At 35.9% G+C, this 144,179-nt stretch overlaps 4 protein-coding genes across 5 annotated transcripts; all 4 read right to left on the reverse strand.

Moving 5' to 3' along the window:
* Positions 1-39,149: 39,149 nt before the first annotated feature.
* Positions 39,150-44,418, reverse strand: LOC142344817 (uncharacterized). The gene is made up of 2 exons (XM_075396796.1): positions 42,859-44,418; positions 39,150-40,806 (listed from the first exon to the last, which is right to left on the reverse strand). The coding sequence occupies exons 1-2, from the start codon at positions 43,814-43,816 to the stop codon at positions 39,539-39,541; spliced, it is 2,226 nt and encodes a 741-aa protein (XP_075252911.1). The 5' UTR covers positions 43,817-44,418; the 3' UTR covers positions 39,150-39,538.
* A 1,161-nt stretch (positions 44,419-45,579) lies between these two features.
* LOC142344818 (uncharacterized) lies at positions 45,580-67,087 on the reverse strand. The gene is made up of 10 exons (XM_075396797.1): positions 66,259-67,087; positions 65,674-65,868; positions 65,165-65,452; positions 57,771-58,893; positions 56,424-56,872; positions 52,371-52,597; positions 51,812-51,948; positions 48,336-48,553; positions 47,763-48,059; positions 45,580-46,281 (listed from the first exon to the last, which is right to left on the reverse strand). Exons 1-10 carry the CDS (start codon positions 66,870-66,872, stop codon positions 46,275-46,277), a joined length of 3,555 nt encoding a protein of 1,184 aa, XP_075252912.1. The 5' UTR covers positions 66,873-67,087; the 3' UTR covers positions 45,580-46,274.
* Positions 67,088-67,198: 111 nt separating this feature from the next.
* LOC142344820 (thymidylate synthase-like) lies at positions 67,199-74,816 on the reverse strand. The gene is made up of 2 exons (XM_075396799.1): positions 74,137-74,816; positions 67,199-68,145 (listed from the first exon to the last, which is right to left on the reverse strand). Exons 1-2 carry the CDS (start codon positions 74,807-74,809, stop codon positions 67,868-67,870), a joined length of 951 nt encoding a protein of 316 aa, XP_075252914.1. The 5' UTR covers positions 74,810-74,816; the 3' UTR covers positions 67,199-67,867.
* A 528-nt stretch (positions 74,817-75,344) lies between these two features.
* On the reverse strand, positions 75,345-107,830 carry LOC142344822 (histidine--tRNA ligase, cytoplasmic-like). 2 transcript variants are annotated; one of them, XM_075396800.1, is made up of 10 exons: positions 107,706-107,830; positions 98,584-98,676; positions 98,150-98,269; positions 97,849-98,070; positions 96,044-96,344; positions 89,697-89,824; positions 89,186-89,473; positions 86,842-87,039; positions 80,087-80,233; positions 75,345-75,475 (listed from the first exon to the last, which is right to left on the reverse strand). In XM_075396800.1, exons 1-10 carry the CDS (start codon positions 107,799-107,801, stop codon positions 75,401-75,403), a joined length of 1,668 nt encoding a protein of 555 aa, XP_075252915.1. In that variant the 5' UTR covers positions 107,802-107,830; the 3' UTR covers positions 75,345-75,400. The 2 variants fall into 2 exon arrangements, with proteins under 2 accessions (XP_075252915.1, XP_075252916.1); XM_075396801.1 differs by lacking the exon at positions 107,706-107,830 and adding an exon at positions 107,607-107,685.
* Positions 107,831-144,179: the final 36,349 nt, after the last annotated feature.

Raw genomic sequence — 144,179 nt, forward strand, 5'->3', positions numbered from 1 at the left:
AGTCTGAGGAGAGGAGAAAATGTAAATCAACTGTCGAAATTCAGTTGAAAATCAGGCTCTTGAATAGGAGCCACATCCACTTTAGTAGTAACAGGATAAGCAAGGCTCCCAATGGGGAGTGTAGACCCCATGACTTAAGATAGGGTATAGGGGTATTTTTGAGAGCGGGTGTAATCTAATGTATTAGAATAGGGAAAAAAAGTAGGGGCGCGTACATGTAATCCAGAGGGTTAGTAGCAAGCAAGGAGCAGATCAGGGTAATTTCTCGGAGCAACTTGTCACGTGATTTTAGAGGTCAATTGCTCGGGGAATTGTACAGGCAGCGCGCACGGGAAATGTACAGGCAGCGCTCACAAAAATTGCACAGGTTTTTGGAACCCGCAGGAAATTTTGTGTGCGTTGGCATGATTATGAATCACATTGAGAAACATTGTACAGAAAATGCGTTCGACTAGAGTTTTCAGAAGCCTTTGCGCCAAAATAGTCGTAAGGCTGAGCGTACCTGTTAGACACTACCTTCTAACAAAAGATTCAATTAAAACAGTTCTGATAAGATAAATCTTATTGACTAATTCCTTCAAAATTTCAAACGTGATCAAGAACTTTAAGTTTCAATCTAGCATTGAAACGGCAAATTTGAGCGCAAAGTTCAGGGAGAAACCGAACCTGGGATCAACAATACTTTTCTGGCTTTTTAGTTTATGTCCGCATTGAGAATTCTTTTGGCGATAAGTTTGATACAATCTCTCAAAAACCGACTTTTCTAGGCTCGTGAGTTACCAAAACTTATCACAAAAAGGTAAAAAAAATCAAAGAGGAGTAGAGTAATAGAGTAGTTCAGTCAAATCTTATACCAGAATAAAGTCTGAGGAGATGAGAAAATGTAAATCAACTGTCGAAATTCAGTTGAAAATCAGGCTCTTGAATAGGAGCCACATCCACTTTAGTAGTAGCAGGGTAAGCAAGGCTCCCAATGGGGAGTGTAGACCCCATGACTTAAGATAGGGTAATGGGGTATTTTTGAGAGCGGGTCTAATCTAATGTATTAAAATAGGGAATAAAAGTAGGGGCGCGTACATGTAATCCAGAGGGTTAGTAGCAAGCAAGGAGCAGATCAGGGTGATTCCTCGGAGCCACTTGTCACGTGATTTTAGAGGTCAATTGCTCGGGGGAATTGTACAGGCAGCGCGCAAGGGAAATGTACAGGCAGCGCTCACAGAAATTGCACAGGTTAGGGAATCGTACAGGCAGCTCGCATGGGAAATATCGGATAAATATCCACGCAGTAAATTTCAACCTTTTTTCGGGAATTTATGCAGGCGGTGCAGAACACAAACACAGAGCAAACCGAGCAGGCAAAAATTAATTGAAAAGAAGTATTTTGGAACCCGCAGGAAATTTTGTGTGCGTTGGCATGATTTTGAATCACATTGAGAAACATTGTACAGAAAATGCGTTCGACTAGAGTTTTCAGAAGCCTTTGCGCCAAAATAGTCGAAAGGCTGAGCGTACCTGTTAGACACTACCTTCTAACAAAAGATTCAATTAAAACAGTTCTGATACGATAAATCTTATTGGCTAATTCCTTTAAAATTTCAAACGTGATCAAGAACTTTAAGTTTCAATCCAGCATTGAAACGGCAAATTTGAGCGCAAAGTTCAGGGAGAAACCGACCCTGGGATCAACAATACATTTCTGGCTTTTTAGTTTATGTCCGCATTGAGAACTCTTTTGGCGATAAGTTTGATACAATCTCTCAAAAACCGACTCTTCTAGGCTCGTGAGTTACCAAAATTTATCACAAAGAGGTAAAAAAAAATCAAAGAGGAGTAGTGTAAATGAGTAGTTCAGTCAAATTTTATAACAGAATAAAGTCTGAGGAGATGAGAAAATGTAAATCAACTGTCGAAATTCAGTTGAAAATCAGGCTCTTGAATAGGAGCCACATCCACTTTAGTAGTAACAGGGTAAGCAAGGCTCCCAATGGGGAGTGTAGACCCCATGACTTAAGATAGGGTATAGGGGTATTTTTGAGAGCGGGTCTAATCTAATGTATTAAAATAGGGAATAAAAGTAGGGGCGCGTACATGTAATTCAGAGGGTTAGTAGCAAGCAAGGAGAAGATCAGGGTGATTTCTCGGAGCCACTTGTCACGTGATTTTAGAGGTCAATTGCTCGGGGGAATTGTACAAGCAGCGCGCACGGGAAATGTACAGGCAGCGCTCACAGAAATTGCACAGGCTAGGGAATCGTACAGGCAGCTCGCATGGGAAATAACGGATAAATATCAACGCAATAAACTTCAACCATTTTTCGGGAATTTATGCAGGCGGTGCAGAACACAAATACAGAACAAACAGAGCAGGCAAAAATTAATTGAAAAGAAGTATTTTGGAACCCGCAGGAAATTTTGTGTGCGTTGGCATGACTTTGAATCACATTGAGAAACATTGTACAGAAAATGCGTTCGACTAGAGTTTTTAGAAGCCTTTGCGCCAAAATAGTCGTAAGGCTGAGCGTACCTGTTAGACACTACCTTCTAACAAAAGATTCAATTAAAACAGTTCTGATAAGATAAATCTTATTGACAAATTCCTTTAAAATTTCAAACGTGATCAAGAACTTTAAGTTTCAATCCAGCATTGAAACGGCAAATTTGAGCGCAAAGTTCAGGGAGAAACCGACCCTGCGATCAACAATACATTTCTGGTTTTTTAGTTTATGTCCGCATTGAGAACTCTTTTGGCGATAAGTTTGATACAATCTCTCAAAAACCGACTTTTCTAGGCTCGTGAGTTACCAAAACTTATCACAAAGAGGTAAAAAAAATCAAAGAGGAGTAGAGTAATAGAGTAGTTCAGTCAAATTTTATCCAGAATAAAGTCTGAGGAGATGAGAAAATGTAAATCAACTGTCGAAATTCAGTTGAAAATCAGGCTCTTGAATAGGAGCCACATCCACTTTAGTAGTAACAGGGTAAGCAAGGCTCCCAATGGGGAGTGTAGACCCCATGACTTAAGATAGGGCATAGGGGTATTTAGGTAATTAAAATAGGGAATAAAAGTAGGGGCGCGTACATGTAATCCAGAGGGTTAGTAGTAAGCAAGGAGCAGATCAGGTTGATTTATCGGAGCCACTTGTCACGTGATTTTAGAGGTCAATTGCGCAGAGGAATTGTACAGGCAGCGCGCACGGGAATTAAACAGGCAGCGCTCACGTAAATTGTACAGGTTAGGGAATTGTTCAGGCAGCTCGCTTGGAAAATAACGGATAAATACCTTCGCAGTAAATTCCAACATATTCGGTATAACCAACGCAATGTAATAAGATTAGGTATAGCTGCCGCAATGCATTAAGATTAGGTATAGCCGCCGCAATGTATTAAGATTAGGTATAGCCGCCGCAATGTTTTAAGTTAGGTATAGCGGCTAAAGTTGAAAAAATAAATTTCTTTAAAGATTGATTTATGAAGGTACAAAGTGACAGACACAGTACAAATCAAGTATTTTTAAGTAATTAACAACAACAAAGAAATAGCGCTCAGAATATAAAAAGCAATTAATTAAATTACAAATCAGGGGTACAGTAAGAAATCCATCAAATAATACTTTTCGTTGAGGATAAAAATATGAAAGTCCTTTCTCTGTTTGTTCATAGGTGGCAACGCAGTGATTGATCGTCCGAAATCCCTTATTTGTAGATGTTAAATTAATAATTTTCTCCATCACTCGCCGATACTTTTCCAATGGTCCATCCCCGTCTCTCTCTATATTCGTTTGTTTAGTCCTTTGCAACTAAATCTGTACTTAATCGATATGACATTGTAGCAACAATAAGTTTAGCTACAGAGCGAAATCATCTTAGTACATCTAAATTCTTTCTTGAACAAACTTGGTTCGCGCTTATCGTGCTTTTTATGTTTATCACAACAAGTTATGGTGAAGAAATTTTGCACAGCATTAGTTTTGAAAGACTCATCACAATCGTGTTCCCTCAGAGCCTCCCAATCTGCTTTTTTAGATGGACGATGGCAACAGTACAAATAACGTGTGCTAGAGCTGTGTATAAGGAGTCAGTGTAACTCTTCGAATGAGTTCACAACGTAAAATTTACCGAAAGAAGTTGTAACTAAGCTCCAGCATAGGTAATTTTGCGTCCTGAAGTATAAAAAAGTATATAGTGGGTTCAAGGTTCTTTTTTTGATTTTACAAGATCAGCCTCGTGTAGTTCTTGCGATACATTGTTAAGTCTCCTACATTGTTAACTTCCCGTTGATAGCTCTCTGAGTCTTTTCATTATTCAGGTAATTTGTCTCTATATGTCTTCTTCTGTACCTGATTTGATAACCATAGGAACTGTTCCCTAACAATTTTATTTTCTCTGCTACAACGCTTGATTCAGGGTTTTCATCTCCAGCTCTTCATCTCCAGTACATTTCAGCCCAAGACTAAGGTAGAAGTTGAGTAAAGGTGTTATGATTGTTCCATTCTTCAGTTGCTGTTGCTTGAGCAAATCGTTATCAATTGCATAGCCCCTCATATAATCACCAATATCTGCTCGACTAACATTGAATTTTTTAAAGATTCGTAAAAAATTCGAGAAAATGTATTTCAACCCATCTGGAACTTTGAGATCACACTTAACATAACCAAACAATCTCTTTACTTTCATCCTAGCAAGTAGAGATTCTTGCGTCAGAGGTAGCTTGAATGGGAAATTGTTTCTGACGTAATTGTTTACAGATTCATCATCTTTGAGTGCTTCCCAACCTTTACATTCCCATATCTCAACATTTTTGTGCCTGACAGACTTCCTCTTGCTTCCTGATATGCAAAAAAGTAGGAATAGCAACCCATTGCTTGGAATACAGTTTTGCAGTGAGCACAAAATCCGTTTACTTTAAAACAATCAGTCAATCTTTTTCTGAGTTCCAATTGTGTAGTAACTTTCAATAGTGCAGTTAGGATGCTGAGATTGAAGGTACAACATAGCCATGTTCTCAAATATCCTCGATTTATTTTGTCTTGCTCTAAACTTCTGAGAGTATGAATCAATTTCCCATCTAGCGGAAAGCCTACTGGGCATTTCTTGACACAATGAGAAGGGATAAAATTGAGTGACCCTTATACCCACAACTGATTTGCAAAGGTTTTCTGAGTTTCGGATATATGTTTGATCAACAAGCGCTTTTCTAATGAAGACAATAGAGGGACCACTGGTCATATCATCGCGTATTTTGTCATGTAAATCTTTGTCTAATTCAACGAAAGGATTGAGTTTGTTATTAGTCGATTTGTGTAGACAAATATTTGCCAATTTAGGCAGTGAGCAACCAAATTTTAACAAATCAATCTCTTCGTTATGATAGAGTTCCATCATTTTCTGCATCGCTTCTAGTGTCGTAACAAAACCCTGGTTTTTGTACTACCTCACAAAGTCTTTTAAAACTGTCATTTGTTCCTGCTCTCACACATTTTTCAAATAATTGTAGTTTTCAACTCCCGAGGGGCACTTCCTTCAACCTAAATTTTTCAGAACATCCTTTTTGCAAAGTCCACTATTCAAAAATTTTGTGCAAAACGTAAATTTTTTCTGCAAGGGATTGTGATCTCTCAATTTACTAAAAAACATTCGTAAGGGAGAAGGAAAGTGATATCCAATTTGTTTGGTGAGTCGAACCGTTCATAGGGGAAAAATTCTTTGGCCTAATTTTGCCTTGCATGATTAGAATATAGAGAAACTGTACATCACCAAAGTTAAAAGATACAAAATGACTTGCTTCTTTATTCACGCTTGGCTGAGTATCGCGCTTGCGAATGAGGTAGAAGAATTTATTCAATTTTTAATTGCGTTTTCTATGGAGGGCAATTTTTGCAATATTTCTGTTTTACTTTTGCTAACTAGTTCTTCAAGTGTCAAAAGATACAATCAGTGTCTTGGGGTCTTTGTTGCACAGAATAATTAAGCTCTTTTAAGAAATTAGAGGAAACTCACACGGAGATTGGTTCATGTTTTCCTATCCAAGCAGTTGCATTGGTATTTTTAGCCCGTTAGATGGAACGCAAATTGATTCGAAATCAAATATAGCCAAATTTTTGAACAGTTTTCGATCTCCCTCAAGTTTAAAACTAAATCCGTCGAGTTAATTGAACAAGTTTCACTTAAAGTGTTGAGAAAGTCCACTATTCAACAATTTTTTGAAATCCGTAAATTCTTTCTCTAAAAGATTGAAGAAATTAACATAATAAAAATTAAAGAAGAAATTAACATATTAACTCAATTCCTCCAAATTCAGGAAAATCAACTTCTCGAACTACAACACTTTGAGCGTTATGTTAACACTTTACCTGCATTTGGATCCAACAGCGGTAAAAATGATATGAATCTTATCAAGTCTTATTTACTACCACACCTCATTTTCGAGCGCGATAATCAGCCAACCGTTATTAAAAAGGTTTGAGGAACGAATCTAGTGATGTTGCTCCACCTAGAAAGTTTAGAAAATCGAAAATCTGTACATCACCAAATTTAAAGCATACAATATGATTCGCTTTTTTAATAACGGTTGACTGAGTATCGCGCTCAAAAATGAGGTATGGTAGTAAATAAGACTTGATAAGATTCAATTTATATTTATCGCTGTTGGATCCAAATACATGTAAAGTGTAACACATAACGCTCAAAATGTTGTAGTTCGAGAAGTTGATTTTTCTGAATTTGGAGGAATTGAGTTGACATGTTAATTTCTTCTTCAATATTGTGAAATTCAAACATTTGGAGTACTCTCATTTTTCCGTTCATTTAGCTTCTCGAGAATAGAATTTACTCTGCTTTTAAATGCTTTTTCAATGGAAGAAAATTTTTGCAACACTTTTGCTTTAATTTTGCCAGCTAGTTCTTCTAGTTCTTCAACAAAAAATACAATCAGTATCTTGGAGTTTTTGTTGCATAGAAAAACCGGTTCTTGTAATAAATTAGAGAAAATTGACACAGAGATTGGTTCCTGTTTTCCTATGCAAGTAGTTGTAATGGTATCTCTTAGTTCATTAGATTGAACGCCGATTGATTCGAAATCAAGTACAGCCAAGTTGGTGAACAGTTTTTGATTTTCCTCATATTTAATTCCAAATCCGTCAAGTTTATCGAACAAAGTTTCTCTTAAAGTGTAAACACTCTTCGGATAAACGTACTGTATCCTATCTATAAAAGATTTCATATGACGGTGGAAATTACCAGCACGCTTAATAAAAGTATCACAGTTAGGACAGCGGAATCGTTTGAAAAACGTGTTGATATCATTGACATAGCAAATGTGGTGGTTGTAGCGCAGTAGATTTTTGTTGTTCTTGTACATCTCAATACTTCTTTTTGCAAGTTTACATTAAAAACCTCGTCCTCATTGTCAAAAACATATTTGAAAATGTGTTTAATAGCTTTTTCAGCAAACACGAGGTGATCCATCAACACTCCTTCAAAGTTAATTGCATCATGACCACATTCGTGGAGAAAGTCGCTGAACAACTTAGCTGCATTTGTTTCCAGCTCAGCTGGTCCATACAAGTGAACATTGTAACGAAACAATTTACATCTGATATTCTCAAAAATTGTTCAGGTATAACAACATCTAAATTTCCCATTGAGACATTTCTGAGAAGAGAACAAAAAACTGTCACATTCGTAGTTGGTGCATACCGCCATTTTGTATTTGCTCTTTCTTGAGCACAGGTCTCAACTGAATCCATTTTCTGTACTCTATCCTGAAGTGAGACTAAGTCCCCTTTAGAAGAAAGTAAATGAGATTTTTCAAAAAAGGTGTTGTTCTCATGAGCATAAAAGTATCGGTATCCGTCTGTGTCCAATTTAAAACTGAATACTCTATGTTTCCCATTCTTCATCTCAGTACTGTCAAAGAAGTGTTGACAGGCACTAGTTCCTGCTATAAATGTTCATCATTCTTATCCAATTCTTTCGATTCTAGTACTTCTTTCAACCTTTCGCTGGATTTGGTTCCCACTTTGGTCGATGTTCCGTGTTTCTATCTCCTACGTTGTTGAAGAGAATAAAAACTTGGAAATTCCTCCAAGCATGTAGTGCACACCGTAAGAAGATTCTTATCTTGAAGAGCACGATGATTAGCATAGTGGTAGTTCAAGTCCTCCTTCCACTTTGTATAGAAATGGGGACACTTGGGACACAAAGGAGTCCCACAATCACAATATTTCTTGTGCCGATCCATTTGCTAACCATTTTCTCGCACTTTGCGCATTTGACACGCAGATTTTATAGAGAGAAGGCATTATGTTGTTTAGTGCCAAAATAAAGTGAATAAAATTCAAGTAAAGTGCCGAGCAACTATATCTGAAAACAAAATAAGAATGATTACAATTTTTGGTTTTTTTTCGCTAGAATAACTAGTATGACTCATTATTTCCATATAAGCAAATGACGTAATTTCTAATTTTATTTAACATTGCCAAATAATATAGTTCAAGAACTTACTTTGCAGCAATCACAGTGTTGCATTCTACATTGTATTTAAATCCAGAAAACATCTTTCAAATGTGTAATTTTATTGCTTAGAGGAAAATTGGAAATCTGAAGTAATATATAGTTGTCATATTCCTGATTTGCATTACAAATTTTACAAAAAATTACTTTTCATACTAAAAAATACTTTTTCACAAAATATGTCTGTCAGATTTATGCACTCGTTGGGAAAACCAATATTATTGTAAACGAACTAATTTTTTCGTTTTATCAATAGCACACTGAATGTGTTTTTACAATAATTTTCAAACATTAGAAAAGAAAACTCCAATTATAAATGAAGACAACTTATAAACAATTGAGGTTAACGTGATTATATTACCAATGACACACCAACAAAATTTCAGTATTAGGAAACCTGTTGTGAAATTTAATGATATTGCTTTGTTCATTTCATTTTATCTTTTTAAACTTTTCTTTTTTGATAGGAAAATACGTAAAATATTGCTCATTTGTAAATAAAGTTGATCAGAAACCACTTACAAAATTGTCGAGGAGGTTTGCAAGAGAAACGATGGTATACCTGATTCATAAAAAGTTGTCGAAATTGATGTAGGTTCACACTTTTTTTACAAATTCTGGGACATTTTCAAAAGATCCAACAGAATAATCTGATTTAGTAAAAGTCTTGTGTATGCAACGTCCTCTATTAGAAAATTTGAATATGAGGAACTTAATTCAGAACATTTTTTCAATTTATCCTCAGAATTGCATGTAAACAAATACAAATTGTTGTTCATTTTGAACTCAATCCCCGATACATTGGAGCAGTACAGAAATGTTTCTGAAACAAACTTTGTTCCTCTCTCACACTCAAAAACAATAGCTTTTTCACTAAAGAGTGCTTTGTATTTCCATTATTACAACAACTACAAGGTATTGGGAGTATGAATCAACTTTGGAAATCGTTTAACTAACGCATGTATACAGAAAGTTTTATTCCAAAAATGGAACCTATTCAGAAACTGATCTGAAATCTGACGAATGGAAGAAATTTATCAAAGCTTGTCTTTTTTGGAAAATTATGTAACATCATTTCAATTAAAATAGACTAAGTAAGGTGAAAAGCGTAGTTAGAAAATTGTACGTATCATTCACTTCCCACCCTATTAGAAAATTTTACCCAAATTTGGACATTAATTTCAAATTTTCAGAAATTTCGAGCTAAACGTCATTTTATCTCGTAAAATCTGCCATTTTTGATTAGTGTTCTCTGATTGAATAGAGCGCTCTATATAAAGAAGATGTTAATTTAGCCATTATCATTTGATCCGTCTTCTCTTAAAACATCATCGCTACTGTTTCCCACCATTGTACTAACTACTCGTCAACACTTTATCCTGTTATCGAGTTCCAACATTCACATTCTTCTTATTTTTAAAAAACATACTTTAGTTCTAACTTTTGTTTAAATCAAATTTATATATTATCTACTCTTTCTAAAAATTCAAATTTGATGAGTTCACTGTTCAAAATAATAACCTCCGGTACTCAGTTTCTTTCACCGAGGACACTGCTCCGATAAAAATTCGAGATTTATCAAACGGGTTGTATGAGTCTGTGATCACTTTACCCATTACCGTGTGGCACCTTATTGAGGACCAGTGACAACAGTTTGACACGTAATATCAGGGACAGTTTTTAATTAGAGAAAATCAGCCTGGAACTCACGCGTTTGGACACGAAGTTGCTGTTGTTAGTGGAAACCACTACCCTCACGTCAATGGATCTGATTTTTTCTTCAGTTACGTAGATGGAAGCATTCAATACACTTTTCCGTGGGAGGAAGGGCAAGTTCCAAACAGCTGGTTCAGTACACCGGAGGTATGTCAAGTATCAAGCCCTGAGATGGAAACCAGTCTTTGATCCAGCGCAGTTCTATGGAACTACTGAGATGTCAACTACACCATCGATGACAACTCCTTCGATTGGGGTACGTACAGTTCACAATCCTATCCTTTTGAGTGATGTGACTAATACCCCAGTCACTGTTCATTCAACCCAACGACCTAGTTGAATTGAGCGACAAAGAGGTTTTGGTAATGAAGTTCAGAACTTGCCAGAATATGATACTGAAGATCTTTTTGAATGACGCGTTCAATTTTGTAAACAACTTTGTATTTATTCAAAAATTAAAAAAAAAATTGTCGAATACCTTAGAGCTATTTTGTATTAGATTCTAATTCAATTACATTATAACTTTTAATTATCTTTTTCAAGTTTTTCAGCATAAGAACTAAGACGAAAGGAAAATTGATGGTTTAGGTGCTCGGTTGTTGATAACTTCTTTTTCGACAATTAAGAAAATTATGGAACCGAGTTTTGATAATTAGAAAAATTTTCCAATGTTTTTTCGATATTTAATAAAAACAGCTGAGAAAAAAACAGACTCAAAACATGTCATTTTAAAAGTTGTCAAAAATTTTGTTTTTGATTAAAATCATACCGTGCAACTAAGAAAAACGGGGAAAAAATTGCACATTTTGTACTCACAAATTGGTTACATTTTCGAGTTTTAACAAAAAATCTGAGCTTATCTTTTTGATTTTTTAACAACCAAAACGTTTGAAAATTCGACATTTAACAATTATAATGAGTTCAAACGACTTTTTAAAATATTCAAAAGATTTAAAACCCAAAATGTAAGCCGAGTTACCAAAAAAAGATTTGGTATTTTTGACATAAGGGTTTGATATAAAGGTTTGACAAATATTGTGTTAGTAAAAACACTTCATTACTTTCTAACTTCAAAGTATAACTTGGGGTTATCAATTATTATATGACCATCTAGTAAAAAATCAACCATTTTTATTAATTCAGTCTCATAATTTTGGTTTTTAAGCGTCTGAATTGGCCGAACAAAGATGATCTCATTGTTTGTGTGCTTTTATTCCTATGCTCATCTCTCAGTAGAAATATCTTGAACTTCTCTCTACTGAATTTCTTCATGGACACGCTGGGTAAATTTTAAACAAATTTTTCCGAATTTGGTTGCATCGCTCTCATCAATTGAGCAAAAACCAGTCCTATTTCTTCCATTGTGTCATCGAAAAACTGATGCTTACATATGAGGTGTATAAGCAATCCACTCTCTGATACTGAAAAGGTAAATCAATCATTTTTTGGAGTAATTGATTAATGGAAGATGAAATGAGAATTATGTGATGACAACAAATTTTCTGAGGACAAAATGTATAAATGTGTGACGCAACAGAGTATTCCTTAGTAGACAAGTAAGGTTTATAATCTTTAACCGATACGGAATAGATTCGCAAACTTTTTTTATAAAGCTCAAATAAAACCCGACACATAACTGCTGCCATTCTGTAACCGAACTAATTTTGGAGCAATTCTTTTGAAGAACCGTATAAGGAAGTAAAGTACTTCAGTTCAAACACAACGAAAATTTCATTTGAAAATTGACACAGTTCATGAGCCAGCAGCTCATAAAAATTTGCTGTTTAATTTGATCTAATTACTTCAAGCACTATACTCACTAAGGTAACACAGACGTGCTAAACATCAAGAGAAATATGCTCTAGTTCAACTTAAACTTTCTGGCTAAGTTTCTTTATAAAGAATTTTTACAAAATGACGCAATTGAGTTTTCCATTTGGGAAATGACTGAACATAAAGAGAACGGTTTAAACTTATTCTTTCTTTGATGATAATAAGCAGGAACGACAATCGTGGAAAGGGTTTGAACCGACTTGTAACAGATCCCTGGTGTTTTTTTGTCCCAATCTTTGTTATTTTGTAAATTTTAGCGTGCGGTGTAGTAAGTGTAACTTTTGCCAAAACCTGTGAAGAAACAACAGTTTGGATAGTGATCTTCTCTAGTACAGTCCGTTATATTATACCTTCTTATAGACTATGAACAAAATAATTTCTAATAAAGAACGCATTTTTATTTCATTGTTGGGACCTTGCGGGTCTGGAAAACCTCATCTTATCAATGATTGGTTGATTATTAGAACTTTTCAACCAGCTTTTGATAAATATTTATTTTTTTATCAACATTATCAACCACTCTACGGACTAATGTCCAAAATAATATGAGTTTCAATTTATTCGAGAAGTTGACACTGAGTTCTTTCAGAGTTCATCCAATAACAGAACAAAGTATTTGCTGATTTTTGATGACTCTTGTGAGGAAATCTCAAAATCCAATGAGTTTGTCAAAATTGCAACCGATGGAATGCAAAAATAACTTAATACAATATATATATATAGTTGTATTAATACACACAAATATATATATATATATATATATATATATATATATATATATGAGTTACAAAATACTCATAGAGTTTTATTCAAGTCTCCCAGAGATGTTCTCCATATTAACATTCCTAGTCAACAGCTCGGGTTAGGATCACAATTGAAATGCCGCAATCCCGTATGATCATTTGCGCTTGGACGTATTGTGTAATATATGTCGGGAAAATCAACATTCTCTTTTTAATGCAAAAATAAAGTCCGCGAAAACTATTTCTTTATCTCTTCCATCCAATGTAACCGAGTCAGTTAGAGATAGCTTGTTTCGGGGTGAATTCAAAATTTGATCTACGATTGATTCGTTCTTGAATGATCTTCCAATTTAAATTTTTGTTCGTTAAGGTGTTAAGGAATCAGAACAAACTGTTCCATTTCAAGACAATCGATTAATGATAGAGGGAGTCAACTTTGATATGAGCTCTATTCCTTTTCGTGAAATTAAAATTGCTCTACTTTTATTTATTCGGGTTCTTTTTAGCACGAGTTGATGAAATTCGTCTCTGTACCTTATAATGTCTTGTTGTTGTATTTCCTCTAGTTCTCCTTTAAGAAGATTTACTATGCTTTCAGTTAGAAACTGAATGCAATCTTTTGGACAAATTCATAGGAATGTTTTATGGAAATTCCGGGAAAACGTTTGAAACATTATCATTGTAGAGAGATATTGTGTGTTCATCGTTCAAAAAAGTAATCTCTTTTTTGGTTTGTGGGAGTTAATCCATTGTTCGTGCAAAATCAAAGACAGTCAATTTTATTCCTGAAACGAAACAGGAGATTACTTTTTGAAGGATGAGCGCACAATTTCTCTCTTCACTGATAACGTTCCGAACGTTTTCCCGGAATTTCAATAAGACTTTCCCAAGAAAATGTCCAAAAGATTTCGTTCAGTTTCTAAAGGAAAGCATAGTAAATCCTCTTAGAGGACAACCACAGGAAATACAAAAACAAGAGGTAATAAATTACAGAGACAAAAATTTGTCAAATCGTGCTAAAAAGAACCCGAAAAAATAAAAGAAGAGCATTTTTAATTTCACGAAAAAAAGAGCTCAAATCAGTGTTGACTCCCTCTATCATTAATCGATTGTCTTGAAATGGAACAGTTTGTTTTGATTCCTCAACACCTTAACGAACAAAAATTTAAATTGGAAGATCATTCAAGAACAAATCAATCGTAGATCAAATTTTGAATTCACCCCAAAACAAGCTATCTCTAACTGACTCAGTTTCATTTAATGAAAGAGATAAAGAAGTAGTTCTCGCGGACTTCATTTTTGCATTAAAAATAGAACGTTGATTTTTTCGACATATAGCACACGATACTTGATGCTACCGGACGAAATCCATAAAATTATTAAACAGCTGAAGCAAAGACAGGGAGCTGGATTTCTTTAAAAATCTGAAAAACTCAAGCTCCAAAGATTGAACAAAGATGAAAAAGTCACTTATGGGCCAACCAAAAATTTACAAAAGGCAAGTTAATTATCCATGAAGAAAGTTGCCTACTTTGTGCACAATAAAAATTTTTATACAAAGTGTTGATATGCAACACGACATTTCAAAGGATTACCAGCATTTGCTTAGCAAATCAACGAGATCTAGTGTCTAGATCTGGCTTTTCTGGATAAATTATCGGACTCTAATGATGGAGTGAAGTATTTATAAGTATATGTTGAAGTCTTTTCTCGGTTTGTTCGTTTGCAAACAATGAAGTCAAAGTATTCTACCGATGCAGTTGTAGCTTTCAAAAAATAAGGGAACATTTTTCCAAGTTCCCTTATGGTATTATACTTACCTTAATGATATGTAGTGATAATGTTGAATACAATATTGTGTTACAAAAGACTCTGGTCAGTTTTTTTACAATTATCCATTTAACCAATATAAGCCACCAAGTCGATGAAAGTGTTCCTTTATCCAAAAAAATTTTCCGTTCAGAAATGGTTACAAGTCTCAATTCACAAATGAAATCTTCAGAATTTTCAAAGTTGCTACATATAAACCACCGACCTAAAACCCTTGCTTGGAGATCAAAGAGATTAAATTCTAGGTAAGTTTTATGAACAAGAGCTTTCAAAGAGTATCATTTAAAAATGAGTTCTTTCACTATTGATTTGGTTTCCAACGCGTCCTTTGACTGCTCACAAACAATAAATTAAATTCATTCACAAATTTTTTACCTGAACAAAGTAATCTTAATGGAGATTGGGAGGTAGCGATAATAGAACTGTAGTATCCTTCACTGTACAAAACATAACAGAGGATACGTTCTTCTATCTAGATGAAGCGACATCAGATCAAAAAACCAACGGATATTTTTACACTTGAACCAGGTCTATGCCCCTCGATCTAAGATAATCTAAGCGAAATGAACAGAAATAATGAGGAACGTGAAAAATATGAAAAAACGCCAATCAAGTTACACGTTAACAAAATTACACTGCGAATTTCTTTGAGTCTTCCTAATGAGAACTCTTTACTTGTCCTTTTTAGTGCGGATCTTTTTCATGTTCTTGGATGCCAAGAACCTGTTTATGGTACAGTTGTTTTCACGAGAGGTGCTGGTCTACATTTTTCAAAGTTCCCTTATGATATTGTACGAATACAAACTTTAATTATATATAGTGATAATGTTGAACACAATATTGAGGGTGATACAAAAGCAGCTCTATTACGACGCATTCTCTTTACATCTAAATTTAAGAATGTAGTGTAGACATCATTTCAACGGGACAAAACATGAAATATCAAAGTTTTCCAAACTTACAGTTTTTAAAGTTTCTAAAAAACTCTGTTGGTGTAACAATAGCTGTACTAATGTTTCGAAAAACTTATACCGTATTTCTGTGTTTATTCAACACAGAGGGGAAGAGGATTCGAAGCGTAAGCACAAGCAATTGGGAGGCCAGAATTTTCGGACTTGAGGACATATGTTGTCCCAGCAGCGAAAGGAGTTGGTGTGGATTTGCTTGATATAGCTTCACTAGAAAGTGGAATTGTCCTAACTGGAAAGAAAAAATTGAAATCCGTGGCTGCGGATGTTGGAAAGAGAACATTACGTGAACAGTTAGGTGGTAGAAAAATTAGGAAACGTCGCATTGTTAAAAAATTCCCCCAAAAACCAGTCGACATCGTCGAACTAGATGAGTTATTTTTCTAAGCTAAAATGAATACTAGATCAAAAACGATAACAACTTTGGTTATGGTCACATTACAAACTCCTGCTTGGAGATTTTTGACAAAAAACCTGTTTTGGAACCAATTGAATGTTCTCACGTTCAAGAACTTATCCCAGTACTTCATTGGATGAAAGCTGAATTGAACTTGAGTTTGAAACAGATATAAGTATATTTCTTGGTATGAGAGATATCCACTTTCAAATCAAAGTTGCTTTAAAAAGGGAGGATTATTTGATGATTTTATGGAGAAAGACGAGCACGGAAAAGCAGATATGGGAATGTCTTTCACAGAAGATGATTTGCACTATATTGTTCACGTCAACAATTTATTACACTCACTTTGCTCCGGCGGTGAATTGTATCTGAACAATCAACAAGTTTACAACATAAATAGTCTCTACGGACAGAAGGCTTTAATTTCCAATGAGTTTAACGCTTCGATAAGAACTAATGAAAGTATTTTTGGTTTGTCAGTGTTACAACTTTGAAAAAAACAAGCAATTTTGAGAAAAACGCCTTTATAGATCGAGGGGAAGAACTTTTGCTGAAAATGGATCTACTTATTACGGTGTATTAGCTATTGATTCAGTCTAATGTGAAAAGTTACTGCTTCCAAATACAAAAATTAGACTGAAATTGATTCGTGCAAGACCCAATTTGTACATGATTTCCTACAATCCTCACGTCCCCCTTGAGGTTTTTGACTTTTCCTTGTTTACAAGACGTGTTGTTGTTAAAGAAGTGGATCGTCAGACTATCAAACATCAGTAAACTCATCAACCTGCTTGTCACAACTTTATGCAAACATTTTCACGTAATTTTTTTTTACCTTCAGGACAAAACCAGTTTATTCAGCAAAATGTTTTTAAAAATGCTACCATCAGAAGAATCGCTATTGCGATGAATAAAATTTCGGTTTTCAAGGAAAAATTTCAAGAAAATCCTTTCCTTTATCAGGAATTTGGTTTACGAGAACTAAGAATAGTTGGAAGAGATAGAACTATAGTATCAGTAGATACAACCAATAACTGTAGGGCATATGTAACAATAATGAAAGCAGTGAATTTTAAAGAAGAAGAGAAATATTAACTATCCTGAGCTCAGCGGTGAAAGTATTCCGTTGGAAATAATTTTCGACCGCCGACTACAAAGCGTGACCAATTTAATTATTCAACGAGAAAGAATGTTCACTGTTAAAAGTGATCAGTTTGCAACAGTTGCTAAAAATTTCTAAAGATTTTTGCGTTAACAAAATTTTTTCATACTTTTTTCAATTTTTTATGGGTTTTACAATATTGCTCTCTGTATTGGAACACTTGTGGGTTATATATTTTTGTCAACAAGTTGCCATTCTCTTCACAAAGTAATTTTACATTTACGTACGCGGGGGGAGAACCAAACAAATTCTTTCGTTTACGTTTCTCTACTAATACTTCTGGTACTTTTTTAAAATTATTTTTTTTCTACCCCAGCTCCCATAAGAATTTTGTTGACAAAACTAAAAAACCAAGCAAATTTTATTAGAATAAAGCAAAAAGTCCAATGATTGCTGTCTTTTGAAGAGCACGTCTTTCCAGCTCGACTGTACAGTTAGAAATTCGTGTGTTAATGGTACTTGCGAATCGAAGCCGAGAAAAATTGATTGTCATGAATAACAGTTCCCTGAGACAGATTATTGAACTAATCCCAGAACTCAAATACCGATATTTTGGTCCTTTACAGCAGATTTTGTTCAAAGTCTACCCGAATTCAAGTTCTGAGCTCGAAAAAGTCCACTAGTACTGGTGGTCCAATAGTATTGATGCTACCGGACGAAATCCACAAAATTATTAAACAGCTGAAGCAAAGACAGGGAGCTGGATTTCTTTAAAAATCTGAAAAAGTCAAGCTCCAAAGATTGAACAAAGATGAAAAAGTCACTTATGGGCCAACCAAAAATTTACAAAAGGCAAGTTAATTATCCATGAAGAAAGTTGCCTACTTTGTGCACAATAAAAATTTTTATACAAAGTGTTGATATGCAACACGACATTTCAAAGGATTACCAGCATTTGCTTAGCAAATCAACGAGATCTAGTGTCTAGATCTGGCTTTTCTGGATAAATTATCGGACTCTAATGATGGAGTGAAGTATTTATAAGTATATGTTGAAGTCTTTTCTCGGTTTGTTCGTTTGCAAACAATGAAGTCAAAGTATTCTACCGATGCAGTTGTAGCTTTCAAAAAATAAGGGAACATTTTTCCAAGTTCCCTTATGGTATTATACTTACCTTAATGATATGTAGTGATAATGTTGAATACAATATTGTGTTACAAAAGACTCTGCTCAGTTTTTTTACAATTATCCAATTAACCAATATAAGTGACCAAGTGGATGAAAGTGTTCCTATATCCAATAAAATAATCCGTACAGAAATGGTTACAAGTCTCAATTCACAAATGAAACCTTCGGAATTTTCAAAATTGCTTCATATAAACCACCGACCTAAAACCCTTGCGGAGATCAAGGAGATTAAATTCTAGGTAAGTTTTATGAACAAGAGTTTTCAAAGAGTATCATTTAAAAATGAGTTCTATCACTATTGAGTTGGTTTCCAACGCGTCCTTTGATTTTTCACCAACAATAAATTAAGTTCATTAGCAAAATTTTTACCTGAACAAAATAATCTTAATGGAGATTAGGAGGTAGCGATAATAGAACTGTAGTATCCTTCATTGTACAAACCATAACAGAGGATAAGTTCTTCTATCTAGATGAAGCGACACCAGATACAAACCATCGGATTTTTTTACACTTGATCTCTGATATTCTAAGTGAAATGAACAGAAATATTGAGGAACGTGAAAAGTATGAAAAAACGCCAATCAAGTTACATGTTAACAAAATTACACTGCGAATTTCTTTGTGTCTTCCTAATGAGAACTCTTTACTTGTCCTTTTTAGTGCGGATCTTTGTCATGTTCTTGGATGCCAAGAAACTATTTATGGTTTAGTTATTTTCATGAGAGGTGCTGGTCTACATTTTTCAAAGTTCCCTGATGGCATTGTACGAATATAAACTTTTTTGATATGTAGTGATATTGTTGAATACACAATTGAGGGTGATACAAAAGCAGCTCTATTACGATGCATTCTCTTTATATCTAAACTTAAGAATGTAGACATCATTTCAACGGGACAATACATGAATTATCAAAGTTTTTCCAAACTTACAGTTTTTAAAATCTCTAAAAAACTCATTCCAGAGCACAAAACTCAAGCTCCGGGACACTTATGGCGAAAATATTTCTTTCAGCCCTGTTGGTGTAACAATAGCTGTACTAATATTTAGAAAAACTTAGAACAATCAGTTATAGATTTAAAGTTGTAAAAAATGGTTGCTGACAGTCATTTACCGTATTTTTGTGGTTATTCAAGACAGAGGGGAAGAAGATTCGAAGCGTAAGCACAGGCAATTGGGAGGCCAGAAATTTCGGACTTGAGGACATATGTTGTCCCAGCAGCGAAAGGAGTTGGTGCGGATTTCCTTGATATAGCTGCAACAGAAAATGGAAATGTTCAAACTGGAAAGAAAAAATTCAAATCGGTGGCTGCAGATGTTAGAAAGAAAACATTACGTAAGGAGATAGGTGGTGGCAAAATTAGGAAACGTCGTATTATTCAAAAAAAATTCCCCAAAAACCAGTCGACATCGTCGAACTAGATGAGTTTCTTTCTAACCTAAAATGAGTACTAGATCAAAAACCGATAACAATTATGGTTATGTTCACTTTACAAACTCCTGCTTCGAGTTTTTGACAAAAATCCTGTTTTGTAACCAATTGAATCTTCTCACGTTCAAGAAGTTTATCGCAGTACTTCAATGGATGAAAGCTGAATTGAATTTGAGTTTGAAACAGATATAAGTATATTTCTTGGTATGAGAGATATCCACCTTCAAATCAAAATTGCTTTACAAAAAGGAAGATTATTTGATGATTTTATGAAAAAAGATGAGCATGGAAAAGCAGATATCGGAATGTCTTTCACAGAAGATGATTTGCACTATATTATTCACGTCAACAATTTATTACACTCACTTTGCTCCGGCGGTGAATTGTATCTGAACAATCAACAAGTTTACAACATAAATAGTCTTTACGGACAGAAGGCTTTAATTTCCAATGAGTTTAGCGCTTCGATAAGAACTAATGAAAGTATTTTTGGTTTGTCAGTGTTACAAATTTGAAAAAAACAAGCAATTTTGAGAAAAACGCCTTTATAGATCGAGAGGAAGAACTTTTGCTGAAAATGGATCTACTTATTACGGTGTATTAGCTATTGATTCAGTCTAATGTGAAAAGTTACTGCTTTCAAATACAAAAATTAGAATGAAATTGATTCGTGCAAGACCCAATTTGTACATGATTTCCTACAATCCTCACGTCCAACTTGAGGTTTTTGACATTTCCTTTTTTACAATACGTGTTGTTGTTAAAGAAGTGTATCGCCTGACTATCAAACATCAGTAAACTCATCAACCTGCTTGTTACAGCTTTATAGAAACAATTTCACGTAAACTTTGTTTACTTTATTTACTTTCAGGACAAAACTAGTTTAGTCAGGAAAATGTTTTTAGAAATGCTACCATCAGAAGAATCGCCATTGCCATGAATAAAAATTCGGTATTCAAGGAAAATTTTCAAGAAAATCCTTTTCTTTATCAGAAATTTGGTTTGCGAGAACTATGAATAGTTCGAGGAGGTGGAACTATAGTATCAGTTGACACAACCAATAACTGTAGGGCATATGTAACAATAATGAAAGCAAGGACTTTTAAAGAAGAGATTCCTGCGTTACCAATTAATCTATTTCAAAACCATTACGTACTTGTATTTGATCTGACTTCACTTCAAGATGCAAGAGAAAATATTAACTATCCTGAGCTCAGCGGTGAAAGTATTCCATTGGAAATAATTTTCGACCGCAGGCTACGAAGCGTGACAGATTTAATTGTTCTACGAGAAAGAATGTTCACTGTTAAAACGATCAGTTTGGACCGGTTGCAAAAAATGTCTGAAGATTTTTGCGTTAACAAAATTTTTTCATGCTTTTTTCATTTTTGTATGGGTTTTACAATATTGCTCTCTGTATTTGAACACTTGTGGGTTATATATTATTGTCAACAGGTTACCATTCTCATCACCAAATAAATTTAAACCGACGTAACCGGGGGGAGAACCAAACGAAATTTTTCGTTTACGTTCCTCTCCTAATACTTCTGGTACTTTTTTAAAATTATTTTTTTTCTACCCCAGCTCCCATAAGAATTTTGTTGACAAAACTAAAAAACCAAGCAAATTTTATTAGAATAAAGCAAAAAGTCCAATGATTGCTGTCTTTTGAAGAGCACGTCTTTCCAGCTCGACTGTACAGTTAGAAATTCGTGTGTTAATGGTACTTGCGAATCGAAGCCGAGAAAAATTGATTGTCATGAATAACAGTTCCCTGAGACAGATTATTGAACTAATCCTAGAACTCAAATCCGTTATATTGGTCCTTTTCGGCAGATTGTGTTCAAATTCTACCCGCATTCAAGTTATGAGCTCGTAAAAGTCCACTAGTACTTTGACAATGTCAGATTAGCAGGAAGCAGTTTCGATATAGACCTCTGGTTTATGAGCCCAGCACGCTAACACTGCGCCATCTTGTTATTTAGTGTCAGCTATAACTAATCTTAATACATTGCGGCGGCTATATCTAATCTCAATGCATTGCGGTGGCTACACCTAATCTTAATACATTGCGACGGCTATACTTAATATTGTAATATTGCTTTGGTAATACCAAAAAAGTTGATATTTACTGCAAGGGGACATATGCGGTAATTCCCATATGCGCTGCCTGTACAACTCCCCTGCGCAAATGACCTCTAAAATCACGTGAAAAATGGCTCCGAAAAATGACCTCGATCTGCTCTTTCCTAACTACTAACCCCCTAGATTACATTTACGCGGCCCTAAATTTGTATCCTAATACATTAGTGTAGAACCGCTCTCAAAAATACTCCTATTCCCTATTTTAATACACGGGGGCTACATCCCCCCGGAGCCTTGCTCACCCTATTACTACTCACTTGCTCATACTATTTAACTTGATTCAGCAAATTTTCTTGGGAAATTGGTGAATCAGTCTTCTAGAAAAATGGCAGAGGAAGCCACTAAAGGTAGAAAGCAACAAAAACAGAGTCCAATTTCCTTGCTCATAAGGAGGTGCCGATTGTTTTTAGGTGTTTCTTCAATAGGCAAATGTTGAAACATTGATTTAAAACTAGGACACGATTCTGAAATTGCACAAAGTGAAGAAAGATTTGTTGCACTAGCTTCCTTTGCTTGGTAGCAAGAGTAACGAAGACAATTCGCGCCAATTACGCGCCTGAAAATTTTGAAATATTTGATTAAGAGGCACAACCAATGTTTTACAGATCAAAGAAAAGTTTTTGCGGATAGAAGATAATGCCCGGTAAAATGCAGTATTTAACATTAAAAACTTATTTGCATAATTCAAGTTTGAAGCATCAAAACAGAATGATTGTATTCTCCTTAAGAAAGGTGCGGACGGCCTTGAAAGATGACAAGAAAGCATAGGATGGCCGTGTTATCTCGTTAGATGACATGGTTACTTTAGTAAACATATTTCCGTGAAAATTAAAGAAAACATTTAGCGCACAACTTAAAATTGTCGCCCCTGGTGACAAAAATTGGTTCCTAAAAATCAAATTAGAGTGCGGAAACAAATGAGACGCCACCACGCGAGTCACCGAAAATTATATTGACCGATGGCTAGGTAGATTAAAATCATTCGACATTAAGAGAATCAAAATACCCGTAGAGGGTGGTTTTAAGCTTTCAAATATAAAACCCCAAAAAATTGGTACTGATAAGAGTCAATGAAATCCTGCGATTGGGAAGGCATCATAGGAGGATGTTTAGGTAATCTTACTATAACAAGCATACCGCATACTGCGCGTACATTTAACATTTTTAGTTTTTTCGAAAAAACTGGGAAGACACATTGGAAGGCCGCTAAAATATAAGGACCGTATTATAGTAACAAAATCTATAAAAGTTTTTATAAATATTACTTTTTTTTGCACAGTTTCTCAGATGCTGCCTGGCCTAGCAATATAGATTTGATTTAAAATTAGGACAAGATTCCGAAATTACTCGAAAAGAAGAAAGATTTGTTGCATTAGCGTCCGTTGCTTGGTTGCAAGGATAACGAAGACACTCTTCTCCAATTACACGCCTGAAAAATTTGATTAAGAGGCACAACCAATGTTATACAGACCAAAGAAAAGGTTTTGCGGATAGAAGATAAGTCCCGGTAAAATGCAGTATTTAACATTAAAAACTAATTTGCATAACTCAAGTTTCGAGCATCAAAACAGAATGATTGTATTTTCCTTAAGAAAGGTGCGGAGGTGAAAGATGACGAGAAAGCTGAGGATGGCATTGTTATCCCGCTAGAGAACATGTTTACTTTAGTAAACATATTTCCGTAAAAATTGAAGAAAACTGATAGTGCACAACTTAAAAACATCGCCCCTGGTGACAAAAATTGGTTCCTAAATATCAAAACACAGAGAGGAAAAAACAAGGCTAGACCACGTAAGTCACGCAAAATTATATTGACCGATGGCTAGGAAGATTAAAATCAGTCGACATTAAGACACTCAAAAGAACCGTAGAGGGTGTTTTCAAGCTTTCAAATCTAAAATGGCCAAAAAATTGGTACTGATAAGATTCAATGAAATCCTGGGATTGTGAAGGCATCATAGGAGGATATTTAGGTTATCTTACTATAACAAGTATACCGCAAACTACGCGTACCTCTAACATTTTTAGCTTTTTCGAAAACTCTAGGAGCACACATTGGAATGCCGCTAAAATATAAGGACCGTATTCTTATAGTAACCAAATCTATAAAAATTTACAATAAATGTTAAATTTTTTGACTTTGCACAGTTTCTCAGATGCTGCCTGGCCTAGCAATAGAGATATAGATTTGATTTAAAATAAGGATATGGTTCTCAAATTGCTCGAAATGAAGAAACATCTGTTGCATTAGCTTCCGTTGCTTGGTAGCAAGGATAACAAAGACACTTCTCGCCAATTAAACGCCTGAAGATTTTGAAATATTTGATTAAGAGGCACAACCAATGTTTTACAGATCAAAGAAAAGTTTTTGCGGATAGAAGATAATGCCCGGTAAAATGCAGTATTTAACATTAAAAACTTATTTGCATAATTCAAGTTTGAAGCATCAAAACAGAATGATTGTATTCTCCTTAAGAAAGGTGCGGACGGCCTTGAAAGATGACAAGAAAGCATAGGATGGCCTTATTATCCCGTTAGATGACATGGTTTCCTTAGCAAACATGTTTCCATGGAAATTGAAGAAAACAGTTAGCGCACAACTTAAAATTGTCGCCCCTGGTGACAAAAACTGGTTCTTAAAAATCAAATTAGAGTGCGGAAATAAATGAAGCGCCACCACGCCAGTCACGGAAATTTATATTGACCGTTGGCAAGGTAGATTAAAATCATTCGACATTAAGAGAATCAGAATACCCGTAGAGGGTGCTTTTAAGCTTTCAAATATAAAACCCCAAAAAATTGGTACTGATAACAGTCAATGAAATCTTGTGATTGGGAAGGCATCGTAGGAGGATGTTTAGGTTATCTTACTATAACAAGCATACCGCATACTGCGCGTATCTTTAACATTTTTAGTTTTTTCTCGAAAAACCTGGGAAGACACATTGGAATGCCGCTAAAATATAAAGACCGCATTCTTATAGTAACCAAAACTATAAAAATTTATAATAAATGTTACTTTTTTACTTTGCACAGTTTCTCAGATGCTACCTGGCCTATCAATACAGATATAGATTTGATTTGAAATTAGGACATGATTCTGAAATTGCTCGAAATGAAGAAACATCTGTTGCATTAGCTTCAGTTGCTTGGTAGCAAAGATAACAAAGACACTTCACGCCAATTAAACGCCTGAAAATTTTGAAATATTTGATTAAGAGCCACAACCACTGTTTTACAGATCAAAGAAAATTTTTTGTGGATAGAAGATAATGCCAGGTAAAATGCAGTATTTAACATTAAAAACTAATTTGCATAATTCAAGTTTGGAGCATCAAAACAGAATGTTTGTATTCTCCTTAATAAAGATGCGGACGGCCTTGAAAGATGACAAGAAAGCATAGGATGGCCTTATTATCCCGTTAGATGACATGGTTTCCTTAGCAAACATATTTCAATGGAAATTGAAGAAAACAGTTAGCGCACAACTTAAAATTGTCGCCCCTGGTGACAAAAACTGGTTCTTAAAAATCAAATTAGAGTGCGGAAATAAATGAAGCGCCACCACGCCAGTCACGGAAATTTATATTGACCGATGGCTAGGTAGATTAAAATCATTCGACACTAAGAGAATCAAAATACCCGTAGAGGGTTGTTTTAAGCTTTCAAATATAAAACCCCAAAAAATTGGTACTGATAAGAGTCAATGAAATCCTGTGATTGGGAAGTCATCGTAGGAGGATGTTTAGGTTATCTTACTATAACAAGCATACCGAATACTGCGCGTACTTTTAACATTTTTAGTTTTTTCGCAAAACCTGGGAAGAAGCAGTGGAATGCCGCTGAAATATAAGGACCGTATTATGGTAACAAAATCTATAAAAATTTTAAAAAATGTTACTTTTTTGCACAGATTCTCAGATGCTGCCTGGCCTAGCAATATAATTTTGATTTAAAATTAGGAACTGATTCTGAAATTGCTCGAAATGAAGAAAGATTTGTTGCATTAGCTTCCGTTGCTTGGTTGCAAGGATAACGAAGTCACTCTTCTCCAATTACACGCCTGAAAAGTTTGATTAAGAGGCACAACCAATGTTATACAGACCAAAGAAAAGTTTTTGCCGATAGAAGATAAGTCCCTGTAAAATGCAGTATTTAACATTAAAAACTAATTTGCATAACTCAAGTTCGGAGCATCAAAACAGAATGACTGTATTCTCCCTAAGAAAAGTGCGGACGGCCTTGAATGATGACAAGAAATTTAGGATGGCCTTGTTATCTCGTTAGATGACATGGTTACTTTAGTAAACATATTTCCGTGAAAATTAAAGAAAACAGTTAGCGCACATCTTAAAATTGTTGCCCCTGGTGACAAAAATTGGTTCTTAAAAATCAAATTAGAGTGCGGAAATAAATGCGGCTCGACCACGCCAGTCACGGAAATTTATATTGACCAATGGCTAGGTAGATTAAAATCATTCGACCTTAAGAGAATCAAAATACCCGTAGAGGGTGGTTTTAAGCTTTCAAATATAAAACCCCAAAAAATTGGTACTGATAAGAGTCAATGAAGTCCTTTGATTGGGAAGGCATCGAAGGAGGATGTTTAGGTTATCTTACTATAACAAGCATACCGCATAATGAGCGTACCTCTAAAATTTTTAGATTTTTTGAGCACCCTGGGAAGACACTTAGGAATTCCGCTAACATATGTAGAATTGATTTAAAAGTAGAACATATCTTAAAAGTGGAACAAAAGTAGAATACACTTCTCGCCAATTACACGCCTGGAGATTTTGAAAGTTTTTATTAAGAGGCACAACCCTTTTTATACAGATCAAAGATTTTTGCGGATAGATATTGCCGGGTAAAATTAAGTATTCAACTGTAAAAACTATTTTACATAACTCAAGTTTGGAGCGTCAATACAGACTGATTGTATTCTCCTTAAGAAAGGTGCGGACGGCCTTGAAAGATGACAAGAAAGCATAGGATGGCCTTATTATCCCGTTAGATGACATGGTTTCCTTAGCAAACATGTTTTCATGGAAATTGAAGAAAACAGTTAGCGCACAACTTAAAATTGTCGCCACTGGTGACAAAAACTGGTTCTTAAAAATCAAATTAGAGTGCGGAAATAAATGAAGCGCCACCACGCCAGTCACGGAAATTTATATTGACCGTTGGCAAGGTAGATTAAAATCATTCGACATTAAGAGAATCAGAATACCCGTAGAGGGTGCTTTTAAGCTTTCAAATATAAAACCCCAAAAAATTGGTACTGATAACAGTCAATGAAATCTTGTGATTGGGAAGGCATCGTAGGAGGATGTTTAGGTTATCTTACCATAACAAGCATACCGCATACTGCGCGTATCTTTAACATTTTTAGTTTTTTTTCGAAAAACCTGGGAAGACACATTGGAATGCCGCTAAAATATAAAGACCGCATTCTTATAGTAACCAAAACTATAAAAATTGATAATAAATGTTACTTTTTTACTTTGCACAGTTTCTCAGATGCTACCTGGCCTATCAATATAGATATAGATTTGATTTGAAATTAGGACATGATTCTGAAATTGCTCGAAATGAAGAAACATCTGTTGCATTAGCTTCAGTTGCTTGGTAGCAAAGATAACAAAGACACTTCACGCCAATTAAACGCCTGAAAATTTTGAAATATTTGATTAAGAGCCACAACCACTGTTTTACAGATCAAAGAAAATTTTTTGCGGATAGAAGATAATGCCCGGTAAAATGCAGTATTTAACATTCAAAACTTATTTGCATAATTCAAGTTTGAAGCATCAAAACAGAATGATTGTATTCTCCTTAAGAAAGGTGCGGACGGCCTTGAAAGATGACAAGAAAGCATAGGATGGCCTTATTATCCCGTTAAATGACATGGTTTCCTTAGCAAACATGTTTCCATGGAAATTGAAGAAAACTGATAGTGCACAACTTAAAAACATCGCCCCTGGTGACAAAAATTGGTTCCTAAATATCAAAACACAGAGAGGAAAAAACAAGGCTAGACCACGTAAGTCACGCAAAATTATATTGACCGATGGCTAGGAAGATTAAAATCAGTCGACTATAAGACACTCAAAAGAACCGTAGAGGGTGTTTTCAAGCTTTCAAATCTAAAATGGCCAAAAAATTGGTACTGATAAGATTCAATGAAATCCTGGGATTGTGAAGGCATCATAGGAGGATATTTAGGTTATCTTACTATAACAAGTATACCGCAAACTACGCGTACCTCTAACATTTTTAGCTTTTTCGAAAACCCTAGGAGCACACATTGGAATGCCGCTAAAATATAAGGACCGTATTCTTATAGTAACCAAATCTATAACAATTTACAATAAATGTTAAATTTTTTGACTTTGCACAGTTTCTCAGATGCTGCCTGGCCTAGCAATAGAGATATAGATTTGATTTAAAATAAGGATATGGTTCTCAAATTGCTCGAAATGAAGAAACATCTGTTGCATTAGCTTCCGTTGCTTGGTAGCATGGGTAACAAAGACACTTCTCGCCAATTAAACGCCTGATTTTGAAATATTTGATTAAGAGGCACAACCAATGTTTTACAGATCAAAGAAATGTTTTTGCGGATAGAAGATAATGCCCGGTAAAATGCAGTATTTAACATTAAAAACTTTTTTGCATAATTCAAGTTTGAAGCATCAAAACAGAATGATTGTATTCTCCTTAAGAAAGGTGCGGACGGCCTTGAAAGATGACAAGAAAGCATAGGATGGCCTTATTATCCCGTTAGATGACATGGTTTCCTTAGCAAACATGTTTCCATGGAAATTGAAGAAAACAGTTAGCGCACAACTTAAAATTGTCGCCCCTGGTGACAAAAACTGGTTCTTAAAAATCAAATTAGAGTGCGGAAATAAATGAAGCGCCACCACGCCAGTCACGGAAATTTATATTGACCGTTGGCAAGGTAGATTAAAATCATTCGACATTAAGAGAATCAGAATACCCGTAGAGGGTGCTTTTAAGCTTTCAAATATAAAACCCCAAAAAATTGATACTGATAACAGTCAATGAAATCTTGTGATTGGGAAGGCATCGTAGGAGGATGTTTAGGTTATCTTACTATAACAAGCATACCGCATACTGCGCGTATCTTTAACATTTTTAGTTTTTTTTTCGAAAAACTTGGGAAGACACATTGAAATGCCGCTAAAATATAAAGACCGCATTCTTATAGTAACCAAAACTATAAAAATTTATAATAAATGTTACTTTTTTACTTTGCACAGTTTCTCAGATGCTACCTGGCCTATCAATATAGATATAGATTTGATTTGAAATTAGGACATGATTCTGAAATTGCTCGAAATGAAGAAACATCTGTTGCATTAGCTTCAGTTGCTTGGTAGCAAAGATAACAAAGACACTTCACGCCAATTAAACGCCTGAAAATTTTGAAATATTTGATTAAGAGCCACAACCACTGTTTTACAGATCAAAGAAAATTTTTTGTGGATAGAAGATAATGCCCGGTAAAATGCAGTATTTAACATTAAAAACTAATTTGCATAATTCAAGTTTGGAGCATCAAAACAGAATGTTTGTATTCTCCTTAATAAAGGTGCGGACGGCATGGAAAGATGACAAGAAAGCATAGGATGGCCTTATTATCCCGTTAGATGACATGGTTTCCTTAGCAAACATATTTCAATGGAAATTGAAGAAAACAGTTAGCGCACAACTTAAAATTGTCGCCCCTGGTGACAAAAACTGGTTCTTAAAAATCAAATTAGAGTGCGGAAATAAATGAAGTGCCACCACGCCAGTCACGGAAATTTATTTTGACCGATGGTTAGGTAGATTAAAATCATTCGACATTAAGAGAATCAAAATACCCGTAGAGGGTTGTTTTAAGTTTTCAAATATAAAACCCCAAAAAATTGGTACTGATAAGAGTCAATGAAATCCTGTGATTGGGAAGTCATCGTAGGAGGATGTTTAGGTTATCTTACTATAACAAGCATACCGAATACTGCGCGTACTTTTAACATTTTTAGTTTTTTCGAAAAACCTGGGAAGAAACAGTGGAATGCCGCTGAAATATAAGGACCCTATTATAGTAACAAAATCTATAAAAATTTTAAAAAATGTTACTTTTTTGCACAGATTCTCAGATGCTGCCTGGCCTAGCAATATAAATTTGATTTAAAATTAGAAACTGATTCTGAAATTGCTCGAAATGAAGAAAGATTTGTTGCATTAGCTTCCGTTGCTTGGTTGCAAGGATAACGAAGTCACTCTTCTCCAATTACACGCCTGAAAAGTTTGATTAAGAGGCACAACCAATGTTATACAGACCAAAGAAAAGTTTTTGCGGATAGAAGATAAGTCCCTGTAAAATGCAGTATTTAACATTAAAAACTAATTTGCATAACTCAAGTTCGGAGCATCAAAACAGAATGACTGTATTCTCCCTAAGAAAAGTGCGGACGGCCTTGAACGATGACAAGAAAACTTAGGATGGCCTTGTTATCTCGTTAGATGACATGGTTACTTTAGTAAACATATTTCCGTGAAAATTAAAGAAAACAGTTAGCGCACATCTTAAAATTGTTGCCCCTGGTGACAAAAATTGGTTCTTAAAAATCAAATTAGAGTGCGGAAATAAATGTGGCTCGACCACGCCAGTCACGGAAATTTATATTGACCAATGGCTAGGTAGATTAAAATCATTCGACCTTAAGAGAATCAAAATACCCGTAGAGGGTGGTTTTAAGCTTTCAAATATAAAACCCCAAAAAATTGGTACTGATAAGAGTCAATGAAGTCCTGTGATTGGGAGGGCATCGAAGGAGGATGTTTAGGTTATCTTACTATAACAAGCATACCGCATAATGAGCGTACCTCTAACATTTTTAGATTTTTTGAACTCCCTGGGAAGACACTTAGGAATTCCGCTAACATATGTAGAACTGATTTAAAAGTAGAACATATCTTAAAAGTGGAACAAAAGTAGAATACACTTCTCGCCAATTACACGCCTGGAGATTTTGAAAGTTTTTATTAAGAGGCACAACCCTTTTTATACAGATCAAAGATTTTTGCGGATAGATATTGCCGGGTAAAATTAAGTATTCAACTGTAAAAACTATTTTACATAACTCAAGTTTGGAGCGTCAATACAGACTGATTGTATTTTCCTTAAGAAAGGTGCGAACGGCCTTGAAAGATGACGAGAAAGCTTAGGACGGCCTTGTTATCTCGTTAGATGACATGGTTATTTTAGTAAAAATCTTTTTAATAGTGACAAAAATTGGTTCCTAAATATCAAAAAAGCGCGGAAAAAAACAAGACTAGACCACGCCAGTCACGGAAAAATAAATAGACTGATGGCTAGGAAGATTAAAATCAGTCGACTTTAAGACACTCAAAAGAAACGTAGAGTGTGGTTTCAAGCTTTTAAACCTAAACTCACCAAAAAACTTGGTACTGATAAGAGTCAACGAAATCCTGTGATTGTGAAGGCATCATAGGAGGATGTTTAGGTTACTTTACTATAACAAGTATACCGCACACTTAGCTTTTTTGAAAAACCTGGAAGGACACATTGGAATGCCGCTAAAATATAAGGACCGTATTTTTATAGTAACCAATTCTATAAAATTTTATTATAAAAACTACTTTTTCAAACTTTGCAAAGTTTCCCAGATGCTAACCGGCCTAGCAACATAGATATAGATTTGATTTTAAATTAGGATATGATTCTGAAATTGCTGGAAATAAAGAAAGATTTGTTGCATTAGCTTCCGTTGCTTGGTAGCAAGGATAACGAAAACATTTCTCTCCAATTACACGCCTGGAGATTTTGAAAAATGCGATTAAGAGGCAAAACCAATGTTATACAGATCAACGAAAAATTTTTGCGGATAGAATACCATGCCCGGTAAAATTCAGTATTTAACATCAAAACAAATTTTGCATAATTCAAGTTTGGAGCATCAAAACAGAATGATTGTATTCTCCCTAAGAAAGGTGCGGACGGCCTTGAACGATGACAAGAAAGCTTAGGATGGCCTTGTTATCTCGTTAGATGACATGGTTATTTTAGTAAAGATCTTTTCGTGAAAACTTGAAGAAAACATTAGCGCACAAATAAAAAAAGTCGCCCCTGGTGTCAAAAATTAGTCCCTAAAACTCAAAATGGAGCGCGAAGAAAAACAAGGCTAGACCACGCCAGTCACGCAAAATTATATTGACCGATGGCTACGCATGAAAATATTGACCGATGGCTACGCATGGAGATTTTGAAATATTTGATTAAGAGCCACAACCAATGTTTTACAGATCAAAGAAAATTTTTTGCGGATAGAAGATAATGCCCGGTAAAATGCAGTATTTAACATTAAAAACTAATTTGCATAACTCAAGTTTGGAGCGTCAATACAGACTGATTGTATTTTCCTTAAGAAAGGTGCGAACGGCCTTGAAAGATGACGAGAAAGCTTAGGACGGCCTTGTTATCTCGTTAGATGACATGGTTATTTTAGTAAAAATCTTTTTAATAGTGACAAAAATTGGTTCCTAAATATCAAAAAAGCGCGGAAAAAAACAAGACTAGACCACGCCAGTCACGGAAAAATAAATAGACTGATGGCTAGGAAGATTAAAATCAGTCGACTTTAAGACACTCAAAAGAAACGTAGAGTGTGGTTTCAAGCTTTTAAACCTAAACTCACCAAAAAACTTGGTACTGATAAGAGTCAACGAAATCCTGTGATTGTGAAGGCATCATAGGAGGATGTTTAGGTTACTTTACTATAACAAGTATACCGCACACTTAGCTTTTTTGAAAAACCTGGAAGGACACATTGGAATGCCGCTAAAATATAAGGACCGTATTTTTATAGTAACCAATTCTATAAAATTTTATTATAAAAACTACTTTTTCAAACTTTGCAAAGTTTCCCAGATGCTAACCGGCCTAGCAACATAGATATAGATTTGATTTTAAATTAGGATGTGATTCTGAAATTGCTGGAAATAAAGAAAGATTTGTTGCATTAGCTTCCGTTGCTTGGTAGCAAGGATAACGAAAACATTTCTCTCCAATTACACGCCTGGAGATTTTGAAAAATGCGATTAAGAGGCAAAACCAATGTTATACAGATCAACGAAAAATTTTTGCGGATAGAATACAATGCCCGGTAAAATTCAGTATTTAACATCAAAACAAATTTTGCATAATTCAAGTTTGGAGCATCAAAACAGAATGATTGTATTCTCCCTAAGAAAGGTGCGGACGGCCTTGAACGATGACAAGAAAGCTTAGGATGGCCTTGTTATCTCGTTAGATGACATGGTTATTTTAGTAAAGATCTTTTCGTGAAAACTTGAAGAAAACATTAGCGCACAAAGAAAAAAAGTCGCCCCTGGTGTCAAAAATTGGTCCCTAAAACTCAAAATGGAGCGCGAAGAAAAACAAGGCTAGACCACGCCAGTCACGCAAAATTATATTGACCGATGGCTGCGCATGAAAATATTGACCGATGGCTACGCATGGAGATTTTGAAATATTTGATTAAGAGCCACAACCAATGTTTTACAGATCAAAGAAAATTTTTTGCGGATAGAAGATAATGCCCGGTAAAATGCAGTATTTAACATTAAAAACTAATTTGCATAACTCAAGTTTGGAGCGTCAATACAGACTGATTGTATTTTCCTTAAGAAAGGTGCGGACGGCCTTGAAAGATGACGAGAAAGCTTACGATGGCCTTGTTATCTCGTTAGATGACATGGTTATTTTAGTAAAAATCTTTTTAATAGTGACAAAAATTGGTTCCTAAATATCAAAAAAGCGCGGAAAAAAACAAGACTAGACCACGCCAGTCACGGAAAAATAAATAGACTGATGGCTAGGAAGATTAAAATCAGTCGACTTTAAGACACTCAAAAGAAACGTAGAGTGTGGTTTCAAGCTTTTAAACCTAAACTCACCAAAAAACTTGGTACTGATAAGAGTCAACGAAATCCTGTGATTGTGAAGGCATCATAGGAGGATGTTTAGGTTACTTTACTATAACAAGTATACCGCACACTTAGCTTTTTTGAAAAACCTGGAAGGACACATTGGAATGCCGCTAAAATATAAGGACCGTATTTCTATAGTAACCAATTCTATAAAATTTTATTATAAAAACTACTTTTTCAAACTTTGCAAAGTTTCCCAGATGCTAACCGGCCTAGCAACATAGATATAGATTTGATTTTAAATTAGGATATGATTCTGAAATTGCTGGAAATAAAGAAAGATTTGTTGCATTAGCTTCCGTTGCTTTGTAGCAAGGATAACGAAAACATTTCTCTCCAATTACACGCCTGGAGATTTTGAAAAATGCGATTAAGAGGCAAAACCAATGTTATACAGATCAACGAAAAATTTTTGCGGATAGAATACAATGCCCGGTAAAATTCAGTATTTAACATCAAAACAAATTTTGCATAATTCAAGTTTGGAGCATCATAACAGAATGATTGTATTCTCCCTAAGAAAGGTGCGGACGGCCTTGAACGATGACAAGAAAGCTTAGGATGGCCTTGTTATCTCGTTAGATGACATGGTTATTTTGGTAAAGATCTTTTCGTGAAAACTTGAAGAAAACATTAGCGCACAAATAAAAAAAGTCGCCCCTGGTGTCAAAAATTGGTCCCTAAAACTCAAAATGGAGCGCGAAGAAAAACAAGGCTAGACCACGCCAGTCACGCAAAATTATATTGACCGATGGCTACGCATGAAAATATTGACCGATGGCTACGCATGGAGATTTTGAAATATTTGATTAAGAGCCACAACCAATGTTTTACAGATCAAAGAAAATTTTTTGCGGATAGAAGATAATGCCCGGTAAAATGCAGTATTTAACATTAAAAACTAATTTGCATAACTCAAGTTTGGAGCATAAAAACAGAATGTTTGTATTCTCATTAAGAGAGGTGCAGACGGCCCTGAAGGATGACAAGAGAGCATAGGACGGCCTTGTTATCTCGTTAGATGACATGGTTATTTTAGTAAAAATATTTTCGTAAAAACTTGAAGAAAACAGTTAGCGCACAACTTAAAATTGTTGCCCCTGGTGACAAAAATTGGTCCCTGAAACTCAAAATAGAGCGCGGAAAGAAGACAAGGCTAGACCACGCCAGTCACGGAAATCTATATTGATCGATGGCTAGGTAGATTAAAGTCATTCGACTTTAAGACACTCAAAATAACCGTAGAGGGTGGTTTTAAGCTTTCAAATAAAAAATCGCCCACAAATTGGAACTGATAAGAGTCAACGAAATCCTGTGATTGCGAAAACATCATAGCAGGTTGTTTAGGTTATCTTACTATGACAAGTATACCGCACACTTCGCGTACCTCAAACATTTTTAGCTTTTTTGAAAACCCTGGGAAGACACATTGGACTGCCGCTAAAATATAAGATCCGTATTCTTATAGTAACCAAATCTATAAAAAATTACAATAAATGTTAATTTTTTTGACTTTGCACAGTTTCTCAGATGCTGCCTGGCCTAGCAATACAGATATAGATTTGATTTAAAATAAGGACATGATTCTGAAATTGCTCGAAATGAAGAAAGATTTGTTGCATTAGCTTCCGTTGCTTGGTAGCAAGGATAACGAGACATTTTTCTCCAATTACACGCCTGGAGATTTTGAAAAACTTGAATAAGAGGCACAACCAATGTTATACAGATCAAAGAATTTTTTTTGCGGATAGAAGATAATGCCTGGTAAAATTCAGTATTTAACATTAAAAACTATTTAGCATAACTCAAGTTTGGAGCATCAAAATAGAATGATTGTCTTATCCTTAAGAGCGGACGGCCTTGAAAGATGACAAGAAAACTTAGGATGGTCTTGTTGTCTCGTTAGACGACATGGTTATTTTAGTAAAGAATATTTTCTTGAATACTTGAAGAAAACAGTTAGCGCACAACTTGAAAATGTCACCCCTGGTGACAAAAATTGGTCACTCAAACTCAAAATGGAGCGCGCAAAAAAACGAGGCTAGACCACGCCAGTCATGGAAATCTATATTGACCGATGGCTGCACTCAAAAAACCCGTAGAGGGTAGTTTTAAGCTTTCAAATACAAAATCGCCAAAAAATTGGTACTGATAACAGTCAACGAAATCCTGGGATTGTGAAGGCATCATAGGAGGATGTTTAGGTAATCTTACTATAACAAGAACACCGCACACTTCGCGTACCTCTAATATTTTTTAGCTTTTTTGAAAACCCTGGGAAGACACATTGGAATGCCGCTAAAATATAAGGACCGTATTTTTATAGTAACCAAATCTATAAAATGTTATAATAAATGTTACTTTTTTTAAAACTTTGCGCAGTTTTTCAGATGCTGCCCGGCCTAGCATTATAGATATAGATTTGATTTAAAATTAAGACACGATTCTGAAATTGCTGGAAATAAAGAAAGATTTGTTGCATTAGCTTCCGTTGCTTGGTAGCAAGGATAACGAAAACACTTCTCTCCAATTACACGCCTGCAGATTTTGAAAAAGGTGATTAAGAGGCAAAACCAATGTTAAACAGATCAAAGTAAAATTTTTGCGGATAGAAGATAATGCCCGGTAAAATTCCGTATTGAACATTAAAAACTATTTCGCATAAATCAAATTTGGAGCCTCAAAACAGAATGATTGAATTCTCCTTAAAAAATTGCGGACGGCCTTGAAAGATGACAAGAAAGCTGAAGATGGCATTGTTGTCTTGTTAGATGATATGGATATTTTAGTAAAAATATTTCCGTGAAAACTTGAAGAAAACAGTTTGCGCACAAATTAAAAATATTTCCCCTGCTGACAAAAATTGGTTGCTAAAGATCAAAATACAGCGAAAAAAAACCTGGCTAGACAACACCAGTCACGGAAATCTATATTGACAGATGGCTAGGTAGATTAAAATCAGTGGACTTTAGGACACTCAAAATAACCGTAGAGTGTGGTTGTAAGCTTCCAAATATAAAATCTCCAAAAAATTGGCGCTGATAAGAGTCAACGAAATCCTGTGATTGCGAAGGCATCATAGGAGGATGTTTAGGTTATCTTACCATAACAAGTATACAAAACACTGCGCGTACATCTAACATTTTTAGATTATTTTAAATCGTAGAAATACAATTTGGAAAGCCGCTAAAATATAAGGATGCTATTCTTAAAGGAACCAAGTCTATGAATTTTTTTTGTAAATGTTAGTTTCTTTATTTTGTACAGTTTCTCAGATGCTGCCCGGCCTAGCAACATAGATATAGATTTGATTTGAAATTAGGACATGATTCTGAAATTGCACGAAATGAAGGAAGATTTGTTGCATTAGCTTCCGTTGCTTTGTAGCAAGGATGCCGAAGACACTTCTCACCAATTACACGCCTGGAGATTTTGAAAATTTTGATTAAGCGGCAAAACCAATGTTATATAGATCAAAAAAAAAATTTTGCGGATAGAAGATATTGCCCGGCAAAATTTAATAATTAACTGTAAAAATTATGTAAGTTTTGAAAGAGGACGAGAAAGCTGAAGATGGCATTGTTGGTTTTTTAGATGATATGGTGTTTTTAGTGCATATGTTTTCGTGAAGCTTGAAGAAAACAGTTTGCGCACAACTTTAAAATATCGCCTCTGGTGACAAAAATTGGTTTCTAAGTATCAAAATAGAGCGCGGAAAAAAACAAGGCTAGACCACGCCAGTCAGGGAAAATTATATTGACCGATGGCTAGGAAGGTTAAAATACGTCGAATTTAAGACACTCAAATTACCCGTAGAGGGTGATTTTTAAATTTCAAATATAAAATCGCCAAAAAATTGATGCTGATAACAATCAACGAAATCCTGTGACTGTGAAGGCATCATAGGAGGATGTTTAGGTTATCTTACTATAACAAGTATACCGCACACTGCGCGTGCATCTACGATTTTTAGCTTTTTTGAAAATCCTGGGAAGACACTTTGGAACGCCGCTAAAATATAAGGACGGTATTCCTAAAGTAACCAAATTTTATACTAAATGTTACTTGTTTTAAACTTTGCACAGTTTCTCAGATGCTGGTCGGCCTAGCGATATAGATATGAGAAAAAGCCGTCTCTTCAAATTAGACATTCATTCAGGAGAAATAAGTTGGTCTTGCAAGTTAACAACAAGCGCCTCGACTTCTGCCGCTGAAGCGGAGCTCAATCAGTTAAGGAGGCAGTAGATTTCGAAACCAAACAAATCGACGAAAATTTTAAAGGAACAACAACAATTGTTTCGGATAAATAGGCATGCACTGCTCTAAGTCAAAACTCTATGAACCATTTCAAGACAAACCATTGCTCATTACGAGTAGTTTTAACCAGAATTCAGTTGATAACCGACTGCTAGCGCTAAGCTACTTACCTACCGATTTTATGCAAACTGATTAACAGCAGCGTTGCGAGGAAAACACCTTTAAAATGCCGAAAGTCTGCAGTGCTAGAAATTATAATGCCAGAAGTTGCTACTTAGCCAAAGTTGACTTCCGTTGACTTTCGTGATTTTAAAACGTGCGCCTTTCGTGTTTTAAGCATGGTTAAGCGACTCTGTAGAAGTCAAGTCGAAATTCTGACTTAGTATCTCAAACCGCTTCGCGGTTCTCGATAAACGCTCAGTGACTTCAAGCAGAGTCACTTAACAATTGCTTCCAGAGGTTTCCAGATCAAACTATAGATTATTGAAGTTATAATATCAATAATTTTGAAGATCAAATGCATACGAACCTGATCCACGAGCATCTTTAAGCGCTTAGTTACTAATGATAAAATGCGAGATGCTGCTCAAACATGCTTGATTATTACACGGTTATTCCACAAAATCCCAAATTGTATGTGCGAATCAATTATCTAAGATTTTTGACAGCTACCTGATAAATTTCTGATTTCGCTCATTTTAAAAATCTACGTTAATATTAATGTTCATAAAGGCGCGGTACCAAAGTAGTAATCTGGAACAAAAACTTTGCCTTTGTGCCACTTACGTACGCATTCAATTCCAATAAAAATTGATTACGTGTCTTGTCTCTGAGAGTACCGACTCATTCTTTCAGTTGAATGTCCATTGGACCAAAATCAAATAAGAATTATGAGAACTGCCCTCAGCAATATCTGGACTGAAATAACTCCATGGTAACCAAGGTACGCAAATAATACTTGCGTACATTAAAAGCTATCAATGCTTCCAGAATAAAACGCATGGGTTTTCTCAATACTTCAATTTGGCTAAAAATCTACATAGAAACTCTTCAATCTATTTAACGTGACTTATTAATACGCAGTATGAAAACCGGTAGATACTTTGTTCTTAAGACAGTTTTCGTTCCAAACAAATAACCGGACAAGAATTAAGTTTTGCATTCGTAGAACACAGTTTTACAGAGTTTGAGTTTTCTCAGTTTAAATGAAATAAGACTTCAGATCTAGGTGAGGTGATGCCAATATATTGTACGTATCAATCTTGTCTTTCAATCGGAAGCCGCGGGGTTTTCAGCAGTCCTGGGTGAAATATCAAAAATAGATAAGATACATGTTACCAAATCTTCAATGGCCTTTTGAATACCAAGTCACAAATAATCGCGCTCAACTTCAATCATCCGCATTTCGCTGGAGTACAGGAGTCTTCGGCACGCCAGGAGTTTCACCCACGAGGCTCGTATCGTACCCTAGAGTTCGTTTTCTCGTGGTTCCCTGGCGACTTGGTGACATCGGAATAGGGGTGAAAGCCGACCTCGGACCCCCCGCCGCAACAGCCGACGACATGGCATCGTATCTACCGTTAGAGCTGTTCCCATTATAACTGAGGAACCCACTATGACTTCCGATATCGCCAGTTACGTCATGTTGGCGGTTCTCAGCATTCTGGCCAAGCCCAGTTACAGAAACTCCCCCGTTTCTAGCAGAATTGTCGCTGCATCTTCCCGATCCCACAGAATCTAGGACAGTTCTGTTGCCAACAGGGCCGCCACTACCCTGAGACGCGCCAACAGATCTAAACACTTGTGGGTCTGATTTCGCATCAACACTTGGGGATGTGAATCCAATTAGAAGCATGGAGCCATGTTGTATTCGTTCGCAGGTCAACCCGTACAACTCCGAGGTCAACTTGGGAGCCAGGCTTACCCACCCTTCGTTCTGACTAATAAAAGGCTGCTCGATACTTGCAGTAGTTGTCAAAGACACGCCGTCTGATTCTAAAGTGATCTCGACTTTGGTCGTATTCGGTGTTTCGTTAATGAGGCTGACGTCATTCGCTGCCGGTTCTGAGGTTGTGCTGGATCTGATATTGCTAACTTTTGCAAATGTGAGGCAATTGCTTCCGCTAGATTGCAACAAATCTTCAGTTGTGATATTCTCGATACGTTTCAAACTCTTATTGGACAACTCGATAATGCTCCCCTTATTGAAATGTGAAATTATTGCGCTGTCAATGGACATCTTGTCCGAGTCCATACCACCGTTGGCAGACGACGAGTCCCCCGAATCGTGTTGTTGGCCAATACTGGCACAGGCTCCGTTCTGAGCCCGAATGTCTGATTTTGATATAAAACCCATGGCATCAGCTGCTCCATTTTCACTGTTAGAGTCAATCTGTTCTCGTGATTGGTTGTCAAATTTCTCACTGCTGTTCTCCCATTTGACATCGATATTGTTTGAGGAGGCAGGTCTGTTATTGTTGTTATTTATGATATCATTCCCGAAGCCCGCAGATGCCGTTGCGTGTTCTCGCACAGATTGGTTCGTGAGGCCTGCTGTCTGTGTTGTAGTCGTGTTCTGATCCTCTCGCTCGTCGTCAGATATCATTGCACTGTCGTCATTTTCTTCCTCGTGAATGTCGTAGAGAGAATTCTCGTTATCTGTAACAAAACTGATATTAATTACAACTTAAAGCATCCTCAAAAAATGCTCACTTAGACGAAATGATAACGCATACTATAATACAAAATTAAAGATGAGAAAATATTTTTGATAAGAATCAAATTCATGTCTTTGAAATGAAACGCTCATCCCGCAGATATCAGAACACCTCAGAATATAACCGACGGACGAATAGCTAGCTATCAATCAACAGGTAAGAGATTGGCTTTGGTTGTGGCTATCTTAAGCACAAGTTGGCTAGCCTCAGAGGGCAAGCATAAAGAAGGGGGTAAGATTAGGGCGAGGGTGGTAAAAATCAGCAGCTTCATTGAAAAGTACACTTGAAGCACAGTACAGCTCTAAAAAATTGCTCAGAGACTTAATACCCTCGGGCATTACTAGTTTAGAAGGTTATACTGTTTTTGAAGACATCTTAAAAAAAGCTTAAATAAGACAACTTAAATAGCTCCAGCGAGCGAAGGAATGTTCTAGCTAAAAAGCCCGTTTATAATTATTGCTTCAAACGTCGTTCAAAAACAATGAATCAAATTTGTAAAAATCAATATTTAGTTGAAATTGCAAAAACCAGCAAACGTACGAAGTAAATTTTGTGTCCTGAAAAATATATTGGTATCACAAAAATTATTTATTTTGAAATCTCAGCAAAAGAAACTCAAGCAAAAAAATCAAGCAAAATTATGTAATTTGCTCTCATTTTTTTTCCAATATAATATGCTTCATAATATACAAAAAATGGTGAAAAGACAACAGTCCCGGACAAAACAATCCCGAATAGCAAATTATTATCAGACAAATCCCAGACAAAATAGTCCCAAAAACACAAATAACAATCCCAAACGAAAAAGTCCCAACTAAATGTAGAGTTAAACAATGTACTCAGAATCTTACCTTATAGATTGTATGTTAATTGTTTGTAGGTTATATTTACAACTTGTTTCGATATTTATTCGGGACTATTTTGTCTGAGACTGTTTTGTATGGGAATATTTTGTAATTTGTGACTGTTTTGTCTGGGACTGTTCTGTCCGGACATGACGAAATATTACAAAGCACATCACGCAAAGAATATTTTAATTGGAGGATTTTTGAGTTTCGATTTTTCGAGAATTTATTGGGGTCGAGGTAAGCTTTGCCCTTGCAGCTGCTGGGTCATTAACAAACATTAACAAACTTGAGGGTTCCCTGAGCCCTAATTTCGATCCGTTTTGCATCAATCGTGAGCCACACATCTCTATTAAAGAATCTATCGAACTTTGATTTTCTGGGTAATCTATTTCAATTTATGCACAATGAACAAAGTGATAAAATAACCCATTCAAAAAAACTCTTTGATATACATAGACAAAATTGATTTAGAGGAAATCCCTTTGTCGTTAAAAACACTTAGATTTTTTGTTTTATTCTACCCCATTTCTGAACCTTTTTAATTACGCTGGAGATGTACATAACTTGAAAAATGCTCAACAAATAACTTCTTCGTTCTGTCATATAGTAATCATTCGTTCTGTCATATAGTAATCATTCTTTCTGTCATATAGTAATCATTCTTTCTGTCATATACTTAATAATAGATTTCCATTGAGTTTATTTTTCATTACACTGGAGGTAAACCGATGCTTTTTAATTTGGTTATGAGATAATTGAATAACTATTTCAAAAATGACGAGAAAAAAAACAGAACAAATATTTTGGACACCTGTCCGAGCTAATTTTCAGTATGTTTATGAATTCTGGACCGTTCAGTTAATTCTTCAGGTTGCACAATTTTTTCATCTTATAATACTATGTCTTGATATCATAAAAGTTCTTCTCAAACAATTGCCGTGGTTTGGATTTGGGTTGTATCTAGCTTCAGATACATCTAGCTGGCTGTTGTATCTTACAAAATAACTTAAATTGCCTATCAGAAAATTCAAGATTTTTCGATACCACTACCACCAAACCTGACATACAAAGCCCGAATCCTAAAAACTCAATTGTTATCGATGGAATCAATGAAGCGTACATCTGATAAGGTAACAAATTCTTACGGTTGTTGACGTTGTTAGTTGAGGATGGACTGACAAGCGGGCTGCACTGGTCAGAGCCAATGGGACTGGATACGTTGGAAGTGTTCGGACTGTTGTTGGCCGTCTGGTTACCACTACCCCCACCACCTGGATTGGTGGGGCTGGATCTGTTCAGCTTGTAGTGGATCTTGGCCGGATACCTGGTTGAGATTGAAGGCTGGGAAGAACTAACGAGGTTGTTATTGTTATTATTATTGTTGTTATTGATACTCGCAAAAGTGTTGTTCGTCGGAGTACTACCAATGTTGCTGGTATAAGAGCTCTGATTCCCAAAATTAGTTCCATAACTGTTCACACTGTTATTGTTGTTGTTACTGTTATTGACACTAGAGTTCACAACTGAGAAACTGTTGTTCAGGTTGACTGATGAAGTGCCACCACCACCAGCGATGTTACCTCCGTTAAAGCTTCCAAGCCCGGTGCTATAACTATTCAAGCTCTGACTATTCATTCCAGAACCATGGACGCCAGTTTGAGAGGCGGGCACTGTTACAAACTGACCAGGTACATTATTGCTGAGAAAGTTATTGTTACTGGGCGTGATCGGAGCAGAGCCGTAACTCGCAATTTGAGGACTGGCTGTTCCGAAGCACTGAGGCTGTTGCGGTGCTATTGTATATTGGTTCTGGTGACTGATTTGTTGCTGGTGTTGCGTAGCAGGGCTATGCTGCTTTACATCGGGCAGATTAGTATGGTTAAGGTGGGAAAAGTTGTGGTTGTTATGTTGTTGTTGTTGATGGGTTCGTGATATTTGAAGTTGGTGATACGAGTTGGCGCTGAGATTAGTTTGAGGCGCTTGTGATGGCGAGAATTGGTTGCTATTGTTTGCTGATATCATGTTTACATCTCTAGTCGTGACTGCAGTGCTAATAGGGGCACTACTAGCCGACTCAGTATACACAGACGTCTGAACATCCATTACCCGCTGATTAATTATATTTTGGTAAATAAACAAAATCTAACCCAGGTAAACGGAACGTCACAATAATAAAGTCTAGTCAGTGATTTCGAAACTAACGCCGCACGAATGATATATGTAGATTGGAACCGCTACAGGTTCATGAGTGAACAGAATGGGTAGAAAAATAAGAGATATAATGGAAGTAGTTAATCTCCCAACTTAAAAAGAGTAATGGATAATGATTATAGAGCAATTCAATTGCACACTCAACTCAAAGACACAATAAATAGTAACTAAACGGAACAGCTTTGGAAGGAACGAGTAGATATTTATTATAAGGTATGAGCTTAAGAGATAAATAGATTGATAATAAAGAATAGACAAAGATAGAAAGAGTGAAGGAAAGAACGCCAGGCGAGATAAGATAGAGACAATGGTTATAACCAGTAATATTTAGTAATAAATAGTAGTAAAACTATGGCCGGCCGGTTATGACTAGTTAGGTGATGGTGGTGGTTGAATATAATATGTCTGTTCCTCTGGCTTGTCTTAGCACATAATTGTTCTTTGTTGCAACATTCATACAAAAACCTGAAAGTACACACGGCAATTACATAATATACACTCTCGAAACCCTTCCTGCGTAACATTCCATTATCTCATTGCCTTTTATCAGTTCACGACAATCTACGGGTTCTATTCAAATAACACCGCGTCTCACCCCCCCCCCCCCTTCGAATCTAAACACTCACCCAAACGCACAACTATTGACAAATTTCGCACCTTGACAAAAAATAACAATTTAATCATCCGTGTAAATAGTTAGAACCAGTAATTTTCCAATTTGCTAATTCACAACGAATTACGCTCAGTGTAATAATGTACAAAGAACTACTACATTTGCTGCTATAAAAACTATGTCACCGATCTTGAGCTCAAATGTGATGAGAGGAAGGTGGGGGTGGGAAGGGGAGGGTACTAAAAGAGCTCATGACTAATTACATGCACTCGAGAATACATACCATTGTATCCAAAAATTCAAGCTCAAAACAAACATTGTCACTTTTTTTCTTAAAAAAAATGTTGCCTAATTTTTTCCCTGGCTTGAGATGCTTTGTTTAAAAAGAGTGTATAAAATATAAGAATTAAACTATCATTTATTAATTGTCATAGAGAAAGAGAAAGGCTCTGCAGTGAATAAATTCCAAGAACAATTTTTCTATGGTAATAAACAAATTTTACAATTACACAATGCGAAGAAGAAGAGAGACAAATCTACTATGGAGACTATTAATGATATTCTGTCTTTGTTGTGGTATGGTAGTAGCAGTAGGAGTAGTAGTAATCTAATTACACTTTTCTACCTTTATTGGCGGAACGAGAGGGGGAGAGAAGGGGGTTCAGGACTCTGGTAGGGCGAACGGAAAATTAACCGAAAAAATTTTTGATTTATTTTCTAAAACGAGTTTTAAATATCACTTGACGTACACCAGGTTGCAATTTCATAGTTATCATACAGGGATCCACTAGGTCATACAAATCATGCATTATTTCTTTAGGCGATTACTAAAAATCAATATATGACCTTGTATGATTACCAGGAAATCACGCAATATTTCAAGGATTTCTGCATGTCCGTCAACCCGGCCTTTCTGATTAACTCACTATGGGCTAATTTTCCTTTGGGATGAAACTCGCAGCACCCTAATGCATAGTGGAGGTGGATTGAAAATTACTGTAATTACAATTAATTACATTGGCTACACTACAATTGAGAAGGATTCTTGTATAAGAAAGTGAATGAAAATACTACTTTTATTGCAAAATAGTCATTATTGCCAACAAGTACTTGTAGCTTTATTCATTTGGTCAAATAATTCCAATATTATCATATAAGCACTTTCATCAAAACAAATTAGTATTCTTCTTTAGTATTCTTTCATGGACGTTTACACATGTATTCGGGTTCTTCATACGCGGGCACATACTTGCTGTACGTTCAATACTAAACACTGTTTTTAATAAACTAAGAATAGACGCCTTGATTCCCCCCAAATAGACCATTTGAGACATCTAGTAGCCCAAAATTGCTACATTTCAATTATCTGTCAATGAAAAACAACTATTTGGCATTATTACTCGATATTCAGAGAAATACTTTCCATTGTTTTAACTCATTACAATTAGAGAGCGCACTTTCTGACGAGTATATTGTGTACACCAGCATAATATCTTTTATTCGAACATCGTTTGTAACTCTCAGATTGCTGCAACGGGTCCAATCAATAGAAAGTCATCGTCAAGAAGCAACAGCATACTGATAATGTGAAGTTTCGAGATTGACTGGAAGCAGTAGACCTATGCAGACTCAATTCATGAGTAATTCGTCAGGTCGGTCAATTCTATGCACCAAAATCCTGCGCAGTTTTTTGTGATAATGGTGCCCTTTGTTCTGGTCTCATTGTCCGTAGCATAGCTATCCACTAAAACACATAACCAACTAAATTCGGGCAAATTGCTCTCAAGCGACCGGTTGGCTTCGGTAGTAGTCAGCTGGGCTTAGGGCTAACATTAGGGTGTGAATTAGCATGGGGGTGAGCGTAGTGTTGTCTCAGTGGGAGGAGGATGAGGGGGGGGGGTTAAAGAATCAAAGAATCACATAATTCAAGACTAGTAGGGTAGTAGGGTGTAAGGCTCTAAGAGCTGCACAGCCTTTTAATGCTCTCCGGGCATTACCTATTTATCCCGTTTCTGAGGACCAAAAGTTAGAAGCTTGGAAGTTTGCGAGTTGCAAATATTTGGTAATTATGATTTGGTTATTGAGATCCTCAGTTTGTAAAATTGTTTGCTGGGAACAGATAGCAACTTATCCACTCTATGGCAGAGGAGCTTCGTTTGCTATGATGGTAATTCTTGGCTAGCAAAACCTTTCTATACTGAACGTCAAAGGTAAGTTAGCACCCCCTAGTTTGACCAACTAGCCGGCAGATTGTCGGAAAATAGCCGCGATAGACGCTTGCGGCCTTCAATGAACTGAAACAACTAAAAAAACAAGATAGGCAGATTGACCAAAAGAACTTTAGTAGACCACTAGATTTTTTTATGACACATACGGTCTATAAGGAAAAAGCCCTAAAAGAGCTTTCTCAAAATTGTTATTCGAAATCAAAAACTCAAGACTAATACTCAAGAAATAGGGCATAAAAGTTTGGCACACTTAGATGCACGCTATTGATTTTTAACTAGTAAATGTTCATAAAAATTAAAGTTCCATAATAAGAGTTCATAAATCATTTTTTTGAGTAAGTCACGCAATTGACCTATAAGCAGAAATGACGTCACGGTAAGACGAAACAATGACCTAAAAGCAGAAATGACGTCACGGTAAGACGAAACAACAATCTGTTAGATGAAGTAAAAAAACATAGCACGACAAGTCCTGACGTACAATTCAAAGAATTTTCATTGACTAAACAGAAAACTAAACCTAGAACGGACTATTAATGGATTGGGAAAACCATTTAGAAAAAAATCCGATCCAAAAAATCGAAAAAACAGTAAAAATCAGAGTGAAATTGCCGCATGTGAACAAAAAACCACTTGCGAGAAAGCGAATTTTTGTTCAAACACCGTTTTCTCACACTACTTTAAAATTAGAGCAAAAAAATTTCACGCCGCAAAACCACTCGCTTTTTCGCTCCACTTCCTGTTTCGGCGTGACCAAAAACACTACTCCAATTTGACTTCAAAAATTATGAAAATGTGTGAACAGATCTTAAAAAAGACAGCGCCCCAATACAATTCAAATTCTTTGAATTGTAAAAAAAATTAGGAGCACAATAATAACCGCCTGCAATTGCTGATGCGGCTATTAAATAGGCGAAATATTTGAGAACAAACCGTTTTATGAGTGATTGTTCAAAACATCATCATTATCAAAACAAACTTCCAACATCATTCCTACCTTCCGTTATTGTTGCTGCTGGTGGTGTTGTTGTTTAGCTTCCGTCTCACATTAGCAGCGATGTTTGCGACTACTGACTGCGTTGGTGACACTTGGGACACTCGACCACCACTGCTACTTCCCCCTCCGCCTCCCCCCATTGGGGGCGACACACACCCAAAGCGCGATGAATTGGAAGAAGCAGTAGTGGCACTTGTCGGCCCTGCTGCTGCATGTTGCTGATTTGTTGAATATTTTCCAGGTGCCATTTTGTACTTTAACTTCGAAGGCATCCGTTCAACTGCATTGCGTTTAAATCTGAAGAAAGAAATTGTCGATTTCGTTGCATGTGTTCAAAATTTCAAGGGCCTTCAAGCCATATTTAAGAAACACAAAACTATCGAATGTGCGCCTTTTACTGAACACTGGCATTTACAAAAGTTTGAAGCGATCAACACTATCTAGGTAAAATGTCATACATTTGACAATTCATTTATGACAGATGTTAGATGGCAATCGTTTTATGCAAATAAAGTACAATCGGACCAAGATTAAAGTAAACTTTGACTCTGTTTTGATTGAAAAATAGCAAACCTGCTTCCCAAAGTAGTGGACGGATGTTTGGATGATGATTGCATGTTAGGGCTGCTCTGTTCCCCATAGACTGGACTTCCTTGTTCTCCATACCCTACGGGAGAGGATGTGCGACTGGCATCATTGTTGTAGTGACTATGGTGAGGAAGAGGAGGAGGAGGCTGTTTGGGTTTCAACAGGTAGTGTTGAGTGGCACTGTCACTCTCACTTCGGTTCAACTGTAACACAGGTATACGGAATCGATATTGTTATTTAATCGTACAATCTTGTTACTACAATGCTGGTAAGAGGCAAAATAGTGCTATCAAATGAGTTTCAATTAGAAAACGGAAAAAATAAAGCGCTCAAATTATCTAGCAATGCACACAAATCAAATTTAGACCAAAATTAGACCAAATTAGACCAAATCGTGAGCTGCTTCAGGCATGTGGTGTGGGGTGAGGATGGTAGCGTAGCAATATAATTAATAAGGAGCTTCAAATGATGTTATTGGTCCTTTTATTGGCCACTAGTAATTTTAAGCGAAAACAAACCAATATTGGCAGCTAAGCATGATAAGTCATTCAAAAAACTCAAAAACTCAGACAAAAATTTTGCATGTTGCTTCAACAGGGGAAAATTTCATTGACGCCTGGTGTTGCGGCAACTGCGGAGGGGGAGGGTAAAAATTACACTCGGAGGGTACAAATGATGTTATTACCGCATATCATAGACTTAAATGATTTAAAATGCAAGAAATGAATTTAAAAATGGGCGCACTTTCTATTTGCCACTTAGCAACGCGCAAGAGGTCATGGTCCAAAAAATCAAAGAGGTAAAGCAAAAATTTGGCATAAACCAACTCGCGATTGCATGCATAAGTTAGAACATAAATCTTAGATGCCCGAAGGACTGAGTAACCTGACACGAGTGCACTTTGGACTGATTTGTTCTAAATTAGTTCCCGAACCAAAGGGCAAACAAACCGACTAATTGCTTCCGAACGACAGGGGAAATTTAATTTAGGGGTATAGCTTAGAAACTTTTATGGGTGCAAACCTCGGACCTCTAGGGTTTCGCACCCGAGACATCCAGGATAGCAGTCAGGCATCTTAACCACTTTGCTACGACGGCTTTGATCATCTGCCGCTAACAATTTTGTATTAGCAACAAACTTCATTTCGGAATTGAATCAATCAAAATGAAGAAGTGAAGAGTGAAAAAGTAACTGGAGAAGTCACATAATGTTCTAGATCAACAGCGCAAAAATGGTCAAGCAAAAATTTTGCATAAAAAAGACCAACACGTTTACAATACCTGCTTCAAACTTCGTGCGAGAGCAATTAAAAATGCAACAAGTTTCTACCAAATTTTTGAAAGTAGAACGAAAAATTAATATCCCTTGATATGGTCTCTCTGTACCCCCTTAAAACTGCATTCATGCGGTTGATCTTCTACAAGTGGCATCTATTCAAATAACACTGCAGCCCCAATCTACACACGTACGTACGGGACATGCGAGTGGCGGTGAGTAGAGTTGGGAGGGCTGGACGAGAGTCAAGTGGAAGAGGGTGCGGACTGTGGGAGTGTGTATGTGTGCGCGCACAGGGGAGGGGTTAACAGGGGGAGGAAGGCTGACTGAGAGGTTTAAACCTTTAAGATTAAGAACAGCCCTTCATATCATGAAATTGTCTCCTCAGAACAGTTGCGGTGAATCGTATACTTTCAGTCTAGTAAGTCTTTAATAGAGCTTCTGAGTCACTCAATGCCCTCCGGGCTATACCTCTCATCACATTTTTGAGGATGAAAAGTTAAAGGGTCGGACAAAAATTCGGTGTCAGGACAATTTACCCAATGTCATTATACCCAATGCCAATATACCCAATGCCATTATACCCAATGTACTTTGGTACTTTCGTTCAATAATCCGACAACAAATTAGCAGTCGTTATTACCCTATGTTTAAACATGTTTAATGGCCATGGCCATGCCTCAGTGGCCCGTGGGGCTTGATATGAAACTATCACAACCGAACATGGGATTAAATTATCCGCTTGTTAAATCATACGTGTAAGAGCTATTTTCTGCTAATTAGTACTCGGATTATGGATCGAAAATATCAATATGAATTGGGTATAATGGCATTGGGTATTTTGGCATTGGGTATAATGGCATTGGGTAAATTGTCATGTAACCGAAAATTCGGTCAATCGAAAAGTCGCGTAGGATATAATTGCTACAAATTTCGTTTAAGAGCAATTATCATCCATTATCTTAAATGTGACATATCTAATATGTAATTAAACAATCTTTTCTAAAAAACCATAGTTTTTATCAATAATAATTTGCTGACTTCCATACTTGTTTCGATGTTAATTAGTTTTGCTATATGAACATTAAAAAAAATTTAGCACAGATTTTTTTTTTCTCGCAAAGAACAAAACAAATTTAACAAATTTGTTGTTTCAATTTAATTTTCAGATATCTTTATCTGACATTTTAGCAGCTATTTGGTCAGCTAATATAACATAGCCGGCAGATTGCCGGAATAGCTGCGAAAGAATAGACCTGCGTGCCATATAATAGAGATAGAAACAGATACAGATCTAAATTGAAAAAAAAAATCGACGCCGCTCAAAAAACTGGGCTAAAAAACATTCAGCGATAAATTAATGAAGCTTGTTTAAATTCATTCCACAGAAGCCTCTTATTAGGGACCTTTACTGCACATAGGAGTTCCTTTGACCTTAAACAAATTCAAATTAAACTTAAGTTTTAAAGTGCAAAAGTCATTTTATTGAGTGAGGTAAGTCACGTTGATCAAAATGTAATCACGCAAATAACCTAAAATCTTTCGCAAAAGCGAGTGAGAAATGACGTCACGCGCGCAAATGCTGTTAGTGAGAGGAAGAAGTCATTCAGAAAATTTGACTTTTTCAGCTTTGCGGTGTGAACAAATGTAAAACGAAAAAAGAGCGTCAGACGACGAAACAAAAAAAAAACCAAGAGCACCGCAATATAGCTACGCTCAGCTTACAGCTTCGCAGCTATAATAACACATTAGTTTTCAATGTTAAGTAGTTTGATCTCATATCTATTTTAACGAAATAATACACTCTCCATTTAAAATTGTTAATTACTTTCAATTTATGCCAATGCTTGGACCGACGGATCAAAGTTATCTGGCGTTGTAATTTTTAAGTTTTAATTGCTTAAAAGGAATCTCGAGATTGGTTAGTACATGACTCGTCAAGCTATCACTAGTCTAAGCTTAGTTCATAAACAGGCAAACTCACTATAAGTGTTTAGGAAGTATCTAGTAAAAATTAACAATCAAGCAACAACGCAATTTTTCTATCCAAACAATTTCACGATGAGGTTCATTTTACAGCAATGTGAAACACAAATAAAGATTCCTTTTTTGCTTCGAAGTATAGTCAGAGCTTATTCACTATTAATGAACATCGACCCATCTTGTAATATATGTGGTATTATACCTTGCACAATTGCTGGGCTGTGTTGTTGGCTGCTGCAGCTTCCAGAGTGGACAGGTGGCTGTTAAATGAGGAATATGTTCTGGCCGACTGGCAGAATGTAGCTGATCGTCTGAAGGCTCCGTTTCCCAAACCCCCACCTACAATTCCCAATCTTACTTCATACGTATAATCAGTACACACTATTCATAACCTGACTTATTTTCAGGTTACTCTTTAAGTCTCGAACTATTAGTTGCCGATATCTTCTCATTTTATTGGCACAATTTTGTTTTTATTAACAAAGATTAGTCTTTATTTTGTACTGCAGTTCTCTTAGAAGTAGATAGCTGTACTGCGGCACAGTTAAATTGATTTTCGCTTGTATAAAAAAAGCAAAACTGCTGTGACGTAGCTTAAGTAGTGCGACAATGAACATAATGGCCGACAATTCCGATAAGCAAATAAATAATAGTTATGATATAAATGAAGACAGTACTCCCAAAATATAAGCTTCAACACGTATATTCGAAGTAAAATATTGAGTATCGGAGTCAATTGGAAACACGCAGCAGTACAGTACCTCTGAATTCGGAGGATCCGAGAGATGACATTGAGTCACAATCGACGGCCCTCTCATCGTAGCCCTCATCCGATGTCACCAGGGGCTCCACCATCATCAAGTCACGGAACGAGGCACCCGATAGTGATGCAATACCAACTACCCCTCCCCCTCCACTGTTGTTGCTTCCACTGCTTGGGGGAGAGAAGTGACTGTGGCCACTACTGCTGTACATACTTGACTGAGACCTAACATACAAAACTATGGAATAAATTATAAACATAGCATTAAATACGGAACGGAGCAGACAGTTACCCCCCCCCCCCCAAAAAAAAAAAAACCCACTGAAATTAGGTCGAAATAGCTCAGCCGGATACAGATAGAAATAGATAAAGAACTGAGTTGACCGAGTCGCTGAAGCCATCTATATAACATCTTAGAAAAAAATCAGAAACCGTAATTTTGAAAAGAATTCATAGCGCTCAGAGTTCTTTACTGACCTTAATAAGGTTTAGAGTAACCCTAAGTCACTTTAATATTGGTTATTTAAAAGGCATTTGTACAATGAAATAAGAAATCACACGCTGAGATTCCTAATCTTAATTAGAAAGAAATGTAGCTCAAATACATTAGTTCGGATATAAACGACAAAAAAACGAGAAATAACGGACCAAATTTTCTCAAACGACAGGCTGGAATTCAGTTTCGATTGTTCTTTCCACAACGATCAAATGTACGGAGATGAAGTCAACAGCACGCCAATGAAATACAGTCGATTCTAGGCGAATGAAATGATGCCATTCGATATCATTATAGACCCCTACAATTACTTCCATTTGAACAATGACATTTATTGTGGCCCAGTTTTTGTGACAGTACTAAACTGATGAAAATTAGTTTAGCTGATTAAAAACTCGAATGCACATAATTTAAATGCCTCAAAATACAAGAAGTCAAAACCGACATACAAAATGAACATAAACAGACTAATGTCGGAAGAATTGCTCTCGAATGACAAGCGAACGGAACAAGATTTGACCCCATCGGGATTCAAACCATTGACCTCCCGCTTCATAACCATATTCACTGCCCACTGTGCTTTTTGACCTCTATTTTTTCTATGCTGCAACCGACTTTATATTAGCAACAAGCTTTACATCGGAGTGAGAGATCACTCAAAATTGAAGAACGAAAGCGAAAAAAGTCACTTGAGAAGTCAAAGAATGTTCTAGAAGAAAAGCGCAAAATGGTCAAGCAAAAAATTTGCATAAAAAAGACCAACACGTTTACAATAATTGCTATGAATTTCGTTCAAGAGCAATCGAAAAGATCAGATCGAAAAAACATAGCCGCTAGAATACCAGAAACGACTCGAAGAGTCGTGCACTGAAAACTATTCTATAATCCTACCTACAGTGTTTACAAAAATCAGTTTTTAGTGAGAAATGAAGGTAAGTGGGGGGGGGGGGGGGGGTCTAGTAAGGGGAGGGGGTTTACATAGGTTAGAGGGACTTATATGGGATCAAAAATTCTCGAAATGACCTTTTAACCTTGAATATTACTATCAGTTCTTAATTACTATAACACTACAAACTAATCTATTTTTAATGTCCATTGCTCGAAAACAGAAGTCAACGTTCTAAAACAAAAGTCAATGTTTGAAAACAAGTCATGACTACAGCTAAAAAACATAGCCAGTAGAATACCGGAAACAACTCGAAGCTTCGCGCATTAAAATCTCTGACCTAAGTTTACCAAAATCAAAATATCAATAAAGATGCGACAACAAAATTTGTTAATCTAATAAACTGTATAGTGTTGCAAAATATGCAGACACAATTCTTAGTTCAATGAGGGGGTTTGAAGCGGGAGGGGTGGGGGATAGGTTGGTGAGGGGTGGGGGATAGGTTGCGGAGGGGTGGGGATAAGTTGTGGGAGTGGGGTAGAAGGTGGTTAAATGGGATCAACATTTCTCAAATTGACCTCTTCACCTTCAATATTACCAGTCGTTCCCAATTGCTATACATAACAAACAGCTATTGTTATAGTCCAATGTTCGAAAACAGAAGGAAACAATCAAAAACGGAGGTCAATGCTCGAATAGAAAGAAGTCAAAATTCAAGAACAAACGGCGTCAGCTAAGAAAACTTGTAGAATCTTAATACTCCTCTTCGAGGCGTAAAAAGACTCCAGCCACTACAATAATGTCTACAAACTTCAGAGAGCCATTAGAATTCTGTTAATCCTGATCACAATAGGTCCGAACAACTGTTGCCAAATTCAACAGAACAGCTTGATGAATCCAAAACGAGTCCCTGAAAATGTGAGTGTAAGACTTATTTCAACTTGAAATCAAAAGTTTTAATATAGAAAGCTCCGGGAAAAACATGATCTTATCTTTTTATTAAGAAAAGAAATTAACAAATTTATGTCCGAAATGATGAATAAGAAAAATAAAGCTTACATGGTGTTAGAAAACAGCTGTGATAGCATCGTAGACATTGTCTAAAATTGGAGTCAAGAAGACAATTCATTATTTTATAGATAGCTGAGATGTCATATATTATTTTAATAGAATTTGTATAACTTGCATAATTCTGTATGAGCTTCTTTCTATAAGTGGACTTAAACAACCTTCATTAACAGTGAGATATCCGAAGTTGGCTATAACTCCTTCAATTAAAGTGAAGAAAAATCAATTTGAAAAAAAGTAAAAGTAACTTTTGAGAATGAGGCAAGCCATGTCTGTCCAAAAATTTATCCAGGAGTAAAAAACCTCCAACAGAAGTACAAATTGACGTCATGCACACAATCAAGTCAAAATTGCATGAATGACCGAAAACATATTTGAAGTGAACCTGACGTCAATTCAGTTCTGTTTTCATTGCTTTTCCTCTATATTTTAACAAATCCCATTAAAAAGCGACAGAGGCGTCTTATTGAAACGTAGTTTCATTTGTTTCAATGCCTTATTGAAGAACTAATGAAATTCATGACTTTGCCAATAGTGTTTCGAAAAATATTTGTCAACATTTTTTTCACTGCTGCCCATATCTATCTTTTTGTGTCCCTCTCAATGGTTCTTGATGACAGTATCAAAAACTTTCACTTAGATTTATTCTTTAATATTTTGGACTGCAATTACCTGTATAGATACTTTGACATAAATTGTTTTGAACTATAGCGAATTTCACTTCTTTCCATGTTTGTATTCAATTTTGCTACTTTATCACTTTGTTGCGCGAAGCATCAAGTACTTCCTGATGATGCTAATAATATGTTCAAACATTTTAGCATGTACTCAATGTACTTCAGGACTCTTGTACCATTTGTTTTAAAAACTATAAGTAATATTTGAGCTATTTTTTTATCCCGTGTATCCAATTATCGTTTACTTGAAATTTGAAAATCCTTGATTGTTTTCAAACAATGCACATAACACTTCGTTTTGTTCTCAAAGTTTTTCCTAACTCTTACACCATTTTTTTTTGAAAATTATCATAGAACTTGTGAGTTCTTCCCGCATTTGTTGATCTACTGTATATCTTCATCGCATTTTCAAATTGTCTCAGGAGCTTTCATGATCCATACATTAAACTGCTTAGTTGTCATGTGGTACTTCTAATCTGTCAATAGTGGCAACGACATTGACACCCCTGGTTTTGGAGAGGTATCAATGCAATCTTGAGTTTTGCTCGCACACTTTCTAGTTCGTTGTAACCTTGTGTTGAAAAACCTTATGAAAATGAAAAATGTTTGCTTTCAGAGGACACTTAATCTCAAAAGTTGTTTAATTTGTAGTCATCAGTTCTGGTGAATTTTATTCCAGTTAAATCTCCAAAAATTTTTGTGGGGATTTAACTGGAATTTTATTCCAGTTAAATCTCTATGACATGACTTTTGAAAATGAGCAAAATCGCAAAGAATTTTGGTAATGAAAAACACGTAATGTGGGTAATTAGGACTTCGCTACACTTCTTTCGCAGCAAATTAAGAAGAAACCAATATATGTTCGCATTTTCTGATAGCATGATGCCAGCACATTCAAGAGGCTGCATGATTTTTGTTACTTACTCGCTTAGAGGCTGGAGACGCGCCACAGTCGTGTTTTTGACGGAGTAATGTGCGACGTGGTAATTTCTACTAGCACCGAATTGAGGATAAGAAGGGAACGGATATGAATCTGGGAGCGGCAGAGGAGGTCGTCCTTGTGCTACATGCTGAAGGTCACTCTGTCGATACATCGGACCACTCATCATTGACATTCTGGAGTTATCTCTCGGATGAACAACTGGAAAATCACGAGACACAAATTGGGAAGTATATACAGGGTCATATACATTGAGACTGGTATTGGGCGGTGACAGGTTAGGATATAGACCACCAGCAGCAGTTGATTTTAAGGCATTGTAATCTAATTTCGAGGTCTCACTCATCGATAATTGATACCAGCTACTTGTGGAACCGAATCTCGACATCTGTTGGATTCTGAACACGCTTGCAAGACTCAAGTTTAACTCCGCCTAAAATGCATATCTTGAACAGTTAACGTCAGTAATAAGTGCGGAAAAATAGCCCTTCATGGTTAAAAAATTATTTTCTTTTAAATAAATCAGGCACGCTCTCGTCAGAAGCCACGAGTCCCATCGTGGGAGGGGGTCGGGATGAGGGGTCTAGATAAATAGCATGGGATACCCAACTTAATGCAATTGAACAATTTCGCTTTACACTTTTTGTTTTCAGCTGCTTGTCAGAACGAATCTTTATGACGTCAAGCTTTTTTCTGTGACTTTTGACAAGTCATATCAGACAGAGAAACAAACAGACATTAAATTAATTTCACAAACCGACAGCACTCACAATTGTAAAAACTTTGGTCCAGAGCAACTGAAAGTAACTACAAGCTTCATTTTCCTGGCTCCTTTTTTGTTATTTGTCTGACTCATTAAATACGGTAACAGGTAAACGCAAATTGATGGCCAGGAACCCAAACACCTCTTGTATTTTAATCAACATTTTCGATCTTATATATGCAATAAAAAATCAAATCGCAGTAAAAGCCGAGACAGCTGTCATACCAATATCACTGGAAGAACATTTTTTGGCAAAAGAAGGCATTTTGTAAACTAAATTCAGTATCACTAACAAACTTTTACACTCTTTTCATCTTTGTAAACGTGATAAGATGAACGTAGCAAGATTACTGTTTTTTTTTCTAAAATGAGTGAATTTTAGCTTTATCTTATTTTCAAGACACTCAAGAAACAAAACGCTGCAATTGACTGACACCTATTATGGCAGCTTCAGATTTTAAAGAGACTTCAAGTTATATGTAGGTGGCTACTGCTTCGCGAAGGCGAAACCATAGTAGTATTTTTATGTATGGTACTTCTCTAAAACGGAGCATGAAACATTTCTTACCAGAAAATTCTCAGGCAAACTTTGCGACACGGATGTCTGTGGTCTACAGAACATGATGACTCTGATGAAGCAAGAGTCAATCTGACCACTGTAAGGCAAATCGAAGGCCATGAACTCGTTCACTATCAGATTGCCGCCAATCTCAAAGTCGTTATTGGCTAAGAATCCGGAACACTGACATACCGAAAAATTGGGATCATCTAGAGAGTACAACTCCACTGAGAATTGCAGTCCAGAAAGCGATTGCAACATTGTCAAGTCTTTCAGTTCCTCCAATCGAACATGCAATTGGTGATCCACAGTGAACTTTATGTCAATTAGAATTTTACACTTAACAGAGGCAAAATAGTTGGACTGACTAGTTGATGAGCTCTCATTACTTAAACTCTTCTTGTGATCGGAGCTAGTCGAAGCTTCTTTCTTTCGTGGTCCTGAAGAAATATTCTCATAGAACGCAACCCCTGAGTCATCTCGATCGTGACGAAAAACCGATAAAGGCGAAATAACTTGATTGGCTGATTCTTCGTAAACTGACTCATAATGGGCTTCCGTTGGATTATGTTCCTCGGATTGCCGTTGAAAGTGCCGGACAGACTCCGGTGGCGAATATTGAATGTTTTCATACATGCTCTCTCTATTTTGATCTTTCACCGCCACAGGCGCTAACTGTGTTCGCTGTGCTAAATACGCTGATACGACTTCATTTCTAAAGCTCTGAGATCGCGTCATAGTCGCTAAATGATGCTTTTCAACACTATCTGATATGTTTTTATTCCTCAAAGAGGTTCGGGCAAACTGGTCTGATGGGCTTTGCGTGACCACGCCAAAAATTGGCTCGTCCAAATCTTTGTCCGGACTTACATCGGACAAGAACACAGGTTGATTATACATATTGTTACTTTTTCCTGAGGTTGTTCGCGGCAACGCAGGTCGCTCTCGTTTCGGAGATGAAACTTGTGCTTCGGATCTAGCAACTGAATGCTGATAACTTTCGGACATTTCATTAATTGATGGGTGGTTAGATTGCAGATTAGAATGAGAAGCGATGGACATGTTTTGAAGTTTCTCCATAATATTCGCACACTCTGACTCCATGGTGCCTTTCTGCTCCAGCAGAGACAGGCTAAAACACACATTTTCAATCTTTGGAATAAGTTACCACAAAGCTCAGAGAGGGTAACATTACAAGTCCAAAAACGTAAAAAGTTTAAGAAGCTATTCTTCTTTCAAAATTTTGTCTTTAATACAGAGATCGGTTATCCCAAACTTAAGCAACTGCATGATTTCAAAAGTGAATATGGTTATACAGTTATAATTGGTTATAATTTTAAACCAAGTTCTGATTTACAAGAATAATTGACAATTCAAAAATATGAGTTATAGAATTAAATAGCAGTGTTGCCTGAGATCTGATAAACATATCAACAATTAAGAATGTAAATGAGCATCTGCAATGTTAAGGAGTCTAAGCGTGCGCAACATCTGAGAAGATCACCTAGTCCTGTCTAGTGTCTCTTAAACTTAAAAACCTAGCTTTCTACACCTTTATTACCAACTCTCCGCATACGCCCACCTCTCATCGCATAAGCCCAAAACATTAAAAAAAATGCTTTCAATACTAATTTACCATACGGAACTAAGGACATACGGAGCATAGCATAAAAACCAACTTGCTTAAAAACTCTCATTTTAAAATTTATTGTGATCTGAATATTCATGACTATCAGCTAAGTACTTCAAATGACCTGAGAAGGGGCACTAATTAGCTTTTGAACCATAGATGCGCATACAATTATTTTGAATGAAAACAGTTCTCACCGCCTACGAACTTCTTTTACCACTCCGAAGTCTTTTATGGTGTGATTACAACAAAATTATAACATTCATACTTAGATATTAAATTTAAAAAACAACAGCTGACAGATTGCCAAGATATACTTCTTGTACGGAGCTATGACAATACCACCTCAAGAACGTGTGAAGTCACGAAAATACAATGTTATTTCAATAATTCTTAAGAATGCAAACATACAGGTTAGGATGACGCGTTCTCAAACTAATGCTTTTTCTCGAAAAAATGCTAGTTATAGGATGACTAATCAATAGTGGTGGCATCATTTGCTCTAACTACAAATTATTTGAGAGTTACTTTTATTTTCTTCGCAACATACAGAACCAGCTGGTGTAGATAGGTGTACATAATCAACTGTTCGCAGTAAATTTTTTAAATCATTAACTTCACCTCCACTAATTAGAGAAGAAAAGTCATTTTGAGAGTTGGGTGAGTCACCCGTGACAACTTTGCTCCAAGGAGTGTGAAAATGAAGACACGCATTCAATTCAAAATTGCATGAAAGAAATGCAGCTTGGAAGTGCGCCTGACGTCATATAGACCTAAGAAACCTTGACGATGAAAAAAATATAGCCGCAAGACTCAGGAGCTGACTCGAAAGAGAATCCGACTTTGAGAGCAGCCAACTAGTTATCTCAATAACCTATCTATTTCGTTAAGCCACTCAATTCGAAAGAGGAAGAAATCAACAATAACCAAATTCTGCTCTTTTTAACAAATCTTCACAAGTTAAGATCTTCCGAATCAATTATTCATCTCACCAATTTTTTCGAAAAAACAAATGCGAGCTGTTCTCAAAGACTACCAGCTCGTCCCAAGACACAATTTAACACTCAAAAATGTAAAAACGCAAAAATCCTTCAGAAAAACAATTAAGCACTTCAAATATTTCAGTAAAAAAAGTGGCATATCCAAAATTCACGAGTCTCCTCTTAGTAACACATCCCATAGAATAGGTTCAAAACAATATGTCTAAATAAATAGGACTCTATGAAAATCACAAACATACCCGGCAGATTGCCGGAAAATAGCCGCCGTAGAATAGAAGATAATGAAAAAAAAACAGATTTTTGTACAAAAACATTTTTTAAGTCCGATTTATTTTGATGGCCTTTCGTCGTTGAATATACTTCTGTTTCTTAGAGAGAGGCTACGGGGGCTACTATCATTACCAATAAGCATTAGAGATGGTAACTAAGACTTATAGGAACGAAGTTCGAATAGTGGGCATCTAAAATTGGGCTTTATGGGTTTATCCCGTTTCTATTTCTGACTTCAATTTTTTATACTGACTCTGTTCATTTTGAATTGCTTTGCTGAGCAACTGATGTTCAATATCACTTTTAGCAGAATGAGAAAAGAGAGAAACTAGCCTAGAGAAGTCGAAAAGATTTCACGCAAAATGTTGAAAAAGCGGCAAAATGAGGTAAAGCGAAACATTTTTTGTTCGACGAAGTAAAAAAAACATAGCAGGACATGTCCTGGCGTACAATTCAAAGAATTTTCATTGACTAAACAGAAAAACTAGACCTAGAATGGACTATAAGTGAATTGAGAAAACCATTTTAAAATCAGATAAAAAAAATAAGAAAAAAAAAACAGAAAATCAATGTCAAAATGCCGCATGTGAACAAAAAACCACTAGCGAGAAATGAAAATTTAATTTAAATAAAACACTAGGCCTAGAATGAGCTGTTAATGGATTGCGGAAACCATTTACAAAAAATCCGATCCAAAAAATCGAAAAAGCAGTAAAAATCAGAGTGAAATTGCCGCATGTGAACAAAAAACCGCTACCGAGAAACCGAATATTTGTTCAAACACCGTTTTCTCATTCTACTTTAAAATTAGAGCGAAAAAAATTCACGCCGCAAAACCACTCGCTTTTTCGCTCCATTTCCTGTTTCGGCGTGACCAAAATCACTACTCCCAGTTGACTTCAAAAATCATGAAAATGTGTGAACAGATCTTAAAAAAAGACAGCGCCCCAATACAATTCAAATTCTTTGAATTGTAAAAATAGGAGCGTTATAATAGCCGGCTGAGAAGATGAGGGCGGCTATTAAAATGAGAAAAGCTTAAAATTTTATTCTTAATTTTTAAAAAAACTTTAAATGGGCAAAAACGTTCACACGCGTACATTTACCTGCTCCCATTTGAAAGACAAACAATTGGTAAAAAAAATTAGAAAATCTGCTCTGAAAATTCCTCATGTGATAAAAAATAATCGCTCCCTCAGCAAAAAAATTTCCAATCTTTATTTTCGCGCCCTCTCAGTCAGAACATTTTATGAACACAGCTGGCAGATCGCCAGAAAATAGCCACTGGCCGACTGCCAATAGCTTTGTAGATCTGCAGTCTCAAACATACCCGTCAGATTGTCGGAAAATAACCGGGATAGACGCTTGCGGCCTTCCATGAACTGAAAGAACTAAAAAAAACAAGATAGGCAGATTGACCAAAAGAACTTTAGTAGACCACTAGATTTTTTTTATGACACATACGGCCTATAAAGAAAAAGCCCTAAAAGAGCTTTCTCAAAATTGTTATTCGAAATCAAAAACTCAAGACTAATACTCAAGAATTAGGGCATAAAAGTTTGACACCACTTAGATGCACACTATTGATCTTTAACTAGTAAATGTTCATAGAAATTAGTTCCATAAGTGAGTTCAGAATTCATTTTTTTGAGTGAGGTAAGTCACGCAATTGACCTAAAGCAGAAATGACGTCACGGTAAGACGAAACAATGACTTAAAAGCAAAAATGACGTCACGGTAAGACGAAACAAAAATTTTTTAGACGAAGTAAAAGAAATTAGGAGCGCAATAACAGCCACCTGGAACTGCTGACGCGGCTATTAAAAAGTTAGTAAAACAAACAGACGAGACGAGAAAATTTTTTTATTAAATGCCGAGATGTTAGATTTTGATTAGGAATCTATATTACTTATTACTGCTTCGATTAGCTGCTCTCAAATAACCTTAAATTCGAGTGAAACACACTCACTTGACCTTACTTCTTTGAACTAAAGAAAAGTCAATTTCACAGTGAAGAAGTCAATTTTGAGTATGGGGTAAGTTACGTGTGACCAAAAACGTAAACACGCGAATGGACAAGTAAGAGTGAAAAATGACGTCACACATTCAATTCAGTTGAAATAGCAAGAACAAATGAACATAAAGAAGATTTGAATTTGTATTGACGTCAAATGGTCGTAAAAATCTTGACGAAATAAAAACCAAAAGAAAGCCAATAATAACCCCAGCCATCGCTGTGCGGCTATTAAACGAAAAACACTTCGAAGCATCTCTCTGCTTTTGACTTTTGTTCAGCAGATATACCTTCACTCGCGGGAGACATTGCATACCGTGAAAAGATAAGGCACCTATTACAAAACATCACCATTAATCCTCTTCGAGTTGTAAAAAGCCAACAATAGCTGCGCTCAGCTATCGCTCAGGAGATGCGTGAAAAAGTAAAACTCCTCTGCTTTATTTTGGATATCAAGAACCAGGAGTTTAGAGTGATGCTAATAGTTCTTATTTGTGGCTCACACGATTGACCACCTTGACTTGCATTACTTAGCACATAACATTTAAATTTAGCTAGTGTATTCAAATGAGGGCTTAAAATATTTAGAGAACAGTTCCAATAGAGATCTATTGGAATTGTCTTCCAAGTATTTTCAGCCCTCATTTGAATACACTCGCGAAATTTAAATGTTACTTGCTAAGTAATGCAAGTCATTGGCTTTAATGAACGTTGCTAACTTTTTATAGTTCGGTTTATTGCATGTGCTTAATCGGCTTTTCCCATATATTTTTTGTTCCCCTCTTTCGACCATTGCCGTAATCACTACATCAATTAAATTTGTTGAAAGTCTGAATTAAATTCAGCCAAAACATAGAGAGAAAAAATTTTTTTGGAATGTAGACTTAAAAATGAGCAAAAAGCATAAAATCTTTAAATCCAATTTCAATATTTTCGACAAATAATTTAAAACTAGACCTCAAACTGCCTAAGCACGCCCTTGAAAACGCTAGAAAGAAGCAGATAGAGAATACCTAATAGTGACATCTTGAAACTCGCAGACATTGAGGAACAAAACCACAACATTGTAAACATAAACCGAACAGCGTGGGAAAAATTGCTCTAGAATGACAGGCGGGGCAATTTAACTCGGAGGCTGTAGCCTAGATAAATTTTTCTTTATGGATGCAAAAACAGGAGACGATGCTCGAGTTCGAACCTCGACCTCCTGAGTCCGATTTCGTAACATCTACAGAGGCATTAAGCACTCGGCTATCAGGTCCTTGTCATCGACTCTCTAACAATCGGTTTTGTTTGTACAACAAACATTATTTCGGAGTGAGAGCAATTGAAATCACTCCAAAGAAGAAGAGCGTAAAAAAGTCACTTGAGAAGTCAAAGATTATTCTAGAAGAAAAGCGCAAAAACGGTCAAAAATTTGCATAAAAAAGACACACGTTTACAATACTTGCTTCTTATTCGAGAGCAATTAACAATTCCATTAAAATACTTTAGCTTGTGCGGCAGAAAATACTGAAAGATGAAGTCATCGCAAGCAACAACAAGGGAGGCGAAAAATAGCGGAACTGGTCCTAATATTCGCCTGATAATAGCAGCTAAACACTGCTTACTTTTAGTTGAAACTATTTTTTTCCCTCGAAGGATAGGATTGAAGCAAAAAACCACTATTTTTCCGGAGAAATAGCCACGCACAAAAATAATGCTTACGCAAGGAGCAGTCTATTGTCCTTAAAATTGTGTTTGCAAACACGTTTAAATATAAGGAATACTTGAAAACAAAGGTCAGGTCCTTAATTTCAAGTCGGGGGATATTCATCGGCCAAAACAAAACTCCGACTTACAAACATTTTTTTTTCGAAAATTCAATATAATACTCAATATCTTATAACTCAATCCCACACCGTTTTGTCACTATTTCATAAATATCACAAAAAATAACGCCTTGAGAACACTTGATTTTTTGCTCCAGTTTGATTAACATTGCAACACTAAATTCATTCCAAAGTGCATTCTGAGCTCAAGATTCCTTTGTTATTATTGTCAGAACAATAATTTGAACGTCAGAAACTATCGGCTGTCAATAATTTGATGGCCAATAGCTTGGACACAAATTCTTTGCACATAGTTCGCGCTCAAAACTGAACTCATGAGTGATCAAAAATTACTCTTCTTGTTGCTCAAAACTGTGTTTCAACAAAGAATTAACTCCAACTTTTGTCAGGTGCTTCATTTCACTCAAACATTATGCAAAAAATCTACATCATTACACTTTGATCGGTAAAAAGACGCAACATCTATCAATCTCTTCCAATTCGTCAAATGTTCACAGGCCACAGAAATAGCAAAAATTAACTTAAGATCTTAGGAAAAGTTGGACAAGAATAGACGAACGTCTAAATAGATTAACTATTCAAGCCTCTGTACTGCAAAACGGACCAAATGACTTTACAAGCCTTCACAAAATGAATTTCAAAACAGAAAAACTTACCGTTGACTCATGACCACGTTACATATCTCCTTCTCCTTTGCGATCTCAGCGCGGAGACTGTTGATACTACTCCTTAATTGCACCAAGTCAAGATAAGTTGTATTGCGGCCGGGAGCAGCGGCAGGGGACGTCGCGGAGGCACTTTCTAGGTTGCGCTCGCACTGCAGCATTTCGGCTAAGAGGTTCTCTTTCTCCTGAATAACTGAGAGACGATCGTGGTCTGAGTGGGGCTGCAATGGCGCCAGTTTCACCAGAATGTCTTCGATGTGCTTTGAGAGCTCTAGTAACCTAAACAATGAACACATTCAAAACCCAAAGCATAGAGGGCTCTGTAAGGGCAAGGAGCCTATTTTTCAGTGTTATGGGTTTCTGTGATCAAAAATTGCAATAAATTACACTTTTATAAGATATTGGCGTGGATTATTTTGTAATTACAATTACTAAAGAGTGAAACGGCTGATTGATCTGAGCAAACTTTATGTAATTCTCGAAGTGAACCGAAAATTTACCTGTTCTCCAAGTGAACTGGGTCATCCTGTTTAGCAGGAGGGCCTAATGAGGAAGCGGATATCTCGGCAGAGTCAGATTGAGTTCGGCTGAACTCAGAGTAAGATTGTGTGTTGGTGTGTTGGATAGGAAGAGGAGAGGTATGATATGCAATGGATGAAGGCAGCAGAAGCGGCGACTTCTGATTAAGTAAATGACTGAAACAAAGACTGCATGTTTAACATTGCGGATGGGTTTATCAAGGGCTCAGTTCAAAAAAGCATTCAATGTTTCAGCTTGAATTCTTTCAGCCACATTTGATGAACGTTCCATTATAACGGATACCAATTATTCATGAAAGGAATGAATGACTTGGGTATGATTTCCAAAATGTATCGATGGTGATCAGCACAGGTCATCTCAAAAACTTGGCTTAATTGGAAAGTTACCTGTTTCGACCCTCAACTAAACTAAGCTTGTACATTTGAAAGATTCGTTCATTAAAGAAACATCTTCATTTCTTATCAAACCAGAAATTTGTGATCCTTTGTTGTTAGAAGAAACAAAAACGGTCATGAAATAAATATGCTCTAACTCAGAATACTCACCCAATACACTGGTTGAACTTGAGTTCTCCCTCTATTCTTCTGGAAGCCAACTCCTCTTTCAACATCTGTACACGCTTCTGAGAGTCCAGGTACTGTTTCGTCAGAAAGGACACGTTAAAGCCCAGCTTATTAGGACCCAATTTCATACCTTCCTTCTCTGTCACCAATTTTTCGTGAGACGTCGGCGAAGTTGTCGCAGACGTCAGAAGCTGTTTGAGAGATGTCGATTCGGATCCAGCCAGTTCCAGTCGTTTCTTTAAAGTCTCAGTTATTTCATTTTTTGACTTGAAATCTTCCTTAACCGCCAGTAGGTATTTTAAAATCATCTTAGCCTGCACAGATTTCAGCTGTTTTGCTTCTTCGGATTCAAAAGAGGTTTCGTGAATTGTAGAAGACCCCGATGATGACTGATTTAAACAAGTCGTGTTGGAACCCGATGACGATCCCGCCTCACTTTCCTGGATTCCAGATACATTGACAACGTTCGAAACAGTTTCTGGCGGATCCCATTGAGTCGTTTTCGTGTTATGATCGATATAAAAAATATTTCCATCTGAGTCTTGGCTGACTTCCCAGCCTTTAGGAAGGCTAATTTTTTCCAGAATTGTTGCCATTTTGCAACAGCTTGCACTACAATTGCTTTGATCACCTTTCAAGGCGGCATCTGTTACGCATCTTTGCAATGGGGTCCATAAACAATCGGGCAATAAATTGAAGAGGTAATTTGACAATTTCTACAAATTTTTGAAATTCTACAGGAAGACATTGAAATATATGGAAAAATTTTTAGAATTTATAGATAATTTCAAATTTTCTGAATTTATTAAGTCATTAAAAATCTGAAAAAAGAGAACACAAGTGGTTAGATAGAGCAGTGAATTGAATTTAATAGATGAAAATTAAAATTCTTAAAATTCCACAATACTTCACATTGTCTTGCTGAGAGAGGCAAAGAGAAATTTATTCAATAATTACTCGAAGATGCTAATTACTTCAAAATTACAATCATTTAAGCATTCAGAGCCAAAGCATTACAACAAACAAACGTTAGAATCACACACACACAATTCAAGCTTAGTTCATTGTACCATAATACAAATACGCTCGCTTCAATTGAATCGCATCAAATAAAGCCATCAATACGCGGCCACAAAATTTTTGTCATTTTTCATCAACAGCAATCAGAATTTATCACTTCAAAAATAGAGACCATCCAGGCATTAAAACTTAAAAGAACCGCTGCATCAAACTATCTCGGCAAGCGAGTTTATCAGGATTTTGGCCACTAGATGGATTCCTATTTTTTCCGCAGAGAATTTTGAATTAAATTTTTTTTAGTAAAAGCAGATATAATCTCTCCAAAAGATTTGTCTTTAGATGAACTCTTTTCCTCAATTCAAGAAATGTATAGCTTGCATTACTATTCCAATGTAATATTTGACATAACGCCAAATATTGCATAAAGCCAAAATTCCAAACGGAATCCCCTACTTTTTATACATTTTTGAGAATAATAAATAAGCTTTATAAACATTAACGGAGTCAAAAACCCGATTCACATCAGTCATTTTTGCTCAAAAGAAGCGCCAAAAAAAGCAAACAAAAGAAATCAAACAGCCATTTCCATTTTGATAGCCGGGTGAGGATCGTACCCTTTCAATTCAAAATGAGCGTAAGTGAAATCCTCAAGACGTTCAGCATCCTTCACAATATGAATAGTCGGCGCATCTTTGGGCTGTCTCTCTAACTGCGTTTTCAAGGGCTCCACGTGATTAAGGTAAACGTGGGTGTCACCCATCGTGTGAACAAAGTCTCCCGGTTTCAATTTAGTCACGTGGGCAATCATGATAGTGAGGAGAGCGTAGCTGGCAATGTTAAAAGGCACACCTAAATTGACACAGGTACTTTGGTGGGGGGGGGGGGGGGGGAATGAATCACACAGCAAATGTTTTGCCCAGTTATCTTGATATATATAAACTGAGTGCACAATTGATTGACATTTATGACTCATCAACGAATTGAATTCTTATCGTAAAAGGCTGTAAGCAAAGTAACTTCATCGTAAGAAGTTGAAGAATTTCCCTAGTGACAGCAAGGACAACCAAGTTCACTCAATAAAAAAGGCTTGGCTGCATGGGGCCCTTACGGCCTGAATGATGCGCAGGGGTGGGATTTGGGGGGGGGGGGCTGAAGTGAGGTGGGGCTGATGGGTTGTTGTGGGGTGTTTGGTGGGGGGGGGGGGGGGGGGGGGGGGGGGGGGTCAACTTCTAAACTTCTAAGAGCTACCCTTCACAGTATAATAATATCCCTGACGTTGCGCAGAAAGACTTCCTACTAATTACATACTTCCTACCAAAATACAAAACACTTCAAAATTGAGACAAAACCGTGAAAATCGGATTATTATGTGTACAATTTTAAAAAACAAAAATGCCTCACTTCACAAAGAAGCGTTCAATGCATGAAATATCAACGGGACGATGTCAATGAATACACTGATTTTTAGAAAAAAAATTCAGCTCAAGGACGCAATAATAAAAAAAAAGTCTAACAGACAAATTGAGCAATATATTCCGATTTTGCACTATGAATATTAATGCAGCATCGATCAAAAGTTCAAAAATCTCACCCAAATGGACGAGAAAACGGCTTAAAACGCTCATCTATATGTGCCATTCTCTCAAAAAGCGAAAGTTATTCACTGAACGCAGCAAATGATCACAAAATTTTTCTCGCTGATATACACTTAGTTCACACATCAAGTTTACTCACTTTCGCTTTAAAGTCAAAAGCTCTTTGAACAAATAAAACTTCCGGTTCAAAATCTCGAGTCGTAAAATCCAAGAGACGGCCAATAATAGCTATTGCGACGCGGCTATTAATCACAGATATTACACAGTGACCCAGAGGTAAATAGTGACCAATGATAAAGAGTGACTCAGAAATTTTTTTAAAAGACCTATCAAAAGTACGAAACGCAAGACTGTTTCAGATAAAAGTGATAATACTAGTTCACCAAAAACAACTGTGACCATGTGAGCTATCTGAGAAAAGACAAACTATATGCTTCACTGAAAATTGCATGAAAAGAATACAGCCGATCAACTTTTTCTGGACCGACGGTTTTTTTATTCTTCGATATATGCCGACAATGTCATGGATTCTATTATTAGATCTAATGAAAGCTCTTAAAACGCTCTCTATGTTCGTTAAAACGTGCTGTATAGTAAAATCACAAGAAGCACGCTACATGCACATGATAGATGATTTTATTTATAAAAACAGAGCACAAACAATATTGAAACTGAATATTCACTCTCTATCCTAGAAAGAAACAATACATATGTCAACACTCTCCACTTCGTATTGATCAAATCAAATCCGAGGTGTTAACACAATATTTTGAACTGCTTTAATGATAATAAAGCAACCGATTGGAAACGAAAAGTAATCGCCCAAAAATTGGTCAAACTCTTAAGAACCATTAATTTATGTCTCCAGTTTCGGTGAATCGATTACTTCGACACTAGTAAGGCGTCAGGCTCTGAGAGAGCAGCTCGTCCACTTAATGCCCTCCAGGCTTAACCTGTTCACCCCGTTTGTGAGGAAAAAAAGTCAAATGGTCCAGACGAAAAATCGATTTAGCGAAATCGCTCCGGACGAAAAATCGGTTCAGCGAAAAATCAGTTCAGCGAATTTTTTTGCAATAGAACTAAAATTTGCAGGGCGGTAAAGCTTACACATCCATATAGCAGCACACCATATTGGATGATTGGTTTAATATTTGATGAATAAAACTGGAGAAAGACAAATTTTCGTACATAATGCCTTAATTTTGACTATTCCGCACTACATTGCTAACTTCTTCTTCACTTCCTCAATTTGCTCTGTGAATTTCATTTTTTAAATCCAAACACACTCCGAGATACTTGCAGCTTTCTGACTCCGGTATATTAAAAAATTTAATTTAAATAAGGAAAACCTATTGGCATTAGAGGCACTGTTTCCTATTTTATTCATTTTACAACTTTTTTCAGGACTCAAAGACAGCTTGTTGGCGTTGAGCCATTTCTCTACATTGACCAAATCCTTTTGCATTGATTCAAAATCACTATTGTCTGCTGTTAAGTTGGTATCATCTGCGAAGAGAAAAGTTCCGAAGACTTGTCATGCGTCTGGAAGGTCAATTATGTATATCAAAAAAGTAGTTGGCCAAGAATCGAGCCTTGTGGAACACCACAGTTTAACTTCAGCCAGCTGTAGTTGCAATAATTGACCGAAATACATTGCTGTCTTTCCGATAAACAATCACTAATCCATCTGAGGCAAACTCCTCTTATACCATATAGTTCAAGCTTATATAATAGGATTTGGTGGTTTATCGTGTCAAAAGCCTTTGTTAAGTCAATAAAAAATGTGGCTACCGGACAATTGCGGTTCTCACGAACTGTTTCTGTCCATTTTGCAATGGCATCAATAGTTCTATGTTTTTTTCGAAAAACAAATTGATTAGGATGGAAGTTTCAAAGTAAGCATAAATTCGATTATACATAACGCTTTTAACAACTTTACTCCACTCAATGAGAATCAAAATTGGTTGGTAGTTATTTATCTTGTCTTTCACCCCTGCCTTGTGCAGAGGTACAATTTAAGCTTGTTTTAGGATACTTGAAAATTTACCGTCTTTAAAAGATTTATTTACGAGATGCACAAGATGCTCGTAAATTAGGAATCTTGTTTTCTTAATCAAAATCGTACTAACATGATCAATTCCCGAAGACCATTTTTCTGTGAGACCCTCAACTATTTGCAAGATTTCTTTGCCTATTTGTTTCCTAAAGCCATATACTCTGCAAATTATTACCCTGAGGACTAACAAAAACCTCAGTTCCTTTGCAACATCTAGATTATCATCAATTCTTCCACCATCTTGTATTAGGTAAGGAACTTTAGAATTTTTGATAGTATCTCCCTTAGACTCATTTAAAAATTCATACCTGTTTTGAGTCTCCGATGCATTTTGAGAACTTTTGCTCATGGTACATTTCTTTTCGGCTTTGTTTGTCTTCTCCACTTTAGTTCGTAGTGCTTTAAATTTCTCTAACTTTCTGTTGTTCTGACGTTCCATTTTGCATGACTTGTGTGATTGGTTTCTTTTGAAAATCAAATTTTTCTAATTTTTATCAAACCAATTAGGTTTTCTATTGTATTCCCGCTTGACCTCCGATAAGGTAAGAACAGGTACTTCTTTAAAAGTAAATCCGTCAAAAGCACAGTTTATACTTTCCGTTTCCTGGTACCTTGTTACAGCTAGTGATTTAGAAAGCTTTTCAAAAAAAGAAGACATTCCATTCAACGATTTTCAAAACTGGTGTCACCAAAACCAGTTTCTGACGAACAATTGCTATTCTTCATTACAAAAGTTTTCCGAATAATCAAATTTTTACGAAAGTGATCCAAACAAGTCGGTGTATTTCGGCAGATGCGAGTTGGCTCACGATAACATAATTGAAAAACATTCGAGTGGATGGTCAAATAGATATGATGAAGCAATCAGATTTTTATCTAGCACATTGCTGTTGTAGTCCCCATAAACAATTATTCTGTCAAAACTACATTGATGTTTTCCAGTGTGTCATCGAGCTCAAAAAGGAAATTCTGGTTAATTCTGGGGGCATTATAAACAACTAAGAGCAATCTTTAGGTCTCCGAATTTCAAGTGAACCAAAAAGACTTTCATTCAATTTGCAGTCCAGCTCTTCAGCCAAGTTCACCTCATCACTTCTTCGGATCATATCTTTCTTCAAATTCTTCATTTTGACAAGCAAGTAGTGTAATTTGTAACTTTGAATAAATTCGGATCATCACTAACTGTTAGCCAAGATTCTGTTAAATATGTGACGGAAGGCGGAGACTCAAAACAAGATATCAGTGCCTCTAATTCTTCATGATGTTTTTTAATGGATCTAGTATTTAAGTGTAAAATTGTGAAGTGATTTGATGATCTAATTTTGGTCGCTTGATTTAATCTATTGGGTGAACTTTTATGTTCCAGACTCTTCACACCAGTCTTCGATCCGAAACGGCTGTTCCTCAATATCAGCAAGAATTGTCTCTTTCGCAGTCGGCGAATCACTTATGAGAACCATAACAAAATCTAGCAGTTCTCCTGCTTTTTAGTTCTTCCATTAGATTGATATAGTTGCTGTTTTCCAAATTGTCACGTATACGCTTTAGGGAACGCATTTTAGTCGATAAAGGTGTACCAGGCGCAAACTTTGGTTGTTTTGTTAACCTTGGAGCAGGGTTTCGTAAATAATTTCAATGACTTCCATCGAACCCGCTGTTGTGGTGTATCCTAGGCTTTGCTTTTGTTGAAGACTCTTTGGATAATTGAATTTGTGTTCAATTTCAATAGCGACGGGATGCAATTTAATAATAGCTTGATTGGAATTCAGTTCAAGATATCGTTTCATCCCATCTGACTCGATCTGGACGAGTGGTACCGAATTTTTAGTAGTCACTTTCAATTGTTTTGCTTGAGCCTCCTTTTTCAATGACTTGTCGTACTTGCTCAATCCCTCGAGAATAAAAACCGGTTTTTCATTATTTGGATTCCTATAATTCCGTAGCAAACCCTTCCTGGTCCAATCTTTCCTTTGGTCGAAATAGACAACTTCGCGATAACTGGTGATGGATTGAATGGCGATCCTCTGCCTAACAGATGGCACGCTTTTAAATCGCGCTGTTCAATTTTGACATTCAACACATTTTGGATAAGATCAATAACAACTGAGAGGTAGGATACATTTGAACTAAACGGTAGATTGCGAAAAATTAGACAATCTTTCGATTGATGTCTTTCGATTTGATTAACTTTATTCTTCATCTGTACCACCTCAGATTGCAATTCGGCAATTCGTGTATTTTTTGCAAAATTTTCTTCGACTTTCCTTGGCAATTTTTTCATCAGATCTCCCATGCCTCGTTGGCTCATCTCTAGAACTATTTAATAAGTTTATCACAACAATTAGGCTAAAAAGTGAGAAAATTTTGGTGCACATTTAATTTGATTTTTAATATAGTAAACTGCCGGCTTCTGAAATCAGCTGCTTGTGAATGAAAATTGTGAATGAGAAAGCGATATAAATTATGCAGATATGAAACAGCCAGGGGTGATAAAATTCACTGGAAAATTCGAAACCCTCCAAACAATGTGCATGAAAGACGCATAACTACAATAATTGCTTCAAACTTCGAGAGCAATTAAAAGCACTTGGGGGACTTCACCGACTGGTATTGCTTTGTATCCACTACCTCATAGCAAGGCCACAATAAATTACTAGCTTTGAAAGCTGGCAAAATTGGATGAATATTGATGCCGAAAAAACGCAATTGTCTCCAATAAGGGCTTCGCTGTACTCCGTTCCGCGGCCCTTAAAAAGTGCATTTAAGTAAGCATCTTTAGGGTAGCATTGTGCGTTCTGTAAAAAAAATGGACCTGATAGTTCCAACCATCGCCTCCGGGATAGCAGTCAGCCTTCTTAACCACTAGGCTACAACCACGTTGTTACTTTACCGCTAACAATCACTTTTATTTTAGCAACAAACTTTCAGAACAAGAGCAAATGAGATCACTAAAAATGAAGAAGTGAAGCTTGAACAAGAAGTCCCAGAATGTTCTAGAACAAAAGCGCAAAAATTGTCAAGACCAGCAATAATTGCTTCAAACTTCGTCCGAGAGTTGTGGCTTTAATTTGTAGTATCACGTGACAATTGATGTTTAAAACCAACACCTCTCTTACAGGGCTGCAAATACAGATCATTACCACGAACTCCATCAAAAATCCGAGACTCACTAGTTGCCACACCACTAACCTAATCCCAAATCAGCAGATCTCTGGTACAACTGGCAGCTCAGTTCTCCATTGGCGACATAGAACTGCACAAAACAATGGCAAGGAGGCAACGCCATCCTTGGAACATCAGGGGGATTCCAAGCACACATTATAATTCTCCTTGAATCCGGATTCTTCTTTATCTGGTTGATAACTTCATTCAGCTGGTCAACACCTTGATTAGTATAATCATCATACATAGTTTTGTATTCTGCGCCAAAATGGCGCCACTGGAACCCGTAAACAGGGCCTAAGTCGCCTTCCTCTCGCTCAGTCAAACCTTGGGCATCCAAAAATTCTCTGGAAGCATTCGCATCCCAAATTCTGACATTCTTTTCCTGCAGTTCTTTAGCGTTGGTCGAACCACGGATAAACCAGAACAACTCTTCAGCGATTCCCCGAATAAAAACTTTCTTGGTTGTCAAAAGTGGAAACTTGTTATTTCTCAGATCGTATCGACATTGGGATCCGAATATGGACAAAGTTCCAACTCCAGTTCTGTCTGACTTCTTGTTGCCTTTTTGTATGACACGACGGACTAAGTTAATATACTGCATCTCATCACATTCGTCATTCTCACTGTACGAGTTTTTATGCTGTTCAATATTTCCGTTCACGTCTCCCTGTTCGCCCACTATTCCAGCAACCATCATTAAAACAAAATCTGAAATGCAGATGAATGACAAGCTGTTGTCATTTCACATATATAGATGGATAACAGATGAGCTCAGAGATTATCGCTTACACAGATGTGTTTTATCGGTCAAGGAACGTCACTCGAAAAATCATTGAGTTCTCGTTTAAATCTTATCTCAGCGTTTTTTAAATCCCCCCACTAATGTGTTTTCTCGGTAGTCAGACGAGAACGTTCTACGGTAGGGCATAAACTCTAAACCGCAGAACTTCTCTTTCTGCAGCAAAGAAGAACTCAAGAAGAATTAAGAGCAAAGTTCACCAAGTCTCAAAGCGTTCAACTATCAGGCTTATTATTTCTGGGCAGACATTTAGTATCTAAGCCTCCAACGACAAACAACATTGTAATGCAATAACTTGCAATAACATTGTAATGCATATATCAGTGATCATCAGCAAGAAAAAATCCAGCAGCAAAAGTAATAGACTCGAAGTAACTGTTACCGAATCAAGAAAGTCCTGTAAAGAAGTAGTAGCTCACTCAATCAAAAACAATAATTGATAAGCTTAAATATATTCAGACAATTAATTTAAAACAAGCATTCCAAATTTCATTCAGCTGCAGATTGTGATGAAGATAGTCTCTGCTTCAGGATAGAAATCATTTCACTTCGTGCAATTCTCTCCTGAAACATCAGAAGACGATTAAAAGTTTCTCAATAATTCGTTGACCTACATAAGACCGCGCATATAAAGCATACTTTATGCGAAAACAGTTTCAGTACTATTCGCCCATCCGGTTGTTTCATACAGTTTTACCAATTGTTGTCAACAAAATATCGCTCATGAGCTCAGCAGATTTAAAATCTGAATCCAAGAGATTTACATTCCCAGCAAATCAAGTAGTCACACGTGAAAATAGATGTCTAGTTGGTCAGCCGAAAAAAATGGCATTATAAATATAACACTTCTAATGCAAACTAGCATTCAGCAACGTAAGCATAGATAACTCAAAGCAATGCTGAGTAATGCCCAGTAATCACCCGGCTTCACCCCCGATTTCATATTCGTTTTCGACGGTTTAACTTGTTTGAATGATGGAATGGTGAAACCATATGGTGAAATCGAAATTAATTCACGCAAAATCTTGCGGGAACGGAGTTAAAAATGGCAATTCGGCGTACACCAAAAAGACGTGAAGCGCAAAAAAACTGAAATAATATTGGAATTTGAAACCATTGCTTTGGGGATATAAGATGATAGAAGACAGTTTTTCCTTATTTTGAAAGGAAAAGGAATTAAACTAACAGGGAAAAATGTCTATAATAGAGTAAATAATAGAGTAAATTATAAGTTGAAAAAATTAAAATGAAACAATTTGAAAATCCATAATCAAACAATTTGAAAATCAAGTCTATAATAGAGTAAATTATAAGTTGAAAAAACAATAATGACACAATTTGAAAATCAAACATAAGAGTTGAAAGTCTCTAATAGCACTTAATACCCTCTCGGCGCTACCTGTTTATCCCATTTTTGAGGACGAAAACTCAAATGGGTCAGAGGAAAAATCGTTCAAGCGAAAAAGCGCATGAAAAAGAGCAACAGGACTAATATAATTGCTACCAACTTCGTTTGAGAGCAAACATTTTTTCAGAGAACTTTCTGACCCTCGCGGCCTAACTTTTCCGTTAAATTTCAACAGGTCAGAACATAGCATCGTAGATCTGCAGTCTCAAAAAGATAAAAACAGAAGAAACTTCCCTTTTTATTTAACGCTGAGATGTTATATTTTGATTTTAAGATCCTGTATGACTTTTGCTGCTCCTATTAACTGCTCTCAAATAAACCTCAATTAGAGTGCCACACAACAAGTTGACCATATCTCCTTGAATTAACTAAGCCGCCAGATTGCCGGAATAGCTCCGAAAGAATAGACCTGCGTGCCATATAATAGAGATAGAAACTGATACAGATCTAAATCGAAAAAAAAATCGACGCCGCTCAAAAAACTGGGTAAAAAACATTCAGCGATAAATTAATAAAGCCTGTTAAAATTCATTCCGCAGAAGCCTCCTATTAGGAACCTTAACTGCACAAATGAGTTCCTTTGACCTTAAACAAATTCAAACTAAACTCAAGTTTTAAAGTGCAAAAGTCATTTTATTGAGTGAGGTAAGTCACGAATGATCAAAATCTAATCACGCAAAAAACTTAAGAACTTTTGCTAAAGCGAGTGAGAAATGACGTCACGCGCGCAAATGCCGTTAGTGAGAGGACGAAGTAATGCAGAAAATTTGACTTTTTCAGCTTTGCTGTGTGAACAAATGTAAAACGAAAAAAAGCGTCAGACGACGAAACAAAAAAACCAAGAGCACCGCAATATAACTTCGCTCAGCTTACAGCTTCGCAGCTATAAAAATAGAGAACAAAAATTTTTAAACGTCGGACAACTTAGTATCGAACGACAGGTGCGGCAACTTAATGCAGAGGTGGGCATTAGCCAGGATAACTTTTTTATGGGTGCAAAAAATTCGTACCAGGGAGTGTTTCGAACATGCCAGCTTTGGAGTCGGAGACAAAACATTAACCACTCGGCTATCACTGTCTTACGATTGCTGATCTTTCAAAGAATTTGGTTTTAGCAAGAATTAAACTCTGAAACATAACCGACTAAACGTCGGAAGAATTGCTATCGAACGACTAGTGGCAGCTCTAATCAATTGCAGCCTGCTTCAGTCGAGGGGGGGAGGGAGCCTAAATCGGACTAAGAAGTTCAATAGTGGGCTTCAAATAACCACATTTGCGGTTAACATCTACCACTATTAGGATTTAAAGTAAAAAATGGAACCAGTTTTGGCGCACTTTTCATTTGACTTCTTATTAAATTGCCACCATTTGAATTCAGCTGCTTGAAATTGTGATTGAGAGAATTTTATATCACGCGAAACGCAAAAAGTCGAGGGCGTAAAAGTCACTCGAAAAGTCAAAATCGTCAAGCGAAAATTTTGCATAAAAAAGACACACACGTTTACAATAATTGCTATGAACTTCGTTCAAGAGCAATTAATCAGAACAATTGAAGTCATGCGAAAATCAAAAACTCGGGCGTGAAAAAGTCACTCGAGAAGTGAAATCGAAAAATTTGCTCGTACAAAACAGTCGAGCAAAAACATTGCATAAGACACACGTTATCAATAATTGCTTCAACCTTTGTTCGAGAGCAATAAAAAAGTAAAAACGTTCAATTTGAGTGAGGTCACTCACGAGTTAACAAGAAATTAATCACACGAATGGCTCAAAAAGCTCGCTCTACGTTGGCGAGCACGCAATTCTGTCGAAAACGCGTTGTAGGATCAATGAAATCTATCCTGCAGATTGTCGGAAAGTAGCCGCCGTTGACGCGCTTGATGCAAATCGGAATTGAAACAGAAAGAAACTATACCTGAAACTATACCAAATTCAGCTCCTAAACTGAAAACTAATAAGCTTAATACCAATGTCAGCTAGCAAACACTAATGATCTTTGATAACCTAATTCTTAATGACTTAATGACCGGGCTTTATCGGTTTATCCGGTCTATTTTGATTTTGACTTTGACAGTATTCGCCACATTGCGAAAAATTTGTTCGAAAGGTAAAGCGAAAAAAGGAGAGCGCCTGAATATTAGCCGTTGAGAGGCTGACGGCGGCTATTAACAAACAAGAGCTGAAGTGCTCCTGACGTCAAAGATTTTGACAAAATAAAACATAGCCTGAACAATTGAAGCGAATCGTAGAGTCAGATCTTTCCATACAAAAATGCAGCCGAAGCAACTATCTTTTGTCTTAAAACAATTAATCCACAACATGATTACCTACGACAATTTAGTAAACATTAAACCACTATCATGTGTAAAATCTCAGATTGCTATCATTGAAGAAAGCAAGCATTTAACCGCCGTCGACGACGTCATTCGGAAACGATAAAAAACCCCGTCCTAAATTTTGAGACGCAATATTGAAAGAAAAACCTAAAAGGAGTTTTCGAACAGCAAAAGTTTGTATTATCGAGAGATACCTGGTATCGTTGAAAAAAAAGCGAAATGTTTTAAGATGGACAAAACGGATTAACTCGGAAAACTAACCAGGCAAAAAATTGTCACGAAAAAACAGGTCTCAATAATTTAACTCTGTAAACAAGTCCGACGCCCAAAACATTGTAAAAGCATAAGGCAGATAACATTCTTGGAAATTGAACTGATTTTCGAAAAATAATAAAAATTAGATTTCAAGAAAACGATAAGTTGCATCACAACACTTCGAAAAATGCATCTCTCTGGTTGTATCTTTGCTAAAATGCGTTTAAAATGTTCCAAAAGTTGAGTTTATAAAGAGAAAGACAGGAAACAGGCCTAAAAGCAAAAAAATGTTCATTACCAAAACATAGTGCCAAGAAGTGCTCCAGAATATAAAAATTAGCCTTTCAAGTCACAAATATCAGTCAAAATTAAAATGACATTATTTCCAACAATTTCCAAGAGCTGTAGTAAATTAAGTGAAATCAACTGTTAACAAAATTGAACTTAGAAAATAGCTAAGCTAAGCTATGGCGGAGCAAAAAACTATAGCTTATGGCAACAATTCAGCATAGTTAATAGTGAGAAAAAAGTGACAAATGCTAGAATATGGAGGCTACCGACACATTGTATGCAAAAAGTAACAAAGGCATCGTAATTTTGAAAAAAAGGAATCATAAAATAATTAATAATTTTGAAAGATGAAAATCGAGAAGAAAAAATTAGATAAACAGTAGAAAAAGAACTATCATTCATTATCAAGCATCAGAAGTTCAGTAAAAATCAAACGAGTCAGACGAAAAACCACAAAAAAGACCACAGGACTAATATAATTCCTACAAACTTCCTTTGAGAGCAATTAAAAACCTCTAGAATTGGATCGCAACATGTACAATTTTATAACGCGAAAACACATTACGCCGAAAACCGACAATCAGTGCCTGAATTATAATAGCTATGTCGCCATATAGACTGAATACAAAAGCTCAGCTCAAAGATCCGAAAGCTTCCTTAGCTTAGCAAAAGTAGTTCACATAATGACTCAATGAGAGTTTTAGGTTAAAGTGCCAACTGATAAAATAGAAACCTCGGTAAAAAAAAGAACCTCCAAGAAAACCAATACTCCTCTTGTGGTCGTAGAGAACTAAGAGAAGGCCAATAATAGCCCCTTGCTACCGCATTTCGGCAATGAATCAGTTACTAAACAGGGCAAGGGCTCAAACCGATGAGAATATTTACCTCCACGCGTGTTTCAATGTTGCGCAGTGTGACACAGTCGTCAGTGATCTCGCTCTCTCCAATGATGACAGCCCAGGGAATCCTGTTCTCCTCCGCATACTGAAGCTGGTCCAGCATACGAGGGTTGATCTTGTACGAAAACTCGGTCTGAAAAACATACGTTTGTATGGATTGTGATTTAGATAGGCAATAGATAGGCCTGAGCGATGACTTCAATACAAAAGAGTTGGTTGGGACTGAAATCACAATCTCGGACATACCCGAAACAAGCCAACAAACGTCGGACAACTTGCTCTCGAATGACAGGCGGGTCAATTTAATTCAGAGGGGCTGTAGACTAGATAATTTGTTATGGATGCAAAAAATTCTGAACAAGGAGGCGTTTCAACCCCCGCACTCCGGCGTCAAATCACTAAGTCAAGCGCGAAAAAGTCACTCAAGAAGTAAAATCGAAAGACTGCTCCAAAGAAATGGTCGAAAAAAAATTCTCCATAATAAGCATAGCCAGTGGCATCCCGGAAGCGACTCAAAGCGTCCAGCAATATAATCTCTATAGATTGAGGTGGGGGAGGAGGCTGTTGTGTTAGCGGTGGTAGTTAGATGGGGGAGGTAGCTAGGTGAGTGGGTGTATGTGGTGGTGGTGGTGGAGGGGGGGGGGGGGGTTGAGAGTAGCCAGGAGCGGGGCTGGGAGTAGGCTGGGGTGGGCGCAGGTAGGAGTTCGGGTTGTCATTTGAATAGGACTGTTATGAGAAAAAAAACTCAGAATGACCTGTCGACCTTGAACTTTACCAGCAGCGCCTAATTACCATGTATTAGCAACTAAGTCACTGTTCTCATTCAGCACGCATAATTAAGAAATCAATGGCAAAAAAGTCAATCGCAAAAAGAAATCAATAGTACAAAAAGTTGCATTGCATTAAAAAAAAGATCAACGGCAATAAAAGTATACACCAGACCAACGACTGGAGAACTACTCTCCCACACATGCGGCAGGGTTAATATAAACTGCGGTGGACGGGATGTAAAAAATTTGGCGGCTAAAAAATAAATGCCTCACTATTTGTTTGAGAGCATCTGAACATGCGGCTCTACATTTGTAGTGTTCCAGTAACTAAAAATAGGCAATTTTGTAAAACAAACGACTACAGTCGGACGAATTGCTCCAAAATGACCGGCAAGAGGTTGGAATTACATGTGGCTAGCTCTGGTTAATGAAGCCCCAGTTGCAATGGGTAGGTGGCGGGGAGGGAGAAGTAGTGGATGTGGCAGAAAAAGGTTGTAAAGGCCACGCCGATTAAAATTCAAAATAAAATCTGCTTAAGAAGTACAAATTCGTTCAAACATAACCGACTAACGTCGGGCCAACGAGAGTGGTTGGGGTCTTAAGGTGGGGGGGGGAGCTGAGCCGTCGAGATTGCTGGGTTAGAGATGAAATGAGATGGGGTTGGGCGAGAGAGGATGGATTAGCAGGGGAGAGATGAGTGGGCAAGTGCGGGGGTGAACGGAGTCAGGAGGGTTCAAACCAAAAAATTGCCCTTAACCTCAGGCTTTTATTTCTTCTCAGCAGCTTCCAAGAATTTAAATTCAGACTATTGGAGCTCTAAGCGATATGCTCAGCGCCTTCATGCCCTCCGGCTTTACCTTTATCTCGTTTCTTAAGAAAAAAAGTCACAGGAGTCTGACGAAAAATCTATCAATCGAAGAATCGCACAAAAAGACGAATACAATTGCTACAAACTTCGTTTGAGAGCAATTGAACACTATTACTTCAAAAGTACTGGGAAATAATCAGGCTTCAAAATTACAGCCATTTTTGCTTCAATTCGGATTATCAACTCGAAAATCAGTTCGACAAACTTAAAAAGAGGAAATATGACTACTCCTTACCGTCTTAATAATAATAATAAAAGTACAATTGGTGGCAGGACTGGAGCGAAGCAATTCAAAAGAACTGCTAAAATTTTCGAGCAACAGTTTAATCATCTCTTTTTTCCCCAAAATCAATAGTTTTCTGGCATACGTTTCTGGCAAACTTAAATTCATCTGTTCATGCTTCAATTAACCTACAAGCTTTTAGAAATGATATACCCCAGGGGCAATGAATTACCTCAGGGCTTTCCAAGTGTTCTCAAGATGAATCAAGTTTAATCACACATTGTCATCAAGAATTAGACAAGATTTGCACAATCTAGCCATTACATTTCATTTTCTGATCAAGATTTAAATAAATCAAAATCAAAATCTTAACGCGTGAATCAAGTTTTCATCAAAGCGCAAACAATTCACAATTATATAATCTGAGTTACTGGTAATTCAACACTTATAATTTCTGTGAACCATTACAGAGTATCATTTGACATTCAATTGAAGTTTACACAATTTTTTCAACATTAACGGCCGTTGAAAATAGCACCGAGGCCGCAAATCTACCGAATCAGATTAGTTTGTAAGAGAATACAACACACCCCCACCTCTCAGCATAAAATACCATCACTCTACCAACTCCGTATAGCGGTTGAAAGGTTAGCGATTAAATGCTATAATAATCTAGTGCTTACATAATATTTGTACAATTTGTCATTGCTATCTAAACTCTTCGGTTTTCATACTCAATATTATCAAACCAATATTTTTCTTTCTGCTCAATAACGAGACCAATAAATTTGATTGTAAAAATGAACAAAAGACTTGTGTCATAGATCGTTAATTTGAACCAAATGACCTCAAGTCGGCAAAATTGTATTTAGTCAATAGAGGCATAAACAAATTAATTGTCAAATCAAAGGCGGCAAACAGAACGAGCATGTGCCACCAGCCACAAACAATAAATTACACGCCACATTCGTTCAGCTTCCAGACTTCTCACACAACAGAGAACAGCGGTGAAAAAGTTTTAGTAGTTTAACACATCAGTGTAACATAAAAGTAAGAGAATCCAAATCTGAAAGCTATATTAATAATAACACACTAAAACACTATCAGCATGCTCTATAAAGTAGCCAAACGTTTTTTGAATGGCCAATGTCTCTCTTTGAGTTTAATCACATAATTTCTTGCTAAATTCAATAATGAAAATGGTTAAAAACGATAGAAAACACTATTTATAAAAACTTAAGACACCTGTTCAAATAGTGATTGCAGAATGAACTACTGTCCACAGATTTATCACGACTTGCTGTCAAACAACAATCTGCTATAAAGTCTAAATCTCCCACCTCATCACAGTAAAATGTCAATAGGAATGCTTTCAGTGAGATCATTTTATAACACAAGATTAAAATTAAAATAATCAACTTCGGTGCACCATCAGACTTTCATAAATTGCAACCATAAAAGTGCTTGAAAATCTAAAAGAGAACAAAAATTCAGCGTTTGAGAGCAATTAAACGTAATTGACTAGCGGCGGATACACTCCTTTGAAAAATTTTGCGCTCTGGCTTAAGCTAAATGAGGATAACTTCACTGCATAGGCTAGGGGAGAGGAGAAGGGACAAAAACATAACATAACCGACTAACGTCCAGCGAATTGCTCTCAAACGACCGGTGAGCCGTTGGCTTCGTCAGTAGCTAGCCACGGTTTAGTGAGGCTAGCTTTAGCTTGATTCAACTCCGCAACTTAAAGTTTTCTAGCCTAGTTAGTAAATAAATAAAAAAAAAACTAGTATTTTAAAAATTTGCAAAACATTGCAAAATTTAGGAAAAGGCTCCAGATTTTGCAGTGAAAATGGTCGAAACTAATTTTTGTCTCTGGAGTTATCTCAGGTAACCCATCTGCAAGACATGAAAGCTTCGTTGGCCAGTAATGATTGTTAATTTCAGAAAAGGACAAAACATTCGAAAATTTTGAAAACAATAGCAAATTTTAACAAAGTCTTGCTAAAACTCACGATATTGAAATCTTCAAAACAATTTCATTGTCTCAAGAGAATATCCATTATCCTTATTTCAAGATTCAAACAGTTTCACTGGCTCATGTAGATCCATAAACTTGGAACATGATAATTTTGCGAAAATTTGAAAAAAAAAAATTTTATCAAAAAATTTCTAAAGCTGGAGTCATCAATATATTGATAACCATTCCATTAACTCCAGATAATTTGCACCAGCTTATCATCGAACCTCGGAGGATGTCCCTGGGGACATTCTCATAAAAAAATTCTGGGGACATTCTCATAGAAAATTTTCATAAAAATGCTAAAATCTTAAAAAACATTCCATTAAATCTAGAAACTATACAGTAACCTATTAACACACCTCTCTAGAGGATGTTCCTGTGGCTTCTTGAAGCAGGATAAAAATAAAAATGGCAAAAAAATTCAAAAAACTTGAAAAAACTAGAAACCTATTATCAAACCGCAGAGGAGGTCGCACCAGGGTGCTGATGAGGGACAACATTAGGGTGGGGGCAACAAGGCGTTGGGGGGTGGTGGGGCAAAATTGGGAGGGGTAAACAGTAGAGGGTTGGGAGAGGGGGATGTCTTCAACCTCTAAGAACCGACCTTCATACCATAAGTCTAAGTATGAGTCTCCAAAACAGTTTGAGCTGAAGCAGAGCTGAAAGGCTCTAAGAGCACTTAATGCCCACCGGGCGCTACCTGTTTATCCCGTTTTTGAGGATGAAAAGTCAAAAGCGTCAGACGAAAAATTGGTAAAGCAAAAAATTACATAAAAAAGACCGACAGGACTAATATAATTGCTACAAACTTCGTTTGAGAGCAATTAATCATGGACAGGTGGTAAAAAATGCGCCAAAAACTCGTTGAATTGCTGATTACGAGGCAGTTGTTGCAGCTTTTTCAGGCATAGTTGTTGGGTCTAGTTGGGTGAGGGGGTAGGTTAGATAGGTTGGGTTTGAAAACTTATATGGGATCAAAAATTCTCGAAAGGACCATTTCACCTTGAATGTTATTATCAGATCTTAGTTACAATACATTACAAATTAAGCTGCTTTTAAAGTCTATTGTTGGAAAACAGAAGTCAACAACGTTCTAAAAACAGAAGTCAATGTTTGAAAACAAAAGTCAAATTCGAAGTCATGACTTCAGCTGAAAAAGACCTGTGGAATCTCAAAACTCATCTTCGAGTCGAAAAAAGACACACGTTTACAATAATTGCTTCTCATTTGAGAGTAATTAATAATGGCTTCAACTTTTGATGAACAGCAAAGCTAAACAAAATCGACTACCGTCCAAAGAAATGTTTTCGAATGAGTAGCAAGAACTTTATTCTATTGCAGCCAGCACATGTCGGGGAGGGGACCAAGAGTTCATTTGGTTGCTACAAATGGAAATTATATTCTATTAACATTTTTAGTAGGAGCAATGACACTAATTTCGGTGCACTTATTTGTTGTTTTTTGAAACATGTAAATTAATCAGAATATAACCCTAAGGTTAGATATCTACATGTTTTAAATTGTTGAATAAATCAGCATTGTTATCAATATAATAATCTTCAAATTGTGGCTGTTCGTTCTCATAGGTAAAAATAGGATTTGAAGGCTGCTATTTGTTTATAAACGGGTACTTTCTTGTGTTGATTGAGCAAAAACTCTGTTAAAACATTTTTAAAGCAAGTTTTACTATTAAAAGTTCTTATTGAGGAGGGCAATTTGTTCCATTTTTGAACGCTTTTCAAGATTAAAGATTTGTTACTTCGTTTTCTTGTTTTATAATAATTTGATTTGTTCTCTTGTTCTGTCTAGCGTTATAGCGACTAGTAAACATTTTAAAATTTTCGGATGTTTCCCAGTGTCTTATAACTGTTTGTAGCTTCATTAGGCTAACTTTTGAGATAAACAATTCGGCTGGCAGGATACGATCCTTAATGAGAAGATCAACAGAGTGGTCAAATTTTTGTCGAAAACGACAAACTTTTATTATTAGCAGTAGACTGCTTCCAATTGAATTCAGCTTTTATAAATGTGACACAAAATGCCTTTCTCTGAGGATGGTCTAAGCAGCACTGAAAATCAGGAGTTCAAGAAGATTTAAGATTAAAAAATCAAGGGCGAAAATTAAAACGGTCAAGCAAAAATGGTGCATAAAAAAGAGAACTTTACAATAATGGCTTTGAACTTCGTAACAGAGCAATTAAAAACAAAACCTCGCGTCGAAGGAACTGCTCGCAAATGACTTTCCGGGGTTGGTTTAATGTACTAGCTAGCTCAAACTTGTGTGTGGTAGAGGGGGTGCTATAAACCGGCGAAACTCTGAGTTCATCGGCGATATTTGTCATTTATTTTTCGAAAAAAATCAATGAGTAGTTTTGATATATCTATCAGTCACTCTAGGGACCATTGCTTTTTAATTTTCTGAACTTCATTTAATTTTTAATCTTTTGAACTTCCTTTAATTGCCATTTCAACTTAATTTCATTCAAATTTTACCTTTTTAGGACGTGTCTGATTTTGATCTGAAAAAAAGCAGCCAAACAGCTGACGAAAGCCACACGGATCAAAATAGAAGCTAAATGGCCGAAAGTGACCATTTTAAACCTGGAAAACTTCTTGAAAGAAATGAAGACGCCATAGTTGATTGAATCAAACAATAAAAAGCAACCTTTGACTACCAAAATAAATTGACAATAATAAATTGACAAACAAAACGATGATCCAAAATTAACATCTTGGAAAACTAACGCTCCCCACAGACAATTTAAATTGCCACAAAAACGAGACTATCATTTTTTCAAAAAAAAACATTGAAGAGAAAAATACGTTACAATCGAAAATTTAATTTTTGAACTTGGCTAACTTTAATGCCTGCACTCCATAATTCATTGCATAATCTGAGTCTGTGCAGGTGGAACTTCTTCTGCGCACTTGCCACAATCACCTCAGTCTCAATGGTGCGCAGTTTGAGCTGTCCTGCCTGCTTAGATGCCTCGATCTCTCTCCTCTCTATAATGGCCAGCAGTCGCTCTATCCCTATGCTCACCCCAACACAAGGCACCTAAAAATTATCAAAATGTAACATTACTCAGTAAAATATGCCCCAAATTAGAAATATGCCACAGATTTTACACATCAGTTGCCACCGGAATTGCCTTCGCACTCGACGAACAAAACCATTATTACCGACAGACAGTCTATGTAAATTGTCATAAAAAGGAAGACTGAGTTTTGGTTAAAATTGAGGGGCACTTAGGATACTCTTGACGTTAGAATAACACAATCACTATATTTTCATGGTTTAAAAGCTATTCAGCACGCTGCATTTTCTATGGCAGAAAAATGGATGTCATATAAATCCTATATCTTAAACGCGTGAGCCCTAAAATTGGAGAAAATTTTTGCATGTTTAAGGGACCTCTCGAAGCGCTTGTTTAAGAGCCGCATTGATCAGCATAGGTGGATGAGAACCGAACCTGGGACAAAAGACTGTTAGTCAGGTGCAGTTACCACGAGGCTAAGAGGGCTTGAATGTATGCTCGCCCAGAGGACTTTTTGATTTTTGTTTGATCTCAAATGCTCTCAATCTGAAATATGTTTATTGATACTATAAAAGCGATTGTGAGAAACGGTGGTATGAGTCGTTATAGCGCAGTTGGTGAGATAGAGGACTGTTAATCTTAGTGTCTAGGGTTCGAACCCGTGTCGGTTACCCTTCCTTTTGTAGACATAAAAATTTCTAATCAGCACCATGCCGCCTGTTGTTCGAGAGCACTTCTTGTGACGCTGATTCGTTTTATATTCCTGTGTGTGTTTGGGGGAAGAAAAATGCTAATCCTATATATTGAACGCGTGAGCTCTAAAATTGGACAAAATTTTTGCATGTTTGAGGGGCCTCTCGAAACGCATGTTTAAGAGCCGCATTGAGAAGCATGGTTAAACGAACATATCGATACTTCAGTGACCTAAAAGGCTCAAGTAGATGGGCGACAACCCAACCTGGGACAACATTCTGTTAGTCAGGTGCAGTTACCACGAGGCTAAGAGGGCTTGAAATTATGCTCGCCCAGAGGGCGGATTTACTCTCCTGGGTACTAATTGTTTTTTAATTGCTCCCGAACTAAGTTTGAAGTTCTTATTGTAAATGTATGTTTTTAAGCAAAGTTTTAGCTGTACAGATTCTGCACTATTCTAGAACACTCTTAGCATTCAACTAAGATTTTGCGTGATCTCAAATGCTCTCAATCTGAAATATGTTTATTGACACGATAAAAGCGATTGTGAGAAACGGTGGTATGAGTCGTTATAGTGCAGTTGGTAAGTTGGAAGACTGCTAATTGAGCCCAATGGTCAACAGCTCTCCTATCGTAACATGTTTTAGGGGTCCTTAATCATGCAACCTAGCGTAAGAAATGGGTTTTGAGACGCGCTTTACCATCCTTTTTGAGCTCCTAGTATGCAAATTTTGCGTTGATTAAGCATGCGGTATAACAAAAACCAGAAAGTCACAAACGCCATTGTCCTGAAATTTGCTGTAGAAAGATCAAAAGACAAGTGCAATACACATAGATAGCTTAAGTTGTGAGACCTATGGCTGTTAAACGAGGGGCATAGGTTCGAGCCCGAGTTAGTGCGAAACAGAAACCTTTACTTCTTTTAAACCTTCTATTCGTGTAAATGATTTTCTGATTATGATTTTGCGGGCCTGCTATTACTGCTTCATTTCTTACACTGTTCTCCGTATCTGATCTTTGTTCAAGGTAGAAAATGGAGATGCTTTCCTCTTTTTGAGAAGTCATCATTAGTTTAACTAAAGCAATTGGATCACTTAAAAGTTAGGATTACTTTCAATAACTTCCACTTGCATTTAAAAAGCCGAAACGAGCTCAAATTTAGCTAAACAAAATCACGTAACCTAACAGTCAGAGAATTCAAAAAAGGAATAAATGATTCTAATGAAATCGCAACTGGGTTTGACTGTCTTTGAAAAAGGCAATCTGATGCGAATTATCTCTATAATTCAAGGGAACAAGTTGCTTGACAGAGGAAAGCAGAGCAGAACTAACAGGAAACAAAAAATCAGGACCAAAATCCACTTGTTTTTGTTTCGAATAGCTTTTATTTGAAAACCATCATTAAGTGATGATCGCGTTGGCAAAACTAGGATTGCTTAACAATTTGTCTAAACAAGTTGAAGGCGTTATTACCTTTTGGTTTTTGGAGTCAAACATTCCCACCAAATTGTCATACCTCCCACCACCAGCAATTGAACCCACATTAATGTTCTCTGTTTCCATTCCTTCTTCTCCCACCTCAGTTTTCTTGGATTTATCATCCCCTGATGCTTCTGTTCCATTAACTTGTGACACTGTGTTAGTTTGCGATTCTGTTGCTGATTGTTGCGCATCAGAAGATGTATTACCCAATAGAATAGCTTCATAAATGACACCTGTGTAGTAATCTAGTCCACGCGCCAGACTCATGTCAAACGAGACCTGCAATCAAATAACAGCTACCAGTAATTCAAGTCAACAAGTCGATATTTATAGCAACATTGTTTATCGATTACATCGTTTAGCCCACTCTAGGCTTCGTGAAGAATTATGATCAGTAGCAACCAAAATCTAATTTTAAGCAACGAAAAGTTTCTTGCAACTCCATATTTCTTCAGTTAAGACATCAGAAAAACTGAAGTAGTAAAGAGGTCAAAATGCGTACTCTGTCGGCAATACCAAGAACATCACAAAACTCCAGAATAGTTTGAATGTCCTTCAGACCAGCCACTGCATTCTTGTTAGCACTCAGTTGCTCATTAGCAAGTAATGTCTCAGCTAGCTCGTGGCCACCTAAACGAAGCATGATCAGGATAAGCACAATTTATCATATGAATATCATATGAATTTATCATATTCCCATATGAATCCTAAATTCTATTTCAAATTAACTATCAAACAATTGCCAGCAAAAAACAATTATACTCGAATTTTGAACAAAAAAAAACACTACACCACTTTCAAGAATGTATGAGCAGAGACGTTAAAAAATACATTCACAATACACTGACTTCAAATTTAACACGAACAACAATTCTGAAGTGCAGCCTGGACAAGTTCGAATGAATCCAGCAATGATCATCATCTAATTAAACAGAATGACAGGATTGCACGTGATGTATCACCGAATAAAAACCTAGAAAATGCTGCCCACCACAGCTTTTTGACGGATAACCAAAAATAATGTAAGAAACATAGCATTAAATACAAAACGTTTCCTCCACAGCAAAAAAAACAATCCAACCAAATTCAGATGAACTGCTCTCGACAACTGGCTGCGGTTCGACTTATTTGAAGCCTGTTTCGGTTTAAGGAGGAGGGGCCAGATAGTAACCCCGTAGGAAGTCAATAGAGCTTAATTTAGACCACAGTGGTGAGGTGAAGAAAAGTCGTGACTCTCAAAGTTTATCAAAAACAAAACAAACTAGGCTAATTTATAAGTAATTTATAAATAAGTAATTTATAAGTCCACGCTATTTTGAGTGGATTACATAGTTATTCACACGCATTTTCCTTAATAAGAGGATACAGGGATTACTATCAATACCAATAAGCATTAGAGATGGTAAATAAGACTATAAAGAACAAAGTTCAAGTAGCGGACATCTATGGGCTTTTAGGGTTTAACACGTTAACATTATTAATTTCGTTTTTCGATACTGACTCGATTCAATTAAAGTTGATTAGCCGAACAACTGCTGCTTAAAAATCCTTTGAGCAGTATGAGAGAAGACTGCAACTAGCCTAAAATTCATGAACTATGTCGAAAAAGCGAAATGAGGGAAATCGAAATAAATTTTTTGTTGACAAAACGTATTGGAACAAGTCCTGTGATACAATCTAACGAATTGAAATAAACTTAAAAATGAACTTAAACACTTCTTTACCTGGACAGCAGACCAGTTGAAAATCAGAATACGAAGAGGAAAAAAATCACAACTTTAGAGAACGAAAACTATTTTCAATCAAATTGATTCTTTTTTGGTATTAAAGGGTTGAATACCAAAGTTTCCAAATCAAAAAGCAAGAAGCCGAGAACAGAAACCTTGCACACTAAGAGAAACCTTGTTGTCGTGAAAGATAAAAGCAGAGGCAGGTCGAGCCATCAAAAATGTGAACAAACTGGAAATAAAAAAATAGTCTAAAGATTTTCTGAAGATTCTGGGTCCACAAATCTTCAGAATCAATATTGCAGTGCACAAACCTACTCAAAAATCCACCTACAAGCACAAAAGAGGTTTACCTGACCACTTCAACTTAAAAAACAATAAAAAAAATTCAAAAATCGAAAAACTGATAATTTATCTTACCTTTGTGATACTCTAAAACCAACCCATGCTTAGCAGAAAAGGAAAAAACAAGGAACCTATTTGCGGTTGAAAATGGTCCGAGATATAATAGACAAAAAAACAAAAAAGTTTCAAAATCTGAATTGGTAAAGCTCTTGAAACCAACATATATCAAAACCAATTTTGTGCCACCGAAATCTACTTTACGAGCAAGGAGCAAATTCTTAAAGTCGATATATTTTCAAAGTCAGTCTATATTTTTCTTCATGTTTTTGGATAGAGTATTTGGTGCTAGTGTTTTTCTGGCTGAGGCCTGCTTTCCTGACACCGAGTTCGTTGGGTTATGTGGTAGAGCAATATGTTTCCGAATGTAAGATCTGTAATGTGCGTCCGCGTTTACTAATCCATGAAACTTTGGAACTGTTGTTTTCCCGTCTCTACCATAACTGCTTTTTTACTTGTCGTCGATTGGGATTTGGTTTGCCTTTGGTGTTTCGCGTTTTTAATCCATGGACCTTTGGAACTGGTGTTTTTCCGTACCTACTAAAGCTGATGTTCTAATTGTTGTCGGACAGGATACGGTTGCCTTTAGCCATTTCGTCAATCAAAAAGTTTAGAACTATTTCTGAACATAAACCGACTAACATCGGCAAAAATTGCTCTCGAATGACAGGCAGCGCCATTTAATTCAGGGGCTGGAGCCCCGATAAACTTTTCTTTATGGGAGCGAAAACATCAGCCGACGGAAGGATTCGCACCCCAACCTCGTGCGCCCAATTCCGTCACCTCGAGACCTTGCATAAAAAAGACACACAACTTTACAATAATTGCTTCTCATTCAAATTTATACATAATTTATATATTGGATATTACTTAAGTGTTCATGTAAAATTTCAAATTTAAAACATAACCGACTAACGTCGGGCAAATTGCCTCAAACGACCGGCGAGCGGTTGGCTTCATCAGTAGCTAGCCACGGTTTAGTGAGGCTAGCTTATTATTAATTAAAGGGGCGTAAGTTGAGCGCAGTGGGGGTGCACCGCAGCGGGGGTGCAAAAGTGGATTGGGGGGACTGATGTGGGAGCAGTGGGAGGGTGGGGTGGGGGGACAATTTTTTTTGTCTGGAAAGTCCTGTCAAGTAACCTATCTCCTAGACTTAAAAATTTTCGTTGGCCACTAATGGTCGTTTAACACAGAAGAAGACAAAAAACATCGAAAAATATTGGAAATAATTGCAAACTTTAAAATCTTGCAAAAATTCAAGATATTAATGTCTTAAGAACCATTTCATTGTCTCAAGAGACTATCCAGTATTCCTGTTTCAATTGTGAAATGGTTTCACTGAAAAAATATTGATCACCATCCCATTAACTCTAGAAACCATGCAAAAGCTTATGATCTCACCTTGAGGGAGATCCAAAGGCCCCTGGTGGCCGAAAAAACAAACATGAAAAATTCGCTAACATTTATAAAAATTGCTCAAATTCTTTAAAAACATTCCATTACATCAAGTGCAAAAAGTTTTATAGAAAAATGCTGAACTTGTGATAATAAAAAATAAGAAATTAACCAATGACCAGCATAAATTTTTCAGTAACTTATTAACAAACCCTAACGGAGGTTTTCTGACCCTTGAGGCTCAAAAATCCTAAATACTGACAATAAATGTCAAAAAATTGAAAATGGCAAAATTTTCAAAAAAATGATAAAAGACGCGATGTTAAAATCCTGCAAGACATTCCATTACAACTAGAGATTATACAGTAACCTATTTTCAAACCCTAGAGAAGGTTCCTTGGCTCTTGAGGCTGAAAAATCCTAATCCTAAATTTTCAAAAAAGCAATTTTTTTAAAAAATTGCTCAAGTTTGTGACATTGAAAAGTTGAAAAACAATTCCATGGCCAACAACAATTTGTCAGTAACTTATCAAACCCCTTAGGAAATTTTCTGGCCCCTGGGTCGGGAAAGACCTGAATAAGGAAAAAGGTCAAAAAATTTGAAATAACACTTTTTGTCAAAAAAATGCTAAAATACGTGATGTTAAAATGTAAAAACCATACCATTACCACCATATACTATGCAGTAACCTATTATTAAAAAAGGAGGACTTTCCTTGACACCTAGGGGTGATGAAAATCAAAATATGTCAAACAATTTTCAAAAAGCTTGAAAACATTGTGCAAGATAGTATAAATTTGCGTATTTTTAGCGAGCGGTTGTTCGTCAGTAGCTAGAAACGGGAAGGGGTGCATATAGGGCTGATGGGAGGGGGGATGGGTGGTAACAGCGCGCGGGGGCATGCGGGGTAACAGCGCGCGGGGGATGGGGGCAATACTGGGCGAGGGGTCAACAATTGAGGTGTCTTGAACCTCTAAGAACCACCCCCTTCACACCATAAGTATAAGTCTCCAAAATAGTTTGAACTGAAACAGAGCTGAAAAGCTCTAAGAGCACTTAATGCCCGCTGGGCGCTACCTGTTTATCCCGTTTTTGGGGACGAAACGTCAAAAGCGTTAGACGAAAAATCGGTCAACCGAAAAGTCGCATACAAAAGACCGACACGACTAATACAATTGCTACAAACTTCGGATCTGTTCTGTTTCGGCCCCCCATTGTTTTTCATGACCCCCAGTTACAAATTAAATGTTGTTATATAGCACGTTACTATGTAAGAAAGTAGCACGTGTGCCTGGGGGTCATAAAAAATTTATGCTAACTAAGCTGGGGGGGGGGGGGGGGGGGCGAAACAGAATAGATCCCAAACTTCATGTGAGAGTAATTAAAAAGGCTCTGAAACGAAGTTTGAAGGAATCCCTGTAAACATCTGTATCTGTTTTGTGCAAAATTTTTGCTTGGCCTGTTTTTTCGCCTTTGTTCTGGAACATTTTTTCGCCCGAGTGTCCTTTTCTGGCTTGACTTCTAAATTTTTAGGTGATCTAATTTAGTTTCAATCCGAAATTAAGTCCGTTGCAAATATAAAAGATATTGTAAGCGAGTCAATAGCTTATAGCGGTTAAAGTCTCAATCAACCATCAGGAAGATCGTGGGTTCGAGACTCATGTATCGTTTTTCCCCACTTTTTGCACCTATAAAAAGTAATCTATGCTAAATCCTCTACCCATCTGAATTAAATTATCGACCCTGTTGTTCGCGAGCAATTCGTCCGTCGTTAGTCGGTTTATAGTTTAATATTGATACTTCATTCTCACCATCATCATCATGGTGTATGGCAAAAAGTTACTGAAAATTGATGTTTTAGCGACAACTATAAATGATTAGTCTGCCCGTCAGATTGGTCAAGCGGATGGTACAAACAATTAAATAAACACTCGAATACTCAAATACATAAATGATAGGATGGAATTTGTAAGATATACGAATTTGCAGACAACGTACCAATAACATTTCACTATTCCAAGCAAATTTTTGCGGACAGCTCTACAGAGTTTAGCAACGGCAACACTACATCGCATTTTGAGGACGAAACACCAAAGGTAAACCAAATCCCATCCGACGACAAGTAGAACAGCAGTTATAGTAGATACGGGAAAACTACAGTTCCAAAGCTTCATGGATTAAGAAACGCGGACGCACATTAAAGATCCAATATTCAAAAACAGATTGATCACGCAGTGCAATCGGTGTCAAGAAAGCATGCCTCAGGTAGAACAACACTGACAAAAGCCGGCCCAAAAAGATAAAGAAAAATCTAGACTGAATATTTGAAATAAAGTCTACAAGTGCGCACTGTTACCAATAGTCATCTTGCCAAATTGGCACAGAAGACAAGTGTTACACAAATATAGCTAATTATGCTTCACTGAGACCGGACTTACAAGAAAGCTTAAAAAAATGCCAGCCCTAAAGATCTGAGAAAAAAGCTATCAGGACAAATTCTATTGAAACGAACGAAGACAGCATTCAATGCTGTCTTCAGTGAACGCCCAGCATTCAATGAGTGAACGCCCAGCATTCAATTTAGAACAAAATAGCCAAATAGGCCAAACACCCCTCGGATGAGAATTCCAAAACAGGACTTCGACCTACGAAGGCTTAACAACGACCCGGCCAAACTCGACTGGTCCGCTAGTAGACGAACCAAAAGCCAATTGAAGACACTTCCACGTTTAGAAGCAGAGCACGCGAGATAAAGAAACCAAATAGAAAGATTAGTAAAGTTTGACTTTTCTCATGCTTCCACCACAGCAGATTCACCAACCAAAACTTTTGAATGCCATTAAAACTTTGAGCTCAACTATCGGGTCTCAATACCTATCGGGTCTCAAAATTACAGCAAGCAAAATGAGAAATTGTAAATTCTGTGGCCACACTAACTCCGGGTAAGACCAAGTTGCCCAGCCCCATAATCATTCTACAAATTTCTCGCAATTAATAGACGTTGACTGTAAACTGCGAATGTAGATTAAGAACAAAAGTAGAATTATAATTTTGCCGAAATTATTCGAAGCGAAGGCGAAAAGCTACACCAACATGAACCAGATGGTGGTCTTCAAATTGCGCACAGGTAGGGTTTCGTCGGGGTTGCTTCGGGTTTAGGATCGCCTCAAGAGATATTGCGAATCGTCAATATTGATAACAAGCCAACCAGCTTAGAATACACACTGTTCGAAAGCAGGTCCGCTTGAAACTTAGCTTTTGTTTGCTTTGGCATGGTATCACCTTTGACACGCTAATTCAATTTCAAGTAAGTTTATTCCTTACCTTTCATGAGTACAAATTTCCCGATCTCGTCAGCAGCTTTAGGATCTAAATGTTTCTCATTCACCATTTCGCTTCTCACTTCTTCCCATTCGGCCTTGTCCAACTTATCAATTGCGGAGCAGATTGCATTGAAGCTGTTAGAAGGCACTCCACACACTGCTAGTAGGCCATCGAGTAGCTTTCTGTGGTTGATTTTGACACAATATGAGCCCACATCGAGTGAGTCCAATATTTCACACACAATTTTGATACACTCTGAATCGGGGAGGAGACCCTCGTATTGACCAGCAATATCAAAATCCTGTAACAAAGAGCTCTAGAAAATTAAAAAATATTTGGTTAAATTTTTCTGCAAATGCTGGTAATGACATTTTGACAATGCCATCGTGCAAAATCGTCAGAACTTTTACTTAATTGATAACACGCTAAGTATAACAATAGTGGCACTGAATCAAAATTAGAGGTGCCGTAACCCATTTGCAAGAAAACCAATGGTCAAAAGAAAGAAAGAAAGAAAGAAAGAAAGAAAGAAAGAATTAATTTCTCCAAGTACTCAATATAAACAAACTATAACAAACATCAATCTATAAAGAGACTCGGAGGGGACAGACAACGGGACAAATTGTCCTCAACTTTCTGCCCTTCATAAAGGAAATACTTTAAGGAAACACATTAAGAAGTAAACTTTTCCCAATTTCCAGTTCCAATACGAAAATTTGTGCGAGAAAATTGAATCATGGTACTCAAAGTTTCTGTTTCCTTCGAAAGAAGCCAGGCTCATTCTGATAGTGCTGTAGCATGCACGTAAATGGTATTAAAGAAATAACCCTTACAGAGAAAAAATGTGTTTTACAAGCTCTCTGTTGTTAAGTATGTAAGAGTCTTTCAATTTGTGATAAAGATTACTTATGTCATTAACAGTGCAGTTACCAAAAGTAGTAAACAGATTCTGTTTTGCTAACAGATTATAAAGTTTTGCGGCGCGAAATCGCACTGACAGTCTTCCAACTTTTTTTCTACAAAGAGGTTCATGCAGAAGATTATAAGAATCATTTCTAGTAGATCTTTTGTTCTCAAAACTAAATAAATCATTAAGGTATTTTTCGGAATGCAATTGGTATATAGATCTCAGGACAAACTTCAGCATTTCGTAGATATGTAGTTCGAATACTGACAATATTTTGTGTCTCTGAAATATATCTATAAATTTTTTCCAAATTTGAATATTTTGTGCAACCATATAATAAAATACCGTATTGTATTATTGGATTTATTGTCTATTTAATAAGTTTATCACAACAATTAGGCTAAATAATAGCCGTTTGAGAGGCTGACGGCGGCTATTAATCAATTAAGCATTTCTTGTTGCCAAGCATCGTAAAAGACACATGTCTAATTTTCAGTGTTTTTTTAAATCAGCGTCATGTTATTCCTTCCGTGGCGTGATCATAGCTCTGGGCAATCGAGTTGGTCTAAGTTAAAGTTACCGATTTCGGCGTTCCACTTTTTCAAACCTGTTAGTTTCACCTTCACCCCCTATCATTTCTCCCTCTATCATTTCGCATTTCACCCCGATTTTAATTCCTTAGACCTGGTGCAATTAACATTCAAATAAGAGATACGTGGGATTTGGTTGAAAAGTTTAGTGATTAACACTCAAAATTGGAAGTTCGAAGGGTTTGGGGAAAAGTTTTGGGTTAACAGCTAGTGGGTCAAAATATATGATGTTGAGATATGGGGTTAAATGTATCGGGGTAAATATAAGTTAGGACAACAATTTCATAACAATTAGAATGAGCACTTACACACTGATAGAATTCTCGGAACCTTCCACGCGTGATAGCAGGCTGGTCTCTTCTGTACACTTTTCCAATGTGATACCTCTTGATAGCTTTGATTTTGTTCATTGCACAATATCTGGCAAAGGGCACAGTCAAGTCGTACCTCAGGGCCAGAATCTCACCACCTTGATCAGCCAAATCGTAAATGAGTTTGGAGTCTTCGCCGTATTTTCCAGTTAACACTTCCTGAAAAGAAACGACTCAGTATTGCAGTCCAACTGCATTGATTCCCAGAGCATTTCACTGTGTCTATTTAATAACAAACCTTGAGTTCAAATACAGGTGTGTCGATGCTCTCTGCCCCGTGCTTCTTAAAAACATCGATGATTTTCCCCATCACTTTCTCACGCACCACCATCTGATGAGGTTCTATGTCTCGAGTTCCCTGAACAGATTAAACATTGAAATAAAAAATTGAAATATTGAAACTTTGGAACCGTTTCCAATTATCCCTGAGAAAATTATTAATTACGCATTAATTTACTCGTGTACGGTTATGAAAACAAATATATTGTTCACGCTGCGAAAAGAAACATATCCCCAATGTCTACGCTATAGTTTGCAAAATCAAAAATAATCTCATTTCCCAAAATTTTTTACGATATTAGAGACGGCTTTTTCGTAAACATAATATACCACTTTGAAGCACTGCTCTCTATGGTACAGGTTTTGGACTAAAGCTGAAATTAAGTCACTGACTTTTGGGTACTTGAGGATTGTTTTCTTTCCATGTTTTTCCTGCGGTCCAAGCTGAGCTTTGAGTGCCAATAGTTTAGCTACTTCGTCGTCGATCTGAAACGTTAGAAATAACTAGCAATTTCTGATCTCTTATATTTGTTCCCACCCCACTTGTGGGGGGACTACATACTCAAATGCGTTTTTATTGTTCAGACAATTTTGGCCGATCGATATATGCAACACAGAGAAATGTGAGAATGCGAGAATCATCATCAAAAAGTTCGTTCAGCGTAGAATTCGAAAATATTTTTTTGTATTTTGTTTTTTTTTCGAGGAGTTATCGAGGGTTAAAGTTTTGAGTGAACACGGGATGTTTGGCATGATTTTGTTCACTGTTAGTGTAATTTTTCTTAAGAATTTTTCTATAAAAATAGTAATTCAAGATTACATTTCACGCCTCAAAATGAATCAATGTTGTGTTCCAAATAGACGAAAGGCGATTAAAAGACTAGTTCTGGTCCCATAAGGAAGTTGACTACCAAAAAAAAATCGATTTCTATTTGAGAACTCATATTTTAGAAAACTTCTCATATTTTTTTGTTTTTTAAGTCACCTAGAGACTAGTCAGTTTTCAAATCGGGGTTCGAAGCCGAATGAACAAAAAATTGTTTTCAAGGAATCGCTCATGGCTTTTTTTGGCTTCGACTCTTGAGTTTTCGTGATTTTGAAATTTTGATTTTCGGAGGTTTTACAAAAATTTGGAGTCCTATGGCATATACTCGTTGACTGAAAGTGCAATAAGTTTCGTTATGAGCATTAAGTGAACCTATCTAGTTCTTTGAATGGACAGCTAATGGCTGTAAAGACTTAAAAACAAAGTTTCGACATCAATATTTAACATTAACCAATCATAAACTTAATTTCGCGAACTGTAAGTCAGTTTCAGTAGTGATAGGACCCTCTTCCTTCCTACTGCTACCAAAATTAATTTGGTTAGCGGTTTCATCTTCTAACTAGTGGTTAAATGACTTCAAAGCCACAAGATTTCAAGAAAAAAAATTTTGGATATTTTCTTATCATTAGGTCCTCTAGAAATCTTATCGCAATAATCTATATTGATAGCTCCCATTGGCTTAGAGAAGACGTTCAATGGATCATAGAAAAAGTTTTCAGAGAAAAGCATATGTTTTAAATGGCGTCGACATTTTCTTCTCGCACTTTTCTACTGAATTTTTCCTGTATTTGTTGTTTTCATAGTCAATGACTTGTTGTAATGTCTTACTGATAACCTATGAATGACAAAAGTCCTTGTAGTCCTATCGAGGCATAGTATTTTGGCTTCCGTTGAAAATTATTGAATTTAATGGCGTTGATACTACACGGTTTTTTTTTTCAAAAATTTTGTGGTTTTAATGTATTTGTTCAAATTTGTTGATTTTTGAAGTCATTTTGTCAAAAAAAGAAGAATGTCATTGCTGTTAAAAATTAATTGAAAAAAAAAGTTTTTACTGCAAAGCTCATTTTTCAATGGCTTCGCTACTTTGCTCGCACATTTTTTTGAGTACTGTTTTTGCCTGTTTTTGTTTATTCTTCCGACAGCCGTAAAGTGCTGATCGGTCTCAAAAGCTTGTAATTGAGGATTGAATGAATGATGTTACCCAGAGCAGTCAGTTTGTAGCGAATAGTCTTTAAGTTTATAATATTATTCATTTTAAAAGATTTTTCAAACATTTCTGTTTTTCTTGTTCTTTTCGTCAACTTGTAACTTATTCTCATCACTGAGAGTTCTCATCTTATTCCTTGTATTTCAAAAATTAACATGTATTCAGATATTATGTAATTATGTTTTGTTTTTTGGACAAAATGCATTTTCATAAGTTTTGTGAGTGGTGTATTTGTATTTATTTTTCTCTTCTTTCAGCACATTCACGAGACATCGCAATGATTTTCAAATGTTGCCCAAATGAACTTATTTATTCTGTCAGTTTAATTTTTTATTGATTTAGTATATATAAAAACTGAAAAAAATACAATGTTCAGATAATAGCTAACGATTTTTCTCGTAATCTTTTTAATGGCAGATCTCGTGAGCGCTGTAATGAGGCATGGCATTATGTAAATCAATTAGTAGTTAGGTTGTGTTACGATTTTTGAAAGCTCAAACATGTAGATGAGCTCGGGTCGGAATATCATGTGCGAGCGCACATTAACGAGCATCCTTGTTAATAATATGAGCTATGATACTTCAATTTTGAGGCACTGAAAAATAGCATCAACCCATTAGACACAAGTCAAGTTAACTACAGAAAACTTAGGAACAGCGGTTCCATTCGCGGAAAATTAGACACATTAGATACATCATTAAAAAATTGCTTTTATCGCCGATCCCCTACAATGTTCGGAAGAAATCATTGGCCCTTTCCTTCAGATTATGGACAAACCATCTCAATTTTTCTTTTGTGGAAAAGTTGAATATCTTTTATTTCTGGTCAAATTGTTACTGGAGCATCCTACATTTTAGTACGACAGTCGTCAACTTTTCCTTCTCGTTCGACTGCTTAAGTTCTTAGTGTGTTGTCTTCTGATATCAAAGTCATTGAAAGAAAGCTCATCGCACTTTTGCATCGGTGTTGCATCGCAAAACTGAACAAATCTGTCGACGAGCTGCACCTTTCCTAGGTTTGATGATGTTTGCAACGATATGATTTTGGACTGGTGTTGACACGTTATAATTGTATTTATTTGGTGAACATACATTCAAACCAAATCAGACCATACAGAAGCGCAATGCTTTTCAAGGGAGGCCTGGACTCTATTATTCCCCACATCTCAGACTGTTCTTTTAGTGAGCATGAATGCTCTTTTTTTGGTGACTATGGCCACTTTTTTTGCGTCTGAAACTTTCACGAGGTACCATCATTGCAGCCAACATTGGTCAGGCTATGGTCAACCTGGAGCTATGGTTAAGCAAGAGCTCATCCTTACAGACAGCCTCACGGAGGCAGGGGATTGATCTCTCAATCTCGGCCATCACTCCATAGCCTCTCGGCCATCACGCCATTTACATCTCGGCCATCACGCCATTTACCTTTCGGCCATCACGCCATAAGACGTTGTTCTGCCTCCTCAAAATTTTATTTTGTAATTAAATTAATCCTGCCTCAACAAAGGATTTCTTCTTCAGGTATCAATGAAAAGCTATTGAACGACTGATCTGATCTTTGACTAATTTTTTCGAAGAAAGAATGAGGGTAAAATTTCTTTCAAATTTCAGATATTTTCATACTTTGTATACACTTAATTGCCTGATTATGCATGCAATTATTTGCCAAATAAACGCGAATTATAATAACATAGAAGGAAGGCTGCAGAATCGAAGCAAAACTAGACTCAAACTACAGCTGGTTAACTATTCAAATAAACTATTTACTTCGTTGAACTGGCCAACGTATTAGAAAAAAAAATCGGAGCAAAAAACCAAAGAACAAAAAGTGAAGAACGATAAATTTTTCGAGACCAGTTCCTACTACAAGACAGTTATTCTGGACGTACGGTGCGATCCGATACTCTTGGTCAATAACTCACGACAAAAGGGCAAAACTAAAAACACGTTGCATGCCGAGACAACACAGGAAACAGACAAAAAATAAAACGATGCGCGATAGATTGAAAATTTGTTGAACGCAATCCCAGCAAATCCACTCAAGTGACGAGCTCAAAATAATTATTCGCCAGAACCCTTCCAATCCAATAACTTTGTTGTTTGGTCAGTGACTACCTGTACAATAGGTGATGCAATAGGCAACAAAAAAACCATCATTTTTCATCGTTTTATCATTTTCAACGGTCTTTCAACGAAACGTTTCAAATTTAATTGCTCAAAATAACCCAAAAATTTTACGAGAAATAATAACCGCAACCAAAACTGTCTCCGAGAACTATAAAACCCTTCCCGTAACCAAAACTATACAAAATCTCAAAAGTGCATTCAAAAGGATGAAAAATGTTTCAAGTTTCGTTGATGCGCAGCCGATGCCAATCGCCTTGTTTTGAATTTGATTCCTCCCCCACAGAGTGAGAAATTATTTCGATAATCAATTTCAGATAATCAATTTTTCTAAATCAAACCCATTTTACCCTTAAACGCTTTGGGTGGTCCTGATACCGTAAAATTGATCGAGAATTGTGGAAACTCCATAGGCACAAACTCCATTCGCACAGCAACTCACCGGGATCTTTTGTTTGTGCCCCCAGCTTGGTGGGTGCATATTATTTGCACCCCTTGGGTGCATATTATTTGCACCCCTAGACGCACGTGTCATATTTTTCCATAATGATTTTACATGTAATGACCCGTTCTCTCTGAATTAATTAGTTTCATATACTGGAGACAATGAAGAGAACAGGACAACTAAATGTCTTTCCTGTAAGAACACCATTTGAGAACAACCAATCTGCAATTGGATGCGAGAAGTGTGGCGCTTGGTTTCATGGCTCCTGTGTTTCTCTATTGCCTGAAGACGTCAAATGAATGCGAGGGTCAAAGAACTGGGTCTAGCTGCGTGATCAATGTCTCAGCTCTGATGTCGTCTTCGGAAGATAAGTTGAATTCCATTCTTGATACAATTAAGAAAAAATTGTCCTCCATTTTTTAAAACACCCTGCCGAAAGCTCTGAAGAAAGTAGTGGAAGAAAGCATTCATCAATGCTGGCTTCTAAAGAGGAACAAAGTACTAGTTGAGCTGTAAGAAAAAACATTGAAAACGTTGATGACAGCTTACACTTTATAATAACAGGTGTACATGAAAAACTTGATTCAGTTGAAGCTAAACCAGACAACGATTTCATTGATCAGATTGTGAAGCGTATTGGATTAAATTACGACGGAAATGTAGTGTCTGTCCAACGACTTGTTCAGAGCAAAATCCGAGAAAGGCGAAAATGCAGGCCTTTAATGGTATCATCTAACTCCCATTTTTTGTCCATATGTTGTGATCGAAGCTGAAATCTACAAAATTACGCATCCGATATACATTAAGATGTTTCCGTCATCGGCCGTTAGAGAAGTCGAAAGAATTGTAGCTAAACGCTTCGAGATGATAAACGCGGAAGGTAAAGATTGAAACACCACGATTGAGGTGTTCGGGTTCCAGTCATTGAAGTAGATTCATGACCGAAAAGTATCAATTACTTGCTGTTTGTTTAATTGTCAATCAAACTCATCCATTGATCGCCGAAAAAATATTCTATTATTCCCATTATTCCTCGAATCATCTGAGTTTTCTGTCGCGTTTCTTACAGAAACTTTGTTATCAAATGAAATACAGAAGTCAGAAGTGTTTTTAACGTCAAATTTACAAGTTATTTTACGGCAGTCAATTTCTTGCATGGCAATCGATTTATCCTTGCAGTCAAACCGCTTTAGCTGTTGTTGAGCAATTTTAGGAGACTCGATAATCAATTTCTTTGTAAACATCTAAAATCGACGAGCCTCATCGCCTTTTGCTGTTAGCTCAGTATATTTGGCTTACTGTTTCAGGGATTACCTCCATCAGTTTCCAAAATTTTAAACTTCTAGAGGAACAAACAACTACAATTTTTACTTTCTCAGGAATTTTCCTGGGATTGATTGGCCAATGCTAAACTCTGAAAATTCAAATGAACGCAATTTCATTGAGCTTATGATTGCATGGTAAAATACTTGATCTGATTTGAGCTGATAATCTTCCATTATGTCTCTTTAATACAAGTTTTAGTGATCACAAAGCAATTTGCTTCAAAACAGCTCTCCTAAAAACATTACTGAAAATGTTATTGAGTTTGCCTACGCAAGGTCTTCTTTTAATATCCAAAGTTAGTTAATATCCAGTTAATTTCCACTTTCTTAATAAAAGTTTGACATTTTTTATTCTTAAATGTGGTCGCTTAATTGTCAGTATTATACAATTTGGTCCGGCTATCTTAACCAACCGTTGTTGAAATCTGTTCTCATCAAACGAAAAAAGCGACAGAGTACCATATTTTGGTTCGTCGCATACACTGCATCTTCTCAACCGACGTTAAAAACTCTTCCTAAAGCTTTGGCAAATTTTCGGCTCATATCTCAGCTGCAAAAACAGAGCTGATCATTGACTTGAAGTCATCAATTGAGTTGAATAAATGCTTCTTCGTCGAAACGTTTAATTTCATCAATCAGATACACTGCTTTCACTTCCTGTGTTCCCTAAAGTTGGGTTCCACTTGTCCATGCATAATTTTTTACGGTGATCACAAAGCTGATAGCAGTTTTGAGAAAGCTCAGCCTATCAATGTTTTCAAGCTGTGTTCAACCCAGATAAGAGCCTCAAGGAAAAGATTCAAACACTGGATAACATTCTGTTGAGTGATTTCTCTTTCACTGTGACTGAAGTTTGCAATGCTTTGAAGATTTGTAAAAATGATTCATCAATTAGCAGTAACTTTATTCCTTTGTTTGTTTATAAGAATGAACTCACCTACTGGCACCCTTAATTTTCGAGCTTTTTTAAACATTTTGACGTCTCGGGTGTGGCATCATCATTGGAAAACCTCATTTATTACTCCATTGCACAAAAGTTTCCAATGCTTTGAAGATTTGTAAAAATGATTCATCAATTAGCAGTAACTTTATTCCTTTGTTTGTTTATAAGAATGAACTCACCTACTGGCACCCTTAATTTTCGAGCTTTTTTAAACATTTTGACGTCTCGGGTGTGGCATCATCATTGGAAAACCTCATTTATTACTCCATTGCACAAAAGTGGTTACACGCAAGACAACTAATTATCGGCCCATTAGCAAATTACCCAAAATATCAATCGTGTTTGAACGGCTCATCTTTAACTTTATTTACGCTCAGGTACGATATCAAATATGGTTTCATGAGGAATCGCAGCACTGTAAGTCAGCTTTTAGTTTATTTGGAGTGTTTCTAGCAGCGGAGCTCAGCATGCAGACTGTTTTGGCGGTATATTTTGACATCAGAAAAGCATTTGATAATGTACCACAAAGCTCCTGATAAAAAAGTATCTTATGGTTTCTATTCTGCTTTTATTGAATTGTTCGAGTCATATTTAAAAAATAGAACATAGAAAGTTAAAGTTGATAATGCTTTCTCTAACAAACTTAATGTTACGTCTGGTGTTCCTAAGGGTAGTGTCTTGGGGCCGCTTTTATTCATTTAGGTGATTGATACTATGACACTCACGCGAACGCTGCAAATCTTATTTGTAATGTGAAGACCTCGAAAATTTTACGGAGCCTCAATCAAGTGACATTCAAAGAGATATTGAAAATCTCTAATTTTGGTTGCAATTCAATGGATTACAATTTCACCCTGAAAAATTCAGCTCATTTCGTTTGGATAACAACATTAGCAAATTACCCAAAATATCAATCGTGTTTGAACGGCTCATCTTTAACTTTATTTACGCTCAGGTACGATATCAAATATGGTTTCATGAGGAATCGCAGCACTGTAAGTCAGCTTTTAGTTTATTTGGAGTGTTTCTAGCAGCGGAGCTCAGCATGCAGACTGTTTTGGCGGTATATTTTGACATCAGAAAAGCATTTGATAATGTACCACAAAGCTCCTGATAAAAAAGTATCTTATGGTTTCTATTCTGCTTTTATTGAATTGTTCGAGTCATATTTAAAAAATAGAACATAGAAAGTTAAAGTTGATAATGCTTTCTCTAACAAACTTAATGTTACGTCTGGTGTTCCTAAGGGTAGTGTCTTGGGGCCGCTTTTATTCATTTAGGTGATTGATACTATGACACTCACGCGAACGCTGCAAATCTTATTTGTAATGTGAAGACCTCGAAAATTTTACGGAGCCTCAATCAAGTGACATTCAAAGAGATATTGAAAATCTCTAATTTTGGTTGCAATTCAATGGATTACAATTTCACCCTGAAAAATTCAGCTCATTTCGTTTGGATAACAACGATACTGAACAATCTCAACGTCTTAGTCCTCTAACACGTAGACTCCATCGTGGACTTGGGAATTGTTATTTGTAAAAACTTGACACGGGATAAACACATCAATTAGTGCATTGCAAAAGCGTCAAGAGTTTTAAATTACGAAACCTTCCGAAAGGAGTAACTGTCTTCCGACGGAAAATTCTATATAAGTCACTCGTTTTATCAATCTTGCAATATGGATCTCCGAAATGGCCATCCTCTGTAGTGTCCCTAAAACTTGAAAAATTTCTATTTCGTTGTCTGAGATGGACTCTGTACCGGTAAGAGCGATTATGTTGAGTGCAAGAAGCGGCTAAACATTTTGCTTTTAAAATTCCAGCTGTCACGAACAGATCTGGTTGTCCTGTGGAATTTGGTTAATAGAGTTACTGATTGTGATCCCTATCTTGGCTTTACGACAATTCATACTAGGACTAATCGAACTGGCTACTTTGAAATAAAGAACAAGAAAACTCAAAACAGAAGAACATTTCCTCTTTCCATCGCAACCAGCTGCCAACTTCCTTTTACAAAGAAACATAATACAATTTAGCATGACTAAAAAGAGGTTCATTTTGGAAATTGATAAATTCTTTTTTTAAAGACTTGAATCGAGGACGTTGAAAACTCGTGCTCTTTTTATATAAAATGTTGCTATTTATGCAGGTCTTAAGCATTTTCTTTGCGTTTATTTTTGTAAATTTGTCATTGTTTTAGATTTGTTCTAAACAGGAATTGAACCTTTTACTACTACTACTAACTGAGGGAGCATATTGTACTGGGGACACAAACGGAAAAGATCAACTTACAGTATTACTATCAGGACGCATTAATACACCATGTAACATGTTTAATACTGTAGGCTTGTCAGAACATTACAAAACTGACCACCAACAGATTTATTGTTCATACGAAATCAAGAATAGGGAATTGTGCTGAATCCAAGAATAATGCTACACAAGATTCCCTTGCTACACAATGGTTATGATTTCATCCGCTTCCTATCCAAAAAAATTATATTATATTTTGTGGGCTTGACAATAAGAGTAAATAACCAACCTGAATCGATTTTGACCGTGTTGACATTTTAATCAAGACAGGTGATACGAAACGTCTCAGCGGCAAAATTTGTTTCATAATATCTGAAAAATTGTTTACCTGAGTTTTGTCTGCTTTTGATTCCTTTAGTTTCCGCACAACATCGGCCTGCTTCGATATGCTATCCGCCAGAGAACTTTCTATAGACTCATCCATTTTCTAAAAATGGGATAAGAAAATCGAATCAGGCGACCTTGCTCGTCACTCACACAATTATCATTTCAAAGTATTTTAGAAAAAAGTTAATAATTTCATTATGGCAACTTTTTTAGGCTGTTATTCTATCTGAAATGCAAAAAAAAAACCTGAATTTGATTAGTTCAGTTCAGATCAGTTGATGTTTTCCGATGTAGACCTTTGCCTCGATTCATTCAGAAACATTTATTACACTAGTTAAAGGGACTTAAATCTGTTAAGATTAAATTATCTCAAATATTAAGCAACTCATAAGGGACATTAATCAAACAAATACGCGACAGACGTCCCGGTCTTGTTCCGGTTTTGAAATATCATGTTCCTATCACGTTCGACATTGGTGACTTCATTGCAGAAGCGGGATCTTTTCCGTTTGTGCCCCCAACCCCAGTACGTTATTCAGCCGTCACAAAGCACACGTCATTACATTGGATCAGATGTTTTTACTTTATTGGACAAAATTTTAGTTTGGACATAAAAAACCTGCAGTGCAACAGAGAACAACTTTGGTAAAAGTGACTGTCGAGGAGAAAAAAATGAGATAAAATTGGTCCATTACCCTGACTTGTTCATATATAACTGTATATAACTGTATTTTTCTTGAATCATGACCTCTTTGGAAGGATAAATGACTCATTTTGGCATTTATTGTTTTGAAGATGATATTGATATCTGTCGTGACAATTGGATTTACGTAGCTGTTAATTCATTCTACTGCCAGGAGCTCAATCACCTGATTCTTCTGGTATTAAACAAACTCCGTCCTGTAGGATAACGCTTTCATAGATAGAATTTTGCGGTGTGCGTCTACTCATTTCAATAAAATAGGTGTTTTGCTATGGTAGAATTTTTGAAATGGTAGAATTTATTTGCTAGAGAAATGCGCTGAAAATGATGTTATACCAGACTTTCAAAAATTTCGTGTTCAAAAAAATGATGTTTTCTCTGATCAGGCCGTACGTGGTTTTCAACTTAGGCTACAAAATGGCATTAAACAAAGCGAGAAAATAAAGCCAACCTTGACGCAAGGGCAGACAGTAGTAGGAGTAAACTCTGTCGGGATCTGCACAAAAAATTACTCGGTTCTGTGGCCTTGAACATACGCTTATCTATCCGGAAAAGTAGACTAGAACATAAACAAAGGTTGGATGTAAAAGTTGAAAAAGCTGCCTGTACGTCATGACAGCCCCTTAAAGGAACAAAATTTTGATTCCATCAGAATACTTGACAACATTAGCTTACCAACTTTTGTGAAACATCTTCTATCCAACGGCCCAAAACATCCAATCCGAGACAAATTCAATGATGTGCACTTTTTGGCAGATATAGACAAACTGATGGTAAGCGAAACTGATGGTGAGAAACTGTATGAAATCGTAAAATACATCAACAGCGCGTTGCTTGAAACGAAGGAAAGCTCTATTAAGCGAAAAATATATCAGAAAATGCGTTCAACAGGAGCAACCGCGAAATTTTATGGCCTAGCACAAGTGGACAAGAATGGAATTCCTTTACGCCCAGTGTTGTCTATACCGGGAAGTAGTTATTACAATTTGAATAAATTCCTCACGCCATATTTTGATAAATTACCTGGTGTAAAAGTTAAGTTGTCGACGCTCGATGCACGGAGATAACTAGAATCTGTAAAATTGGGGCCTGATGAGTGCATCGTTTCTTTGGATGTGAAGAGCCTATATACAAATATCCCTGTTAATGAAGCAATTGAAATAGTCTTGAGGCGCCTGCACTCTAGTGACCAATCCCTTGAGTTGTCAAGATCAACTTCGAAAACACTCTTGAAGCTAGCTGTGACAAATGTCTGTTTTAAATGCAATGACAGATGGTTTTGTCAGGTGGATGACTTAACAATGGGAGCATCACTTGCAGTAAACCTGGCGAACATTTGGATGAAGTCATTTGAACATCAGATCAAGTCAACGAAAGTGATCATCTATAAGATTCCTAAAAATGATCTTGAGACCTGCCCTGATTGCGACCGTAGAGTCACCTATAGAAGAGAAAGAGTGGAATGTGAGAAATGTGAGAATTGGTTTCATGTAAAATGCCAAAACAGTGATAATAAATTTTACGCGGAATTGAACCGGAAACTGAAAGACAATTATTACTAAGATATGTAGACGATATATTTTGCACGGTAAAGGGCGAACCGGAAACCTTGCTCAGTAAAGTAAACTCCCTTCATAGGAAATTGGAATTTGTCATAAGACGAAATTTGTATTTTACTATTTTCAGACATGAATATCAATGTAAATAGCTGTAAAAAAAATTTGGAGTGGTACAAGAAACCAACCGACACAAGAGTTGTCTTGAATTTCCATAGCTGTGCACCAATCCAACATAAAAAGAATATTGTAGAAAGGACTGTTCACCGCGTTTTTAAAAGCACTAGCACATGGCAAAATTTTGACAAAGCTCTGAAGGAAACTGAAATTAATTGGCTAAAAAGTCAATACCCTGAAAGTTGGATTTTCAAGATAATCACCGATGCTTTACAGAAAATCACAAGAAAACGTCGATTGAAAAATGAAAGCGAGAAGGTACAACTGACGGGACAAAAATTGTCACCGAAAGATGTTAAACCATTATTTTTCCTGCAGTATCGAGATAACATCAGACTGCAATTGAAGCGAAAATTAGAAAAAAACGTGCAATTGACAACCATATTCACAACGCGAAAATTATGTACTTTCCTACCATCCCTGAAATCTAGTTTTGATAGAAATCCGAAGTCTCATGTCTACAAAATCTGTTGTTGTGGATGCAGTTCCACCTATATCGGACGAACGTGTCGACATTTGGACACGAGAATTTCTGAGCATCAAAAAACCAGTTCACCGGTGGCAAAACATGCAGTGGAATGCTGTGGGGCTCCAACGGCCTTTAATTATAAGATAATTTATCAGTGCCAGGATAGCGAAAAATTTACAATCATAGAAGTTCTTCACATTAGTAGATGCAAGTCACAACTAAATACGCAGGACAAGTAGAAAAGTAGGGAAATAACGCTGAAATATGAAGTGCAGAAAGAATGTTCTACCTACAAATTCTCGAATTTCCAAGAGAGGAATGTTATATTGTGGATCAAAACAAAAATCTCCTTTGCAAAACTCATACATAAAGAGACTCATATTAAATTTTTAGAGTTCTTTTATCATCTTAAGAAACTAAGGTTGAAACCTGTGAAAATTTTAGAAAAATTTGAAAATGTAAATAGATAAAGAAGACACGTTGCTGTATATATGCATATCTGTAAATAATTAGTTAACAAGTTTTAAACTCCCGACAATGCAAATTATTGCGAAAACTTTCGAGTAAGTTAACAATTTTGTATCGACTTTTAACACTTTTTAGCTGTTTCACTATTATTCAAAGAGAGCAGCAATTGAAACTGAATTCTTTTAATTATTTGATCCAATCATTTCTTCCCGGTAGGTGTTAATTGCTTCCATCATTGTATTGATTTTGCCGAAGCAGAGCCCCTTGAACTGTTTTAATGAGGATTGTCAATTGATAACGTAACCCGCGTTTAAAGTTGGCAAAGTGAGTTTGGCCTAAGTTTATGGGTTTAAATAGGAAAAAAAATAATGTACATCTAGATTACCTGAAGTGGATTCTGGCAAAATATCTGACCCTAACTCAGGGCAAAATGACCAACAAGATGCTTCAACACCGTCATTTGTACAAGAAACCACTGACGCCGAGCAATGGGAGACCACTGGCCGCGAATTGAGAAGAAGCACCCACAGACGAACTCAAATACCGGGAGGATGTGGTGATTTCATATACTATTAAACTCGGCTCTTTTGGCCTCTTTAACGGCACCACCTCAATTTGTTATGTTTATTGCTTACGTTTATAGCCCTTTCTTTATAACCCTGGTTATGTTTCCGTTGCTTAAAATGATGCTCATTGTACGCTTGGTCAACTGTCTATTTTATTCAGGTAAAGTCAGGCCACAACAATTTTCAGGCAACTATATGTTTTGCTATTGCTTTGTCCCAGGAATCTCATCCCAGTCGTGATAGCACTGTTGGCAAAGAGTTTTCTCTATAAATAGGACAATATATTCTTGGCAGACCTTCGAGTCTGAAAACTTTATTTTTACGTAGCCAACGTAAAAATATTTTCTTCGGTCGCGATAGCATTGTTGGCAGAGTTATTCCTATTTACGGTTGACTTATTCAAAAGCAATTATAAACAGTATAATTTCACTGTGGCTCAGATAAATCATCATGGCAGACCCAACCCCTTCTGCCAAACTCAATTGACTTGCTCCAGTATTCGATGGCGGCGATGCTGAAAGCCTTAATCTATGGTTGTCTCAGTTTCAGCGATATATACGCGTTACAAAGCCAGCGGAAAACGACACACTAGATCTGTTTCTTTTCTGTGCTGGTAATAACGCTGCCAAGTATTACAATGAAGTAACATGGCAAGAAGTGACGCAAAATGGGAAAGGTATTTAGGTAACAGATTTTTCAAAAGCTGTCACGTTCATCACCAACAAATTTGTCTCTGGAAAAAAATATTCTGTCAGAAAGAATAAAATTGAATTCGGCTGAACAATGACCGAACCAATCGCATACGGATTTATTATCTGAACTGCATCAGATTGCTAGTTCCTGTAATTACCCTACTGCCTTTGGTGACAAATATTTGCTTAATGCTTGTTGCCAGGGACTTGCATCTGACAGCTTGAAAGGGCTGCAAACCGTGCTTTGCTACAGCGACAGCTAACAACGTCGCATTTACCCTAACAAATGCAGTCATTGCCGCAGAAGTTAAGGAATCTGCTTTACAAATTTCTAGCCAGGCTAAGACACCTATATCACTTCCAGCACAAAAAGCACACAAACGAAAGAAGCGTAGGAACACTTGAAAAGAATCCAGTAGAACTAACAAACCTGGACATAAATCTGGTACAAACGCACCTAGTGAAAGTTATTAGCCCACAACATGCACTGGTTTCATACCCCCAAACAAATTGGGTTGATACAGTTGCTACAAGATATATTGCAAAATGTGTAGCAGCCGGTAACAAGCCATGAACCTGAGGCGGATGACCCTTTGAACGATGAATACGGAGAATGTACATCTAGATTACCTGATGTTGATTCTGGCAAAATATCTGACCCTAACTCAGAATGACCAACAAGATGCTTCATCACCGTCATTTGTACAAGAGACCACTGACGTCAAGTAATGAGTGACCACTGGCTGCGAATTTAAAAGAAGCACCCGCAGACGAACTCAAATACGGGGAGAATGTGGTGATTTCACATATTAAATTCGGTTCTATTAGCCTCTTTAATGGTACCACCTTATTTTGTTAAATCTATTGCTTATTTTTATAACCTTTTCTTTATAACCCTTGTTATGTTTCAGTTGCTTGAAATGAAGCTCATTATACACTTGGTCAACTGTCTATTTTATTCAGTTTAAGTGAGGTTACGACAAACTCGATTTTGATGATCGCCAAAATTTTTCCTACGCATTACGATTAGTTTTGAACTGAAAGAAGCTCTCTACTAATGCTAGACTTTTGAAATTGCTGAAAACAAGGAAGAATATAAAAACGATCAGATCATTAGGCAGTGATCATAGTACGCAAAAGAAAAGACGGTGGAAGATCCCTTTTTTGGTTTATTGTTAATCTTTCTAGATAATCGAACAGTTCTTTTAGAAGTTCACCAGCCTTTCCTCAGGTAAATCTTTTCTGAAGAGTTGATGGCTTGGAAACTTGTCGAAGGTTATGTAAAGTTATCTGTAACACCAATTAACAATCAGTCTGGATTGCAACGCCTTGTGGGTGCAATGTAAGAACAACAGCAGTTGGTTTGCCGCGGTCATCATTTCCCAAATCATGCTCACTAGTACTCAAAATCTTCTCAATATGATTGTGTAATTGTTAACTTAAATGTTTATATATTTTTAGAGTCGATCCTTAAAGATTTATCATTATTTATTATTATTATTATTATGAATTCGTGGATATGCCACTGGGGAATCACACCCCGCGTTTACAATCTAGGATTGGCACGACAGCTTGTACATAAACAAATAAAAATCCAAGTACAGGGATTGTTTTCAGTCCAATGTCTATTAAAATAACTCCACATGTATTCAATAAGTTTGTTCTTCAGATTCTCCGGTTAAAGAAATCAAGAGCTCTTTGCACGACGTTTATTCTGAATCCAGTCCTATACCAAAAATTTTGCCTCTGTATTTCAAATCTAGTGTCTGGAAGCACAACACGTCTCCTTCTACCGCTGTTGGTGATGTTGAATTCTTTCGAAAAGTCGACATTGTACCTTCCTTCCAAGATGTTACTGAAAAGTACAAGGTCTTTAAGCACTTTAATGTAGAGTGGTGGTAATAAGTTTGATTTGATCAAAGCATCCTTGTAGTCAAAATTTCCGCAAATCCACTTCAGAACCTTTTTATTGAATTTTTCAATTATTTCGAAATTCGTTTTTCTTAGTTCCCAGCATTCGGATGCAGATAGCATCGACATTGATATTATTGATCGGTATAGGTCGACTTTACTCTTGGTGCAAATGATCGGGGACGTACTTCTTCTCAACCGAAAGAACGATTTTCTGGCCATTCCAACTCTTACTTTCACATGCTCGTTCCAGTTTAGTGATTCATCCATGAACAGGCCAACGTCACGAACAAGGCTTTTGTGGTTTAAATTTCTTCCATTCATAATAAAACAAAAATCTTCTAGGGTGTTCTTATTTCTACCGTACTGAAATTCGCTAATGGAACATTTTTTCAAGTTAAATAGTAGATGGATTTGCAAACTCCAGTTGTGAAGGGCTTGTAAATCCGTTTGCAGTTTTTCTAAGGATTCTTGTTCAGGTCTCCCATTGTAAAGAAGTTTTAAATCATCAGCAAATAGTAAGGCTAACGATGAGAAAACAGCATTGGGGAGATCGTTTATGTATATCAGGAAGAATAATGGTCCCAATACCGATCCCTGTGGTACTCCAGATGTTACAGTTCGCTCATTTGATAGCTGGTACATTATATGTTTTTATTCAATTGAACACAATTTTAAATTGGACATAATTAACATGCAATACATCACAGCATGAGCTTGCTAAAAATGACTGTCGCTGAGAAAACAACCGGTTCATCACACTGATTTGTACATATAGAATTGTGCTTTTTTTCGTTAATCAAAACCTCTTTGGAAAAAGACATGATTTGAATTGGCATTTATTATTTTGAAGATGATATTGATATCTGTCGTGATAATTAGATTTAAGCAGCTGTTACCTCATTATACTGCCAGGAGCTCTGCCTACTGATTTTTTGAATATCAGACAGACTCTGTCCTGTAGGTTATTGCTTTCATAGCTGGATGTTTTTGCTGCTGTGTTTCTACTCATTCCAATAAATTTGATGAGGCGCTAGTATTCAATGAGAGCAACGTTTGTTTGAAAATCGTCTCTTTTAATTATTTAATCCAATCACTTCTTCCAGATACGTGCTAATTGCTTCCATCCTGATGTTGTATATGCCTAAGCATAGCGCCTTGAATTGATTGAAAAAGGTTTCCAACTTTACACCGTAATCCGCACTTATAAGACCTAAACATTTGGCAGTGTGAGTTTGGCCCAGTTTTTTTGGTTTAATCAGGAAAAAATAATATCGATAGAAGAGAACACATCTAATATATTGATTGAACATCACAGAAATCAGTTAATCAATATTGACGTAGTTTTGCTAACAGGGAGTTGTCGAAAGCATTAAAATTCTTTGTTTATTTTGGAGGAGTTTGGCATGTCACGCAAGAGTGTGGTTGTCTCCGTTAACCAAGAATTGTGTAAGAGAAAAAGATATCTGGAAAAAACACCTTGTACAGTACGAATACACACGGAGTAACGATGATCTTCTGAGTCTTTGGGTCCTAATTAGATCACAGTCTTCATTTTATACGAAAAATTTCTTTTCAGCGAATATAGAAATTTGTCGGCTTTTTCATTTTTTCCTGTGATAACTACAAAACAGAACATCTGCCATATGTATTTCCAGATCAAAGATGACTCTTTCGTTTGAATGTTCTAAATAATGCTAAATTTTTTGAAATCGATCTTTTGTCTCCTGAAGTAAAATGTTGTGCAGTTATCTATTATCAATTTGATTTTGCCGCAATTTTCCTACGCACAACGATCGGCTTTGAATTAAAAGAAGCTCTTTACCTAAGCTACATTTTTGAAATCACTCAATTTCAGGAAAAGTTAAAATAGGAACAGAACATTAGACAGGTGATCAAAAAAAGCGAAAAATGGGACCGTTGTTTGATCCATGTGGAATCCTATTTTAATTTATTGTACAGCTTTTAGTTCACTAGACAATCGAATAGCTATACTAGAGCTCCTTTAAGTTGAAACTTTCTGTTAATTTTGTGACGTGGAATCTTTTAGTAGATTACTTAAACTTATGTGTATAAATCAATGCATTTTGAGCAATACGACTGTGTAAAAGTTCATGAAAATTTCCCCCAATTTTAATAGTAGAAGCTCTACATATCATGTGCCCCAAACGCCAGTACGTTGTTCCGTCGTTACAAAGAAAAAGTCATTAAAAAATTTTGATAGATGTTCTTACTTAATTGGACAAAATTTTAGTTTGGACATAAGAAACCTGCAAAGCAACAGAGAAAAATTTTGGTAAAACTGACTGTCGAGGAGAAAAAAAGAGATTGAACTGGTCCAGTACCCTGACTTCTTCATATATAACTGTATTTTTTTTTTGAATCATGACCTCTTTAGAATGATAAACGACTCATTCTGGCATTTATTGTTTTGAAGATGATATTGATATCTGTCTGGACAATTGGGTTTAGGTAGCTGTTGATTCATTCTGTTACCGGGAGCTCAGTCACCTGATTCTTGCAGTATTAAACAAACTCTGTCCTGTAGGATAACGCTTTCGTAGATAGAATTTTGCGGTGTGCTTCTACTCATTTCAATAAAATAGATGTTTGCTATTTTTCAATGAGAACGGCAATTAAAATTTCTCTCTTTTAATTATTTGATCGAACCATTTCTTCCAGGTACGTGTTAATTGTTTCTATCATTGTATTAATTCTGCCGAAGCAGAGCCCTTTGAACTGTTTTAATGAGGATTGTCAATTTAGAAAGTATTCTGCGCTTATAAAACCAAGAAAAGTTGAAAATTTGTAGTGAGAGTTTGGCCCAAATTTGTGGTTTTAAACAGAAAAAATGAGGTTGATAGAAGGGGACGTCTAGTATCGTTTGAACATCATAAAACGTCAACTAATTGACCTTGTCTTTTTCGTTGTTTTTCCTTAAAACAGTTGGACATTTTTGATTTTACATGTTGGGGAATTTGGCATTTGAAGCGAGAGTGTGGTTGTCTCCTATAACCAAGAAGAGTGTGAAGTGAATAACCGAAAAAACACGTTAGACATTACAACAGCACACGAAGTAACAATGACCTACAGAGTGGTAATTTGATCGCAGTCTGCATTTTTTACAAAATATTTCTTTTCAGCAAAAAAAATTATTGTGGGTTTTCTTCAGTTTTTCCTTGTCTTTCATTTTTTGTTGAAGGCATGTGATGCGAGAGTGTGGTTATCTCCTATAAAAAAGAAGTTTGTGAAGTAGACATCCAAAAACAAACACCTTAGACAATACAAAAGCAAACAAAGTAACGATGACCTATGCAGTTGTAATTTGATCACAGTCTTCATTCCATACGAAATATTTCTTTTCGACGACTAAGAACCCTGTTGGTTTTTTTCATTCTTCCTGCGAAAATTTTAAAAAAGGACGTGCTTGTCTCATATTTCCAGATCAAGGATAACTTTTGTATGTTTTATGTACTAAATACTGCAATTTTTCAAAATTGAGCTATTGTCTTCTGAAATTTAAGGTCACGCAGTTAACTATTAACAACTAGATTTTGATGATTAACAAACATCTTCCTACGCACTGCAATCAGCTTTGAACTAAAAGAGGCTCTCTACAAAAGCTAGATTTCTAAGATCACTGAAATTAGGGAATAGTTAAAAAAGATCAGAACATTAGGCAGGTGAGTGAAATAAGCAAAAATTTGTTCTGCTGTATGATCCTTGTGAAATCTTTTTAAATTTATTTTACAGTTTTTAGTTCACTAGACAATCGAATAATTATACTAAAAGTCTTTTAGGCAGTAGTTTTCTGTTAATTTTGTGAGGTGGAATCTTCTAGTGGGTTATTTAAAATTATATGTAGAAATCAATGCATTTTGAGCAATGTGACTGTATAAAATATCATAAAAGTTATTTTTGCTAGAAATTTGAAATCACTGAAAAAGATGAAGAGTTTAGAAACCATCAGATCATTAGGCCGGTGATCAAAGTACGCAAAAAACGGCTGTAAGGTCCTTGTGGAATCCTGTTTTGATTTATTGTACAGCTCTTAGATCTCAAGACAAGCGTACAGTTCTTTTAGAATATCAACAACCGCCCCTCAGGCAAAATTTACTGAAGTTTTTATAGCGTGGAACTTTTTAGAAAGTTATGTAAAGTTATCTGTAGAAACCAATGAACACTCAACCCCAGTTGCTACCCCTTGTGTGTGCAATGTAAGAACAAAAGCGGTTTTATTTGCCGCTGCCATCATTCCCCAAATTCTGCTTACTAAAACTAAAAATCATCTCAATATGATTGTATAATTGTTCGCATAAAAGTTTCGTTGTATTTTTAGAGTCGAAGCCTTAAAATTTATCTTATAAGTTTTTACTCAATTGAACACAATGTTTTGGACATAAAAAATCTTACAAAACATAAGAGCATAAATTTGCTGAAAGTGATCGTTGCTGAAAAAATAGTAAGATATAATTGGTGCAATAGTTTGACTTTTTTATATACGACTGTACTTATTTTCCTGAATGAAGACCACGTATAAATTTACGTAGCTGTTACCTCATTATACTGCCTGGAGCTCTGTCTACTAATTTTTTGAATATCAGACAGACTCTGTCCTGTAGGTTATTGCTTTCATAGCTGGATGTTTTTGCTGCTGTGTTTCTACTCATTTCAATAAATTTGATGTGGCGCTAGTATTTAATGAGAGCAACGTTTGTTTGAAAATCGTCTCTTTTAATTATTTGATCCAGTCACTTCTTCCAGATACGTGCTAATTGCTTCCATCCTGATGTTGTATATGCCTGAGCATAGCGCCTTGAATTGATTTAAAAAGGTTTCCAACTTTACACCATAATCCGCGCTTAAAAGACCTAAACATTTGGCAGTGTGAGTTTGGCCCAGTTTTTTTGGTTTAATCAGGAAAAAATAATATCGATAGAAGAGAACACATCTAATATATTGTTTGAACATCATGGAACGTCAACCAATTGTGTCCTAATCTTTTTTTTGTTTTTCCTGAAAACAGTTTGACATTTTTGTTTTCAGTCAATTGTGCTATCTCATGTTTTTGGCTTGCTTTCCGAAAATTTTTTGTTTTACAAACAAGGTCAAAATTCTGGGGTCGAAAACTTTTTAAGAGTTCACAGAAATCAGTTAATCAATATTGACGTAGTTTTGCTAACAGGGAGTTGTCGAAAGCATTAAAATTCTTTGTTTATTTTGGAGGAGTTTGGCATGTCACGCAAGAGTGTGGTTGTCTCCGTTAACCAAGAATTGTGTAAGAGAAAAAGATATCTGGAAAAAACACCTTGTACAGTACGAATACACACGGAGTAACGATGATCTTCTGAGTCTTTGGGTCCTAATTACATCACAGTCTTCATTTTATACGAAAAATTTCTTTTCAGCGAATATAGAAATTTGTTGGCTTTTTCATTTTTTCCTGTGATAACTACAAAACAGAACATCTGCCATATGTATTTCCAGATCAAAGATGACTCTTTTGAGTATCAAACAAACTCCGTCCTGTAGGATATTGCTTTCATAGCTAGGTGTTTGCGCTGCTGTGTTTCTACTTATTTTAATAAATTTGATGTCTTGCTAGTATTCAATGTGAATAGCGTTTGTTCGAAATTGTTGCTTTTAATTATTTCATCCGATCCATTCTTCCAGGTAAGTGTTAATTGCTTCCATCGTGATTTTGAATTTGCAGAAGCACAGCCCCTTGAATTGATTTAAAAGGTTTCCAATTTTATCCTCTAATCCACGCTTATGAGACTTAGAAAAACTGGCAAAGTGAGTTCGGCCCATTTTTGTGGATCTAGACAGAAAAAAATACTGTCAATAGAAGGGGACATCTAAGATATTGTTTGAACATCATGGAACGTCAACCAATTGTGTCCTAATCTTTTTTTTGTTTTTCTATAAAACAATTTGACGCTTTTGTTTTCAGTCAATTGTTCTAGCTAATGTTTTTGGCTTGCTTTCTGAAACTTTCATGTTTTGCAAACAAGGTCAAGCTTCTAACGTCGAAAAGTTTTAAGAAACCAGCGAAATTAGTTAAGTAATATTGACATTGATTTGATAATAGGGGGACTTTGAAGGCCTTAAAAGCAATTTTAGTTTAATTTAGGGAACTTTGCATTGTATGAAGTGAATAAGCGGAAAAACACCTTGTAGAGTACCAAAGCGCAAGAAGTAACGATGACCTATTGAGTCCTAATTTGATCACAGTCTTCATTTTAAACGAATTATTTCTTTTCATCGAATTTAGAACTTTGTTGGTTTTTGTCATTCTTTCCTGTGAGAACTTCAAAATAAGACATCCGTCACATGTATTTCAAGATCAAGGGTGAATTTTGCATTTTCAATGTCCTAAATAACGCCATTTTTTAGAATTGCGCTGTTTTCTACTGAAATTAAAGGTTGCACAACTATCTATTATCATTTCGATTCTGATGATTGCCAAAATTTTTCCTAAGCCATACGATTAGCTTTGAACGAAAAGTTGCTTTCTACTAAAGTCAGATTTTTCAAAACATTTATTTTAAGGAATAGTTCAAAGGGGATCAGAACATTAGGATGGTGATCAAAATATGCGAAAAATGGGAGGGTTGTATGATTCTTGTGGAATCCTTTTCAATTCATTTTACAACTTTTAGTTCACTGGACAATCAAATAGTTGTACTAGAAATCTTTTAGGCATATGATTTCTGTCTTTTTTTGTGACTTGGAGCTTTTTAGAGGGTTATTGAAAGCTATGTAGAGAATTCAATGCATTTTGGGCAACATGATTGTATAAATGTTCATGTAACTTTTTGCCTAATTTTAAGAGTAGGAGCTTGAAATAGAATCAGTAGATGTTTTTACTCAATTGGACACATTTTTAGTTTGCACAAAATAAAATTTGCAATGCAACAGAGCTTAAGCTTGCTAGAAGTGACTGTCGCTGAGAAAACCATTAGATATAACCCGTCCGGTACCCCGACTTGTTCATATATAATTAACATCTGCCATATGTATTTCCAGATCAAAGATAACTCTTTTGAGTATCAAACAAACTCCGTCCTGTAGGATATTGCTTTCATAGCTAGGTGTTTGCGCTGCTGTGTTTCTACTTATTTTAATAAATTTGATGTCTTGCTAGTATTCAATGTGAATAGCGTTTGTTCGAAATTGTTGCTTTTAATTATTTCATCCGATCCATTCTTCCAGGTAAGTGTTAATTGCTTCCATCGTGATTTTGAATTTGCAGAAGCACAGCCCCTTGAATTGATTTAAAAGGTTTCCAATTTTATCCTCTAATCCACGCTTATGAGACTTAGAAAAACTGGCAAAGTGAGTTCGGCCCATTTTTGTGGATCTAGACAGAAAAAAATACTGTCAATAGAAGGGGACATCTAAGATATTGTTTGAACATCATGGAACGTCAACCAATTGTGTCCTAATCTTTTTTTTGTTTTTCTATAAAACAATTTGACGCTTTTGTTTTCAGTCAATTGTTCTAGCTAATGTTTTTGGCTTGCTTTCTGAAACTTTCATGTTTTGCAAACAAGGTCAAGCTTCTAACGTCGAAAAGTTTTAAGAAACCAGCGAAATTAGTTAAGTAATATTGACATTGATTTGATAATAGGGGGACTTTGAAGGCCTTAAAAGCAATTTTAGTTTAATTTAGGGAACTTTGCATTGTATGAAGTGAATAAGCGGAAAAACACCTTGTAGAGTACCAAAGCGCAAGAAGTAACGATGACCTATTGAGTCCTAATTTGATCACAGTCTTCATTTTAAACGAATTATTTCTTTTCATCGAATTTAGAACTTTGTTGGTTTTTGTCATTCTTTCCTGTGAGAACTTCAAAATAAGACATCCGTCACATGTATTTCAAGATCAAGGGTGAATTTTGCATTTTCAATGTCCTAAATAACGCCATTTTTTAGAATTGCGCTGTTTTCTACTGAAATTAAAGGTTGCACAACTATCTATTATCATTTCGATTTTGATGATTGCCAAAATTTTTCCTAAGCCATACGATTAGCTTTGAACGAAAAGTTGCTTTCTACTAAAGTCAGATTTTTCAAAACATTTATTTTAAGGAATAGTTCAAAGGGGATCAGAACATTAGGATGGTGATCAAAATATGCGAAAAATGGGAGGGTTGTATGATTCTTGTGGAATCCTTTTCAATTCATTTTACAACTTTTAGTTCACTGGACAATCAAATAGTTGTACTAGAAATCTTTTAGGCATATGATTTCTGTCTTTTTTGTGACTTGGAGCTTTTTAGAGGGTTATTGAAAGCTATGTAGAGAATTCAATGCATTTTGGGCAACATGATTGTATAAATGTTCATGTAACTTTTTGCCTAATTTTAAGAGTAGGAGCTTGAAATAGAATCAGTAGATGTTTTTACTCAATTGGACACATTTTTAGTTTGCACAAAATAAAATTTGCAATGCAACAGAGCTTAAGCTTGCTAGAAGTGACTGTCGCTGAGAAAACCATTAGATATAACCCGTCCGGTACCCCGACTTGTTCATATATAATTAACATCTGCCATATGTATTTCCAGATCAAAGATAACTCTTTTGAGTATCAAACAAACTCCGTCCTGTAGGATATTGCTTTCATAGCTAGGTGTTTGCGCTGCTGTGTTTCTACTTATTTTAATAAATTTGATGTCTTGCTAGTATTCAATGTGAATAGCGTTTGTTCGAAATTGTTGCTTTTAATTATTTCATCCGATCCATTCTTCCAGGTAAGTGTTAATTGCTTCCATCGTGATTTTGAATTTGCAGAAGCACAGCCCCTTGAATTGATTTAAAAGGTTTCCAATTTTATCCTCTAATCCACGCTTATGAGACTTAGAAAAACTGGCAAAGTGAGTTCGGCCCATTTTTGTGGATCTAGACAGAAAAAAATACTGTCAATAGAAGGGGACATCTAAGATATTGTTTGAACATCATGGAACGTCAACCAATTGTGTCCTAATCTTTTTTTTGTTTTTCTATAAAACAATTTGACGCTTTTGTTTTCAGTCAATTGTTCTAGCTAATGTTTTTGGCTTGCTTTCTGAAACTTTCATGTTTTGCAAACAAGGTCAAGCTTCTAACGTCGAAAAGTTTTAAGAAACCAGCGAAATTAGTTAAGTAATATTGACATTGATTTGATAATAGGGGGACTTTGAAGGCCTTAAAAGCAATTTTAGTTTAATTTAGGGAACTTTGCATTGTATGAAGTGAATAAGCGGAAAAACACCTTGTAGAGTACCAAAGCGCAAGAAGTAACGATGACCTATTGAGTCCTAATTTGATCACAGTCTTCATTTTAAACGAATTATTTCTTTTCATCGAATTTAGAACTTTGTTGGTTTTTGTCATTCTTTCCTGTGAGAACTTCAAAATAAGACATCCGTCACATGTATTTCAAGATCAAGGGTGAATTTTGCATTTTCAATGTCCTAAATAACGCCATTTTTTAGAATTGCGCTGTTTTCTACTGAAATTAAAGGTTGCACAACTATCTATTATCATTTCGATTTTGATGATTGCCAAAATTTTTCCTAAGCCATACGATTAGCTTTGAACGAAAAGTTGCTTTCTACTAAAGTCAGATTTTTCAAAACATTTATTTTAAGGAATAGTTCAAAGGGGATCAGAACATTAGGATGGTGATCAAAATATGCGAAAAATGGGAGGGTTGTATGATTCTTGTGGAATCCTTTTCAATTCATTTTACAACTTTTAGTTCACTGGACAATCAAATAGTTGTACTAGAAATCTTTTAGGCATATGATTTCTGTCTTTTTTTGTGACTTGGAGCTTTTTAGAGGGTTATTGAAAGCTATGTAGAGAATTCAATGCATTTTGGGCAACATGATTGTATAAATGTTCATGTAACTTTTTGCCTAATTTTAAGAGTAGGAGCTTGAAATAGAATCAGTAGATGTTTTTACTCAATTGGACACATTTTTAGTTTGCACAAAATAAAATTTGCAATGCAACAGAGCTTAAGCTTGCTAGAAGTGACTGTCGCTGAGAAAACCATTAGATATAACCCGTCCGGTACCCCGACTTGTTCATATATAATTAACATCTGCCATATGTATTTCCAGATCAAAGATAACTCTTTTGAGTATCAAACAAACTCCGTCCTGTAGGATATTGCTTTCATAGCTGGGTGTTTGCGCTGCTGCGTTTCTACTTATTTTAATAAATTTGATATCTTGCTAGTATTCAATGTGAATAGCGTTTGTTCGAAATTGTTGCTTTTAATTATTTCATCCGATCCATTCTTCCAGGTACGTGTTAATTGCTTCCATCGTGATTTTGAATTTGTAGAAGCACAGCCCCTTGAATTGATTTAAAAGGTTTCCAATTTTATCCTCTAATCCACGCTTATGAGACTTAGAAAAATTGGCAATGTGAGTTCGGCCCATTTTTGTGGATCTAGACAAGAAAAAATACTGTCAATAGAAGGGGACATCTAAGATATTGTTTGAACATCATGGAACGTCAACCAATTGTGTCCTAATCGTTTTTTTGTTTTACTATAAAACAATTTGACGCTTTTGTTTTCAGTCAATTGTTCTAGCTAATGTTTTTGGCTTGCTTTCTGAAACTTTCATGTTTTGCAAACAAGGTCAAGCTTCTAACGTCGAAAAGTTTTAAGAGTCCAGCAAAATTAGTTAAGTAATATTGACATTGATTTGATAATAGGGGGTCTTTGAAGGCCTTAAAAGCAATTTTAGTTTAAATTAGGGAACTTTGCATTGTGTGAAGTGAATAAGCGGAAAAACACCTTGTAGAGTACCAAAGCGCAAGAAGTAACGATGACCTATTGAGTCCTAATTTGATCACAGTCTTCATTTTAAACGAATTATTTCTTTTCATCGACTTTAGAACTTTGTTGGTTTTTGTCATTCTTTCCTGTGAGAATTTCAAAACAAGACATCCGTCACATGTATTTCCAGATCAAGGGTGAGTTTTGCATTTCCAATGTCCTAAACAAACGCCATTTTTTAGAATTGCGCTGTTGTCTACTGAAATTAAAGGTTGCACAACTATCTATTATCATTTCGATTTTGATGATTGCCAAAATTTTTCCTAAGCCAAACGATTAGCTTTGAACGAAAAGTTGCTTTCTACTAAAGTCAGATTTTTCAAAACATTTATTTTAAGGAATAGTTCAAAGGGGATCAGAACATTAGGATGGTGATCAAAATATGCGAAAAATGGGAGGGTTGTATGATTCTTGTGGAATCCTTTTCAATTCATTTTACAATTTTTAGTTCACTGGACAACCGAATAGTTGTACTAGAAATCTTTTAGGCATATAATATCTGTCTTTTTTTGTGACTTGGAGCTTTTCAGAGGGTTATTGAAAGCTATGTAGAGAAGTCAATGCATTTTGGGAAACATGATTTTATAAATGTTCATGTAACTTTTTGCCTAATTTTAAGAGTAGGAGCTTGAAATAGAATCAGTAGATGTTTTTACTCAATTGGACACTTTTTTAGTTTGCACAAAATAAAAGTTGCAATGCAACAGAACTTAAGCTTGCTAGAAGTGACTGTCGCTGAGAAAACCATTAGATATAACCCATCCGGTACCCCGACTTGTTCATATATAATTATATTTTTTTCTTGAATCATGACCATTTTGGAAGGATAAATGACCCATTTTGGCAATAACTTATTTGAAGATGGTAAAGATATCTGTTGTGACAATTAAATTTATGTAGCTGATAAATCATTCTATTGCCAGGAGCTCCATCATTTGATTTTTTCATCACTAAACAAACTCCGTCCTGTAAGATATCGCTTTCATAGATAGAATTTTCCAGTGTGTTCCTACTCATTTCAATAAATCTGATGCGTCGCTAGTGTTCAATGATAGCAACATTTAAACCCTTTTTTGTTCAATTGTTTGTTCCTTTCATTTAAACCAGGTATGCGTTCAATAATTTCATCATTGTGTTGATTTTGCCGAAGCAGAGCACCTTGAACGGTTTTAAAGAGGCCTGTCATTTTATAACGTAACCCGCATTTATAAAACGTAGAAAAGTTGAAAAATTGCGATATGAGTTTGGGCCAATTTTTTGGGTTAAAAAAGGAAAAAATGTGGTCGACAGAAGGGTACATCTAAGATACCGTTTGAACATCATAAAACGTCAACCAATAGACCTAATATTTTTTTGTTGTTCATTGAAACAGTTAGGCGTTTTTGTTTTTACTCAATTGCACTTGCTAGTTTTTCGCTCGCTTTCTGAAGGTTTTTATTTCTACAAAAAAGGCCAAGATTTTGGCGTCAAAAACTTTTTAAGTATCCATGTAAAACGGTTTTTTAATATTGACACAGACTTGCTAATAGGAGTTGTTGAAGGCATAGTGTAATTTCTGTTTGTTTTGGGGGAATTTGGCATGTGGCGAAAAAGTGCTGTTGTCTCCTATAAACAAGAAATGTGGGAACTTGATAACCTGAAAAAACACCTTATACAGTACAAAAGCACACGAAGAAACAATGGCCTATAGAGTCTTAATTTGATCACAGTCTTCATTTTATATACAAATTATTTCTTCCCAGCAAATATAAAACTTTGTGGGTTTTCTTCATGCTTTGCTGTGAGAACTTCAAAACAGGACATCCGCGACATAATTTTCCAGATCAAGGATGATTTTTGCTGTTTCATGTCCTAAAAACTGCAAGATTTTTGAAATTGAGCTATTGTCTCCTGAAATTCAAATGTTGTGCAGTTATCTATTACCAATTCGATTTTGATAATTGCCAAACTTTTTACTACGCACTACGATTAATTTTTAACTAAAAGAAGTTGTCTAATAATGCTAGACTTTTAAAATCAATGAAAACAAAAAACAGTTAAAAAACCACCAAATCTTTAGTCAGGTTGTCGAATTATGTAAGAAATCAAACCGCTGAAAGATCTTTGTGGAATGCATTTCTGATTTTTCGTACAGCTTGTAGCTCTCAAGACAATCAAAAAATTTTTTCTAGAATTTCAACAGCCGCTCCTCAAGCAAACATTTTCTGAAGAGGTTATAGCGTAGAACCTTTTAGATGGTAATTGAAAGTTAGCTGTAAAAACCAAGGAAAAATAAGTCCGAATTGCAATGCCTTGTGTGCGCAATGGAGGAACAAAAGCAGTTTTGTTTGCCGCTTTCATCATTTCCCAAATCTTGCTCACTAGTGCTCAAAATCTTCTCGACATAAAAGTCTAATTGTTCGATAAAATGTTTTTTTTAGTTTTAGAGTCAAATTCTAAAAGATAAACTAAAAGTTGCGCAATTATCAATTACTAAATCAATTTTGATAATCTCTAAACTTTTTCCTACGCACTGCGATTAGCTTTGAACTAAAAGAAGCTCTCAACTAAAGCTAGATTTCCGAAATTACTGAAACTAAGGCATAGTTAAAAAAGGATCAGAACATTAGGCGGATGATTGAAGTACGCAAAAAATGGGACCGCTGTATGATCCTCTTGAAATCTATTTAAATTTATTTTACAGCTTTTGGTTCACTAGACAATCAAAAGGTTATTCTAGAAGTTCTTTAGGCAGAATTTTTCTGCTATTTTTTTCACGTATAACTTCTTAGAGGGTGATTGAAAGTTATGCGTAGAAAGCAAGGCATTTTGAGCAATATGACTGTATAATTGTTCGTGAAAATTTTCCCCCAATTTTTAGAGTCGAAACTTGAAATTGAATCTGTAGACGTTTTGTGATCATTTAGACACAATTTTAGTTTAGACATAAGAAAGCCTGCAATGCATCAGAGCATAAGTTAGCTAAAAACACTGTCACTGAGAAAAAAATGAGATATAAGCGGTCCTATACCCTGACGTTTTCATATAGGGTAATTTTTCTCATGAATCTTTTTTGAAAAGATATACTTAGTTAAATAAAACAACTATAAAGAGACTGCAGTTATTCGTTGTTGAACAAAAAGTTTTCCTAGAAAGCAGTGCTTTTATTGAATGAGATATTAAATGAGAAAAATTTACTACAAAAAAAAAAGAAACGTCCGATTTTGTTTATGAACATGTCATTGACAAAGTGTCCGGTCCTATACCCTGAAGTTTTCATATAGGGTAATTTTTCTCTTGAATCTTTTTTGAAAAGATATACGACTCATTTAGGCATTTATTCTTTGAAGATGATATTGATATCTGTCGTCAATATTAGATATATGTAGCTGTTAATTCATTCTGTTAACAGGAGCTCCATCACTTGATTTTTTCCGTATTAAACAAACTCCGTCCTGTAAGATATCGCTTTCATAGATAGAATTTTGCTGTGCATTTTTGCCCATTTCATTAATTTTTTTGTTTTACTAGTGTTCAATGAGAGCAGCGTTTGAAACCTGTTTGGTTTAACATTTTGATCCGATCTTTTCTTCCAGGTACGTGTTAATTGTTTCCATCATTGTGTTGATTTTGCTGAAGCAGAGCCCCTAAAGCTGTTTTTATGAGGATTGTCAATTTATTAGGTAACCCCTCTTATAAAATTTATGAAAATTGAAAATTGAGTTTCGCCCAAGTTTGTGAGTTTAAACAGCAAAAAAAAATGTCGATAGAAAGGGAATCTAAGATATAGTTTTCACTTGCCTTCAGAAAGTTTTTAGTTCTACAAGCAAGGTCAGGTCTTTGGAGTGGAATTTTTCTAAGAGTCCATAAAATACAGTTATATAAGATTGAAAAATGATTTGCTTATAGAGTGTTGTCGAATTTCGGCTTGTTTTAGGTATATTTGGCATATGGCGCAATAGTGATGTTGTCTCCTATAACCAAGAAGTGTGGGAAGTGGATAACCGCAAAAAACACCTTATACAGTACAAAAGCACACGAAGAAACAATGCCCTATAGAGTCTTAATTTGATCACAGTCTGCATTTAATATACAAATTATTTCTTCCCAGGAAATATAAAACTTTGTGGGTTTTCTTCATTCTTTGCAGTGAGAACTTCAAAACAGGACATCCGCGACATAGTTTTCCAGATCAAGGATGACTTTTGCTGTTTAATGTCCTAAAAATTGAGCTATTGTCTCCTGAAATTCAAAGGTTGTGCTGTTATCTATTACCAATTCGATGTTGATAATTGCCAAACTTTTTACTACGCACTACGATCAATTTTAAACTAAAAGAAGTTGTCTAATATTGCTAGACTTTTGAAAACACTCAAAATAAAGAAGAGTGTAAAAACGATTAGATCATCAGGCAAGGGATTTAATTAAGCAAAAAATGAGACTGTTGTGAGACCCTTGTGGATTTTTTGTACATCTTTTAGTTCACTATACAATCAAACGGTTATACTAGAAGTTCTTTAGGATGAATTTTTCTGCTATTTTTTTCACATAGAACCTCTTAGAGGGTGATTGAAAGTTAGGCGTAGAAAGCAAGGCATTTTAAGCAATATGACTGTATAATTGTTCGTGAAAATTTTTCCCCAATTTTTAGAGTCGAAACTTGAAATTGAATCAGTAGAAGTTTTTGATCATTTAGACACAATTTAAGTTTAGACATAAGAAAGCCTGCAATGCATCAGAGCATAAGTTAGCTAAAATCACTGTCACTGAGAAAAAACTGAGATATAACCGGTCCTATACCCTGAAGTTTTCATATAGGGTAATTTTTCTCTTGAATCTTTTTTGAAAAGATATACGACTCATGTAGGCATTTATTCTTTGAAGATGATATTGATATCTGTCGTCAACATTAGATATATGTAGCTGTTAATTCATTCTGTTGACAGGAGCTCCATCACTTGATTTTTTCCGTATTAAACAATTTCCGTCCTGTAAGATATCGCTTTCATAGATACAATTTTGCTGTGCATTTTTGCCCATTTCATTAATTTTTTTTTACTAGTGTTCAATGAGAGCACCGTTTGAAACCTGTTTGGTTTAACATTTTGATCCGATCTTTTCTTCCAGGTACGTGTTAATTGTTTCCATCATTGTGTTGATTTTGCTGAAGCAGAGCCCCTAAAGCTGTTTTTATGAGGATTGTCAATTTATTAGGTAACCCCTCTTATAAAATTTATGAAAATTGAAAATTGAGTTTCGCCCAAGTTTGTGAGTTTAAACAGCAAAAAAAATGTCGATAGAAAGGGAATCTAAGATATAGTTTTCGCTTGCCTTCAGAAAGTTTTTAGTTCTACAAGCAAGGTCAGGTCTTTGGAGTGGAATTTTTCTAAGAGTCCATAAAAAATAGATATATAAGATTGAAAAATGATTTGCTTATAGAGTGTTGTCGAATTTCGGCTTGTTTTAGGTGTATTTGGCATATGGCGCAATAGTGATGTTGTCTCCTATAAACAAGAAGTGTGGGAAGTGGATAGCCGAAAAAAAAAACACCTTATACAGTACAAAAGCACACGAAATAACAATGTCCAATAGAATCCTATTTTGATCACAATCTTCATTTTACACAAAAAACCTATTTTCAGCAGAATTAAACCCTTGCGGGCTTTTTTTTCATGTGAGAACTTCAAAACAAGACATTCGTGACATTTTTTTCAGATAAAGGATGACTTTTGCATGTTTCATGTCCTAAAAACTGCATTTTTTTTGAAATTAAGCTATTGTCTCCTGAAATTTAAGGTTGCGCAGTTATCCATTACCAACACGAATTTGATTATCGCCAATCTCTTTCTACGCACTACAATTAGGTTTGAACTGAAAGAAGCTCTCTACTAATGCTAGACTTTTGAAATCACTCAAAATAATAAAAAAGTTTAAAACGATCAGATCATTAGGCAGGTGATTGAATTAAACAAAAATAGGACGGTTGTAAGACACTTGTGGAATGGTTTTTGATTTATTGCACTGCTTTTAGTTCACTAGACAATCGAATGGTTATACTAAAAGTGCTTCAGGCAGAAATTTTCTGGTTTTTATGACGTCGAACCCTTGAAAGTTATGTGTAGAAAGCAAGGCATTTTGAGCAATATGACTGTATAATTGTTCATGAAAATTTTCCCCCAATTTTTAGAGTCGAAACTTGAAATTGAATCAGTAGAAGTTTTTGATCATTTAGACACAATTTAAATTTAGACATAAGAAAGCCTGCAATGCATCAGAGCATAAGTTAACTAAAATCACTGTCGCTGGGAAAAACTGAGATGTAACCGGTCTAATACCCTGACGTCTTCATATAGGAGCGTACTTTTTCTCTTGAACCATTTTTGAAAAGATAAATGACTCATTTAGGCATTTATTCTTTGAAGATGATGTTGATAATCGTCGTGAACATTAGATTTATATAGTTTTTAATTCAAATTATTGCAGGAGCTCCGTCACTTGATTTTTTCCGTTTTAAACAAACTCCTTCTTGTTGCATATCGCTTCCATAGATAGAATTTTGCAGTTCGTTCCTACTCATTCCTTTTAATCTGATGTGTTGCTTATGTTCAATGAGAGCAGCGTTTGCAAACTGTTTTTTTTTTCAATTATTTGGTCCTAACATTTTTTTCAGTTAATGGTTCTTTGCTTCCATAATTGTGCTGATTTTGCCAAAGAAGTGTCCTCTCAAATGTTTTAAAACGGTATCCAATTTTATACCGTAGTCCTCGCTTATAAGACATAGAAAAATTGGCAATTTGAGTTTGGCCCAAAGTTGTGGCTCCAAACAGAAAAAATTTACCGGTAGTAATGGAAATTTAAAATATTGTTTAAACATAATGGAACGTCAATTATTTTTCCTGATTTTTTTGTTTTTCCCTAAAACAATTTGACTTTTTCGTTTTTAGTCAATTTCAATAGCTAAAATTTTTCGCTTGCTTTCTGCAGATTTTTAATTCTACAAACAAGGTCAAGTTTCTGGAGTGCAAATTTTTGTCAGAGTCGATGAAAATCAGTAAGATAATTTTGACAATTCATTTGCTAATAGGGGTTTGTTGAAGGCATAAAGTAATTTCTGTTTGTTTTGTCGATTTTGACATGTGGTGCAATAAGGATGTTGTGTCCTACAATCAACAAGGTTGGAAAGTGAATAACTGGAAACACCTTATACAGAACAAAAGCACACGAAATAACAATGTCCAATAGAAACCTATTTTGATCACAATCTTTATTTAACACAAAGAATTTATTTCCAGCAGAATTAAACCTTTGCGGGCTTATTTATTTTTTCCTGTGAGAACTTCAAAACAAGACATCCGCGACATTTTTTTCAGATAAAGGATAACTTTTGCATGTTTCATGTCCTAAAAACTGCATTTTTTTTGAAATTAAGCTATTGTCTCCTGAAATCTAAGGTTGCGCAGTTATCCATTACCAACACTAATTTGATTATCGCCAATCTCTTTCTACGCACTACAATTAGGTTTGAACTGAAAGAAGCTCTCTACTAATGCTAGACTTTTGAAATCACTCAAAATAATAAAAAAGTTTAAAACGATCAGATCATTAGGCAGGTGATTGAATTAAGCAAAAATAGGACGGTTGTAAGACACTTGTGGAATCGTTTTTGATTTATTGCACTGCTTTTAGTTCACTAGACAATCGAATGGTTATACTAAAAGTGCTTCAGGCAGAAATTTTCTGGTTTTTATGACGTCGAACCCTTGAAATTTATGTGTAGAAAGCAAGGCATTTTGAGCAATATGACTGTATAATTGTTCATGAAAATTTTCCCCCAATTTTTAGAGTCGAAACTTGAAATTGAATCAGTAGAAGTTTTTGATCATTTAGACACAATTTAAATTTAGACATAAGAAAGCCTGCAATGCATCAGAGCATAAGTTAACTAAAATCACTGTCGCTGGGAAAAACTGAGATGTAACCGGTCTAATACCCTGACGTCTTCATATAGGAGCGTACTTTTTCTCTTGAATCATTTTTGAAAAGATAAATGACTCATTTAGGCATTTATTCTTTGAAGATGATGTTGATAATCGTCGTGAACATTAGATTTATATAGTTTTTAATTCAAATTATTGCAGGAGCTCCGTCACTTGATTTTTTCCGTTTTAAACAAACTCCTTCTTGTTGCATATCGCTTTCATAGATAGAATTTTGCAGTTTGTTCCTACTCATTCCTTTAAATCTGATGTGTCGTTAGTGTTCAATGAGAGCAGCGTCTGAAAACTGTTTTGTTTAATTATTTGGTCCGATCATTTGTTTCAGGTATGTGCTGAATCATTAAATCCATCATTATATTGATTTTGCCGAAGAAGGGCCCTCTAAAATGATTTAAAACGGGTTCTAATTTTATACCGTAATCCGCTCTTATAAGACATAAAAAAATTGGCAATGTAACTTTGGCCCAAATTTATGCCTCTAAACAGAAAAAAATTATCGATGGAAGGAGCCATCTAAGATATTGTTTAAACATCGTGAAACGTTAACCATTTTTCCTAATCTTTTTTTTGTTTTTCTATAAAACAATTTGACGCTTTTGTTTTCAGTCAATTGTTCTAGCTAATGTTTTTGGCTTGCTTTCTGAAACTTTCATGTTTTGCAAACAAGGTCAAGCTTCTAACGTCGAAAAGTTTTAAGAAACCAGCGAAATTAGTTAAGTAATATTGACATTGATTTGATAATAGGGGGACTTTGAAGGCCTTAAAAGCAATTTTAGTTTAATTTAGGGAACTTTGCATTGTATGAAGTGAATAAGCGGAAAAACACCTTGTAGAGTACCAAAGCGCAAGAAGTAACGATGACCTATTGAGTCCTAATTTGATCACAGTCTTCATTTTAAACGAATTATTTCTTTTCATCGAATTTAGAACTTTGTTGGTTTTTGTCATTCTTTCCTGTGAGAACTTCAAAATAAGACATCCGTCACATGTATTTCAAGATCAAGGGTGAATTTTGCATTTTCAATGTCCTAAATAACGCCATTTTTTAGAATTGCGCTGTTTTCTACTGAAATTAAAGGTTGCACAACTATCTATTATCATTTCGATTTTGATGATTGCCAAAATTTTTCCTAAGCCATACGATTAGCTTTGAACGAAAAGTTGCTTTCTACTAAAGTCAGATTTTTCAAAACATTTATTTTAAGGAATAGTTCAAAGGGGATCAGAACATTAGGATGGTGATCAAAATATGCGAAAAATGGGAGGGTTGTATGATTCTTGTGGAATCCTTTTCAATTCATTTTACAACTTTTAGTTCACTGGACAATCAAATAGTTGTACTAGAAATCTTTTAGGCATATGATTTCTGTCTTTTTTGTGACTTGGAGCTTTTTAGAGGGTTATTGATTATCTTATCCCCCTATTTTTAGAGTAGAAGTTTTCATAGTTAGAGGTCTGAACTGCTGTGTTTCTACTCTTTTCAATAAATGTGACGTGTTGCTAGTGTTCGATGAGAGCAGCGTTTGTTGGAAACTCGTTTCCTTTAATTATTTGTTCCGATCAATTCTTCCAAGTAGGTGTTATTTGCTTTCATCATCATTTTGGTTTTGCCTAAAAGACCTCTAAAATGATTTAAAACGGGCTCCAATTTTATACCGCAATCCGCGCTTATAAAACCTCGAAAAATAGGCAATATGAGTTTGGCCCAATTTTGTGGCTCTAAACAGAACAAAGGTGGATAGAAGGGAACATCTAGGATATTGTTTGAACATCATGGAACGTCAATCATTTGTCCCAATTTTTGTTCTCTAAAACAGTTTGACATTTTCGATTCTAGTCAATTGCACTAGCTAAAGTTTTTGGCCTGCTTTCTGAAAGACTTTAGTTCTACAAACAACTTCAAGATATTGGCTTGGAAATTTTTTTAAGAGTCCGTGGAAATCAGTTAATAAATACTGACAATAGATTTTCTAATAGGGGGTTGTCAAAAGTGTAAGATAATTTCTGTTCGTTAGAGGTGAAATTGACATGTGGCGCAATAGTGATGTTGTCGCTTAGAACCAAGAAGTGTGTGAAGTGAATAATCGGAAAAAACACCTTATACAGTACAAAAACACACGATATAAAATTGACCTATAGAGTGGTAATTTGATCGCAGTCTGCATTTCTTAAAAAATATTTCTTTTCAGCAAATATAAAATATTGTGGGTTTTCTTCAGTTTTTCCTTGCCTTTCACTTTTTGTTGAAGGCATGTGCCGCAATCATCAGTTTCCCATTATTGCTCACTAGTACTCAAAATCTTCAATATAATTGCTTAATTGTTCGTATAAAATTTTTTTTTTGATATATTTTTAGAGTCGAAGCTTAAAAATTGGTCATTACATGAAAAATTAAAGGTTCCGCAGATATCTATTACGAATTCGATTTTGATTATCCGCAAAGTTTTTCCTACGCACTACGATCAGATTTGAAATACAAGAAGTTCTCTACTAAAGCTATGTTTTGAAGTCACTGAAATTAAGAAACAGTTCAAAAAGAATCAGAACATTAGGCAGGTGATCGAAGTAAGCTAAAGGGGGGCCGTTGTGTGGTCCCTGTAGAATCTTTTTTTAATTTACTGTACCGCTTTTAGTTCACTAGACAATCAAACAGTAATATTAGAAGTCTTTTAGGCAGAAGTTTTCTGTTCTTTCTGTGACTTGGAACCTTTTAAAGGTTTATTGAAAGTTATGTGTACAAAGCAGTGAATTTTGAGCAATATGACTATGTATATATATATATATATATATCCATGTAATTTATACACCAATTTTGTAGAGTAGAAGTTTTCATAGAAAGAGGTTTGCACTGCTGTGTTTCTACTCATTTCAATAAATTTGATGTGTTGCCAGCATTGAAGGAGAGCAGCGTTTTTTGGAAACTTGTTTCTTTTAATTATTTGTTCCGATCAATTCTTCAAAGTGCTTCCATCATTATTTTGATTTTGCCGAAGAAGAGCCCTCTAAAATGATTTAAGATGGGTTACAATTTTATACCGTAATCCGCAATTATAAGACCCAAAAAGATTGGCAATGTGAGTTTGGCCCAAGTTTGTGGCTCTAAACAAAAAAACAATGTCTATGGAAAGGGACATCTAGGATATTGTTTGAACATCATGGAACGTCAACTATTTGTCCCAATTTTTTTGTTCCCTAAAACAGTTTGACTCTTTTGTTTTTAGTCAATTGCACTAGCTAAAGTCTTTGGCTTGCTTTCTGAAAGTTTTTAATTCTACAAACAAGGTCAAGCTATTTTCGTGGAAAACTTTTTAAGAGTCCATGGAAATCAGTTAAATAATATTGACAATAGATTTGATAATTTTGGGTTGTCAAAAACTTAAAAAGTAATTTCTGTTTGTTTTAGGTGAATTTGGCGTGCGGCGCTATAGTGATGTTGTCTCCTCTGAACAAGTGTGTGAAGTGAATAATTGAAAAAAACCACCTTATTCAGTACAAAGGCAAACGAAGTAATCAAGACCAGTGGAGTCCAAATCTGATCACAGTCATCATTTCAGAAAACTTCTTTTCATCGAAAATAAAACTTTGTGGGCTTGCTTCATTCTTTCCTGTGAGATCTTCAAACCAGGACATCCGTGACATGTTTTGCAGATCAAGGATGACTTTTGCATTTCTCATGTCCTAAATACTTCCAAATGTTTTTAAAACTGAGTTATTGTATCTTGAAATTAAAGGTCAAGCAGTTATCTATTACAAATTTGATATTGATGATCGCCAAACATTTTACTACGAAGTATGATCAGCTTCTATCTGAAGCGTAGAGCCTCGTAGAAGGTAATTGAAAGTTATCTGTCAAAACCAAGGAATAAGGAGTCCGGATTGCAATGCCTTGTGTATGCAATGTAAGAACAAAAGCAGTTTTGTGTGCAGCGATCATCATTTTCCAAATCTTGATCACTAGTACTAAAAATCCACTCAATATAATTGTATAAATGTTCGCATACAATTTTTGAAATATATTTTGACAATCGATTTTTAAAAATTAGTCAATAAATGATAAATTAAAAGATGCTCAGTTATCTATTACCAATTCCATTTTCCTACGCACTACGATAAGCTTTGAACTAAAAGAACCTCTCTACTAAAGCTAGATTTTGAAGTCAATGAATTTAAGTAATATTTTAAAAAGGACCAGAACATTAGGCAGGTGATCGAAATACTCGACAACTGGGACCGTTGTGTGGTCCTTGTGGGATAATTTTTAAAATATTGTATAGCTTTTAGTTCACTAGACAATCAAATAGTCATATTCATATTAGAAGTCTTTTAGGCTGAAGTTTTCTGTTCTTTCTGTGACGTGAAACCCTTTCAAGGGTTATTGAAAATTATGTGTAGAAAGCAGTGCATTTTGAGCAATGTGACCATATACCTGTCCATTTATCTTATCCCCCTATTTTTAGAGTAGAAGTTTTCATAGTTAGAGGTCTGAACTGCTGTGTTTCTACTCTTTTCAATAAATGTGACGTGTTGCTAGTGTTCGATGAGAGCAGCGTTTGTTGGAAACTCGTTTCCTTTAATTATTTGTTCCGATCAATTCTTCCAAGTAGGTGTTATTTGCTTTCATCATCATTTTGGTTTTGCCTAAAAGACCTCTAAAATGATTTAAAACGGGCTCCAATTTTATACCGCAATCCGCGCTTATAAAACCTCGAAAAATAGGCAATATGAGTTTGGCCCAATTTTGTGGCTCTAAACAGAACAAAGGTGGATAGAAGGGAACATCTAGGATATTGTTTGAACATCATGGAACGTCAATCATTTGTCCCAATTTTTGTTCTCTAAAACAGTTTGACATTTTCGATTCTAGTCAATTGCACTAGCTAAAGTTTTTGGCCTGCTTTCTGAAAGACTTTAGTTCTACAAACAACTTCAAGATATTGGCTTGGAAATTTTTTTAAGAGTCCGTGGAAATCAGTTAATAAATACTGACAATAGATTTTCTAATAGGGGGTTGTCAAAAGTGTAAGATAATTTCTGTTCGTTAGAGGTGAAATTGACATGTGGCGCAATAGTGATGTTGTCGCTTAGAACCAAGAAGTGTGTGAAGTGAATAATCGGAAAAAACACCTTATACAGTACAAAAACACACGATATAAAATTGACCTATAGAGTGGTAATTTGATCGCAGTCTGCATTTCTTAAAAAATATTTCTTTTCAGCAAATATAAAATATTGTGGGTTTTCTTCAGTTTTTCCTTGCCTTTCACTTTTTGTTGAAGGCATGTGCCGCAATCATCAGTTTCCCATTATTGCTCACTAGTACTCAAAATCTTCAATACAATTGTATAATTGTTCGCATAAAATTTTTTTTGATATATTTTTAGAGTCGAAGCTTAAAAATTGGTCATTACATGAAAAATTAAAGGTTGCGCAGTTATCTATTACCAATTCGGTTTTGATTATTGCCATAAAGAGCTTTGAAGCTCTCTACTAAAGCTATATTTTGAAGTCGCTGAAATTAAGAAACAGTTCAAAAAGAATCAGAACATTAGGCATTTGATAGAAATAAGCAAAAAACTTGGCTGCTGCATGGTCCTTGTAGAATCTTTTTTTAATTTACTGTACAGCTTTTAGTTCTCTAGACAATCAAATAGTCATATTAGAAGTCCTTCAAGCAGACGTTTTCTGTTACTTCTGTGACGTGGAATCTTTTAAAGTGTTATTGAAAGTTATATGTAGAAAGCAGTTCATTTTGAGCAAAATGAATATATATATATATATATATATATATATATATATATATATGTCCATATAACATATACCCCAATTTTTAGAAAAGAAGTTTTCATAGCTAGAGGTTTGCACTGCTGTGTTTCTACTCATTTCAATAAATTTGATGTGTTGCCAGTATTCAAACAGAGCAGCGTTTTTTGGAAAATTGTTTCTTTTAATTATTTGTTCCGATCTATTCTTCAAAATGGGTGTTATTTGCTTCCATCTTTATTTTGATTTTGCCGAAGAAGAGCCCTCTAATATGATTTAAGACGGGTTATAATTTTATACAGTAATCCACAATTAAAAGTCCCAGAAAAATTGGCAATGTGAGTTTGGCCTAAATTTGTGGCTCTAAACAAAAAACAATGTCTATGGAAAGGGACATCTAGGATATTGTTTGAACATCATGGAACGTCAACTATTTGTCCCAATTTTTTTGTTCCCTAAAACAGTTTGACTCTTTTGTTTTTAGTCAATTGCACTAGCTAAAGTCTTTGGCTTGCTTTCTGAAAGTTTTTAATTCTACAAACAAGGTCAAGCTATTTTCGTGGAAAACTTTTTAAGAGTCCATGGAAATCAGTTAAATAATATTGACAATAGATTTGATAATTTTGGGTTGTCAAAAACTTAAAAAGTAATTTCTGTTTGTTTTAGGTGAATTTGGCGTGCGGCGCTATAGTGATGTTGTCTCCTCTGAACAAGTGTGTGAAGTGAATAATTGAAAAAAACCACCTTATTCAGTACAAAGGCAAACGAAGTAATCAAGACCAGTGGAGTCCAAATCTGATCACAGTCATCATTTCAGAAAACTTCTTTTCATCGAAAATAAAACTTTGTGGGCTTGCTTCATTCTTTCCTGTGAGATCTTCAAACCAGGACATCCGTGACATGTTTTGCAGATCAAGGATGACTTTTGCATTTCTCATGTCCTAAATACTTCCAAATGTTTTTAAAACTGAGTTATTGTATCTTGAAATTAAAGGTCAAGCAGTTATCTATTACAAATTTGATATTGATGATCGCCAAACATTTTACTACGAAGTATGATCAGCTTCTATCTGAAGCGTAGAGCCTCGTAGAAGGTAATTGAAAGTTATCTGTCAAAACCAAGGAATAAGGAGTCCGGATTGCAATGCCTTGTGTATGCAATGTAAGAACAAAAGCAGTTTTGTGTGCAGCGATCATCATTTTCCAAATCTTGATCACTAGTACTAAAAATCCACTCAATATAATTGTATAAATGTTCGCATACAATTTTTGAAATATATTTTGACAATCGATTTTTAAAAATTAGTCAATAAATGATAAATTAAAAGATGCTCAGTTATCTATTACCAATTCCATTTTCCTACGCACTACGATAAGCTTTGAACTAAAAGAACCTCTCTACTAAAGCTAGATTTTGAAGTCAATGAATTTAGGTAATATTTTAAAAAAGACCAGAACATTAAGCAGGTGATCGAAATACTCGACAACTGGGACCGTTGTGTGGTCCTTGTGGGATAATTTTTAATATATTGTATAGCTTTTAGTTCACTAGACAATCAAATAGTCATATTCATATTAGAAGTCTTTTAGGCTGAAGTTTTCTGTTCTTTCTGTGACGTGGAACCCTTTTAAGGGTTATTGAAAATTATGTGTAGAAAGCAGTGCATTTTGAGCAATATGACCATATACCTGTCCACTTATCTTATCCCCCTATTTTTAGAGTAGAAGTTTTCATTGTTAGAGGTCTGCACTGCTGTGTTTCTACTCTTTTCAATAAATCTGACGTGTTGCTAGTGTTCGATGAGAGCAGCGTTTGTTGGAAACTCGTTTCCTTTAATTATTTGTTCCGATCAATTCTTCCAAGTAGGTGTTATTTGCATTCATCATTATTTTGGTTTTGCGGAAGAGCCCTCTAAATTGATTTAAAACGGGCTCCAATTTTATACCGTAATCCGCGCTTATAAAACCTCGAAAAATTGGCAATATGTGTTTGGCCCAATTTTGTGGCTCTAAACAGAAAAAAAAATCGATAGAAGGGGACATCTATGATATTGTTTGAACGTCATGGAACGTCAACCATTTGTCCCAATTTTTGTTCGATAAAACAGTTTTATATGTTGTTTTTAGTCAGTTGCATTTGCTAAAGTTTTTGGCTGGCTTTCTGAACGCTTTTATTTCTACAAACAAGGTCAAGTTTTTGGCGTGGAAAATTTTTCAAACACCATAGAAATCAGTGAAATAATTTTGAGATAGATTTGCTAATTGGAGTTGTCGGAGTCATAAAAAGTAATTTCTGTTCATTTTAGGGGAATTTGGCCTCAGATGCAAGAATGTGGTTGTCTCCTATAAACAAGAACTGTGTGAAGTGGATAAACGAAAGAATTTTCTTGTAGAGTACAAAGGCACACGAATTAACAATGACCAATAGAATCTTATTTCGATCACAATATTCATTTTATACGAAATATTTCTTTTCAGCGAATATAGAACTTTGATGTTCTTCTTCAATCTTTCCTGTGAGAACTTCAATAAACGACATCTATGACATGTATTTCCCGATCAAGGAAAACTATTGCTTTTTTCATGTCCTAAATACTGCCAAATTGTTTTGAAATCACGTCACTGTCTTCTGAAAATTAAGGTTGCTCAATTATCTATTACCAACTCAATTTTGATGATCGCCAATTTTTTTTTGGATTACAATCAGCTTTCAGCTAATAGAAGCTCTCCTCTAACGCTAGACTTTTGAAAGTAGTGAAAATCATGAAAAAATTGAAAACAATGGGATCATTAGGCAGTTGACTGAAGTACGCAAAAAACAGGACCATCGTAAGGTTTTTGTGGAATCTTTTTTTGATTTTATGTACAGCTTTTGGATCGCTAGACAATGGAATGGTTATGCTAGAAGTCCTTCATGCAGACGTTTTCTGTTAAAATTTGCCGTGGAACTTTTTATACGGTTTTTGAAAGATATGTGTTGAAAGCAATGCATTTTGAGCAAAATGACTGTATAACTGTTTATGCAACTTTTCACAAGAGTTTTAGAGTAGAAGCTGAAATTCGAATCAGTACAAGTTTTTACTCATTTGGACACATTTGTATTTTGGACATAAGACAGCAGAAAGCCTGCAATGCATCAGAGCCTAAGTTTGCTAAAATCACTGTCGCTGAGAAAACAATGAGATATAACTTGTCCAATGCCTTGACAATTTCATATAGGATTGCACTTTTTCTCTTGAACCACTTTTGAAATGATATATGATTCATTTGGCATTTAGTATCTTGAATATGATATTTATATCTGTTGCGACAATTAGATATACGTAACTGTTAATTCATTCTATTGCCAGTAGCTCCATCACCTGATTTCTCCAGTATTAAAAAATTTAATCCTGCAAACTGTTGTTTTCAAAGACTGAATTTTCCCCTGTGTTTTTACTCAATTTAATTATCTTAATGTGTCTCAATGAGAGTAGCGTTTGTTTGAAACTAAATTTTTTGATCCAATGATGTCTTCCAGGTACGTGTTAGTTCTTTAAATCATTGTGTTAATTTTTCCGATGCAGAGCCCCTTGAACTGTTTTAATAACGCTTATAAAACGCTTTTAATAACGATTATAAAACTTAGAAAATTTTTAATATTGCAAAGTGAGTTTGGCTCATACTTGTGGGTTTAAACAGAAAAAATAGTATCGATAGAAGGGGACATCTAAGATATCGTTTGAAAATCATGGAAGGTTAACCAATTGTCCTATCTTTTTTTGTTTTTCATTGAAACAGCTCTACATTTTTGTTTTTAATCAGTTAAACTAGCTAGTTGATAGCTTGCTTTCTGAAAAATTTAGTTCTACGAAAACGGTCAAGTTATTAGCGTGGAAAACATATAAAGCTCCATGGAAATCAGTAAATTCTGTTTTTCTGAGGGGAATCTGGAATGTGACGAAAAGGTATTAATAATCTCCCATAAACATGAAATGTGTGAAGAGAATAACCAAAAAAGGCAGTTCAGACCGTACAAACGCAAAGGAATTATCGAAGATTTATGGAGTCCAAATTTAATCACAGTCTGCATTTTATACGAAACAATTTTTTTAAGCAAACATAAAAGTTTGTTTGTTTCATTCTTTCTTCCTGTAAGAACTCTTAAACAGGACATCTGTGGTATGGTTTTCCAGATTGTTGATGAATTTTGTATGTTTTATGTTCTATGTACCGCAAATTTTGTTTGAATTTCAGCATTTGTTATCTGAATTTAATGATGCACAGTTATCTATCAGCCAACCCTATTTTAATGATTGCCAAAGTTTTTCCAACGCACGACGAACTTCTTTGAACTGAAAAATGCTCTCTACTAATGCTAAAGTTTTGAAATCACATAAAAAATGAATTGCCAAAAATTGATCAGATGATTGGGCAGGTGATTAAACAAAGCTGAAAACAGGACCGTTCCGGAAACATTTTTTGGTTCATGGTACAGTTTTCAGTTCTCTAGACAATCGAATAGTACTTCTAGAAGCTCAGCAGCCGTTCCTCAGGCAAAGTCTTTCTTTTGAATTTATAACGTGGAGTCTTGTAAAACTTTCTGATAAGTTTGTGTAAATAGTAATGAGAAATGAGTCTGGATTGCAACGCCCTGTGTGTGCAATGTAAGAACAAACATATTTTTTTTGCCACGATCATCATTTCTTAAGTCCTTATCACTAGTCTTCATAATCTTTTCAACATGACTATATAATTGTTCACATAAATGACTCTGAAAATTTTTACAGTCGAAGCTGGACAATTTGTCATTACATATTTTTTCTCAATTGGACACAATTTTGTTCTGAATATAGCAAAGATTGCAATGCACCAGAGTATAAACTTGCTAAATATGACTGTTGCTGAGACAACAATCAGGTTGCACAGATCCACTTTGCTGACTTGTTCAGATGAAATAGAGCTGTTATGTTTTCTGTCTTGAAAGACGACCTCTTTGGAGGGATAGAAGGATCCATTTCAACATTTGTTTTTTGAAGATTATATTTAAGGTTTCGTGATTATTAGTTTTATGTAGCAGCTAGCTTATCCTATTTCAAGGAGCTCCGTAAACTAGTTTTTCAATCAAATTTTCTTCTATAAGATATCGCTTACGTATTTTGCTCTGTATTTTCACTCATTTCAAAAAATTTGGTGCGCAGCTAGCTTTCAGTGAAAGCAGCGTTTGTTTGGATTTTGATAATTTTGATTAAATGTTCCTATTATTCATTACAGATACGTGTTAATGGCTTGATCATTCGATTTGATTTTGTTGATTTGGTCCAAGCAGAGCCCCATGAATTGATTAACAAAGAGTTGTCAATTTAAAACGTAACCCA

Source organism: Convolutriloba macropyga, chromosome 8, assembly GCF_964194025.1.
Source record: "Convolutriloba macropyga chromosome 8, txConMacr16.3, whole genome shotgun sequence".
NCBI classification, from domain to species: domain Eukaryota; kingdom Metazoa; phylum Xenacoelomorpha; order Acoela; family Convolutidae; genus Convolutriloba; species Convolutriloba macropyga.

Excerpts from the sequence above, each read along its gene's own strand:
- LOC142344817 (XM_075396796.1), bottom strand. The coding sequence starts at position 43,816 with ATGGATGTTCAGACGTCTGTGTATACTGAGTCGGCTAGTAGTGCCCCT. Across the intron at positions 40,807-42,858 it reads AACTAACAACGTCAACAACC|ATAACGAGAATTCTCTCTAC; the intron begins GTAAGAATTTGT and ends GTTTTGTTACAG.
- LOC142344818 (XM_075396797.1), bottom strand. The coding sequence starts at position 66,872 with ATGGCAACAATTCTGGAAAAAATTAGCCTTCCTAAAGGCTGGGAAGTC. Across the intron at positions 52,598-56,423 it reads CGTCTCCAGCCTCTAAGCGA|GTCTCAGTCAAGTATGTACA; the intron begins GTAAGTAACAAA and ends TTTGTATGTTAG. Across the intron at positions 48,060-48,335 it reads TCCACTACTTTGGGAAGCAG|ATTTAAACGCAATGCAGTTG; the intron begins GTTTGCTATTTT and ends TTCTTTCTTCAG.
- LOC142344822 (XM_075396800.1), bottom strand. The coding sequence starts at position 107,801 with ATGGATGAGTCTATAGAAAGTTCTCTGGCGGATAGCATATCGAAGCAG. Across the intron at positions 96,345-97,848 it reads TCCGAGAATTCTATCAGTGT|GATTTTGATATTGCTGGTCA; the intron begins GTAAGTGCTCAT and ends TCTTTGTTACAG. Across the intron at positions 89,825-96,043 it reads GAAATTTGTACTCATGAAAG|GTGGCCACGAGCTAGCTGAG; the intron begins GTAAGGAATAAA and ends TGCTTCGTTTAG.
- LOC142344820 (XM_075396799.1), bottom strand. The coding sequence starts at position 74,809 with ATGATGGTTGCTGGAATAGTGGGCGAACAGGGAGACGTGAACGGAAAT. Across the intron at positions 68,146-74,136 it reads ATCTGCTGATTTGGGATTAG|GTGTGCCTTTTAACATTGCC; the intron begins GTTAGTGGTGTG and ends GTGTCAATTTAG.